This window comes from Macrotis lagotis, chromosome 4 (genome assembly GCF_037893015.1).
Source record: "Macrotis lagotis isolate mMagLag1 chromosome 4, bilby.v1.9.chrom.fasta, whole genome shotgun sequence".
Lineage (NCBI taxonomy): Eukaryota > Metazoa > Chordata > Mammalia > Peramelemorphia > Peramelidae > Macrotis > Macrotis lagotis.
This window is the reverse complement of record NC_133661.1, coordinates 147,356,247-147,478,708: the sequence shown is the minus strand read 5'-3', so window position 1 is coordinate 147,478,708 and position 122,462 is coordinate 147,356,247. Positions and strand designations below refer to the sequence as shown.

At 35.0% G+C, this 122,462-nt stretch overlaps 1 protein-coding gene and 1 pseudogene across 5 annotated transcripts; one reads left to right on the top strand and one right to left on the bottom strand.

Annotated features, from left to right (window-relative positions):
- Window positions 1-23,954: 23,954 nt before the first annotated feature.
- Window positions 23,955-98,637, top strand: ICE2 (interactor of little elongation complex ELL subunit 2). Of its 5 annotated transcripts, XM_074234284.1 has the most exons (17): window positions 23,989-24,039; window positions 24,532-24,715; window positions 26,956-27,053; window positions 29,033-29,137; window positions 33,133-33,394; window positions 37,119-37,238; window positions 43,043-43,180; window positions 56,112-56,234; window positions 56,456-56,615; window positions 59,226-59,407; window positions 59,682-60,663; window positions 61,854-62,032; window positions 67,990-68,119; window positions 74,705-74,789; window positions 76,664-76,714; window positions 83,551-83,809; window positions 96,897-98,637. In XM_074234284.1, exons 3-17 carry the CDS (start codon window positions 27,025-27,027, stop codon window positions 97,041-97,043), a joined length of 2,952 nt encoding a protein of 983 aa, XP_074090385.1. In that variant the 5' UTR covers window positions 23,989-24,039; window positions 24,532-24,715; window positions 26,956-27,024; the 3' UTR covers window positions 97,044-98,637. The 5 variants fall into 5 exon arrangements, 4 of the variants coding, with proteins under 4 accessions (XP_074090383.1, XP_074090386.1, XP_074090385.1 ...); XR_012478012.1 differs by lacking the exons at window positions 24,532-24,715; window positions 96,897-98,637 and adding an exon at window positions 75,881-75,976 and having other exon boundaries at window positions 23,955-24,039; window positions 83,551-83,566; XM_074234282.1 differs by lacking the exon at window positions 24,532-24,715 and having other exon boundaries at window positions 23,955-24,039.
- LOC141520055 (intraflagellar transport protein 52 homolog pseudogene) lies at window positions 41,035-42,565 on the bottom strand (annotated as a pseudogene).
- Window positions 98,638-122,462: the final 23,825 nt, after the last annotated feature.

Sequence of the window (122,462 nt, the reverse complement as noted above, 5' to 3'; positions counted from 1 at the left end):
CTCAATCTGAAGATAAAGTCCAAGCTCCTGCATCTAAAGACTTCAAGAAAAACAGAAATTGGGCTCAGGCTATGACAGAGCTCAAAAAAAGACTTTGAAAATCAAGTGAGGAATATCGAAGAAAAATTGGGAAAAGAAATGAGAGATGCAGGAAAAAACATGAAAATGAAGTTAGCAGCTTAGTCAAGGAGATCCAAAAAAAAAAAAAATGCTGAAGAAAATAACATGCTAAAAAACCAGCATAAGTCAAATGGATAAAAACAGTTCAAAAAGTTATTGAGGAGAAGAATGCTTTAAAAAGCAGAATTGGCCAGATGGAAAAAAAGAGATAAGAAAGCTCTCTGAGGAAAACAGATCCTTCAGACAAAGAATGGAACTGGAGATTGCTGATTTTAGCAGAAATCAGGACACAATACTTCAAAACCAAAAGAATGAAAAATTAGAAGAAAATGTGAAACATCTCATTGAAAAAACAACTGAATATGGAAAACAGATTTAGGAAAGATAGAGAACTGACCTGAAAACCTGGAGAGCCTGAATTTGCATCCTGGCTCAGGTGCATACTAATTGTGATCCTGGACAAATCACTAACCTTCCTACCATAAGTCAGAAGTGTCAAACTCCAATAGAAAAGGGGCCACTAAACCATATAGAAGGATTCCTATTGACTCCTTTTTAAAATGCAAAGTTATCTATGTTTTATTGTTTTTCTATTTTTTTAAAATATTTCATAAGTATAATTTAATCTGGTTCTAAGAAACTCTTCTCTGGGAAGCTCTCTCAGACTAAGTTGCAGCCATGTGCTTACATGCCTTGGCAAAGGGAGGATGTCTCACCTGGAACTTCCCTATGCCATTGAAAGCTCAGGTCCAGTCCATATGCCATTACTTTGGTCACTTGTGTCATTCTCTTTCCAAGCTAGGATATGCTCAATTATTATCATTTTTATTGTTCTCTTTTACTGTTTATTTTTAAAATTTATTTTTACTTTATTTTTAATTTATAGAAAAAAGCAAGCATTTCCATAACTTAGTTCAATAAAAAAAATTATTGTACATGAAACTCCCAATCTATTTTGTACTACTTGTTATTCCTTTCAAATAGACAACAAAATTATCATGTAATTATTTAAATTATTAGCTAAATTGCCACTAATTAATCAATTATTATTTGAATAAAGATAGATGATAGATAATGTAATATCAGATCAGTAACTGGAGGGGGGTTGAAACAGGTAACCTCAGAAAGTCCTACAAGTTCTAGACTTCAATGAGTGGTAGATTTTTATACTAACTGCTTCCCTTCTCTGCTATTCTTTCTTGGTAGGAGATGATAGGTGGAAAGTGAGTCACAAAAAGTGCAAGAAATTCTGCCACTAACTAGGTGAATAATATAGAAATAGAGGCTAGGCCTGAAATTTCAAATGAGGGAATTACATCTACCGATACATATAGTCCCCTTTTCTGCTACAATACAGTATTAGCAATTTCTTTAGAACCATTAAAGGGTAAGAGACACCCTTAAAATTACAAAGCCAGTATATGTCAGAAAAGACTTAAACGCAAGTTTTCCTAGCTCTTTAACCCCTACACAACTGGAACCTCTTATGTCAATGCTCTCTTCATTTTTAATCAAAATAGCTTTTCAGATACACAAACCCAGAAAAAACATCCAAAAAGAAACAGTTTGCTACTGCTTAGAGATGACTAGTTGGCACAGTGGATTGAGCACTTTCCTAATGGAGTCAGGAAGACTTGAGTTCAAATGTGACCTCAGACACTTACTATGCAAGTCACTAAATCCCTGTTTGCTTCAATTTACTCGTCTGTAAAATAGGAATAATAATAATAGCAAACCCCTCCCATGGCTATTGTCATGATCAAATGAGATAATAACTATTAAGTTCTTAGTAAAATGACTGGTACATAGTAAGCACTATATAAATATTAGCTAAATTTATTTTTTTTATTAAACATATTATTACTGGATAGATATCAGGGCCTGGAATTAGGGAGACTCAAATTTAAATCTAACTCAGACATTTACTAGCTGTGTGACTGTAGACAAGTCACTTAACCAATATTTGCCTCATGTAAAATGGAGAATACAGAACTTTAACCTACCTCCTAGGGTTGTTGTGAGAATCAATTGAGATAATATTTATAAAGCACTAAGTACTATCCCTTGTGTATAGTAGGTGCTTATTAAAGATTTTATTTATTTTTAAGTTTTACAATTTTCCCCCATCTTACTTCCCCCCACCCCCCCACAGAAAGCAATTTGTCAGTCTTTACATTGTTTCCATGTTATACTATAGTAGGTGCTTAATAAATGTTTGATTGTTTAACCAAAGCCCTGTGATAAAAATACCTGAGCCAAATTGTATTAGAGACCCCAAAGTTTCAGGTTTCAAACTGTAATTAACAGGTTGCATCATATGTTGACATATCCCAAAGTAACTTCAAACAGAAATTATTGCAAACTGCCCTATAATTTACAGGCATATGCCTAAAACCTTGCCATTCTGCATTGTAAACATTCTTTCCTAACTCTTGAAAGATCCCCTGTGTAACCAATCATTTATTGACCTTAAATCTCCATGATCACTTCCTGACTTGTATTAAGGACCCTGACCTTCCTGATAAGTAATAATGAATAACTAGGAGCTTTCACCATTATTTTGGTTAAATCCCTAGGAATTTAAGAACTCGGAAATTAAATCACTAGGACAATTATAGATACCCTTAATCAAGAAAATAAGAAAACACTTGAAGCATTTTAAAAACCTTTCTGTATTTGGGATATATATAGAAAGCACCACCATTATCAAACTGTATACATACATGTGTGTGTGTATATATATATCAGAATTTTATAGTTTTTCTATATCTGCCAACCACCTTGAGAAATCAAGTGAAAATTCTAAGCAGACCTTAGAGTCACTTTGTTCAACCAGACCATTTTATAGTTGAGGAAATGAAGCCCAGAGCACTTAAATGGCTCATCCTAAAATCATACAGGTAGTGGCAAGATTGGGGACCTGATACCAGACCTGATTCTAATTTCAAAAGTTTTTCCACTGTGAAACAGTATAGCTACGGACACAGGTCTGTCATATATTGATCATCAAGCTATTTTATGTAATTCATTTTTTAACTTTTCACATAGTATATATTTAATGAATATTTATTAGAAGAAATAGAATTTCTGTTCCATTTCTTCCTTATGTTGTGTAACTATGATATTTAGAAAACATTATTTAGAACAGAATTTTATTTCACTTAATATTTACTTTGTTGTAGCTTTGTACAGTTTATAGTATAATTGTTTTCATTATTAGAACCTATTTTTTTCTTTCTCAATTTTATAAGTCCTAATTGCCTTCTAAAAATAAATTATTTTGGGGGGCAGCTAGGTGGCCCTGGAGTCAGGAGTACCTGAGTTCAAATCTGGTCTCAGACACTTAATAATTACCTAGAGTGGCCTTGGGAAAGTCACTTAATCCCCTTGCCTTGCAAAAAAAAAAAACCTAAAAAAATTATTTTTATTTATGGTACAACATGGTTTGGTAAATTAACCAATTAACCTTTGTAGAACAATTCTGAACCTTCTACTTAACTCATTCCAATATTTTGATTTATTATCTCATGTTCTAAGACAATTCAGTGGTATATTTGAATATTTTCTTTTTAATTAACAAAATTACTCAGCTTAAGACTCTACCACAGTTTGTTACATATTATTAATTTATTCTTATAGTCTTTTATTTTATATTCTATTATGGTTCTATTAATTTTATTTATTTATGAAACAAACTGAAGAACTTCCTTTTCAAATAGTACTTATATCTTTCTATAGATTAATTAATCTCTTAGAATTAATATCAATACTTAATAGATGTTTAATGATATGAAATCCCTAATGAAACATACAAATAATTACAATATTACCCTAAATGCCACAATCTATTCACTTGAAACCATCACTATGTAGACAGATTATGTATAAAAATAATCTCATACAATTCATTTCTCTCATCGTACAAAGTTAGTCTTTTCTCAGAAATCCTCTTCCCAAGATAAAAATGAACATGGGTGAAAAGAAAGGAAGTATTTATTAAGAACCTAGTATGTTACAGACGCTCTGCATAAATGCTTTACAAATATTTCATTTGAACTTCACAAGCACCCCTGTGATAGATCTTGATTTTACTGTTGAGAAAATTGAAGTAGATGAATTATAGAACTCTTCTTTTTGTTTTCTCTAGCCATGAAAAGAATACAATGTCTTTACTGGGCTCATTTTTCATAGAATTCACTTTCTAATAAGTTTTCTTCATGGTATGTTACAATAGGACTGACAAGAAAGGTTTCCTCCCTTCCTTTTTCTCTGTCTTCACAAACTCATATCAAAAGTTATACACAATGGGGCAGCTAGGTGGCGCAGTGGATAGAGCACTGGCCTTAGAATCAGGAATACCTAAATTCAAATGCAGCCTCAGACACTTAATAATTACCTAGCTGTGTGGCCTTGGGCAAGCCACTTAACCCCATTGCCTTGAAAAAAAAAATCTAAAAAAAAAAGTTATACACACACACTCCTGTGCTCTACAGGGAGAAGAACTAGAACTCCAAACTTCCAGCCAAAACTGCTTCTTCTGCAACTTTCCATTTGACTTAATCTGTAATCCCCCTGGAAGAATTTAGTGAAAAGGGAAATTATAATAGACTTACTGAATCTCAGAGACCACAGCAGTTCTTTAGTACAGTCAGAATCTAAATTAAATCCCCTATAGCATTGCCTGGAGAGTTTGAGCAACTTGAGTATTTTTTTGCCTCTTTTTGTAACCTGTTGCTTATTATAATGCATGGTACCTGTTAGATATTTAATTAATCTTTATTTGATTAATGATTGATCAATTTTCTAGCCTTTGTTTAAAGGCTTTTCTAAATAGGCCCAATAAGTTATTTGGCATATTGACAAAGTGATTTTCAGTTTGTCTTTATAAAGTACATGTAGTAACAAAGAACAACTTGGTGTTCATTTTAGATTAATGTAGTTTTTTTCATTATAAATTGCTTTGTACCAATTCCCATTTGTCTTAATTGAATAAAACCAAAAAGAGGAGACAAGAAAACAAAAGACTGAGAAGAAACATGTCTTTCTATCTGATTTGAGCACCAAATCCCCCAGAAGATGAAATACAAATATGATGGGCAGGACACCTTTGTGCAGAGGGGCAATTTGATGTAGTGAAAAGAACCTTTAATTTGTTGCCAAGAGATCAAGCTTTAGGTATTAATACTTAAAGCATTTGTAAGGTTTGAATCACAGACCATTTGACTTGCTTTGGACTAGTAGCTAATCATGTATTTCCCTTCTCTAGGCCTTAGGTTTCTCCTTTGTAAACTGAAAATAATAATACTTGAATTGTCTCTTTCACAAGGTTGTTATGATGAAGATTATATGTGTGTGTGTGTTAATACATGATATGAATGTGAGCCAAGATAACAGTGTGACACCTCCATAAAAGCTTAATTCTCAACTATGCCAGTGGAATAGAAATTCTTTTGGGTTTTTATCAATAGATTAGGCTCTAGTAGGCCTGGTCACAGATCAACAGACTGTATCTGCCATTTAAGTACAGGCCTAGACTAAATATAGAAAAGTTTATCACCAGTAGGTTATCCAAGGCAAACCATGAAACAAAACAAAACAAAATAACATTGAAATGGTCTATCCTGGGTGACTCCCTCTGTTTTCTACATATGGGACAAAGGGCACTAAGAAACTTTCAGTTTAATGAATGTTTACAAAAGTTAGATATATATTTAAGATGTGAGGAATCATATCAATATTGAAATGAAAGCATAAAAAATCAAGAAGACTATTGATTACTGATAAGATAAATGGCTTACAAGGTCTCTTTGGAAAGGAATATAAAGAAATTGATGGAATTTGTTTTGGTGCATTTCATTTTTATCATTCCACCTTGAAACAAGTATAGTGAGTATATAGGGGAAAAAAATTCCAAAAATAACTGCAGTTTATGCACTAATATTTGTTGTTGTAATTCCCATAATTCCTCATTGCCTTATTCTGGCATAAAGGTGATTCTCCATTCTTGAAGCATACTCTCTGGCAATTGCTATGATTCTAGAAAAATTTCAATATGACTGGCAACAGGTAGAGTTCATTTTCTGAGGACCATCCTTGCTAACTATGGAAAGGCATACCAGCAGTTGGCTAGCTATCAGTAGAAGAGGAGGAGAAGGAAAAAAGAAAGAAGAGGAGGAGGAAAAAGAAAGAAGAGGAGGAAGAAGAAGAAGAAGATGAAGAAGAAGAATTAGAAGAAGAAGAGAAGGCAAAAGAGGAGAAAAAAGAAAAATGATGACCAAAGAGATATGACATGCAATTGGAACATCTTAATATTTCATTTTTTAAATAAATAAGTAATAATCAGAATTGGTAATGGACAGAGATAATTTTATCCTGAAGTTTAACCTGTATAAATTAATCACCACAAGGGGATCAAAAGAGCCCAGAAAATGTCTAACCAAACATCTCTCTTATTTGCCAAACTGAATGAGAGATGGCAGATAAAGACAACAGAAGAATGAAATATAAACTTGCCTATAAAATCTAATAAAGAAGGATAATAGACAGGAGTAATTGTATCTCATAAAAAGCAGAGAGAAGTAATGAAAGTTAAACTAGTTTAAGGAGATATCAGCAAAATATCCAGCTAAGCAAATTGTACTAAGGAACATTCATGGATGAAAATAGACATAGAAGAAAAATGCAAATGATTTGCAAAAATTGGCATAATTAACTATTTTGTCCAGCAAGCAGAGTGTTACCACTACATTTGAACCTTAAAATCATAGTTCCAAATGTGCTTATTTAGGAGGTAGAAATAACACTAAGGAGAATAAAAATGGGAAAAGTTGAATTGGACCAAGTGTGTAGAGAGGAGATCCATGCTGGAGATGGATCTCACATCAGTGAGAACCTGAGGGACCAAATAGCAATGTACATGGAAGAAGCAGAAGATACAAAGGTGTGAGAAAGACTTCAGACTTTATTAATTGCCAAGAAAGGCAGCCAAGAGTACATTAATAATTATCCATCTATAGATGAGTACTCTCCCATCTAGATGAAATCTGTATGAGTGTCATCCATATATAAACCAAAGGCATCCTCAATAAGAATATTAGTAGGGAACATGCAGACTTTGAAAATCAATATTCAACAATAGATCACATCTTTATCATTTATCAAAAGATATAGATAATATAAGATCCCTTTGTGCTTATTTGTTGACACAGAAAAGGAACTTAGCTTGTTTACCTGCACAGGAAAAACCAAGTAGACTAAGGGTTTCCCTTGCTCACACTTTTAACATGCAATTGGAGGGACACACTATAGAATTATCATTTAGCATGTTTACCTGGAACAGACAGTAGACAATGATTTTGGCTTGAAGTTGAAAAGGGGAGAGGAAAATGGCCTGGATTTCCTAAATGAAATTGCAAAGCTTCTAAAATGACATCAACTTTCTATATAAGTCACAGGCCATCTTGTTAATATTGATGGTCTACTAATGTTGCTATAGGATAAGGATACAAAAATTGAACTATTTTTCAAGTTACTAAAAATGAATATCACATAGAGGTCAAAGGAGTAACACATTGTACATATGAACAGACCAAAGAATGCCTAAAAAGAAAAGGAGTAAAATGCCAAGGGAAAGCAAAGCCTCCAGCAGATGGGAGTGGATCCCTTTTTCAATTTATGGGTAGACATAAACAAGTTATATGGAAGGATGGATGAGAGTTGAAAGAGGATGGCAGTCATGGATGGCTTTGAATGAATCATTCAAAGGAAATTCATAATTAATGAAATCATAGATCAATTTGAATATTTTAGAGGATAAAAAAGAAAAATTCTACAAAGTGCTAGTTTAGGTCTTGGAAAATTGAATCAGTGATTCTGAAGCAAAAGAAAGACAACAAGAATTGACTGATTCAGTCATGTTAACAAAACATTTTTGAAGAACTTACTATAAGCTAAGCACTAACTTAAGAAGCTTACAAAATCAGGTGGCCAGGTGGCTTACTGGATAAAGCACCAGCCTTGGAGTCAGGAGTACCTGGGTTCAAATCCAGTCTTAGACACTTAATAATTACCTAGCTGTGTGGCCTTGGGCAAGCTACTTAACCCCATTTGGCTTGCAAAAACCTAAAAAAAAAAAAAAGCTTACAAAAATGATGAATGCTGAAAACTATCTTTGCATATAATTGAAAAATAAAGCAAAATAACATTCAAAAAATCTTGTTTTATGTTTTTTCTTTTTTCATGTTTTCCCCCCTTTAGTTCTGATTCTTCTTTCACAACATGACTAATGTAAATGTGTTGGATATGATTGTACATGTATAGCCTATATCAGTTTGCTCACCATCATGGAAGGAGATAGAAAAATGTGGAACTCAAGAGCTTACAAATATGAGCATTGAAAACTTTCCATGTAACTGAAAAAGTAAAATAAGATAACATTCAGAAGAACTAACACGAAGGAAGAGGAATGCTCTCAGAGAGCTCACATTCTAGAGGAAAAGACAACTTGCAAACATCCAGGTAAAAACAGAAATGATGGCCTGGTTGGGGGAGGGGGCTGCCATTCCCAGATTTTTTGGGTTTACTTTCCCTTTGATAATAATTGACTGTATGGGGCTGTATAAATGCATTTGAGAATCATCTACATAATCGAATTTATTGTTGCTGATCAGATCACCAAGGAAAATAAAGAGATAAGAGAAGACCTGGGGCACACCCATGATTAGGGTTCATGATTTAAATGAAGATTCATTCAACAAAGGAGATTGGCAAGGAATGGTCAGACAGGTAGGAATAGAACCAGGAGGGGACAGTTTTAGAAAAAGCTAAAGAGGATCATTAACAAGCTGAGAGAGCAGGAAGGATGAGACCTGAGAAAAAGCCATAAGATTTATCAATTAGATCGTTATTGATTTTGGAGAGAACAGTTTCAGTCAAATGGTGAACTGAAAAAAAAAAACTAAAGAGAGTTTAGAAAAGAATAAGAGAATAAATGGAAGACTCCATTGCAGACAATATTCTCAAGGGCATCAAGGAAACAGGAAGAGACTGAAGATTAGGGAGACACTGGGGATGATAGAGGGATAGAGAAACTGGGAAAGAATGGGACCAAGGATGGATGTAGTAGAATTTACCTTGGCAGTAAGAAGGGCCACATTTTTATGTGAGACAAGAGTAACCAAGTGGGGTGAATAGAAAAATTCTGAAACTACCTGAAAGAAGCAAAACTGCCAAACAAATGAAAAAAATCATAAATAATGTTATCACCAAAAAACAATCAAGAAGACATCAGTAACTCTTAAACCAAATTCTTAGTTTCTTATCTCTATTCCATCCTAATGAGAATATTGAGGAGGAAATAGGTAAGCATTTGCAAATGAAGTTCTATCTCCTCACTTCACATTTACACAATTGATTGAAAGGGGAAGACAATATATAGATTTCCACTGAATTTATTATGTGTTGAATATGAAAAAGACTTTGACTTAAACTTCCTTCACTGATTCACAGAGTCAGCTTTCTTCAGTAATCTTCCAATTATCTTAAACCCAAGTAGGCTGGAACCTGGATTACATATCAATATCAAATGAGGCATAAAACAAGAATAGTAAAAAGTTCACATAAAGTGCTTGTTCCAGTTGTGGATGATGTCCTAGGAAGATTCCAAATGAAAGAGGCATTTCCTATCCTTATGGTTAGGTCCTCCAGGTTCTCCTATATGTGGAATGACTTATGCTGATTGCAACAAGCTCTAAAAATCCTAAAGGGATTTTTCAGTCCACAACAAGTTCATATACAGGTGGTCTAAAAATGAAGACTTAGAGATTTCTGACATGGACAATGTGGAATTTTTATTTTGCACATTTATAAAAAGGATTTCTTTTTCTTTTCCCAATGTGGGGAGGGGTGGGAGGAAGAAAAAAGTAATACTTGTTAATTGGGAAATCTTTTTTAAAAAACACTTCACACAGGAAAAACCAACTGGATAAAGATTGTCTGGCAGAAAGAGAATAGATTGGCTTGCATTGGGAAACTGAATACACAAAGCATTTTTGATGATCATGAAAAATTATCTTCCGAAGACTAAAAAGTATTGGTTGTCCAAAGGGAGTGATGCAGCATGGATATAAGTAAGCTGTAGCATATCAATGATAATGGCTTATACTCAAGAAGCACCACAATTGAGATCATCCAGGAAATATATTAAAGGAAAAGGAGATCAATCAAGTGTTGACAATGAAGGATACCAGATAAATAGCCACAATGTCATAATGGTACTCAGGGAGTGTAGGAATTATTTTTTGGAAAAATTTAATTGTACACTGTGAGAAAACATGGACATGGGTTGTAAACGGTATGACTAAATTAAGTGTTAATTTGATGAGATCACAAATCTATTTTGATAATGACAATGACATCAACAACAAGAAGCAGCCAGAGTTTATTGATCAGTTCAGAGATCATTACAAGGAAATGTTATGGAATGGTGGAAATGGTAAGGATTGATGGTATAACACCTCACTGTTACATGTTGCAAAAATTTAGTAGCTACCAAACATTTAAAAAATATTGCCTGTCATCTAGAATTGTACATTAGTGGGGCGGCTAGGTGGCGCAGTGGATAGAGCACCCGCCCTGGAGTCAGTAGTACCTGAGTTCAAATCCAGCCACAGACACTTAATAATTACTTAGCTGTGTGGCCTTGGGCAAACCACTTAACCCCATTGCCTTGCAAAAAAAAAAAAAATCCTAAAAAGAAACCCCCTAGAATTGTACATTAGAAGTTCTCCATCTTTCATAAACTAGCAGTCAGAAAATCCCCATGGTAAAAACACAAACTTAATATCTATGAGAATTCAACAAATCAATTGTACTTCTGGAGTCAGAGTATTATAACAGACAAATTTTTTTTTCCCATTTTACCCACAATTACCTGAAAATAACAGCGATCCACAAAAATTTAAGGGCAATTTTTTTAAAAATGTGATTTAGGAGTAGCTAGGTGGCACAGTAGATAGAGGACCAGCCCTGGAATCAGGAGTACCTGAGTTCAAATCCAACCTCAGACACTTAATTACCTAGCTGTTGTGACCTTGGGTAAATCATTTAACCCCATTGCCTTACAACAAAAAACAAAAAAAATGTGACTTAGAAAGTACCTATGCAAAAATTATCAAAACAGTATAGGGCATATCATTCTAATACAACTAGATGGCATAGCAAAAATAGAATTCAGGGCCTGTAGTAAGGAAGCCCTGACTTTAGATTTGGTCCTACATACTTACTGTGTGACCTTGGGCAAGTCATTTAGCCTCTATTTACCTTGGTTTCCTATTTGTAAAATAGAGCACCTATTTGTAAAAATAACACTTAGCACTCAGTGTTGTTTTTAAGGATAAAATGAGATAAAAGCTATAAAGTATTGAGTACTGTGCCCAACACATGATAAATACTATATAATTGTTAGCTACTATTAGCTGCTATTACTAGTTATAAAAAGAATAAAATTTTCTTTTCAAAAAAGAGGGAAGGATGAGTGGAGATTCTCAGATCTGGATCGAACTCAAACCCAAGAATTTTTTATTTAAAGTCTAGCTCTGTAACATCTGTACCACACTGCTTCTTGGAGGCAGAGGGGAAGGTAGAGAAGAAAAAGGAGGTAGTGACCCTCTCATTTGAGTTTATTCCAATTTATCCAGAAGGACAGTATGTGCTTATATACCAAATTTTTTTGTCTCCATAGTTCTGGCAAAATTAAAAATGCATTTATTAATTAAACAATCAACCAATAAGCATTCATTAAGTGTCTACTATGTATGAAGCACTAGGGATACAAAAAGAGACAAAAGACAGTACCTGCTCTCAAGGAGTTTATGGTCTAATAAGGGAGACACCACACAAGCGAATATATACACAATAAATAGGAAACAAGTTAAAAACGAGAAAGAACTGGAATTTTGAAGTAGAATTTTAGTTGAGTCTTAAGGGAAGCCAAGGAAATAAGCAGCTGGAGCAGAGGAGGGAGAGTATTCCAGGCCTGAAGGACAGCTAGAGAAAATATTTGGATAGAGTTTATGAAACAATCAAGTGGCTAGAATTGTACATAAAAAACTTGGTATATTCTAATAACTAGTAAATGGCAATGCTACAGAATACCCTTAAAAATTCAACAAATAAACTTAACTGGAACTAGGGCATCATCATAGATATCTGTTGTCATGGCTACCTGTACATAACACTGAGTTATAAAAAAAATTTTAAAACAATGTTTTTAATAGATGTTACCATACCAAATGCTCATCATATTCAAACCTTCATGTGTAATGAAAAGCTCTTAAAATATAGAGACTAAGCAGAATAATAATCACGTAGAATAAAATGAATTGCATATCCTCTCCATACTACTGAAGTTGACACAAAAGAACAGTGAATCTAAAAATAAATTTATATCCAACACATCCAATTACAAAATAAGCATCTTAACTACTTGTGTCATAAGTAGCCAAACATTAAAAATCAAAAAAATTTCATAGAATAGTGATTTGTCCCAGGATTAACTCTGCCTAAATTCTTTTGACTTTAGGATGAGAAGAATTAGAATAATAATAATAATAATAATAATAGGTCATATCCATTGAGTATTTTACAATTTGCAAAGCATTTTCCATAAAATGTCTCATTTGAGCCTCACAATAACCTGGTGAGTTGGTTGAGGTACATGCTACTAAACTGAATCCAGAGAACATAAGGGACTTGCCCAGGGTAGTAGAGGTATCTGGATCAGAACTCAAACCCAGGACTTCTGATTTAAAATTCAGCTCTGCAAATTTTATACCACATTGCTTCTTGGAGGAGGAAAACAAGGGGATTTGTTGGAGAAGATTGGTTAGAATGGGATCAGTTGGACAAAGAGAGAGGTTCAAAACACAGAAGATTTAAAAACAAAACTCAAATTTTTAAATGCAACAAGGCAGGAATATAGCCTTTCCAAACATTGATTCATGTGATAAAGGAGAAAATAAAAAGTGTTCTGAAGCATTTTAAAGGGTGTAAACAGTTTGCCTTCAATGTAGTTTCAATTTTAAAAATTAATGCCTTAGCAATCACTTGTTCTTAAGCAAATTTAAATATGAATATATAACAAACTACATATAAAATGAATGAGCTCTCTTTAGGAGCAAGGTATCTCAGCTCAATTGAGAGTCCCAAATCTCACCCAAGGCTAAATCCCTCAAGGTTTCTAGAGTAATAAACTGAGAATAGGGACATGATTAAGGTACTAGCTCCTTTACATACCAGTTTCTTCCTAGTCTTTCTTTCCCTACATGAACCTGAAGAAAATCTGCAATTGCAGCCTGAAGACAGAAAGAACTGAAAGACTGGGAGAATGGTATTGCTCTCTACTGAATAAGGAAAGTAGGAAGTATTGGGGGAAAAGACAATGAATTAAGTTTTGGACATATACACTTTAAGATATTGAACATGTTCTCTTTTATCTTTCAAGCTTTTGATAATTCCACCCCTCATGCAGGCATAGATCATTGAGCAAACAATTTTCACCAATGAGGAAAAGCTTCTATTACTGGGCTTTGAGCCTCAGGTTACATTTTCTTTAAAGCTGAACTTCTTTGTAGTCCCTTGAAAAATTCAGTCATCTGTTTCCTTAAAGGGTAGTCTCCAGCAGAAGAGTTTACATACAATGAGGAGAATAAGAAATAAAAGTACTAGAAGGAATGCAGAAAGATGAGAAACAATTTTCCTAGGTTGTGTTTCATATAAAGAATTCATTTCTAAAATATAGAGAACTAAGTAAAATGTATAGAAATATGTCATTCTCCAATTGATAAATGGTCAAAGATATGTGAACAAGCAGTTGTCAGATGAAGAAATTAAAACTATATATACGTATATATATATATATATATATATATATATATATATATATATATATATATATATATATATGTAGGGGCAGCTAGGTGGTGCAATGGATAGAGCACTGGCCCTGGAGTCAGGAGTACCTGAGTTCAGATCCAGCCTCAGACACTTAATAATAACCTAGCTGTGTGGCCTTGGGCAAGCCACTTAACCCCTATTGCCTTGAAAAAACTAAAAAAAAACTATATATAGTCATATAAAAATGCTCTAAAACATTATTGATTATAGAAATGCAAATTAAAACAACTATGAGGTACTACTTCATATCAAACTGACTAAAATGATGAAAAAATGATCAATGTTGGAGAGGATATGGGAAAACTGGGACATTAATATCATTCTGGAGAGCAATCTGGAACTATGTCCAACGGTCAATAAAACTGTGTATACCCTTTGATCCAGTAATAAATACCACTGCTAGGCTATAGCTCAAAGATATCATAAAAAAGGGTTCAAAAATATTTACAGCAGTGACTAAGAATTGACAAAGAATTGGAAATTAAGGGGATGCCCATAAGTTGGGAAATGCCTGATCAAGTTATAGTATATGAATGTTATGGAATACTATTGTTTTATAAGAAATCATGAGCAGGAGGATGATGTGGGGGCGGAGCCAAGATGTCGACAAGAGTGGAGCGTGTCCTAGGAGCTCTCTCACAAATCTTTAAAACTAAGGACTTTAACTAAATTTTCGAGAGACAGAACCCACAGAGGGACCCAGAGAGGCAGTTCTCCTACTCAAGGTAACCTGGAAAAGAGCAGACAGGCTCTCCTCCCTGGGGTCGAAGGGGCAGCCTGCCAGAGGGGTGGCCTGCCAGAGCCAAGGAACTTCAGCCTCCTGGAGGCAGCCCCAGGGCGCTGGGAGCCGCAGCTCACATCAGCGGAGGAGTTTCCTGAGCTGCACCCGGGGGGAGCACCGGGCACAAAGTGGGAGACCAGTGGGGGACCTCTGCCAGAGCGAGCCCGTGGAGCCCAGCCCTCAGGGCACACACCAAGCTGCTTGGCCACTGCATTACAGATCCAGGAAACAGGAGCCAGTAAGCAAGAGCCCCCAGGGCATGAGCCCATTGAACCTAGGGAGGGGAGTGAAGAGAGACTGCAGAGCTCTGTCCTCTGCCCCTGGAACAGGACTCTGGGGCTCTGACCACATTCAGATCCTGATCACAGTCCAGGCCCCCCCATAGAACAGCAGAGCCCACCCCCCACCTCAGCCCCGTGGCAGAGTGGGGTGATTATGGTCATTCACAGACCAGGAGAGAGGACAGAGCCTCACACACTGAGACCGTTGTGGGAGTGTCCCAAAAGCTCAGGAAGCACCCCAAAACCAGGCCCAGGCTGGGAAAATGAGCAAGCAGAGAAACAAAAGGAAGACCATTGAGAAATATTTTGCAAATGAGCCCAAGAAGGATCAAAATACTCAGTCTGAAGATGAGGAAGCACAAGTTCCTGCATCTAAAGACTCCAAGAAAAATAGAAATTGGGCTCAGGCTATGACAGAGCTCAAAAAGACTTTGAAAAATCAAATGAGGGAGTTAGAAGTAAAACTGGGAAAAGAAAGGAGAGAGATGCAGGAAAAACATGAAAATGAAGTCAGCAGCTAGTCAAGGAAATCCAAAAAAATACTGAAGAAAATAGCATGCTAAAAACCAGCTTAGGTCAAATGGATAAAACAGTTCGAAAAGTTATTGAAGAGAAGAATGCTTTAAAAAGCAAAACTGGCCAGATGAAAAAAGAGATAAGAAAACTCTCTGGGGAGAACAAATCCTTCAGACAAAGAATAGAATTCAGGGAGATTGATGAATTTACCAGAAATCAGGAATCAATACTTCAAAACCAAAAAAATGAAAAATAAGAAGTAAATGTGAAATATCTTATTGAAAAAACAACTGATATAGAAAACAGACTTAGGAAAGATAATTTAAAAATTATTGGAATACCTGAAAGTCATGATCAGGAAAAGAGCCTTGACATCATTTTCAAAAAATTACTACAGGAAAATTGCCCTGATATTCTAGAAGCAGAGGGCAAAATAGAAATGGAGAGAATCCACCGATCCCTCCGAGAAAGAGATCCCAAAAAACCAACCCCTAGGAATATTATAGCCAAGTTCCAGAACTCCCAAGTCAAAGAGAAAAATATTACAAGCAGCCAGAAGGACACAGTTCAAATATCGTGGAGCTGCAGTCAGGATCTCACAGGACTTAGCAGCAACTACATTGGAAGCTCGTAGGGCTTGGAATATAATATACCGGAAGGCAAAAGAGCTTAGAATGCAACTGAGAATCAACTACCCAGCAAGGGTGAATGTCCTCTTCCAGGGAAAAATGATGGACTTTCAATGAACCAGGGGAATTTCAAATGTTCCTGTTGGAATGGCTAAAGCTGAACAGAAGGTTTGATCTTCAGATACAGGACCCAGGTGAAGCATAGAGATTGGAGGAGAGGGGGGAAATATGAGGGACTTAATGAGGATGAACTGCATGTATTCCTGAATAGAAAAATGACACTGATAATACTCATACGAACCTTCTCAGTTAATAGAGCAGGTAGAGGGAGCTTTTATAGTTGAAGCACAGGAGAAAGCTGAATTCGAAGATAAAATATGGAGTAAAAATGGAGTCAATAGGAAAAAAAAAGGGAAATGTAATGGGAGAAAGAAAAAGGAGAGGGAGAATAGGCCAAGATATTTCACATAAGATTTTTCTTTATTACAATGAGCTATTGCAATGATATAGAAGGGGGGAAGACAAGGGGGAATAAGGGAATCTTCACTCTCATCAGAGGTGGCTAGGAGAGGAAACAGCAAATATACTCAATGGGGTATAGACATCTGGAGTAAGAAGCGGGGGGGATAGGGGGAAGGGGGTGATGTGAGTGATGGAGGAGAGGATGAACCACAGTGGGAGAGTGGTCAGATATAACACATTTTCTTTTTTACTTCTTGCAAGGGGCTGGGATTGGGACCATAGGGCCAGGTGGATGCTGGGCCTAAGGGGTGGTATGGGGGCTCAGGGCCTCTTGGCCCCAGGGCCAGGGATCTGTCTGCTGCGCCACTCAGATATGCTACAGCATTGTCAGAATGAAAGGAGAGAGAAAAATATAGTACATGGTAGTGGAGAAATATGAAAGGCAACAGTGTAAAAATATGGAAGTAACTTTTGCCATGGACTTATCATAAAGAATGTGACCCACTCGCGACGGAGTTGTTGGTGTTGGAACAAAGACTCAAGCACATTTATTATTATTATTATTTTATTATTATTTTGGGGGGGAGTGCAGGGCAAATGGGGTCACATAGCAGGGTGATCGTTGGGTGTCTGGGGCTGGATTGGCCCCAGGTGCTCCTGGCTCAAAGGCCAATGCTCTGTCCGCTACCTAGCCATCCCTACTATTATTACTATTTTTTTTTTTTTTTTTTTTTTTTTTGGTTTTTGCAGGGCAGTGGGGTTCGGGTGGCTTGCCTGTCACACAGCTGGGTGATTGTTGGGTGTACAGGGCAGGATGTGGGCTCGGGTGCTCATGGCTCCAGGGCTGGTGCTCCGTCCACTGCGCCACCTGGCCATACCTACAATTATTACTATTTTTTTATTTTAATTTTTTTCTCTCCCCTTTACTCTATTGCTCAAGTGAATCTATATTTTTGGGGGGAGGGGGTATTTTGTTTACTCTTAAACAAGAATATTTTATTAATGTATAAAAAATCTGTACAAAATGATAATAAATATTAAATATTGAAAATAAAAAAAATCATGAGCAGGAGCATCTAGGTGGCAGAGTGGAGTCAGGAAGATCTGAGTTCAAATCAAACCTCAGAGACTTAATAATTGACTAGCTGTGTGACCTTGGGTAAGTCATTCTTAACCCAATTGCCTTAAATAAAATTTTTTTTAAATCATGCACAGTCTGATTTCAGAAAATCATAAAAAGACCTGTATGAAGTGATGCTAAGTGAATTGAGTAGAACCTGGAGAATATTGTATACATTATCAGCAACACTGTAAGAACATTAGCTATAATCTCTCAGCAGTTTGGTGATCAAGCACAATCCCAAAAGACTGTTATGGAAAGTGCAATCCATAACCAGAGAAATAACTATGGATTCTGAGTGCAGAGCATTCTATGCTTTTATCTTCTTTCTCATGTTTTTTCCTAATTCTTCTTTTACAACATGACTAATAAGGAAATATTTAAACACATTAGTACATGTACAACCTATATCAGATTGTTTGCTGTGATAGGGAAGGGATGAAAAAGGAATGTGTAGATAAATGTGGAACTCAAAGGCTTGCAAAAGAATGAATGTTGAAAACTCTCTTTGCATGTAATTAGGGGTGTTTCGAGTAATTTAAAAAATGTAATGGGGAAACATTAAATAAAAATATAATGCAAATAAAAGACTTAGGAAAAAGTAGAAATGAGAGAACTTTGCTTTCTGACTTCTCAACAACTTTGTGTAAAATAAGGCATTGGTTTATTTAGAACGTGGTATTTCTATAGAATTGTTTGAAAAAGGAGTGGCTAGGTGGCATAGTGGATAAAGCACTGGCCTTGGAGTCAGGAGTACCTGGGTTCAAATCCGGTCTCAGATGCTTAATAATTACTTAGCTGTGTGGCCTTGGGCAAGCTACTTAACCCCATTTGCCTTGCAAAAACCTAAAAAAAAAAATTGTTTGAAATCATAGTTCTAGACCCAGGAAGGATCTCAGACTTTTCTGTCCAGTTCCTTAATTTTATAGATCAGAAAACTGAAGACCAGAGAAGTAAAGTGAATTGTTCAATATCACAAGTAATCAGTAGTAGATTTGAAGTCAGGATTTCTAACTCCAGAGGGAGTGTTCTTTCCATGTTCTCCTCAGACTCCCATTCTAAATTCTTCCCCTTGGCAGGGACTTTCCTCTGTCAGGATCCCCAAACCTTTATTCTCCTCCCCTCCCCTCCCCTCCCCTCCCCTCCCTCTCTTTCTCTCTCTCTCTCTCTCTCTCTCTCTCTCTCTCTCTCTCTCTCTCTCTCTCTCTCTCTCAAAATTAGATCTTGAAAAAAAAATCCAATAACCATCACATATTTCTTAGTCTAAAATTATGGTCTAAGCAGGGAAGAATAAACTTTAGTAAGTTTTCTATACACAGATGCCTCTTTCCCAATCATTTAGACCAATTCTTTGTAAACTCCTTGGAAATAGGAAATATTTTTTTTGGCAGCTGTATACTCTCTCAGTACATGCATATAGTTGGCATGTTATAATAATGGTTGGTGAATAAATTTAAATCATTATTATCCCACTCTTGATTATTTTTAATAAAATAATTTCTAGTAATTTTAAGCAAAAAGAATTCTAGTAAAAATAATTTTGGGTATTAAGAAGAGACTAGCGGAGGGAATTCTTTAGGAAAGGCAAAATATGGGTAGCCAGGTGGAGCAGTGAATAGTGTACCAGTTCTGGAGCCAGAATGGCCTGAGATCAAATCTGATCTCAGACACTTAATTATTTATCTGTATGACTGTGGGCAAATCATTTAGCCTCATTGTCTTGCAAAAAGAAAATAGAAAATAGAAAAGCAAAGGACCTTTTCTGGAATTCTTAAAATTCCACATGTAAATAGCTAACTACCCTGCATTTCCTCTATTTTGCCTTGGCCATTCAATGTTGACAGGGTATAACTTTTGCTGGTTATTGAATTCATTATTTCCCAGGTACTGTGTTCCTATAGTACTCACCTCACAGTGTTGTGAATTTTCTACAATAAATAGATATTCCTATTAAAATGCTTTGCAAGTATTAAAGGCAATATAAATGGCAGCTAATATTATTCTACTGATATTGTGGCCGTACAGTTTTCTATCAATTATGAGAGAGAAAAATTTATTTTGCTTCCACTTCATTTAACTTCTAGTATTAGACAGCATTAAAAAGTCAAACCATGTGTTATGTATTTAATCTAATTCTGGATTCATTTTCGATTCAGAGGAGAGATATTTGTCATCAGTGAACTATAACCTATTCTCAGCCATCATTTGTAAACTATTCACTTGGTGGATTATCCTCATTAAAGATTTTTATGGTTTGTTCCTGGTGGGGGGTTATAGTCACCTCCCTTAGCTGCCAATGTATGGATGTGTCATAGAAAATGTAAACTAATTTTAGCAGAACAAGTCTAATTAGGAAGGATATTTAAGATCCATCCTTCCTCCTACCTGCTTAAACTGCATCTCCTTTAAATATGAGCACATTTCAAAGTCAAATAAAAATGGTTTATAAATTACCCTTTAATTGTATCTGCCACTGCTATCTTTCATCAATATGGACAATTGTTGAACATTTCGCCTAATATGGGTATTCACATGCACACATCAGGGTCCTCTCACCTAAATTATCCTTAAGCTCCAGAACATAACTTGTGTCTTTTAGTAAGCACTATATTTCCAGTTGAAATATTTAATATTGTTCTTTCTCTAGAGAATGCTTTCCTACTGTATGATGTTTGTTTAAATAATATGTTCAGATATTTTTTTCTTGGAATATCCATTTACTGCAGAAAAGCCTGGTTGGAATAGGCGTCAGCTCTAGCATTTTCCCAATGGTTTCTCAGTTGATTACTAGATTGAAAGCTCTTTTGACACAGAATTTTTTCTGGATTCTCATTTTAAAAATATCTTGTAGAAGCTATAATGATGGCATATTATTGTGCTATGAGAAATGATGAAGGTGATGATTTCAGAGAAATCTGGGAAGACTGGTATAAACTAATGAAGAATAAAATAAATAGAACTAGGAGAACAATTCATACAATTACAACATTGTAAAAGCAAACAATTTTGAGAGACTTATATCTTTGCTCAATGCAATGTCCAACCATGATTCTAGAGAACTTATGATGTGAGACATATTGCTCACCTCCTGACAGAGAGGAAATTGATTGAGAATGCAAATGAAGACACTTTTTGTTTTAGTCATGGCCAATATAGGAATTTGTTTTGCAGGGTTACAGGATTTAGTTTTCCTTTATTAATAAAAAAAAATGCATTTTCATTTTGTTAAAATTAGCTCTTATAGATCACTGTAAATTCATGAGATAATTTCTGAGTGGAGAACAACCAGTCAATAACCATTTTTAAAGTGCTTCCATGTGCCAGACATTGTATTAGACATTCCTAAACTTTTAAGGACACAAAGAAGGGCAAAAAAAAAAGTCTCTCTGTCCTTAAAACATAGATTTTTTGTTAGTGAGGTAACATGTAAAGAACTAGGTCTATATAGAGCAGATGAAGGTAATGTGAAAGGGGTAGGCATGGGCAAATGACAAAGTTGGTGGGGATGGGGAAAGGCATCTTATAGACCATAGGATTTAAACTGAATATCAAACTAGATACTTATGAAGTCTAGATTCTCCACTAAAGATTTTCAAAGTGGAAAGCATATTAGTTGAATGATAGAGAAATGCTATTGTTTTGCTTTTAAAAAATGCATAATCTTCAACATTTCTTTTTTTTTCTGTCCATACAGAAGAAATACACATATAATAAACTCCTAAAATTGTTTAATGTACATATGGTAAAAGCATTTCTCAGGATTTCTGAGCCTCAGAATCTTATAGATTCTACAAGCTATTATCTAGATCTCTATTTTGTTGTGAGATTATTCTTTTTAATGTACTTAGGTAAAAAAAAGACTAGTGAACATGCCCTCAGCAGCTTAAAGAAAAAAAGAAAAAGGTCTGATTCATTCACATTTTAATAATTGTGCTTATCCTCTCAAACAAACCCAACTTTTTTTTTGGGGGGGGGGACAAGGTTTAGGGTGGGAGGAAAAGAAAAGGAACATGGTTTACAGGAGTTTTACTGAGGCAAAGTAGAATATGGGAAAAATAATGTGCTGGCTAATCCTTTTTTCAGTTGATTTCCCCAGCCTCCCCCAGATATGTAGAAATCACACTCTGAAATTTAATCTACCTTGTTAACATTTTCTTCATCACTTTATTAAGTCTAGATATATATTCTTTTAAATAAAATAACAAAAATAATAAATCAAGCCCTGATTTGTCCATTTCCTGATTTCTGAGGTGTAAAGTAAAAATTTAACAGTTGGCTCCTCTGAGTTGCGTTGAGCTGGTTCCAACATACTCCTAAGTGGAAAGATGGTTGGATTTAAAGTTAGTAAGAATGTGATTCAAATCCTGCAGTCACTTACTAGCACTATGACCATAGGCAAAGTCACAATCTTTCTGATCCTCAATTATCCTTTAATATATACAAACTTTGTGACCTTAAGCACATCAAATGACCTTTCAAAGGGTCACACAAGTTATAGGCCATACATTATGGTGATTTGCTTATTGAAATTGCTGAATGGAGTTTTTACGTGGTAAATTCCATTATGTGGAGGAAAATCTCAGTCCCACTAATCCAATCCATGCAATTAATTAAGTGGCTATTATGTGCCGTTGCACTGAGAACTTCTAACAAAACTAAAGTACAAGCAAGATAGACAGAATAAATTGAAAGTCTTCTCAGAGGGAAGGCACTATCTGGATGGCTGCATAACTGGCACACAAAGGAAATCTCATTGGCTGAAAAACTCAACTCACAATTAGTAAAATGAGAATGGATTACATTTTTTTTAAGCAGCTGAGGGCAAGTTTACTAGTCTCTTCTGCCTGTGCATTAAATAGGATAATCTCAGAGCAAAAATAAAGAGATTTAAAAAGAACCTAAAAGATCCTAAGGCTGAGCAATACTCAGAAATGCTTTTACCCATATTGGGACAAAATTGGGAAACAAGTCTGTCCCAAGTCCAATAAGAACCCACCTTTCACTTGAAAGAATAATGAATTGAGTCCAAAACATTTCAAAATATTTTTGAATATTTAGGTGGTGCAGTGGATAGTCATGGGCGAGTCATTTATCTGTGTCTGCCCTTAGTTTCTTCCTCGTTAAAAAGATGACTTCCAGGATTTCTTCTATTTCCAGATTTATGATTAAATTATTATGAAATAGCTAGGTGGCGCGGTAGATAGAGCACCGGCCCTGGAGTCAGGAGGACTTGAGTTCAAATGTGACCTCAGATACTTAATAATGACCTGTGTGGCCTTGAGCAAGCCACTTAACCCCATTGCCTTGCAAAAAAAGAAAAGGCTTTAAAAGGGCCTCTGGAGATCATCTATTCCTTCTGGTAGTTAAGATGGTATCATATTGGGAGCAGCTAGGCTCAGCGGCCCTGGAGTCAGGAGTGCCTGAGTTCAAATCCGGCCTCAGACACTTAATTACCTAGCCACTTAACCCCATTGCCTTGCAAAAAAAAAAAGACTTTAAAAGGGCCTCTGGAGATCATCTGTTCCTTCTGGTAGTTAAGATGGTATCATATTGGGAGCAGCTAGGCTCACCGGCCCTGGAGTCAGGAGTGCCTGAGTTCAAATCCGGCCTCAGACACTTAATTACCTAGCCACTTAACCCCATTGCCTTGCAAAAAAAAAAGACTTTAAAAGGGCCACTGGAGATCATCTGTTCCTTCTGGTAGTTAAGATGGTATCATATTGGGAGCAGCTAGGCTCAGCGGCCCTGGAGTCAGGAGTGCCTGAGTTCAAATCCGGCCTCAGACACTTAATAATTACCTAGCCACTTAACCCCATTGCCTTGCAAAAAAAAAAAAACAACCTTAAAAAAAAATTCGTGAGTGAAGGGGTGAGGTGCTTGGGCAAAGGTGGAAGGGAGGGAGAGTGGGCACATGCTCTTGCAACTGCCACCTCCAACCAAAATGGGAAGAAGCGGGAGGCCGGCTCTGCCTGAAGCAGCCTAACAGCGACGGCGGAGGAAGCGGAGGACGCTGGGAAGGCCCGGCTTCCCGCCTCACTTTCGGAAGAGCCTGACGTCATCACGCCGAGCCCCGCGCCGCACGCACGCACGCACGCACGCGCCTTTAAAGGGGAAGCTCGCCGGCCGCCGCGGTCGGTCGGCGCAGTCGTGGCGTCTCCGTGGAGGCGGGAGCCCGAGGTAGGCGGGCGAGCCGGAGAGGCCCCGGGCCCCTGCTGACCCTGTCCTCCCCTCCCCCCAGCACCCGCTGGGTGAGTGCCCGGGGGGCAGCCCGCGGCCCGGGGGCCAGTCGTGCCGCAGTTCCGCATCACCGTGAGGGGGTGGGGGGGCCCTTTAGAACGGAAAGAAAGTTCTATTTCTGAGCCTAAACTGGAGTCAGGAGGACCTGGGTTCAAATTCGACCTCGGACGCGTAATGATGACCTAGCTGCGTGGCCTTGGGCAAGCCACTTAACCCCATTTGCCTTGCAAAAACTAAAAAAAAAAAATAAACCCACTTCAGTTTCTATATGAATAAAGCAAAGATAAAGGTCTGCGCAAAAATAAAACTAAAACACCCCCACCCCGAGTCATAAATCCCCGCCTGTAGGCAGCAGTCACCGACTTATCAATTGATAAGGCATGACTGCGTAGTTCCGTTCAAATTGTTGGATTCTTTTTTTTTTTTTTTTAGGTTTCTGCAAGGCAATGTGACTCCACGCAGCTAGGTCATGATTAAGGGTCTGAGGCCGGATTTGAACTAGCCGCCCCTCCGTGTTTGATTCTTGAGCTATCTTGGGCGAGTCATTTATCTGTGTCTGCCCTTAGTTTCTTCCTCATTAAAAAGATGACTTCCAGGATTTCTTCCATTTCCAGATGTATGATTAAATGATTATGAAAATGGCCTTAAACTTAAAAGATTTTTACCATTTTTACCACAGGCGGCCATTATTAAGTGGGTTTCTTTTCAAAGCATATTTTCTCATGGGTGTCTAACAACAGCAGGTGCTGTCATCAAGTGTTTATGGAACTTTGGATAACTGGGGACGGATGCAAAGAGGAAAGTGAAAGTCTCTAAACTCAGGAGTTCACTTTGTGGGGGGGGTATATCCATGGACAAAATATATACAAAGTAGGTAAAATAATTTTGAGGGGTAGGAGTGAAGATGGGCTTTGGTCTTACTGTTCTTATTTTTCAGAAAAGGAAACTGAGGCTCAGCCTAATGACCATGGTCAAATTAAATTTTAAAGTTAGGATTCTAACCTATATCTTAGAGCTTATGATGGTGGACAGCCTGATGGACAGTGCTAGACAGTCTGGGAACAAGGAAATATACTAAGCAATTCAGTGATTTTAGATAATTTTATTTAACTTTTGGTCTCAGCTTTCTGGAGTGTACAATAGGATTGCACCAAATGATTTCTAAGTTTCTTTCTAGCTCTAAAAGTCTTTGCTGCCTGATTCTCTAATAGTTAATCCATGAAACATTTGGTAGATAAGTACTCTGCTAAAGCCTTTGTGCTGCAGTTACAAACACAAAACAAAACTAGTCTCTGCTCTCCAGAGAATTCAGCTGGGGGAAAGGGATGAGAAATAATATGTAGCACAGACAAGGTAATTTGAAGAGAGAGCACTGACAACTGGGAAATCCAAAAAAGTCTTCATATGGTTTCTCTCTCATTTCTGTGTCCTTTATACTTGAAATGTACTCCTTTACCTCTGCCCCTTAAAATCTCTTACCAAATGTGAATTCAAATGCCAATTGCAGTTTAAAGCCTATCTTCATCTCTCTTCTCCCAATTGCTAGTACCCTTAAAATCCTTCAAATCAACTTCTCTGGGTCCCTTTTTCTTCATCTGTAAATTGGGTGCATTGGACTAATATCTCTGAATTTCAAATTCCGAATTTCAGTTCTGAATCTCAATAAGAATATAAGCTCACTGAGGGGCAGGGACTGTTTCATTTTTGTATGTTTATCCCCCAGGAGCTAGCAGAGTGCCAAAATTATAAAAAGTAAGATCTTAATAAGCACTTTTTAAATTAAGGGAGAAAAGAATGTTAATGAACTGAATTTATTAAAGGAAGATAAGGATTCTAAGAGGTGATATGGAGGAGCAAGTATAGTCTAGAAATGAAGAAATGACCTAATCAGAGACTGAAGATAGAATGCTGAATTCAGGAATGCCTTATTTGAATTAGTCAATTTGTATCTTTTACTCTGACATAGATTCTGTTCTCTAAATTTAATTGCTGGTTAAACTGGCTTGCTTCAATATGAAATTTATGATTTGTTAAAGGGAATACACTTTTGTGGATCATATAAATTTAGACTTGGAAGGAACCTCAAGATAATTTAGTCAAATCCCTCTCATTTTAGATTTTTTTTTTTTTAGATTTTTCAAGGCAATGGGGTTAAGTGGCTTGCCCAAGGCCACACAGCTAGGTAATAATTATCAAGCGTCTGAGACCGGATTTGAACCCAGGTACTCCTGACTCCAAGGCTGGTGCTCTGTCCACTGTGCCACCTAGCCACCCCATCTGAGGCAGATACCTACCCAGTAAATTTACAGTTGTTGAGAAGATTGAATGAGGAACATATATGTATATATGTTCCCAGACATTTGACATTGTGACCTTGGGCAAGTTACTTAACCATGACTGCTTCATGTATGTATTTGTATGTATGTATGTAGCTATGAAGGTGCTTTATAAATTATAAAGCACACTGTGGGGGGAGGGAAGCAAGAGTAGGGGGAAAATTGTAAAACTCTAAATAAAATTTTTATTTAAAAAAGAAAAAGGAAAACATTTCTTTCCATTTTTCACAACTCCCCCCCAAAATTATAAAGCACTGTGTGCAAATTTACTTTCTAGCAATTTTCAAACAAATATCATTTGCCCTAAATGATAACCAAGAGAGAACCTCAGTTGTCTGTGACAATGCTGTACAACAAAATTAGAAACTCAACTTCAAATTTACTTTATGTGTTGGGTTATTGTGAGAATAGGGAGGAGATACATTTTCACATCTCAACAAATTATTTCTTTGCAGTGTACTCAAATTGACTTTTCTACTACATTAATACTTAATTTCATGTCTCCTTGCTTTTTTCCCAGGTACACATTAGGGGATCTAAAACTGTTGAATCCAGAGCAGTAGCAGTTTGAGTTTTAAGACTATGCAAGATGTCTATGGGCAATCCAGTGCTCAACTGGTGAGTTAAAGCTGTTGTCATGTCCTCAAAAGAAGGTAGAGATGGGGTTGAAGGATTTCAGTCTATAAGAATTTGGTGCAATTTATAGACAAATCATTTCAAGATCTCAGTTATGTACTAAGTTTCCTAGAAATTCCCCCAGCCTGAATTCTTTTTATCTTTATTTTTGCAAGGTAATAGGGTTGCTCACAGTCACACAACAAAGTAATTATTAAGTGTCTGAGGTTGGATTTGAACTCAAGTCCTCCTGACTCCAGGGCCAGTGCTCTATTTACTATGCCACCTCACTGTCTACCAGCTTGAATTCTTAGAGCCCATTTTATACAGTTAAGCTTTTGCTCAAGAAATTACTCCACTTCAGTATTCAAAAATTTTTCTTAGGCTTCATCCAAATAGATTTGGCTTCTGACTTCCTAGAGAGGAAGGTTTGTAAGTTCTTCTTGTGTCCTAGAGTCTGTCTATTTAATCTTCATTTTATTCTATTCAGAAAAGAAAAGTAGAATAAAAAAAGTACACAGACTTCTGTACCATTTGTTTTATCTTCTTACTCCAATTCCTCATTAAAAGATAAATAATAACATTTTGTTTTAACAACTATATAAAATTCTTGTTTTGTAGAGCAGAGTCTATGCAAAATGTAGATTTTGAAGTAAAGGTAAAGTTCTTTGACATTTTTAACAGTATGCTTAATACAAGAGATGGAGAGTAGTTTAGTGGAAAGCTCTAAATTAGGAATCAGAAATAAAACTGGCAAAACTGAAATCTACCATTTTGATATAAAACTTAATTGTTACTGACATTACAGCATTTTATTTATACATGTTTGAATTTGTTGCAATTTTTGCAAATAGATGCTTTTATGGCACATGCTCGCATCATATACAAAAAATGAGCAATTTCATTATTATGTGTATTCTTGTTGATGTTTGTCCTTTTTTTTTTTTTTTTTGGCTAGGCAATGGGGTTAAGTGGCTTGCCCAAGGCCACACAGCTAGGTAATTATTAAGTGTCTGAGATCGGATTTGAACCCAGGTACTCCTGACTCCAGGGCCGGTGCTTTATCCACTGCACCACCTAGCCACCCCTTGTCCTTCATTTTTTAAGAAGATCATGACAGCAGGGAGGTGATACCATGACCAAATGAATTGGATTTAGGTGGGGAGGGGGGTGTTCTGTGCTAATCACTAGCCTCAGTTTTTCCATCTGGGTTCATTGGCCAAATAGAATCAGTATGACTGGAGATGGCCCTGGATGTGAGACAGTCATGGTTCTGTAACTTGCCCAAGAATACGCAGTAAGTGTCAAATGTCTGAGAACAAATTTGAACTCAAGGCTTCTTGACTCTGTGGCTAGTGCTCCATCTACTGTACACTGTCCCTGTATACTCGTAGCACCAGAATTAACAGCCTACTTATATCTTAATGGATAGATTTTTTTTTTAATTTATCACTTGTTGAACCAACCTTCTGATGATGAGCCTTTCTGAACTTAGCTAGGCTGGTCTCTCAAAGCTTTGGAATTTATTAGAACCTACCAGATAATATTGACTTGATTGTTAACAATCACCATTCTCACTTAGGAAGATGAGAAAATAAAATCCTAGAATTAATAGAAGGGCCTCAGAGAGCTATTCTTTAGCAACTTTTTCCTGGTAAAAGTGGTATATCATTCCCCTCAATTCCCCCCCCCCAGAAACATTAAAAATTTATATATATATACATATACACATATATATATGCACGTGTGTGTGTATGTGTGTGTATCTTAGCAAAACAAAGATTTGAAAGCAGAAATAAAATGCACTTTAAATCTTATGGAGCTAACACTTTTTCTTCTGTAGGAAACATATATATATATATATATATATATATAGAGAGAGAGAGAGAGAGAGAGAGAGAGAATGGGTGAATAAATTTCACTTGTGACATTTAATTCTGATAAGGAATTGTCTGATGTAAGTAAATCGCTTTGTTTCATAGGGATGTTTCACCAAAAAATGGTCTGGATGTATTTTTCTCACAAGAAAAATATGAAGAATATTCTTTGACGCCTACTCTAAAGGAACTATTTATTTTGTCCAAAAGGTAAAACTTTGATGTATTCTTTTATACTGTAGTATTTAATTTCATTCATAAAATTTATTAAATTTTCATATTAAATTGAAACTACGGTTATTAGTGATATATTTTTAAATAGCTAGTATCAATGAAAATGTCCATTCTACTTTTTTTTTCTTAAATAGTTGTGTTATTGCTTATTTTCTAGTTTAGATAAGTCTTCTGGGAAAAAACCTGAAGGCACAAAGTATCTCTCATTAAATTGGCAGTAAAATTGTTTTTTAACTTTAATGTTCTGACTGATTCTGTTTTTATTTATTGGAAAAAGTAAAAACTTAGTATATTCATTTATCAAGGAAAGGGGAAAGAACAAAAAGCAAAATAGTTCTTCCCCTCAGGAGCTATTAGGAAAAATAATATGTTATACAGATATTATACAAAGGAGATACACACTAATTTCCAGGTGGAGCACGAGCATTTGGGGGACTTAGGTTCAGTTTCCTGTTGGAGGTAGCACTTCAACATAGCTTTGAGGGAAACCAGGGCTTCCATGAGGTGAAAGTAAAAGAGTATATTTTAGGCTTGGGAGAAAATCTTGTGTAAAGAGTCAAACATATAATGTTCAGGGAATGACAAGGAGACTTTGTCTGGAGCATAGACATTGTAAAGGTATAAAGGGGGCACCAGGTGTCTAGGATACAAAAAAATGAAATTGTCCCTCTCCTCAAGGAGCTTGTATATGAAATAAGCCTGTAAGTAGTGTCATTGAATGGAACATGAGCAGAGAAAAGTCATGATCAAAATATCAGAAATATTAAGAATATCATTTTTGACAGCTAAGTGGACGATAGACTGAAGAGGATTGAAACCTGAGGGAAGACTGATTAGGCAACTGCAATAGTCTAGGACAGGTTAAAAAAAAAAATCTACACTCATTGCATCTATTTTCTCGTTTTCCATTCTTCAAGCCCCTGTGGTTTGGTTTCTTTCTTTACCACTTTTAGAAACCACTGTCTCTAAAATTACTAATAATTCCTTTGTTGGCCTTTCTCAGTCTTCCTTGTTCTAGACCATTCTGCTTTTTGTCACTGTCAACCACCATTTTTTTCTAGATGTTCTTGGGTTTCTTTTTGACACCACTCCATTATTGTATATTGTGGTCCTAGTACATTGGGATTTGATGAACACATTTTTGTTTCTATGTTTTTTTTGTGCCCTTTTTGATTTTATAAACTTTGGTTTTATCACCTAATAGCTTTTATCTTTCTAGGCAAGAGTCTTATGAATATTTTACATGGTACTTTTACTTCCTTGACTATTTTTAGTTATCTTATCTTCCCAGTGAATTTTTCAATTTAGTTTGTTTTAAAACTGGTCTGTTGAAATTTGACATTGTTGACTTAATGCAAAAACAAAAAATACCATCAATTTCCATTTTTTTAATCATTTTATTACTTTGGTTCTTGAACTGAATTTTTTAGTGATTATTAGCTTGAATTATGTTGCCTTCAAGACTATAAGTCTAAAGTCCAAAGCCTCAATCAATAGTTTCAGGGGGGAAAAAAACTTGTTTATTTAAATATAAGAAGTTTCTTTTAATTTACTTGTGAATATTTTTTGAGAGTTTCTAGAATTCAAAACTTTGCCCATAATGTTATTTATAGCTTTTGGTTTTAAGTTAAAGGGAAAAAATTAATTGACTGGATGCTTAACATCAGAAAATTTTAAGCTATGTCAGACAAAGGAAAACACAATCAAAATGAAGTATTAGAATTATAGAGGAAGGACAGAAGGAACCTTCTATGAATTTATTTTTAAATAAATTCCTCAAACTTTTAAAGTTTACATATTGGAAGCAGTGCAGTTTTGCATACACATATACTTGCTCTTCTTTTTCATAGGACATCTGAATAGAAGAGAAGATGAGTTAGGTAGTTGACAAAATGAAGAGAAAAAACTTCAAACCTTCAACTGAAATAAAATATAATGCTGTAAATGTGAATAGAGAGGGCCTGTCAGATGCTTTTGGTTTGTATTCTGATGAAGATTTTGACAGCCACTCCACAGTGAAATGATCTTGATGTGCTGCCACTTCATTCTTTGCTGAATGTAGCCAATTTAAACTGCTAGAATTTCTTGACATTCCTGCATTGGCATATCTGAGTCAGCATCTTGTTGCTGCGGTAGCTTAATTAAATTTGCCAGTTTGTGCCACAAGGACAGACATGTTCTCATATTTAGAGAGACAGCTGTGAAGCAGTATTGTTAAGAGTTGTGGACATGATACTGTAAGGTTTGAATAGCTCTCAAGACTTTTTCTTGTGAGAAATCAATTTGCTGTAATACATTTCTCCCAAGATCAGCAGTTAATGTTCATTTTGTTAACCTAAAATATGCTTATTTTTTAACAGTTATTGGAGAAAGCTTAGTAGTTTAACTATGTCTTCTTTAACCTGCATTATTTTTAGAGCCTACCTTAAGTGTCTATTCCTAGAATTCTTTCACCATTCCTCACTTACTTATTAACATATGGAATTGCATACTAACTATCTGAACTTTCAAAACCAGGGAATCTTGAATTTTTGCTTTATGCTCTGGATAAGTATTTTTTTGCAGTGTTGACTTATTTTGACATTTAATTATGTAATAATTAAACTTTTATGCATTTTTTCTTTTTATTTATTTGTTTATTTTATGCATTTTTTTCAGTCCAAACATTGGGGTGTTTAGTAAACATGTATATTATTAAAAAGGGTTCATGCCTTTTCTAGGTATATATCTGGATAATTCTTTTAAATTTTGGTCCTAAAGTACCAAGGGCTCTTAGCAGACAGAAATCTAGTTTTTCTATTAGTTGCCCTTAGCAATGTAAAGATCTCTTAAGTACATAGGATTTCATTTGTCAGCTATACTGATCTGGTGACCTGAATAGATTTTCTCCCTTTCCATTTCTAATCTTTGTTTTGGGGGGCTTATCTTTCTGTGTACCCAACCAAGAGCTAAGGGGTTGAAACCACATCATTTATCAAGCAACATCAACTTAGAAGATAGCACAGTTGACCTGATATAAGTTTCAGTTGCTATACCTCAGAGTTGATCAAGAAGGATAACTTTTTTTGATACCCTATGATTTAAGATTTCTTGTTAAGGCATTTTCATTTGCAAACCAAGAATTGGAACCAAGGAACAGGAAGAAAAATTTTTCATTTTTCATACTTCATTTTTTGAGATAAAACAGAATAAGTGGTTAACTATGTATACATACATATAGTTAGAGCCTCTGGACTAAATTTATTTCTATTTCTTATTGGTAGCTTTTTATTATTTAAAAAAAATTCCTCACTAATATAACATTACTCGATTTTTTTTTCTACAAGCAAAGGAGTGTTAAAAAAAAAACCCTCCAGAACTACCAATTTATTCTGAGGAGTGGGGTGGGACAAGAAGGACTGAGATCAGAGGGTTCTTTTCTATGTTTCAGAATTTGAGATCTTAAAATTCAGAATCTTCTAGTAATTTTATCAATTCAGATTGGACAACCATGGTGAAATCTGCTTTTAGTTGCCATTTATATAATCATACTAATTTGTTTTTCTTACACAGGAATTTGAGCTTAATTACAGATAATTTACAGCAAAACAAAAAATATATTAAAACTTTATAGTTAAATTTGCAAATAAATTTAACACCTGGATAGATAAGTGAAAAGATCCCCTTATTCATAAATATTAAATGAAGTGTAAGACCAGGATCCTTTGTTCTGTTTATCAGCTGAAAGGTAAACTTGTGATGCAATAATGTCCTGCAGAATATTTAATCTATAATAAATGACAGAACTGCAAAATGCAGGTGGCAGAGCTTTGATGGTACTCCAGAATTTACTCTCTTAATCATGATGTATTCTGCCAGATGATTCAGAATCAAGAAACTCCTCGACTGTCAGCCCTAATTTTCAAATACCAGTCTTCATGGTAAAAAACAAGTACTTCTAAATTGTAATTAATTGTTTCCCCTCATTTCAGACCTATAGGAGAAAATTTGGATGCATCAGCAAACCCTGTGGAAAATGAGCCAGCAGTTAATTCAGCAGCTCAAGCAAATGTGAATGTTAAAACCACAATAGAAATTGTTCCTTACCCAGAACCAAGGATTCCTTATCCTTATTTCTCTCGTTTCTCTGAAAGAGAACAGAAGTGTTATGTGGATTTACAAAACAAATACTCAAAAAAGCCTATAAATTTCAAGACTTTAGGGTTAAATAAGAAGGAATATTTCCAGTACTTGGTATGTATCTTATTCTTCTGTTTCCTTAAAAATTATTGGCAAAATTTATTTTGTAACTTTCCACTTAAAATTTTAAAAAGACTTGTATTATTTAGGCCAAGTAAAAAAAATTAAAGATTTGTGAAGTTTAAAATTTGGGAATGTACTTCATTGAACCCTTTGCTTCATTTTTATAATAAATAGGAATAGTCTGTTTTAACCAATTATATCATAGTTCTGAGCTTTAATTGAGCATTATTAGAACATAAAATATTTGAATCAACAGATTCATTACAATAACTTTATTGGAAACTTAAGACATCTAGATGGCCTTGGGCATGAGTTGTGTGACCTTGCCACTTAAGTTCTTAACTATACTTCAGCACTTAACTACACTTTCCTTGTTCATAAAAAAGAGGGTAAGAATAGAATCAGCTTCTCAGTTGTTTTGAGAATTAAAGAAATTAACACATGTAAAGAGTTGTGAACATCTTGAAGATGTGAAGATTATTGTAATATGCATTTCATGAGATATAATAGTCAGTGTATGTAACCAAGATCAAAAGAAATGTGGTAACCTGGGAAACAATCTTTACAACTAATGTTCTGACAAAGGACTCATTTCTAAAATATACAAGAACTGAGTCATATTTAAAAAAAAAAAGCCTTTCCTCAAATGACAAATGGTCAAAGGATACGCAAAGGCAATTTATAGATGAGGAGATCAAAACAATCCATAGTCATGAAAAATTGCTCTAAATCATTACTTATTAGAGAAATGCAAATTAAAGCTTTTCTGAGGTACCACCTCACATCTCTCAGACTGGCCAATATGACCAGAAAGCATAAATGATCATTGTTGGAAGGGTTGCGGGAAATCTGGGACACTATTACATTTTTTGGTGGAGCTGTGAACTCATTCAGCCTTTCTGGAGAGAAATTTAGAACTACACCCAAAGGGCAACAAAAATGTGCATACCCTTTGGCCCAGCAATATCACTACTGGGTCTATACCTTGAAGAGATGATGGAAAAGGGTTAAAACATCACTTGTACAAAAATATTCATAGCAGCCCTGTTTGTGATGGCAAAGAATTGGAAATCAAGTAAATGTCCTTCAATTGGGGAATGACTTAGCAAACTGTGGTTTATGTATATCATGAAACACTTGTTCTATTAGAACCCAGGAGGAATGGGAATTCAGGGAAGCCTGGAGGGATTTGCATGAACTGATGCTGAGTGAGATGAGCAGAACCAGAAAAACACTGTAAACCCTAACAGCAACATGGGGAGGGTGATGATCAATCTTGATGGATTCACTCATTCATCAGTGCAACAATCAGGAACAATTTGGGGTTGTCTGCAATGGAGAATACCATCTGTATCCAGAGAAACAACTGTGGAGTTTGAACAAAGACCAAGGACTGTTACCTTAAATTTAGGAAAAAACTATATCTTATTGTCTGATCCTGCTATCTCTTATACTTTATGTTTCTTCCTTAAGGATATGATTTCTCTCTCATTACATTCAATTTGGATCAATGTATACCATGGAAACAATGTAAAGACTGACAAACTGCATTCTGTGGGGGAGTAAGATTAGGGGAAAAATTGTAAAACTCAAAATAAATAAAATCTTTAAAAAAAAAAAAAAGGTTGTGGGGCGGCTAGGTGGCACAGTGGATATAGCACCAGCCCTGGAGTCAGGAGTACCTGAGTTCAAATTTGATTCAGACACTTAAGAATTACTTAGCTGTGTGGCCTTGGGCAAGCCATGTAATCCCATTTTCAAAAAAACAAACAAAAAGAAAGGTTGAACTGCTGAGGGTCCTAGAAAAATACCATTTGAGAAGTAGTTGAAGGAATAGAAATTAATGGGCCTGGAAATACTATCATATATAAGTAATTGAAGGAACAGAAGCTAAGAATATGCTAAGAGGAGACAGACTTCTGATACTATTTTAATAAAAATACTTAAATTTAAAAAATAGTGTAATAGTTTTAGAGCTCTTTACTAAGGAAGAACTGGTTTTGAATCCTTTATCAGACATGAAGACACTCAGATGAAGGAACGGATCTTTGGAAGTACTGAAGCACATTGTATGTACTAGGTATTTACCTAGGTAACTAAGGAATACAAAGACAAGGCATATTGTCTGCTTTCATAGAACTTTCATTCCAATAGTTGGCAGTTCTTTGAGGGCTAGGATTTCATTACCTATGTTTTTCATTAATTCCTACTTTATTCAGATAGTAAATTATAATTGCTAAGGAAATGGCTAAGATAACAATATAATGAATTTTATTTTGCATTCCTGCATTTCTTAGAAGTTGAAATAGAATTTGCCTTTTTATTTCTGTTCCAAAAATGAACTTATTCTCATATCTGCCAGATCTAATAATTTTAAAGTTAGTGGACTTTTGCTGGGTTCCCCAGTTTCTGATGATATATTTCACAATAGACTCAATAAAAGGACTTTATTCTTTAATAGATGATAAAAATCTCTGGTGTTTGAGAAATAACTGGGAAGTAGAGTGGGAAGAGTCAGGAAGCTCAAAGTTCAAATCCAGCTTCAAGACACTTGCTGTATGACCTAGAACAAATCACTCGTTTGCCTCAGTTCTTCAAATGCAAAATTACAAGTTCTGCAAAATGGGAACATGTTAGAGAAGGAAATGCCAAGCCACTCTATTATTATGAAATCATCTAGAGTCAGATATAACTGAACAGCACATTGTGTTTTAGTGATGCATAATTTAAAAAGTACGGTGGAGGACAAGATTTAAAAGCCTAATTGAAAAGTTAGTTTAAATAGATTGGTACTTATAAATGGAGAAGCCAAACTGACTGAATGAAAATTCTGTGTTATAGGGCATTTTATAAGCCATGCTATTTGTTTCAGGTACACAGCTTAGATTGAAAATCGGCTAGCTGAATTTTGCCTAATAATGGCAGATAGATAAATCAGTCCAAGTATCATTGATCTTGTAATAAAAATTAATGTAAGTATATGTTTCTTTAGTGTTTGAAAAGAGTTATCACAAGGTAAAAATTATTTTATGAATTACTTAACTTTTGTAGTAGATTTTTTTTGTTTGTTTTTGCAAGGCAGTGGGGTTAAGTGACTTGCCCACAGCCATACAGCTATGTAATTTTTAAGTGTCTAAGACTGGATTTGAGCTCAGGTCCTCCTGACTTCAGGGCCGGTGCTCTATCCACCGTACCACCTAGCTGCTCCTCTAGTAGATTTTTAAATTAGTCCAAAAGAAAAAAGATTCTTGTAATGTTACATTTAAATTTTGAACTTTAGTTTTCTTTATGAAACCTTGATATTGAACTTTTTGAGGAAATTATTCACTCAAATTATTTTTAAACATTTTGTTTTTAAAGTGAATCTGGATATTGGTATTTTCTGAACCTTCTGCCCCTAGATTGCCTTAATAAAATAATTTTAAACATAATGACTTGTTTTAAAATATTTGATTAAAAATTTGAACTCATTCATTTTTATTAATACATGTATAAAAATTTATTTAATGAACATAATGCAATAATGAAATTGAAAATTGCTAAAATGGATCATTGGACATTTTTAAAGGTGCTAAAATACTTCATTAATCCTCCATGTGTTGCCAAGTATCATAGCAGATTTGCTATAACACTTCAGCCTGAATAATTATTATCAGAGTGCTCCATCAAATGACTATTGTACCTTAGCCCATTTTTTTTTCTCTTTTCCCTTTAGGACATGAAAAAATGTGTAAATGATGAAGTTACGGAATTTTTAAAGTTTCTTCAGAATGCTGCAAAGAGTTGCAGTCAGGATTATGATATTCTCTCAGATGAAGCACTTCTATTCACAAAGGTAAATAATAATGTTTGTAAAGAAAATGAACAATAGTATGCAATAATATGTCAACATGTATTTGCCCTTAGAGTCTAGCAAATTCTGAGTTGTTTTCTACAAAGTTCTCCAATCCCAGAACTTCAAAAGAAAGGTGTTTAAAGGGGCAGCTAGGTGGCACGGTGGATAGAGCACCAACCCTAGAGTTAGGAGGATCTGAGTTCAAATGTGACCTCAGACATTTAGTACTTACTTAGCTATGTGACAATGAGCAAGTCAATCCCTTTGTCTTGCAAGAAAAAAAAAAGAGGAAGATTATGTGTTTAGGAAACAGCCAGGAGACCAATGCCACTGAATTTAGAGTGGAGGTAAGGTAGAAGAATGAAAGGGTAAGAATGGGTTTAGTCTGAAGGGCATTAAAAACTCAACGTAAGAGGCAAGATGGAGCCACTGGAGTTCACTATGTGAACTTAATTACTTAGCTGTGTGACCTTGGTGAAGTCACTTAACCCCCATTGCCTTGCAACCCCCCCCCAAAAATAGAAGAAAGATATTATATTCTAGATGTTGAACCTTATAGTTGATTCCACAAGATATGAATGCACAATCAGAGACAATTTTAGGGTATCAGTGATGGAGAATACCATCTGTATCCAAAGAAAGAATTGTGGAGTTTAAACAAAGACCAAAGACCTTTAATTTTTTAGAAAAAAAGGTAATTTATTATATAATTTTGCTATCTCTTATATATATTTTTTCCTTAAGGATATGATTTCTCTTTCAACACATTTGATAATGATCATGGTATATCATGAAAACAATGTAAAGACTATAAGACTGCCTTCTCTGGGAGGTAGAGGGATGGAAGAACACAGGTTAAATGACTTGCCCAGAGTCACATAGCCAGGGTGTATTGGAGGTAGCCCAGATCTGGCTTTCTATCCACTGTGCTATGTTGCCTCTGAAAAGAGAAGCTTCATGAATTAATACTTTTTTTAAAATTTATTTTTAAATTTTATTTATTTAAGGCAATGGGGTTAAGTGACTTGCCCAAGGTCACTTAATTGCCCAGGTCTGAATTTGAACTTAGGTCCTCCTGACTCCAGGGCCAGTGCTCTATCCACTGCGCCACCTAGCTGCCCCCCATGAATTAGTACTTTAGAATTTTCCTACTTGGAGTTCCCATTCACCTCCATCTAATTCGGTATATCCACAGTAGAGAGCACAAGCAAGCTTGCTTGCTTTTTGATTTGGGGTTCCACTCTCAGCTTTCCCAATAGTGACTACCTGAAGCATACCTTCCACAATCCTATAGGAGACTGCTGATTCTGATTCTGTCCCATCTGTATGATGAAAGGGGACATTGTGATGGAGGGTAGAATGGTGCTTTGAACTGCATACTGGAGCAGGGCATTTTAGCCTGAATTCTTGAAGTTATTTTCGATAAATATTACTATTTGATATATATTATTAACTAAATATAAAATTTGATAAATGTTAATTTGTTTCTTCTTGTAATTTTTTCCATACATTTAAAAACATCATTTTGAGAAGGATTCTATAAAGTTCACCAATTGGGGAACAAAAAAACCTTTGGATATGAGGGAAAAGGAACTGTAATTTGCTTAGGTCATGAGGGAAAGGGCACTGGAATCCTGGGTAGGGCCATTTCGCTACCCCTCAGGCTTAATATTTCCAAACCTGAGTTGGCTGAAGCTTCATAATGCAATGTCCTTTATCTATGCAGCAATAGTAGGGGCAAGCACTAGAGAGTGAGTGGGAATTCCAAAAACAAATGAAAAGTTGAAAGAAAAAAGGATAAGGAAAACCTGAATAAAAACCTCCTTTGATAGAAAGGAAAAGATTATTACAGAGATTATCTGTATAGTGAAGCCCAAACACATGGAATAAGCATAACATAAAGGAAAACGAACTATTACCTGTTAAAAAAGAAGTCTATGGGCTCCACGAGACCATGGAACTATAGCAAGAATTCCAGAATGTCTGAGATAAGAAACAACTCTTAAAAAAAAATTAGGAATGAATTTAGGTTGAAAATCAGAACTTTCAGCATAGAATTCAAAACCCCAAAACAAAAATTGAACACATGATGGAAAATCTAAAAAAGTGTAAATTCTAAGGCAAAGCTACTGTTGATCTTGAAGACAGGATGTGTAAAGGTAAACTTAATAATTAGTCTACCAAAAGGACATAACAAATAAGAGAACCTCTGTTCCACAATGCAGTGGTTGATATAAGAAGATTGTCTAGTGTAGAACTTTGCATATAGATAATAAAACCTAGATGGAGAGAATCTTTTACGTTTCTGCTAGAAAAATGATGATGGTGGTGTTTGTTCTTCGTTCCAGAAGACCGGGACATCAGGGAAGTGATGTTAAGACATGTAGATGAATTGAGTTGGGGGGGGGGGGCTGTGCTAAATTACCAGTCTCACTTTCTCCTCTGGAACCATCTGGGTCCAGTGGCCAGATAAGGATTAGGACAACTGAAGATGGCAATCCGGATTAAGAGAGTTGCAGAGGGTCATATAGTTAATAAGTGTCTTGTGGTCAGATTTGAACTTAAATCTTCCTGATGCAGGACTGGTGCTTCATCTACTGAACCACCTAACTACCTATTAGAAAAATGCCCTAAACTTCAAACTCCAAGGTGAGAAGTGGTTATATTTCACAATTTCAGTAACTAAACTTTGCAAGCAGCCAAGAGAAAGACATCTGATTAAAAACAGTGTGTATAGCATTGGTATTCTGCATTCCTGAAAATAAAGGAGATCAGGATGCAATCCCATGTAATATAGTCTCCAAACTTGTGCCTAATCATCAACAGAAATTGGCCATTCCACCAAACAGAAACAATTGACATATTCCTATTAAAAAAAAAATAAAACTTGGGGCAGCTAGGTGGCGCAGTGGATAGAGCACCAACCCTGGAGTCAGGAGCACCTGAGTTCAAAACTGGCCTCAGACACTTGATAATTACCTAGCTGTGTGGCCTTAGGCAGGCCACTTAACCCCATTGCCTTGCAAAAACCTAAAAAAATTAAAAAAAAATAAAGCTTAAAACTAGGGTTAAGAAAATTATTCAAGTTCAAAAGTGAAGTGAGCTGAACCAGGTGAACTTTGTACACAATAACAATACTGTATGTTTTTTCACCTGTTACTGATTTAGCTCTTCTCAGCAATACAGGACTCATGATGAAAAATGCTAGCCATGTCCAGAAAAAGAACCAGTGGAGGTTGAATACTGATCAAAACATAATTTTTTAATTTTAGTTTTCTTAGGGCTTTTTTTTTGTCTGTGTCTTTCACAACATGACATGGAAATATGTTTTGTATGACTACACATGTATAAACCATATATTGCTTGCCCTCTCAATGTGGGGAAGGGAGAAAGGGAGAAAGAGAATTTTCAAAGGTGAATGTTAAAAAATAGTTTTTACCTATAATTGAAAATATATTTAAAAATCAAAAAGTTGTCTCCCTTTTTTGATGTGTTGAATAATCTAATTTTAAGGTGTTTGAATCATCTCATGATGTTTTGTTATCTTTTTTAGTTACAATTTTTTTTGGAATTGAAAGAGAACATTTTAATGTAAGAATATTTCTTGTATTACAAAAGTATAGCTCCAATAAAAAAAAGAATATGGGACATTTATCTTACATAATGATCTAATAAAAAAAAGAATATGGGACATTTATCTTACATAATGATCTTGATAGTTACCAATCCTCATAGTGTACCTGCCTAATCACTGCAGAAGATATATAGAGTCTTTAACTTTGTACCTATTTACAATATAAAAATTCATGGCTGATAGTGGAGAGGCAATTTTGACAAATATATGGAAAAACAGAAAAGAATTTACAGTGAGAGACCAGACAGTAGGTTAGTTGTCTTAGTATCTCCCCTTCTTCTGGTCTAGTAAGAGATGTCCTCAGAAATTGCTATGAAATGTAGCTTCACTTGTGTCAACGTCATGCTTCTGATTCAATTTCTTAAATTCCACCACTTGGAAGAATATATGCTCCAGAACATGTTTAGCATCCTGTTGTTCCTTTTGTAGTTTATTAGTCACTCCAAGAATATCACCACACTTCCTAACATAGAATTCCAGGTCCTCCTCAGTAAACTTATTGGTAATTTGAGCAAGCCGTGGTTTCTCTGAAGAGAAAGTTTCATCCAAGTCAAACAGTTCCAAAGGAGGTGGTGGTAATTCTCTGAAACTGGGAGGAAAAACTGCTGATTGAAGAGCAGGTAGTGGAGTCTCAAATTGAGGTTGGATGAGTTGGAGAGGTTCATGCTTTACATTTAGTTGTTCATAAGCTTTGATAACTTTAGATAAAGAAGTGGTGTCCAGTTGGTAAATGGTTAAGTCAAAGAGAGTTGTGAAGTCACGCAGGTTCTCATCACCCTCCTGAAGATACAACTCAAAGTCGCTCTGACAACATAGCAGTGTCTGGCAACATGGAATAATCAGAAATCTCTGGGTCTTCTGCATCAATCTGGTTTAAATGGATGTCTGTTGTGGTGAGCCACTGGAAAACTACATCCAGTCTTCCTGTTGCTTGCCCTTGATTCTCCTTCTCCCATCTCAATCCCTTTGTATGGTTGACCATGATTTTGCTATTTTCTTCTTTATCCAAATACTGGTCACTAAACATGTGGCAAGAACGTAGCACTTCCACCTTGGTTCTTAGAGTGGTAGAAAGCCAGAATGGGTCTGTTAAGGGGAAAGCAGACAGACCTAGTTGATAGAACAGCTACTGCTGGTTTCATCACACTCAGTGTGGCACCAAATGGATATACAAAGGTGAGAGCCTGGGCATTGTTTCCATTGCTTTCCTCATCAATTATTCCAGGCACAGCTTTTCCGGCAGCTCGGCTTATTTCTCTGTTCAAGACCCCATTGGATACCAAAGCTTCTTTAGGATGAAAATATTTGTAATATACATTTCTCACCACAGCATCATTGTTAACCATGATCCCATACTCTTCTAGTAGAAAGTTAATATTGGTGTCAACTCTGGATTCACTACCTTCTCCTAGCATAACAAGGATATCTCCAGCACTTTCAAGATATTTCTTTAGCACTTCAAACTCAGAAGCTGTGAATTTTTCCCTTGGTCCTGCTGTAATCCACAATTTCACCCCAATCAACTTCTCTGATGTGATTTCATCTTTTAAACTTTGAATCTTCCAGTTACTTTGAAGCCTTTTCTGCAAAGACTTATAGCCACTGTTGGTGGTAAATATCTCCTTTTTTGATGCATTAAAGAGAATGGTACTTCGAAGTTCTTTTTCCATAGTTACCTGCAGACCACTGACCACCATCGTTGCTCCACGCTGCACCGAAGGGCATCACTGGGAGCAGAGACGCCACGGCCACCGCTCCACCTAGCAACAGCTTTAGTTACAATTTTAAACTCCATTAATTTCTCTAATTGTCTCAGTAGCCAGTGAAAAGGTGTATTATGATTATCATTTTGTATTTGATTTTATCAACAATTTGAATAATAGTTTTTAGATTTTATATGCTTATTTATTTGTTGAGTCTTTTTTAAGCAATTGAGCTAAAAATTTATCTTTATAATGAGAAATTTGCCATGACCAGATTAAGAAAAGACTGTTCAGAATACAGATAGTAGTTGTTAATGTCTATTTTTTATTCACTATATCTTTGTAATTATGCTTAGTTACACCCATATTTTGTTTTTTTATCTGAGATAATTATACAAGTTGATTTATTTTTGTGATAGTGTAAGAAAAATACCATGCATACTGATTCTTCTTTCTTTTTCTTATAGCAATTTTTAAGTGTTTCAATTGAACAAGTGAAGAAGTATCCTGAAATCTACTCTCTCCATGAAATCACTAGTTTAATGGGATTCATCCCAACTAGAACAGAGATGGGATTAAAATTAGAAAAAACTGTCCTTGCATTGGTAAAGTATATCTGTATTTCAAGTATTAATATTGTTTGTTTAAAATATTATTTCTGTTCATTGAACACAGACTCATCCTATATTTTGAGATGGTTTTGATATGATAATAGGATGTATTTTTTGGCAACAGTAAACAAATCATTGATTTTTATCCACATAAGCATTTCCTTTCCTCTTGTGGATTTTCTATCCACATCTTATTTTGTGCATTTATTGTCTCTGCCTTATCATACACATTTTATAAAGAATCCAGCCAATGTGCTACAAGTCTTATGAGTTCTTCTATATCTTAGGAGCAGTTGCATATCTAACTTTAATTCTCACTATGTAATTGACCCACCTCCTTTTTCCAGTTATTCGTTTGCTGGTTTTAAAGCAATTGCTACAATAAGGAAGCCAAACAAACCATACACTTCAGCCAGAAAATCTCCTTGCCAAGTAAAGAAACATTTCCTAGGATTCAGTTAAATTCAGTACACATTTATTAAGTGACTCCTGTCAGTCGGGTAATATGCTAAGTGCTGGAGAGGCAAATAAGAAAAAGCAAGACTGTCTTTACTCTCAAGGAGCTTACAATCTGATAGGGAAAGACAACATGCAAAAGGAAGCTGAGAGCCAGGTGGGAACAAAAAGAGGTCACCAAGGGCTACCCACTGTGGGGTCATAATATTCCGTGGAGTTGAACCAAGCAGAGCTGCTGCTGGAGAATGGAGATCTGGGATCAATGCTGGTTTAAAATATTTACTAATTTGCAAGAACTGAGGATGATGGTGAAAGATTTTGAGTAGTATTGGCCCCAGGGGGGAAAAAACAGAAAGCAAGTGGTATAGTGATGAAAAGGTATCAGAAAGTCAGATCTTCTCAAGTGCATTTGAAAATGAAAATTAGAACAAGTATTAATTAGTGAAAAACTGAACAAATTGGTAGGCATTTTGGTACAAATTTCTTTTTTTTGTTTTTTCATCAGTAACAATGGAAAACCACATTAGGAGTATAGCAACTAATTTCCAGTGTTTGTTATTTGGAAATGGAAAGACAAAGATAGGAATAGTAGCTGCACCTAACCAAGTAGTACAGAAGAAATCTATACCAGAAGACATTGTTGAATTGAGACTCAGAGTACTTGAAGTTGGACAGTATACTGAATAATTAGTTAAAATCACAGATGTCATTCCCACTCCACAAAAGTGTTTTATGGTAAATCAAACACTATTGGCAAGAGCACATTTTCTCATCTTGTAAAATTTTTATGAGAATAATGTACATAATATATCAAGAACATGCTTCATGAAAAAGATTAGAAGGAAATGACTAACCTTTCACAAATGAAATTCTATGGCAGACCACATCTTAATTGCACAACTGACAGAAAGGTGCAAAAGATAAAAATCTAACTTTTTATTAACTATTAAGCAGATTTGATTTTTTTTGTTTGGTTTCATTGCCAAATAAAATGAGCATTCTGTATACATAGTAGATTTGAAAAGAATTGTACATGTAACTTTGGCCATCTAACTTGATACTTATATTTCTTATAAACTATATGAAAATGAAAATTTCAGAACTATCTTATTAATGATTCTTTGTCTTTTCTTCCTTTCTGTGAATTATAAATTTTGATAGAGCAAAATTTTGTTTTAAAGAGATCCAGAAGTTTTCTTTCCCTTATATAAATTTAGATCATCCAAAGTATTAATTTATTTTTTATTTTCATCTATTTATATATGCATATTTCCAAGTTACAAAATTTCCCTCCACCCTTCCTTCCCACCCCCCTCCCCTCAGGGAACAGTCAGGTTAGCATTTTACATACATATTTTGTTAAACATATTTACAAATTAGTAATTTTTGGCAAGAAGAATTAAGGGAGAGAGATACTGTAAGAGATAAGTTTTATAAAGTATTCATCAGATTCAGTAGGGGTGGGTTTTTTTTTCTGTATGTTTTGTTTTGTTTTGTTTTGTTTTTCTTCCTCTGGTTGGGGATAATATAGACCATTACCAGTCCTCGTCTCTGGACTGTTGAGAGGAGTTGCCTCCATCATGGTTGTTCATCTCACAGTGTTGTTGATGTGTACATTATTCGTTTGGCTCTACTTTATTTGCTCAGTATCAGATCCTGTAAGTCATTCCATGTTTCTCTAGAGTCCATCCATTTATGGTTTCTTATAGAACAATAATATTCCATAGTATTAATGTACCACAACTTGTTTAGCCATTTCCCAATTGATCAGCTCAATTTCCAGTTCTTTGCCACTACAAAAAGAGCTGATATGAATATTTTGGAACATATAGGACTTTTCCCACTTTTTATATTTTTTTTCTGGATATAGTCCTAGAATTGGAATTGTTGGGTCAAAGTGTATGAACAGTTTTGTTGCTCTTTGGGCATAGTTCCATATTGCTCTCCAGAAAGTTGGATCCATTCACAACTCCACCAGCAATGCATCAATGTCCCAATCCTCCTACATCCTCTCCAGCATTCTCTCTTATTCTCATCTGGGCTAATCTAATAGGTGTGAGATGATACCTCATTGTTTTAATTTGCATTTCTCTAAACAATAGTGATTTGAAACATTTTTTCATATGATTATATATAACTTTAATTTCTTCATTTGAAAACTTTGTTCATATCCTTTGACCATTTATCAGTTGAGAATGAATTATGATGTTATAAATTTGGTGCAGTTCTCTATATAGTTTAGAAATGAGACCTTCTAATTTTGGAAGTATTGATTTTATTAGTGCAAAAACATGTTATTGTCATGTAGTCAAAATCATTCATTTTGCAGTTTATAATGTACTCTAATTCTTGTTCGGTGATAAATTTATCCTATTTTTTGGTCTATTAATTTATCTACAGTATTGTTCTTTATGTCTAAATTCTGTGCCCATTTTGACCTTATTTTTGGTAAGGGGTGTGAGATATGGATCTATGCCTAGTTTTTGCCATACTATTTTCCAGTTTTTCCAACAATTTTTGTCAGATAGTAAGTTCTTATCCCAGAGAGTGATGTCTTTGGATAGTAGTAGTCATTTACTGCAACTTCTTTTGAACCTATCCTAATCCACTGATCCATTCATTACTCTGTTTCTTAACCAGTACCAGGCAGTTTTGATGACTGCTGCTTTATAGTATAGTTTTAGATATGTAGAGCTAGGCCACCATACTTTTCATTTTTTTTCCATCAGCTTCCTTTCCAATACTATATTGAATAGTAATGGTGCTAATGGGCATCCTTGTTTCAACCCTGAATTTATTGGAAATGCTCTGAGTTTATTCCCATTAAATATAATATTTGTTGATGTTTTAGATAGATACTATTTATCATTTTAAGGAAAACTCATTTATTCCTAAACTTTCTAGTGTTTTTAGTAGGAATGGATATTGTATTTTATCAAAAACTTTTTCAGCATCTATTGAGATAATCATATGATTTCTGATGGATTTACTATTGATATGTTTAATTACATCGAGTGTTTTCCTAATGTTGAACCATCCCTGCCTATAAATCCAACCTGATCATGGTGTATTATCCTGGTAATAACTTGCTGTAGTCTCATTGATAAAATTTTATTTAAGATTTTTTGCATCAATATTCATTAGAGAGATTGGTCTATAACTTTCTTTGTTTTAGCCTGGTTTAGGTATTGGTGTCATAAAAGGAGTTTGGGGGGTGGCTAGGTGGCACAGTGGATAGAGCACTGCCTTGGAGTCAAGATTATCTGAGTTCAAATGTGGCCTCAGACACTTAATAATTACCTAGCTGTGTGTCCTTGGGCAAGCCACTTAACCCTGTTTGCCTTGCAAAAAAACAAACCTGAAAAAAAAAAGACATTAAATAAAGGAGTTTGGCAGAACTCCTTCCTCTCTGATTTTTTTTTAAATGGTTTATATAGAGTAGAAAGTAATTGTTTCTTAATTTTTGTTAGAATTCACTTGTAAATCCATCTGGACCTGGTGATTTTTTCTTAGGGAGTTTATTAATGGTTTCTTCAATTTCTTTTTCCAAAATGGTGTTGTTAAAGTACTTTATTTCCTCTTCTGTTAATCTAGGCAGTTTGTATTTTTGTAAATATTTATCCATGTCACTCAAGTTGTCCAATTTATTGGCATATAGTTTGGCAGAGTAGTTCCAAATTATCTCTTTAATTTCCTCCTCACTGATGGTTAGTTCACCCTTTCCATTTTTGATACTGGTAATTTGGTTATCTTTATTTTTGTGTGTGTGTGGTGTTTTTTTTTTGTTTTTTTTTTTGGCAAGGCAGATGGGGTTAAGTGGCTTGCCCAAGGCCACACAGCTAGGTAATTATTAAATGTCTGAGGCCAGATTTGAACTCAGGTACTCCTGACTGCAGGGTGGGTGTCTATCCACTGTGCCACCTAGCTGCCCCATCTTCTTTATTTTTTTAATCAGATTAACCAGAGGTTTGTCTATTTTATTGGCTTTTTAATAAAACCAACTCTTAGTTTTATTTATGAACTCAGTAGTTTTCTTGCTTTCTATTTTATTCATCTCTCTCCCTTGATTTTCAGAATTTTTAATTTGGTATTTAATTGTTTTTTTAATTTGTTCTTTTTTCTAGCTTTTTTAGTTGCATACCCAATTCATTGATCTCCTCTTTTTCTATTTTATTCATGTAAGCATTTAGAGATATGAAATTTCCCCTAAAAGCTGCCTTTGCTGCATGCCATAAATTTTGGTATGATATCTCATTATTATCATTTTCTTGGATATAATTATTGATTATTTCTATTATTTTTCTGTTTGATCCACCCATTATTTAAGATAAAGTTATTTAATTTCCAATTAGTTCTTGGTTTATCTTTCCCTGACCCTTTATTACATGTAATTTTTATTGTATCATGATCTGCAAAGTATGTATTTATTATTTCTGCCCTTCTGCTTTTGATTTTAAGATTCTTGTACCCTAGTACATGGGCAGTTTTGGTGAAGGTGCCATGTACTGCCATGAAAAAGGTATATCCTTTTCTATCCCCATTAAGTTTTCTCCAGAGGTCTGTCATATCTAAGATTTCTAAGATTTCATTCACCTTCTTAACTTCCTTCTTGTTTATTTTTTTGTTATATTTATCTAGTTCTGAGAGAGGGAGGTTGAGGTCTCCCATTATGAAAGTATTTTGCTATCTATTTCTCATTGTAATTCACTCAACTTTTCCTCTAGAAATCTGGATGCTATAACACTAGGTACACACATGTTTAGTATTGATATAGCTTCATTTTCAATGGTGCCTTTTAAGAATATGTAGTTTCCTTCCTTAACCCTTTTAATGAGATTGATTTTTACTTTTATTTTGTCTGAGATAAGGGTTGCTACCCCAGATTTTTTTGCTTTGGCTGAATCATGATATATTTTACTCCAATTTTTTACCTTTACCCTGTGTGTATCTCTCTCTGCTTCATATGTGTGTCTTATAAACAGTATATGGTAGGATTCTGGTTTCTAATCCATTCTTCTGTTTCTGTTTTATGGGACAGTCATCCCAATCACATTTACAGTTAAGATTACTAATTCTGTATTTCCCTCCATTCCATCTTTCTCCATTTATATTTATCTCTTTCCTTTTCTCTTATTCCTCCTCACCAAAATTTTACTACCTTTCCCCTTTGACTTTTCTTTTAGAAAATTTCAGGGTTTTTTTGAAGCTGAATTAACTTTATTTATTTTCACTTAAACCTTCCCTTCCCTTTTATCAGTCCCTTCTTCCCTTATCTTTCCCATTCCCTGCCCCCCCCCCCCTAGATTAAGTTAGATTTTAAACCCAAGTGGGAATGTGCCTTATTCCCTCACTGGGCTCAATCTGTTGAACAGAATTTGCTCAGCATTCACATTCTCCCTTCTTTCCCTCTAATTATAAATCTTTGTGCCTCTTCCCTTGGTGAGCTAATATTATTAATCATAGCTTGATTATTTGATTGCTTGATAAGCTTCTATTATTACCAGGATATCACAGATTGTTTACTTGATTGCTTGATGAGCAGCATTGACGCAAATTGCATCAAATTATAATCATTTTTTACCTTACCCCCTTTCCAAGTATCTTTCAAGTATACACAATCCTTTTCATGAGCCAAAGTATCATCCAAAGTCGTATCATTTCTTGAACTATTTGTGCCCCTCCCCCCAGGCCTATTTTCTTTCCCACTTTACCTCCACCCCCCACCCAGGGTACTTAACAAACACCTTGTTAAGTTAACCAAGGCCTATTTTCTCTTCCACTTTACCCCACCTCCCCACCCAGGGTCCTTAACTCCTTGTTAAGTGAAGCTCTGGATGCTGACCTAATTGGCCAAAAAGTATCTTGAAGATCTCTTAAGTACCGCAAGGCTCTGGCAGTCCACTGAGAACTTTACAAGTGATTGTAAATTGCAGAGACACTGTCTGGGGTCCTTGCAGCTTATGATGCCCTCATTAGACATGGTGCTAAGCACCTGTGATTAAAGTGAGTCAAGGCTCAAGATACTTAGGTTAAAGTTAATACTCCTGCTTACATTAGCACCCCTGCTTTTTTTTTTCAAGACTTTTTGTCTCAAACATAGTGATGTGATATTGAACCTCTTCAGTAGACAAGACCCAATTATACCTATATGCTTTAGGTTCATTCTCTTCAATTATATTCTACCTCTAGTTTTCCTTAGAGAAGTAAAATTCTAAAGAATTAGAATTGTTATATCTTCCCTTTTAGGGAACATTTATTTTTTTTTAAAGATTTTATTTATTTTGAGTTTTACAATTTTTCCCCTAATCTTACTTTCCTCCTCCTTCCGGCCACAGAAGGCAATTTGCGGGTCTTTACATTGTTTCCATGTTGTACATTGATCCAAATTGAGTGAGATGAGAGAGAAATCATATCCTTGAGGAAGAAACATAAAATATAAGAGATAGCAAGATCAGATAATAAGATAAGTTTTTTTTTTCTAAATTAAAGGTACTAGTCCTTGGTCTTTGCTCAAACTCCACAGTTGTTTCTCTGGATACAGATGGCACTCTCCATTGCAGACAGTCCCAAATTGTGTCTGATTGTTGCACTGTTGGAATGAGCAAGTCCATCAAGGTTGATCATCACCCCCATGGTGCTGTTAGGGTTTATAATGACCAACATTTATTTAAAACAATTTTTTTTCAGTTCCCTTTTTCATTTGCCTTTTTTTTATGTAACTCTTCAGTCACGTATTTGGTGATTGAATTCTCTGTTCAGGTCTTGTATTTGTATCAAGAAATTCTGGAATTCCTGTATTTCACTGAACATCCATCTTTTTTGCAGATAGGATATGCTGAATTTTGCAGGGTGGTACATTCTGGATTGTAATCCCAGGTCTTTAGCTCTCCAAAATATGTTGTTCCAGTTCTTCTGATCCTTCAGTGTTGAGGCTGATAGGTCCTGTATTAGTCTGATTGTGTTCCCTTTATATTTGAGTTGTTTTCTTTTTGCTGCTTGCAATATTCTCTCTTTTATTTGAGGGTTTTGGAATTTGGCTATTACAGCCCTTGGAGTTTTTATCCTGAGGTCTCTTTCTGGAGGGGTTTTATGGATTCTTTCAATTGTTATATTGTTATCTTGTTCTAGTATATTTATTGGCACAGTTTTCCCTTATTTCCTGCATGTTGTTTTGTTGATCCAGGCTTTCTGGTAGACCAGTGATTTGTAGATTATCTTTTCTGGATCTGTTTTCCAGGTTTTTCCCAGGAAGTACTTTACATTTTCTTTAATTTTTTCAGCCTTTTTATTTTGTTTGATAAAATATTTTTTTAGGTTTGTTTTTTTTTCTGTAAGGCAAAGGGGGTTAAGTGGCTTGCCTAAGGCCACACAGCTAGGTAATTATTAAGTGTCTGAGACAAGATTTGAACCCAGGTACTCCTGACTCCAGGGCCAGTGCTTTATCTACTGCGCCACCTAGCTGCCCCTGTTTGATGAAATCTTATAGTCTTACAGATTCGTTCATTTCTAAGTGTTCGATTCTAATTTTTAGGGTTTTATTTTCTTCAATTATCTTCTGTGTTTCCTTTTTCCAGTTCGTTATTTTTACTTTTAGTGGAGTTGCTTTCTTTGGTCAACTTGTCACAATTTTCCTGCATGACTTTCATTTCTTTTTTCCATTTTTCTTCTTCCTCTTTTCTTTGGTTTTTAAATTCTTTTTTAAGCTCTTCAATGAACTTTTGTATTTGAGTCCAATTTATAGACTGTTTTGATAGTTCTCCTGTGAATGATTTTTCACAGCTTTTTTTTTAATGTTTTTGCGAGGCAAATGAGGTTAAGTGGCTTGCCTAAGGCCACACAGCTAGGTAATTATTAAGTGTCTGAGACAGGATTTGAACCCAGGTACTCCTGACTCCAAGGCCGGTGCTTTTTCCACTACGCCACCTAGCTGCCCCACAGCTTTCTTCTTTAAACATGATATTGCTTTCCTCTTAATCTGTGAAGTACTTTTCTACAGTAAATGCTTTTTTTGCTTTTTGTTCATTCTTATTGTGGTAGTTCTGCTCCTGAGGTATATGGAGTATAGATCCAAGCTTTTATTTTGTTGGGGCTGGGGTCTGATCCCTGACTTGTTGTTGGTCAAGATGTTGCCTATGCAGTCCAGGCCTTGCATTTGCAGAGGTTTATTTCCTCCTTTATGTCCAGGTTCTGACTTAACAGAGGATTGTTCCCAACCCAGTCCTGTCTTTTACCCTGTTGCTCTCAGAGTTCAGACTTTGTTTGGGGTTGACTTGCTATATAGCTACCGGGACCTCTGTTATTATTAAGCTGTTGGGATTTGGATTGCATTGTGACTAAAAGCCTCCTGCTGCTTTTCCCTGCTCTCCTGCCTCTTGGACTTTACTTTGCCTTTTCCCCCAAAGAGACCTTCACTGAAGATACTCCACAATGTCTACAATTGAAAACTTCTTTGAATCTTCCCTTTTTCTTGGTGGGATCTGTACTGTGAATGTCAGAGTAGAGGCTTCATTTATCTTTGGTAAAGAAAGGCTCAGGGAGCAGGTTAACTTCGAGTCACCATCTTGGCTCTGCCCTAGATTCTGTTGATCTATCTTATTTTTCTATCACTGATGTTTCTTCCTGTATCTATCTGCCTCTCTCCACCCATAGAGCCATCTCTTATAATAAATGTTTTTTTAAAAGGAAGAGGGAAAAAAAATAAAATGTTAAAAGGAAGAGGGAGAAATTCTCATTAAAACCCAAAACTCATTGAAAATGATAAATAATATTACACTGCCATAGATCTCTCCTTATAAAGGATCAGGGAATGTGTGTTTTCTAACATCTTTTCTGTGTTCTTCATAATCTCAGTTTTCAATTTCAAGGTTTTTTTTGTGATGATTGTTTTTTCTGTTCATTGTTCTGGTCATTGTATGTGTTATTTTCCTGACTCTGCTTACTTCACTTTGTATCAGTTCATATAAATCTTTATATGCTTTTAAAACTATTCATCATGTTTGTTATTTCTTAGACCATAGTAAGGTTCCATTATATTCATATTCCACAATTTGTTAAGTGATCCTTCATTTGATGGTCTGTTTTGTTTTTAGTTCTTTACTATCACAAAAAAATGCTACTATAAATATTTCATTGCTCTTTGATTCTTTTTTGTGTGTGTGTGTGTGTGAGGCAATGGGGTTTAGAGACTTGCCCAAGTTCATACAGCTAGTAAGTATCAAATGTCTGAGGTCGAATTTGAACTCAGGTTCTCCTGACTTCAGGGACAGTGTCAGTCCATTGTGTACCTAGCTGCCCTGTTCTTTGGTTCTTAATATCAGATGAATCATAAAATCATGACTTATGTTCACCAGAGGTATTTGCCAGCATCTAGAGGAAGTCCACATCAGAGTTGAAATTGAGGAAGGATTTTTTGTGTAGATTGTGAAATCCCTCACGTGCTTCTTATTGTAAATTAGTTACAATCATTTAGACAATTTGACCTAAAAATTCACAGTAGAAAAAGCAAAATGAATGAATGAAAATAAAAATAGTTTTGGGTATTATGCTATTCAGTTTATTTGATAACCCACAGAGCTAGTTTATTAGTACATTTATCTTGAGTTGATACTTCAGATGGATGCTAAACAGAGCCCAGATCTGGATAGGAAAAGAGTAGACTAGAATACAACTGGAGGAATAGATAGTATTTTTACCCTTTCCAAGATGCTTTCACGAAACAAAAATCCATCTATTTTTAGCTCTAGTATTCTTCTGTTAATGCTATATGTTAACACATCTTTGAACATCACAATTTGAAACATCAGACACAAAAGAAATAGATATGTAGTAAAACCTAAAGAAACTGTGGTACATTACTAGTGATCAATGACCCACATGTTAGAAACTGCATAAAACTGACTAAGCATCCTGTGATGCCTATGATCCACAAAGAAGCCAGGCCATGTGGATAGGGGATCCTGGAGGGCCAATGGTGTTACACAGGTGAAGAAGTGATGTTCAGAGACCTGGAGGGCTGGTTGGTAGAACCCCAGGGGTTCTAGGAATGCCAGAACCAGAGTAATAATTCAAGAGGATAAATCATGGGTCAGCAGTGATCTGCACCTTTGGTAAAACACTTAGCATGATGCCTGGCAAAAGTAATAGGTGCTGGGGCAGCTAGTTGGAGCAGTGGATAGAGCACTGTCCCTGGAGTCAGGAGGACCTGAGTTCAAATGTGACCTCAGGATAGTTGCCTAGCTTTGTGACCTTGGGCAAAGAACTTAATCTCATTGCCTTAAATTTAAAGAAAAAAATTTTTTAAGTAGTAGGTGCTCTAGAAAGGGCTATCCTCCCTCTTCCCATCCCCTCATCCCTTTCAGCTATTGAAATATATCATTTTTCACAAAAGACATTCCCATCTCCTGACACTGGACATTTTCATTATCTGTCCCTCATGACTACAGTTCTCTTCCTGCTTATCTCACATTCTGGCTTCCTTTAAAATCTCAGCTAAAAATCTTACCTTCTACAAGAAACTTTTCTTAGTTCCCTTTAGGGATAGTGCCTTCCCTGTGTTAGCTTCATTTTATGTATGCACACACATATACACATAGATTACATACATATAAATCTTATTTGTATAAATTTGTTTACATGTTGTCTCTTCTTTTACCCTGTGAACTCCTTGAGAGGAGGGACTGAATATTTTGGTCTCTTTTTTTTGTATCCCCATTGGAATAGCACAATACCTGACACATAGTACAGTGCTTAATGTTGATTTGCAGTCCTTGTTAATATTTTTCATATCCCTTTTTTATACAAATCATTTATACAAATGATTATTGCTAATGTGATATAGCTCATTATGTGTCTTTGCATTTAAGTCCTGCAGATATGACTTTAAACGTTCAACATAACTATTTAATATATATTGAGAACTCATTAAATTCTCTTTTCCAGCATAATCTATAACTTACTTATGATAAGAGAGGAAGCTTTCTCTGAGGTACCACCTCACACCTCTCAGATTGGCCAGTATGACTAGAAAGGATAATGATCATTGTTGGAAGGTTTGTGGGAAATCTGGGACACTATTACATTGTTGGTGGAGCCATGAACTCATACAACCTTTCTGGAGAGAAATTTGGAACTATGCCCAAAGGGCAACAAAAATGTGCATACCCTTTGATCCAACAATACCACTACTGGGTCTGTACCCTGAAGAGATGATGAAAAAGGGCAAAAACATCACTTGTACAAAAATATTCATAGCAGCCCTGTTTGTGGTGGCAAAGAATTGGAAATCAAGTAAATGTCCTTCAATTGGGGAATGGCTTAGCAAACTGTGGTATATGCATGTCATGGAACACTATTGTTCTATTAGAAACCAAGAGGGATGGGATTCAGGGAAGCCTGGAGGGATTTGCATGAACTGATGCTGAGTGAGATGAGCAGAACCAGAAAAACACTGTACACCCTAACAGCAACATGGGAGTGATGATCAACCTTGATGGACTCGCTCATTCTCATCAGTGCAACAATCAGGCACAATTTGGGGCTGTCTGCAATGGAGAATACCATCTGTATCCAGAGAAACAACTGTGGAGTTTGAACAAAGACCAAGGACTATTACCTTAAATTTAGGAAAAAAACCTGATATCTTATTGTCTGATCTTGCTATCTCTTATACTTTATGTTTCTTCTTTAAGGATATGATTTCTCTCCCATTACACTCAATTTGGATCAGTGTATACTGTGGAAACAATGTAAAGACTGACAAATTGCCTTCGGGGGGGGGGTGTAAGATTAGGGGAAAAATTGTAAAACTCAAAATAAATAAAATCATAAAATCTTAAAAAAAAGAAGAGGAACCTAGATAGAATAGAGAAGAGGAAAAGAAATTTGGCATGATATTGTCATGAAGATTTCTTCTTTCCTACTCTCAAAGAGAAATGTTGGTAAAAGTAGCCTAGCCCATTTCCCAGTAAGTAACCTGGTGGCATTTACTAGACAGGTAGGGATATTTGCCATACCTTAGTAGTTCCCACAGTCCTTTATTTGAAGGGAATTCTTGAAGTAAAACCTTGAGACTTGAGGGACCTTCTTGAGGTCTCTCCCTTTTCTCCATCCCTTCCAATTTTTTATCCTAGAAATGTTATTTTCCTTGTTCTCACTAAGACATGTTTTAGTCTTTGATGTTTGTTTCATTGAGGATATAACATAGATAATATAGTAATAGATACTGTAGTGACTCTTGGGGTAACTTTTTCCTCTGAAGAATAGTTGCCCAAGTATTAACAGGATCATTCTGATGGAGATATAAAGGAGATATATACTCCTGATTTGCAGTAATCTTTCTTTTCATAGAGATCCTTTGTTTAATGAGTATTTACTAATTGGCTGTGCTGAAGAAGTTAGAGTTTAGTTTTATTTTTCTATTATGAGAAAAATGGGGCCTTAGTAAAAAATTAATTTTTCCTTGTTTTCTTAGGGTAATGTAAAGTTTGCAAAATTAACATTTCCCTTGATGCCTGCTGAGTTGCAACTGTCCATAGAATATAAATCTACATCAGCTGTTGAAACACCAGAGCAGAAAGCTGCTGCAATGCATTATGTGAGTAACACTTAACATAATGATTGTCCTAGGTTGTTTTTAGTTGAATTAAATAAATGCAAATGATTGTCTTTTGTGCATCCAGCAGAACAGTTTAAGATATTTTTAAATTAATTGCCTAGGGACACCTTTCCCCAAACTTTGCTCTATATTTTATTTATTTTTGATTAATAAAGAAATGGGTTATTCAAAGAAATAACTGAAATATTTATTAATTTCAGGATATTAGTACAGATCCGAATGCAGAAAAACTTGTGTTGCGGTATCAACCTCAGATAGCTCTCACTAGTCGATCATTATTTACCTTGTTGAACAATCATGCACCTAATTATAAGGAACAGTGGGAAATTCCCGTGTGTGTGAAGATCATTCCTATTACAGGTTTGTGGTTTTCCTAATACTGATTTTACGAGAGAAGGGGAGAAAATACTTCAAGATTGTATAAACTTCTATGACTCTTTTCAAAGGTTATAACCAAGAAAATAATCTTGTTTAAGGCATCAATAAATATAGTACACGTGTAGACAGCTACAAAATGTATCCCTTGTATCTGTTTAGTTTTGTTTTATTTTTTCCATTTTTATTGTTGTAATTATATGCTTATTTCACTGATTTTGTTTACTTTATTATTTCGTGTCTTCCCATATTTCAATAAATTCCTCATATTTCTTTTTTCTTAGAATGCAAAAGCACTTTTTAAACTAGTGTCACATAACTTTGATACTACTTTAAGATTATTTTGATATCTAAGAATGTCCTGTAATTATTCCCTTAATTACCAATTTTTCATCCTCTCCCTTAAGATTTTGTGCTTTCAAATGAATTTGATGATTTTAGTTATATATAATCTAAAAGATAATAGATTGTTATAGACTATCATCATTTTATTGATGGAGTCCAACCATGAACAATGAATATCACTCTCATTTGTCTTCCTTCATTTCTTTAAACAATATTTTGTATTTATATTCTTATAAATCTCAAGTACATCTTGGTAAATTGACTCCTAAATATTTAGTGCATTTTGTTTTTATTTCATTTTTTGCATAATTCTTAAATATTCTTTTTCTCTTATTGACATTTGTCAATAAACATAAACATTTCAAAACAAAGGATAAGGAAAAGTATTGTGTGAGAAGCTTAACATCAATTTTCTTTCAAGATACACAATACTCATTAAAGATACATAAATATATTGGAATAGATCATTTGATAGGGTAGTAACTGAAATGCTCTATTTATGTCCCCCTTTGTATTTCTCTTTTTCCATTCTTTGTATTCAAATATTGATATTTTTTATATCACTCATTATCTACTTAACCTACCTTTACACTCCCACTTAGTTGAAATTTACCTGCGAATATAGGGGTTAAGCAAAAAAAATCTACACATTGGCCACATATATTGTGTTAATATTATGATAGGGAACAACTGGAAGATTTAAAAAAAAACAAATGGATGATTAAACCTGCATTTTTAGGTTGATTACTTTGCTAGATGAGTGGAAGATAAACTAGTGGGAGGAGAGACTTGGAGGAGCCTTCAGTAGACTTTTGCAATAGTTCAGGCATGATAAATTTAAATAAAATTAAAAGGGGAGGGGCAGCTAGATGGTAATAAAAGTTTTAAAAAATAGCTTAGGCTTGAGGCAATGAAGACTGTAACAAGATGGTGACAGAGGAGAGAAAGTGGCATATATAAGAAATGTTTTGAAGGTGGAATGGGCAACTTGACAATGAGGTTATGAGAATGAGGAGTCCAGCTTGACAACTAGGTTATAAACCTATGTGACTGGTGGTGACTTTGTTAGTAATTCCAAAGTTAAGAAGAGGGTTTTGGGGAGGATGGGGGAGTGAAAGGGGTAGAAAATTAGTTCAGTTTTGGATATGTTGAGTTTAAGTTGTTTATAGGCCATTCAAGTTGAGATGTGTATAAGATCCACTGGGAGATGTGAGACTGAAAATGAGAAGAGAGGTAAGTGAGTCAAGCAAGAGTGCAGAAATGCTAGAGTTATTTAGGATAGCCAAAACTAGAGAGGACCAAGAGTCCAGTTAGCAACATTGTCTGCTCTCAGAGCGTTTATAAATTGTTCAAATAAGCTGATCAAATTTATGATTTTGCACTAAACTTTATACCTCTGTATACCCTTTTAACATAGTACATTGAATATAATGACACTTAATTGTTCTATGAATTTAGATTTATTAGTTTTAAAATATAAGATACTATACTTATTTAAAACAGTATTGATTTAATTCTGTCTTAAAATCATTGCAGACTTTCTCTGTCAAAATTACTAGTTGTCCTCTATTTTCAAGGAGAAAAACTGATGGCAAAGTCATCATATAGTTTTCTAGACCTTGTTCTACCTCATTACTGAGAATAGAAACAACCTCTAGAGAGACTGCAATTAACATTGAGTTGGATAGGGAACCTATCTGTATTAACTTGTGAAATGAAATGCCCTCCTTCCTGGTTAAAATATTTTTTACTCTGTAGAGTAAGCAACATGTTCTTGATAGCTTAATGACATTCACTTTCAAGCAAGGAAGAAGTTTATTGGAAAATAAAATTATAATAAGTGTAGATCCTGAAAATTTCTCCCTGAGGTATAAATTTCATTTAACTTTTAAAAAATTGGACTAGATTTGAGAGAACCATCTTTAATTCAGATCATGTTAGAAAACCCAAAATGCCTTTTGTTCCAAATCCTAGTATGTGAAAAAGTTAAAATATTTCTCTTGACAATAGAATCAGAGAACTTTAGAGAAAGTAAGGGACCTTGGGATATCATCTAGTCCAATCTGTTCATTTTATAAAGGAAATGAGACAAGTTTAACGACTTGCCCAAGGTCACACACTCAAAAAAAGTGATAACATGGGAATAGAACTCAGATTTCATTACTCTTCGTCCAATATTCTTTATACCACCTACACTGTTGCCTCCCATCTTATTATCAAATAAAAATGCCTTTTTTTCCTCATTAATAGGTTCCAAGCCAATGAAAGTAATTTATATCGACTCGCCTCTCCCCAAGAAAGAAATGACAGTGAGAGAGAGAAATCAAATTTTTCATGAAGTACCATTGGACCTTTTGACTACCAAAAATTCAGCTATTCCTGTCTCTGCTGTATTTATGGACAAACCGGAAGAGAATATATTTCAGTGGGATGTAAGTGATGTTTGAATAAGGAAACAAGTTTTTAAACATTTGACATTCCTTCACTTTTGCAAGTTTTAAACAAATGTAAAAGTTACTTATCTATGTTATTTACTGATATATGCCAGATACTATTGTGTGAGTTGCTTAGAATCCAAAACAAAAATGAAATCATCTTTGCTTTTAGAAGTTTAATCATTTTCAGTGAATGTTCAGAAATTCCCTCCTGATTTTTAGGATGATAGATTTTTTACTAATTGTGTGATAATGGTTTTGTTTTATTAAGGTGCCTCCTGATATTAAGCAGTCCCGAAGAATTGAGACTTTTAATGATTCAGATTTGAGTTTTGATGAGGATGTTACAGAATTAGAAACCTTTGGAGTAACAGCTAATGAACCATTAAGAACTTTGAATACATCAAACCTTCCTATATCGACTACTGTAGCAAGTCTTCCCACAACATCAAGCACAGCAACCATTCCATCTAATACTATAAGTTTATCAAAGATTCTGATGGAACAATTGAAAAAGGAGAAAAAACTGATGACCAGTGTAAACAGTGTACCAGAAGATCAGAAAATTAAAGATACTCCAGAACTTTCATTATGTGACAATGTTCTGGATCCTAAAACAGCACAGTTTTATTCATGTGGTGAAGAATCAAAGCAGTCTGAATGTGATTCCTCCTCATTCAAAGACTTTGAAAAAGAAAAAATTGAACTAAGTGAAGAAAATGATACTACAGATGAAGAATGTGGTGCTATTAAATTAAAGATTCTAGAGAAAACAAGTACTTTTAAAGAAGGAATTGAGACATCAGAAGCAAATAAGACTCAAAATGTTTCTTGTAATAGTGATACGGATGAAGAACGTTTAATTATTGATATAGAATGTAAAAATCATGGTAATAGCAAGCAAGAGATTCCTACCCTTAATTCAAGTCCTGTTATAAATACTCTAAGGTCTCCTGTGTTTAGTCAGCCTTCTTCAGAAAACTTAGCTGATGCTACCTCTAGTCCTGAGCAGAAAAAATGTCCTATGAAAAAATCTGGCAAAAGATTATATAAGAAATTTGATCCAGTTGGACAGATTTTAAAAATGCAAAATGAACTCTTAAAACCAACTTCAAAAAAAGTGCCTGAGCAGGCTTTTGTGAATTTGGAAAATTCTAAACAGCACCCCATAACCCTTGTTCCAGAACAACCAGCCACTGCTACTGATACATCTAAGTCTAAATGGTCTTCAACTTTTCAGAAGCCAAAAGAACGTGAGTAGGCATTCATAATTGTTTTTTATGTGATATTTTTAGCAAATAGTTTTCCTTACCCCTTTTTCTCACACAACTCTCTTTGCTTTCTTCTACAACTTTCTGGTAAAATATGACTTTTCTTATTACTCTTTCTCTACTATTTAATAATAAAACTACTTCTGCTGTGCCTTAGTTTCCTTTGTATAAAATGGACTAATTTAAATCAGCAAATTATAGATTTGCTATTTTTTATTTTTATTCAAATGAAATGAGTAGTTGAAGATGTTCTATCAAAAAAAAAGGTTGTAATGACAGACAAATGCAGTATGTGTTTTATTGTTTTTGTTGATCAGGTTCAAATGTAGTTTCACTTGATAGACAAAAAAAAACCCATCATAATTTGGTTAAAATTGTCATACAAGAGAAAAGTTGGTTTTGTTTTGGTCTAGAATCAGTATTTGAATACATCCAATAAGTTTGATTTAGTGTTCATCTGGCTTGGCATAGTGCCATTAAAAAAATCAATCTTCAATACATAATTAAATGTCAACAGGGCTATAACTAGTGTTTTAGAGAAATCACCTCTTAAGAAAATATACAAAAGAGATAGGAAGTTAAAATACTCTCCTTTTTTTGCTCATCTCTACCCAACTTCTTATCATACTGGGATTGAAAAACATCATTTTTAAAAATTTACCACAGTTTTTTCCTTGTTTTCTCTCACTTAATTTCTTTTTAGTCTGGGTCACCATTTATCTGAAAATAAAGGAAGTAGTATTTCAAAAGGATCATTGATCTAGAGCTAGAAGGGACCTCAGAAGCCATCTTTTCAAAACCTTTCTTTTTATTGTTGAGGAAACAGAGGCCCAGTATGGTTAAGTGAGTTGCCTATAGGTAATAATCATGAGAAATAGCATTTGAACTAAAGTCTTCTCCCCAGAGCTGGAGTACTTTTTCCTGTACCCTTTAAACTTTTCATTCTGGTTCCTTCTTGGGACTCTGTCCCCAAAAAAGAAGCAGAAATACTGGTAAGATTATTAACAGAAAATAGTCAAAAAAAGTTGAAAAGAAAATATTCTGTAAGTAGTTGAATATATATTATCATGTAATTTGTATCATTGAAAATATTTTAATTATAATAAATGTTAAAATGTAATAATACTTTATTAGTACATATAGTCTAATTGATAAAATCTATTACTTTTAAGGATTGCTACCACATGACCTTCAGATGTTTGTTGAAAACAAATCAGAATACTTAACACCTCAAAAAGGAAATCTTGTTTATAAGTTATTTAACTTTCAAGATCTCCTATTACTTGTACGTTGTGGTATCCAGAAAGTAGAAACAAGACCACGTTCCAAAAAACGGAAAAATGTTAGAAGGGTAAGTAACTGGAGAAAAAGGAAGAAACAAGTTTAAGAACACCCATTTTTACAGTCCAAGGTCTTGGGTTCAAAATTTGCCTCTGCCTCTTGCTTATGTTTGTGATCCTGAGTGAATTACTTAATTGAGGTAGTCTTCAATTCCCTCATCTGTAAAATATGAAATTGGATTGCATAGACTTTTTTTTTTAGGTTTTCTTTGCAAGGCAAATGGGGTTAAGTGGCTTGCCCCAAGGCCACACAGCTAGGTAATTATTAAGTGTCTGAGACTGGATTTGAACCCAGGTACTCCGGACTCCAAGGCTGGTGCTTTATCCACTACACCACCTAGCCGCCCTTGCATAGACTTTTAAGGTCCTTTTCAGCTCTTACTCTACAATACCAGAATATAAATTAGCCAGCAAACACAGATGATGCTTTTTTAAAAGTTTAAATTTTTAAAAATTCTCTTAAGTCCTTAAGTTGCAGAGCAGTTGGCAAACTGCATTAATATATAATTTTTTTTACTAGAAGTTTCCTGTTACACCAGGGAAATCATAGTTCTAGACAAAATAAAGACTTATCTTCAATAACTTTTCTAGGGTGAGATAGTTTTTGATGTACTTATTTGCAATAAGATAGTGTTTGAATAAGAATGAGATTTTTAAAACTTACAGAGTTCTTGGATAAGACCGTATTACATCACTGAGTTTATTTTAAATGATTGGAAAACTGCTTTGGTGGATTTAGAGCATATTGTAGTGTATAAAAGTCCTTTATGTTTTTTTCTGTTCTGCTCAAGTACATATATAACTTCTCCAAACCCATGAAAATACTATCCCTTTGGAATTTTACAGTTATAGTGATTTAATTGTGATCTCTTTTTCTGTATATATAGTATGCTTTTTTCTGCCATGATTATAGAGATTAGAGTGTCCTGGGTAAGCAGGTGTTTTAGTCAATCTAGTTTGTCACATGGGTTCTAGCTCCATATCTGTCACTAACTTGTCTTGTTTAGTAAATAGTCACACAGGGTCCCTTAATATTTGTTGTATTATTCTATTTTAATGCTTAATCATCATTCTTTTCACATTCTGAAAATAAGACCCAAACTGTACCAGGTGTTGGTGACAGCAATTTAATTGCTGGACCATATCTCAAGATTATTAGATATGCTTACCCTAATTTAGATTATATACTTTCTTCATATTAACAGTTGAGTTAAGGTGTTTTTCACATCTCTTAATTTCCTTTCTTTTAAAGAAGGGAAAATACCCAATTCTGATAGTTTCTTTTATCCTCATTGATTCTATTTTAAATTTTTGGAAAACACTTTTTTTTAGGAAGGTTTTGAAATGAATTTAGATTTCACTTGTGGCTTATTGCATGAGATAATGTTACTGGTTTGATATAGTTTAGAGAAGTCTGCATTAAAAATCATTTAGACCTATTTACTACATTTTTTTGCCATTTCTTTACTTAAAAATGATAAGTTTTATAACAGCAAAAGTAATTTTATACAGAATAACTTGCCATGAATTTAATTTTTAGAGTTTAATATTTTTTGTTGTTTGGTTGAAATTTCTCTTGTCACATGTGATTTTGTTTTTTTTAGGATTAACCTCATTTCTTTAATTTATTGGCCTGTGATCCCCTATTCATTTGTATTATGAATTACTGACACATAGAAATGGTTGATGGCTAACATCTCTCTAAGTAAGAATTTTCCAGTTGTTATTTGAATAATGGCTTCAATCTAGAAAGAAAAAATTGGTAAGGAAGTTGCTATGCATTGACTAAAGAATTTAAGCACATCTTTCTCCAACTTTGAAAAAATGTCAGTATACTAACACAGAGGCAAATAAGAACCAGCTTATCAAAAAGTAACAGGGAAGTCATTCTTAGGATATTTACAAATATTAGACATTTTACTAGCCTGGGCAATTTAAAAGTCAATACTTATTTACATTGTAATATCCTTTAAACATTGTAATCCTTTAAACAAAGAATATTTATTCCCTAAAAGTAATCTTGTTTAGGTAAGACTTAGATTATGAAGATGCCTGACTGCCGACATCCAAGAATTTGAAGTTTATCTAATCTGCCTCTCTGATTTTTACCATGTTATTTCTTCCTTACTATTCCACGTATAACTAGTACTTAGACATTTCCTTCTATGACCTTCCTAACTTACTTCTATTTATAAAATTCAGATAAAGTGATCTTAAGTGTTCTAGTTTTATCAGTGTTTGTATAAATGATCCTAGTTTCACAAAGACTTCATTTTAAAATGTGAAGTTAATAAGACTGATTATTTCAAATATATATGGAATTGTAGGAACAGAACAGAAAAGGCCAGATATTAGTATAAATTTTGAAGGAAAGAAGTGTCTAATAGGATCCTATGAGGGTATAAAGTATGCAACCCCTACTGAGAATTTAATTTGTGGTTGCTGAGAGAAAATAGAGAATGAATGAGAGAGAGAGAGAGAGAGAGAGAGAGAGAGAGAGAGAGAGAGAGAGAGAGAAATTCAAATAAAGTTATAATTTAAGAAATAAGAGCTGGAGGGTATATCTAAGAAGAAGATGTTAACATATGACATCTATAACTATATTTAAAATATCATCTAAATTTTTAAATTTAAAATAAAAAAATTTAAATTCTAAATATTTGTAAGTGGTCTAATTTGTATTCTTTTCTCCTGAATTCCTGGAGATGGCAGTATAGGTCATAGAAATAGTTATAATCTCATATGCAGATATATGCTTAATGAGCCCTTCTCCTTCCCCTCCCACTGCAAATGCATAAAAACAGTATCATTGTTAAATTATTAAATTTATTTTAATTAGCTTTTGAAAAAAATTTCTTATTTGATTTTCTTTTATCATTATTCTAGTCAGAGGAGCTTTTTATATAACTTCTAACCTGACTCTTATCATTGTATGACCTTGGTTAGGTCACTTTACATCTTGGATTCTTTTGATGGAAGGATCTCCAATGTCATCTTGTCCAGTTCAAACCTGAAGGAACACCCAACTCTATCACAATTTGACAAATGGACTGTGTCCCCATTCTGTCTGAAGAATGCTAGTTATGGAGAACCCTTTACCCCCTTAAACAACAGATAACCCCAAGTTTTAGAAACTTTTATTTATGTTTTGCATCTGTCCTCTTTTGTCAAGCAGAATAAGTCTAATCTTACCTTCCACTTTAGAATCAAGCTATTAAGTATTATTATGTGTCTGGCACTCTGCTATGTGCTGTGGATACAAAGAAAGGCAAAAACAATCCCTGTCCTCAAGAAGTTTACAATCTTAATAGGGTCAACATGTATACAGTTCTGTACAAAAAGATAAGTATAAAGGATAAATTGGAGATCATTTTAAAGGGAAGAAGGCATTAATGTTAAGAGGGATCAGGTTGTCATTAGTCATTGGAGAGTCTGAAAGAAAGATTGGGATAGAGCTGAGCACGATGTGAATCTAAAAACTAAAATGGGGAGGAAAAGAAAAAAATAATTATCTCATAAAAATGAGGTACGAGAGGAAGGACTGATAGAAATTACATAGGGAGGAGGGCTGGTAGTTCTGGATCCTACTCATTGAAAACAGATATATACACAAAAATCTAAATTCAAACAGAAACAAAAGGGCAAAGTGATATACGGAGGGGAGAGATAATAAGGGAATGTTTTGGAGGGGGTGTTAATTTAAAGAATAGAAGGGCAAGATAATGAATGGGTAGAAGTAAAACAGGAATGAGGAGGGACAGGAATAGGATGAGAAAGATAGTAAGGAAAATAGGGAGGAAAATAAGCAACAAATAATTATAGCTTAGAATGTGAATTAGATGAACTCACTCACAAAATGGAAACATACCAGATTAAAAATTGGAATTTAATAATATATTCCTTTTAGTAAATACTATAAAAATGAGAAATATGCACAAACATAAAATAAAGATCAGGAGTAGAATTACATAAAAAAGTAAACAATAGTAAATTGGAATCATAAAGTTTAAAGCTAAAACAGATTTAATCAAAAGAGAAAAATAGGGAAACTGTACTACATGTCAGCCATATTTATCAGTATTGTTTTAGATGATTTGAAATGACTAGACACTGAGGTTGGAATATTGCTGTGGTATAGGAAATGATGAGCAAGTAGATTTAAAAAACTATGGGAAGACTTGGACTATTAAAGAAGTTTCTGTCCACCTTCTAAAATAGAGAAGTATCTTCCATATATATGTGTGTGTGTGAATGTATATGTGTGGATTACATGTATATAGTGTGTGTGTATATATATACATGCATACCTATGTGTGTATAAAATATCTGAGCTTAATATAAGTAGCCTTGGTGGGGAAGGGAGTGGGGTGGGAAAGGAAGTGGAAAAGATAAAGTAAAAATGCGCAGCAGAGAAAGGATAACTTAAAAGGAAACAAAGATAAATGGATAGCTTTGAATTCAATCCATAGTATTTATTTTGTAGGATTTCTTGAAAAGGAAATTTATAGCTTTATATTGAATCTTCTCATATTCTGCTTTATACATGGCAATATTTTTTTCTTATTTAAAAAAAATCAAGGGTAAGGGGCTACAAAGAAAGGTCTCTTGTAGAAGATGGGATTTTAGTTGGGACTTCAAGTTAGCCAGTAATTGGAGATGGGAGGAGCGGGGAGCAAGCAGCAAAAATGTTCAAATTTGGACAATAAAAGATTTTATGTGGGGGCAGCTATAGGTGGCACGATGAATAGAGCACCAGCCCTGGAGTCAGGAGGACCTGAGTTCAAAGCTGGCCTCAGACACTCAATAACTTATCTAGATGTATGACCTTGGGCAAGTCACTTAACCCCATTACCTTAAATGAATAATATTAAAAAAATAGTCTATGATAATCTGGTTTTGAAATGTCCAATAGACAGTTGGAATGTGAGACAATAGAAAAATTAGTGCAGGATAAAGAAATCTGATAATCTGCACAGAGAAGTTATTTGATTCCTTGGCTGCTGATGAGACTACCAAACCAAGTATACTTCTGACTGCTTCCTCTGTGCTTTATCATCACCAAAGGCCCTGATTCATATATCTACATAGAACCTATTTCTCTTATAGGGTTGTGAGGATAAAATGTATTTATGCAAATGCTCCCCCCCAATAATATTTTGGGTTTTTCCAAGTGCATGTAAAGATGATTTTCAACTTTTTTTTCAAAGCAATGGGTTAAACAACTTGCCCAAGGCCACACAGCTAGGTAATTATTAAGTGTCCAAGAGCAGATTTAAACTCAGTCCTCCTGACTCCAGGGCCATTGCTCTATCCACTGCGCTACCTAGCTGACCCATTTTTGAGTTACAGATTTTTCTCCCTTCTTTTCCCCCTCACCCCAAAACAGCAAGCAAGTTGGTACAGGTTATGTTTGTACAATCATGTTAAAAATATTTCCATATTAGTCATGTTATTAAAGAAGATTCAGAACAAAAGGGAAAAACCATGAGAAAAAAAAACAGAAAAAAAGTGAAAAATAATATGTTTCAAACTATATTCAGATGCCATAGTTCTTTTTTTGGATGTGGACAGCATTTTCCTTCATGAATCTTTTGGAATTCTTAGATCAATGTATTGCTAAGAAGAGCCAGGTCTGATGGGGTGGCTAGATGGCACAATAGATAGAGCACTGGCCCTGGAGTCAGGAGTATCTGAGTTCAAATCCGGCCTCAGACACTTAATAATTACCTAGCTGTGTGGCCTTGGGCAAGCCGCTTAACCCCATTTGCCTTGCAAAAACCTAAAAAAAAAAGAGCCAGGTCTGTCATAGTTAATTATCACACAATAGATATTGCTGTTATTCTATACAATGTTCTGGTTCATCAGCTTTACCTAAGTGCTTTGAAAAGTATGACACCTATGCAAATGTACAAAGTGTTTGTTATAGTTAATAATAAATTAAATTTCAGTAGTTTAATTTTGTTTCTAGCAATCTCCAGTTTACATATTGCCAAAATTGGAGTATCAAGCCTGCTATGGTGTTGAAGCTCTTACTGAAACTGAACTTTGTCGCTTATGGACTGAGAGTTTGTTACATTCTAACTGCTTATTTTATGTTGGTAAGTGTGATTCATGTTCCTTTTGGATTATTGCCTCATTAGCATAGAGTGACTTTGTATTACCTTTTAATTGCTCTAAAATTTTTAAAATCACTTCTGATTATACTTACTGCTATCAAAGAAAGATTTATTTGCTGTCAAGAGTTTCAGTAAAAATGTGTGAAAGGATTTGTTTAACCTGTAATTGAAATAGCTAATCAAAATTTTATTGATTAATATAATTATTAAGTTTAATATCTTCCTTCTTAGGAAGTAGCTAGGAATCCACCTGCATTTCACTGCATTTCTCATATACTTAATGCTCTGTAAACCATAAAGTGTAATAATATAAATGCTACTGCTACTTTGTTTAACTGCTGCTAGTAGGAACTTTAATATGAGCAAACTTTTTTCAAAACATGACTAATATGGATATATATTTTATGTGATTGCATATATATAACCTTTATCAAATTGCTTGCCATCTTAGAGAGGGGAAGGAAAGGAAGTAGAGAGAAATTTGGAACTCAAAATTTTATAAAAAATGATTATTAAAAATTCTCATTGGAAAAATAAAATGCTTTTTAAAATAAGTTTAGTTTTGCAACTTAGGAAGCATGTCTGTTACCATGGTTTACTTTCTATAATTTATTCCACCTGGAGGCTTATGTCTTTTTTTTGAAAAAGACTCTGTCAGACTGAAAACACTTATTAAATGCTTCCTATTTGCCATGAGCTTTATTAAGATCTGGGGAGCCAGAAATAGACCAAACTGTCCCTGCCCTTAAGGAGCTCACATTCGAATGGTAAATAAGTAGGCCCTTTCAAGATCTATCATCATCATCGTCGTTGTTGCTTTTGTTGTTTTTTGTCCTTTATTTTCAAAGAAGGCCACAACATTAGGGAGGTGATGCCATGACAAGCATGTGAATTGGATTGGGGGGGGGGGCTGTATTAAATCACCAGCCTCACTTTTTCTTTTTTTTCTTTTTTTATTAAAGATATTATTTGAGTTTTATAATTTCCCTCCCAATCTTACTTCCCTCCCCCACCCCCTACAGAAAGCAATCTGTCAGTCTTTACTTTGTTTCCATGTTGTACATTGATCCAAATTGAGTGTGATGAGAGAGAAATCATATCTTTAAGGAAGAGACAAAAAGTCTAAAAGATAACAAGATCAGACCATAAGATGTCTGTTTTTTTTTTCTAAATTAAAGGGAATAGTCCTTGAACTTTGTTCAAACTCCACCAGCCTCACTTTTTCTTCTGAAGCATCTGGGTCCAGGGGCCAGATATGGATCAGGTCAACTGGAGATGGCCCTGGATGCGAGGCAGTCAGGGTTAAGTGACTTGCCCAAGGTCTTATACAGAATAAATGGAAAGTATTCTTAGAGTAGCTAGGGGATGGGATTGGGACTGGCAAAGGCCTCCTTTTATCATACAAATCTTGAAGAATGTCTGGGGAACTAAGGTAAACCTGAGAATGGACAACTTGGGGCACAGTGGATAGAGCACTGCAGTCAGGAGGATGGGAGTTCAAATCTAGCCTCAGACACTTGACTGTTACTAGCTGTGTGACCTTGGGGGCCATTTACAGTTGTCCTAATTCATATCTGGCCCCTGGATCCAGATGGCTCTAGAGAAAAAAGTGAGACTAATGATGTAGCACAGCTCCCCCTCACTCAAATTCAAATCCGTGCTTGTCATAGCATCACCTCCCTTATGTCATGGTGTTCAAAAATGAAGGACAAATATTTAAGGCAGAACAGAAAGCCACTGTTAAAGGCATGGAAATGGAAACAGGATTATTTTATGCAGAGAGCAGCAAGGAGATCAGAGGGCTGATTAAAGAGTGTGGAGGGAAAGTGAAGCATACATTTGGAAAGATAAAGAAGATCCATGTCATAGAGCTGTAAAGTCAGAGTATTTTATAGCTGATCCTGGAAGATGGAACCAAAGCTATCTTAGTGAAACTGAGTATCACATTTCCTATGCTTATAGACCAATTCAAACTTTCCAACCAATTTTACCAGTCAGTCATTCAACAAGTATTTATTAAATACCTCCTGTTTGTCAAATATTGTGCTCACCTCTGGGGATACAAAGAAAGGTAAAATCTCATACTAGCAAAGTAAATGTAGAGAATAAATTGGAGATAATTTTACAAGAAAGGCACTAACATAGGGGAACTGGGAAAGGATTCTTATAGAAGATGGAATTGAGGTTGTGAAGAAACAGAGATGGAGGGATAGAACATTCCAGGAATGGAGAACAGCCAGTGTAGATGCTTGAAGTTGGGATATGGAGGGTCCTTTGTAAAGAAAGTTATTATACAGTGTCAGCCTATCCAGGTCCTCTTAACCTGCCATGTATAGAGGTAGCTACATGAGGTAATAATTGAACTCTGAACCTGGAGGCAAGAAGACTTGACTTTAAATATGTAATAGTTAATTTAATATGGATAAGTTGCCTAACCATCTTGACCCTGATTTTCTTTGTCTGTGAATAAGTAGATATTAATAACACCTACTTCACAAAGTTATTGTGAGGATCAAATTATATATATATATATATGTATATATATATATACATACATATATATGTATATATACATACATACATACAGCACACATATATACATAAAGTGCTTTGCAAATCTTAAAGCACTATAGAAATTTTTTTTTTAATTTAGGTACAGGTTAACTGAGCAGGTTCTGTTGCTTCTCTGCTCTTTGTCTTCTGAGGAAGTCAATGAGTACTACTATGATCAGCAATCATTTATACTTTTGGTCTCCCAAGAACTTTATCTGACTAACCCCAAAAGATCAATCAATCAGCTACTAAGGGACCCAGCCCTGATTTTCTGTAGAATGAGGGGGCAAACAAATTGCCAAATAGCCCTTCAGACACTTGAAAATAGCTTTCTTGGTGCTGTTTCTCTTCTCTAGGCTAAGTATCCCCAATTCCTGCAACTAATCCTAATATGACATAGACTCCAAATCTTTTGCCATCCTCCACTGTATAGCCTGTGTCTTATCAATATCCTTGTTAAACTCTAGTAGCTATAATAACTGAAGGAGTTTTCTAGATAAGATTTTACCAGAGTAGAGTACAGTGGGACTATTGTTTCCCTGTTAATGTAAACTTTGTCTTTTAATATACCCACAAGATTGCATTAACTTTTTTGGTTACTATATCATACTAATGACTCATTGATCTTATAATCCATTAAAACTCCCAGACTTTTTCATGATTGCTCTCTGACAATGTCTCTCTCATCTCTTACTTGTGAAGTTGATTTTTTTGTATCAACTACAAAGCTTTGCCTTCATCTCTGTTCATTTTTCATTTTATCACATACTCTTCAACATTATAGGGTATAATCTATTCAATGTTGGTATTATGCTCAAATTTAATAAACATATCATCCATGCCTTTAAGTTATTGATAAAAGTGTTAAATGGCACAGAACTCATAATATCTATCTTTAGTAAACTTTTTCAGTTCCTAATTCAGACCCATTCTTGTTTTCTAAAATTGTGATTTTATATATACATACACACACACACACACACACACACACACACACACACACACACAGAGATATGCCTATTTTATTTGTTTGGCTTATCTTCCCTGTATAGAGTGTAAACTCCTAACAGGGAAACTTTTTTCCCATTTTGACTATGAACCTCCATTGCACCAAGGACAGTGCTCTATTTATAATAATTATTTTTGACTGAGGATATTTTGATATAAACCATTGGATATAAGCTATGATATCACTTGAAAACATTCATATCATTTAAGAAAGTTCCATTACTAAAAAAAAAACTAAAAAAAAGGGCAGCTAGGTGGTGTAGTGGATAAAGCACTGGCCTTGGAGTCAGGAGTACCTGGGTTCAAATCCGGTCTCAGACACTTAATAATTACCTAGCTGTGTGGCCTTGGGCAAGCCACTTAACCCCATTTCCCTTGCAAAAAAAAAAAAACCTAAAAAAAAAGAGTTCCATTACTGTCTAAGCTTTTATTTTCAATTCCTAAAAAAAAAGTTCCATTACTGTCTAAGCTTTTATTTTCAATTAGTCTGTTCATCAGGTCTAGCAATTCCTATTTTATAAAAAGTTAATATCCCTTTTATATAATTAAACATTCTCTTATTTCTTCTTTAGAGAAGCCATTTAATAATATATAGGGATGCAAAGATGAAATTGATTAATTGTAACATAGTTTATGAGACCAAATAACTTAAGAGGATATGGGGAGAATGTATTTTTGTCTTAGAAAATGATATGTTATTTCTAAATAGTGTTGGAGACAGCTAACCAAAGAAGTGCTGTGACAACCTTAGGAAGAAATACTTATTTTAAGAAATCTAGATCCTTGGATTTAGGTTACCTTAATTTATTTTAAAGTCCTTTGCAAGGTGCTTTGTTTTGATAATCAGTGTTGAAAATCAAGTATATGATAATATTTTTTGTCTTAATCTCCAAAGACAAGGAAGATTTGTGATTTTGCATGGGTGGAAAAAAGTGTCCATCTGGATAAAAATCGTGAATCTTTGGCATACTGAAGTATAGTTCTACATTCATTAGTCTTTTTTTTAATAATGAACTAGCTATTTAGAAGTCTTGTGGTAAATTTTAGCCATTGTAGTAGTAATACATTTAACCATATAATGAAGTATCTTTTATCTAGTCATATTTTGATAACCAAAATTAAATCATGAAAACATCTTTTTGGGGGGGAGATAAACAGAATTTTGCTTAATTTGACCTTACCAAGGACTTTTTTCATTAAAGTCCTACTTTAGTATCTCATTGTGGAATAGTTGAAGGGGGGGGGGGCTTTTGAAGACTAGGTCAATGGTAGCGGGGTTTTTTTCATATTTTTTTATTTCATTTATTTTGAGTTTTACAATTTTTCCCTTAATCTTCCTTCCCTCCCCTCCTCCCCCCCAAAAGGCAATTTGTTAGTCTTCATAATGTTTCCATAGTATACATTGATCTAAGTTGAATGTGATGAGAGAGAAATCATATTTTGTAGGAAGAAAAATACAGTATAAGAGATAGCAGAATTGCATAGTAAGATAATGGGGGGGGGTTTCCCCCTGAATTAAAGGTAGTAGTCTTTGGTCTTTTTTCAAACTCCACGATTCTTTCTCTGGATACAGATGGTATTCTCCATTACAGATACTCCAAAATTGTCCCTGATTGTTGCACTGATGGAATGAGCAAGTCCATCAAGGTTGGTCATCACCCCCATGTTGCTGTTAGGGTGTACAGTGTTTTTCTGGTTCTGCTCATCTTACTCAGCATCAGTTCATACAAATCCTTCCAGGCTTCCCTGAATTCCCATCCATCCCAGTTTCTAATAGAACAATAGAGTTCCATGACATACATGCATATACCACAGTTTGCTAAGCCATTCCCCAATTGAAGGACATTAATTTCCAGTTCTTTGCCACCACAAACAGGACTGCTATGAATATTTTTGTACAAGTGATATTTTTACCCTTTTTCATCATCTCTTCAGGGTATAAACCCAGAAGTGGTATTGCTGGATCAAAGCGTATGCACATTTTTGTTGCCCTTTGAACGTAATTCCAAATTGCTCTCCAGAAAGGTTGAATGAGTTCACAGTTCCACCAACAATGTATTAGTGTCCCAGATATCCCACATCCCTTCCAACATTGATCATTGACCTTTTTGGTCATATTGGCCAGTCTCTAGCAGGACCTTTTAAGCTGAAAAGGCTTTATGTATAGGCCTAACTACAGATATTTGACAAAAGAAAAATTCTACATAAATTTAGAGGGTCACTCCACAATTAGCCATCAAAATAATTAGCGATGGCTGTTTCTGCCCATAATTTGATAAGTTGTCAGCTGAAGTATGGACAGGTTATAGTGCTGAGTTACCAAACACATGCCAAACACTAGGGACCAACCAGAACCAGATTAAAATATATTTTGGAAATGTTTAACAAAATAAATGAAAATATAATACAATATAGTTGATGTTAATTTGTAGTTTTCTGTCAATATATGACCTCGGATCTATTTCTATTTGACTTTGACACTATTTTAATGGTTATCAATGAGATGCTGTGTATATCACTAAATTCACAGAACTTTTGAGATTGAAGAAATCTTGAGATATTAAGCTTAAAAGACATGTACAAATTACAATCTTGATGTCAATTTGCTTCCATAGTGGAAACATTTTCAGTCTGAAAAAAAACTTTTTTTTTTTTGCTTTCTGCAAGGCAATGGGGTTGTGACTTGCCCAAAGTCACACAGCTACATAATTATTAAGTGTCTGAGGTTGGATCTGAACTCAGGTTCTCCTGACTTTAGGGCCAGTGCTCTATCCATTGCATTACTTAGCTGCCATTGAAAAAAACTTTTAATAGTGACTTAAGTCATCTTTAAAATTAATTTGAAGTTGTAGGACATAAGATGTTTTAAGGAGAACTTAAAGTATTTTGGTTACTGTTTAACCATTTTAGAGATTTTAAAAATCTAAACAGTTTGGGAGAATTACTTAGGTTCTATTTTTTCATTTTATGACAGTTTAAAAAATATTTTTGACTTGTATGTTTCAGGACATATTGATGCATTTACATCAAAGCTTTTTATGCTTGAAGAAATTCCCATGGATGGACTCAAAGAGAAGTTTGCAACACTCAAGTAAGACAATTTATTGTAGTAGGTGAAAAATAAATTGATAAGAAAAAAAGGCCTTTGAACTAATTCCAAAACAAGACTAAAATGTCCAGAGCAGCTAGCCCTGCTTTTTCCAGAGATGTGACCAGTGTAACCCTTCTTCAAGAGGTTATTTGTTGTTCATTTATTTCAGTCTAGTCTGACTTTTCATGACCCAATTGGGGTTTTCTTAGCAAAGATACTGGAGTAGTTTGCCATTTCCTTCTCCAACTTACTTCATGAATGAGGAAACTGAGGCAAACTGGGTCAACTGACTTGCCCAAGGTCTCCCAGTTAGTAAGCTAAGGTCAGATTTAAACTCAGATGAGTCTTCCTGGTTATCCACAACTATACCTATTCTACTTCTAGACTTGGAGTTCTATCTATTAACTGCTGACCCTCAAAAAGTTATATTCCTTCTTAAGTTTCTGCTTCTACCCCAATGTCTTATCATTTTATAATGTATCCACATTATAAGGAAGTCTACTCAAGACTTCCTTTGTACTATCCTAGTTTAGCACTTATTTCTCCTTATTTATTCATTCATTTATTAAATTCTATTTTGTTTTAATTCTAGATTACCCAGTTGTTTTTGAATTTTCTTTTACTGTTAGTTGATGTGAGCTCATAAATTCTTTTTAATTCATTTGTAACTGTATTTGGCCTTCACTGGGATTAAAATTAATCTATATGTTAGGGTGTTTTACATCTCTTACTGAGTTTGAATTTACACAGCAAGCCTTATAAAGACAGATTTATTTTCTCTTAGAACCAGAAGTCATCAGGTAAGCATATATAAGTGATACATGTTAATGAGTAGATTGAGTTGTTAGAATGATTGCAGGCATGGCTAACAGAAAAGGGGGGAAGGGAGAGAATAAAATCCAATTAACTACTTTTTCAATAAAAATTTCACTATTAAAATAGTAATAAGTATACTATTCATTTACTCCTTTGAGAAACATACAACAAAGAGAATGAATATAAGATTAAGATTTAGAAAAATGCTAAGCTGTTGCAGTCACTACTTTATTTAAACCTATGTTGTTCATATCTTTTCTTGACAAAATTTTCAGAAATAAAAGCCTCCCCAAAGCTTCAGCTTCTGGAATTGTTGCAGTCTCCTGTTAAAAAGCATCATTTTATATCCTCAACTCTCCTGATAAGACTGGGTCAGTTTCCTTTTAAAACATAAATACCTCTCCACATTCTTTTACTCCATGATCAAAAAGACCTAAGTCATGTGCCATCACAGATTAAACTTGTTTTTTTTTTTATTTTTTCCTTGTCTATTTTTTTTATTCAGAAGTTTGCTTCTATGGAAAACACTTCCTCCATCCAAAGGCAACCAATTTAATTCTAATTCTTTTTTTACCCTTTTTCAAGGTTTAATTTACAACAAATTTGAGTACTTCTTTCCCATATTGGTTCTGCTAAAGTTCTTTGCTCTTAAATGGATCAAGTTCTTTACTGAACATTTTACAATAGAATTTGAATATGAGTGGATTTCAGAAGACATGATAAAATGATTTTCCCACATTTACCCTGAGCTCACATTGAACTAAACATAGATAAATCTACAAATATAAAATTGTTCATCCAGCAAATGTTTGTTAAGTGTTCAGTGTACCATAGTCAATAGATACTGTGAAAATACAAAGATAAATAAGACATAATTCCTGATCTCAAGGAGTTTATAATTTAGGAGTAAATATCTATTCGTAATCCAAGTTAGAGATAATTTACTATTATCGGTTGTTGATAGTATTGTTCTTTTTTAATTAATGCAAAAATAATTTGTTTGCATTTGTAAAAATTAACATTGTGAACTTTATTTTGTGTGTATTTATTCCTCACAGTACTTCAAATGCATTTAATGTTCTCCAGCATATTCTGAAGAAAATAAGTAGGTAAGCAGTTTCTGAATGCCACATTATCCTCTCTGAATTTCTTATAATCAAAACAAATAAGAACTATTAGAAACCTGATGTAGAAAACATCGTCTTTGAGCACCTTATCTAAGTTAATTACTTTGTCAAAGTTGAATTTAGGTTTGTTTTGTGTGTAAATTGTAATTACTGTTCATTAAGTAGTATAACTTGATTTTAGACTGACAAGTCCAATTTTCGGAAGGGATAGATGAAGGAAATGAAGGCAGTTCTACACACACACACACACACACACACACACACACACACACACTCTAAAACTCAAAGCCTTAAGGTTAAACAGAGACCAGTTGTTGAACATGTAAACATGCCTTTTATGTGAAGTACATTATGCTTTATTAATATTAACTCCTATAAATATCTAAAATAACTTTTGATTCAAAGATTCGATTCTCATTTTTTTCAGAGAATATGTCCAAGACACATAGAAGAGGAAGATTTGAATTCAAGTCTTGCCTCAGGCAAGACTTGAACTATGTGACTGTCATATAATTTAAGTTAAATCACTTAATTTTTCAGTACCCTAGACAATGCAGTTTCACATTTCTGTATAGAATGGCAATATGTTCCTATTTTTAAGATGAAAATACAGATTGAAGAACAGTCAAATTCAAAGAGTTCTTGAGAACAAGATTTTATACTGTATATAGTAATGAGATCATTCACAGACAGGGTCTCTCTTTTCTTATAAAATACATATACTTTTTGTAGAAATACAATTATAGATTCATGTAATAAAGTGTTATTGGCTGAAAAGAGCCTACTATTTATATAACACTTTTAGATTTGCAAAATACTTTATGTGCATTAACTCATTAGTTCCTTGCAGAGCTAAGGAACTATTCTTATTCCCATTTAACAGATGCAGGCATAGACAAGGTGGGTGCCACAGTCATAATTTTGCCTTTTACCTATTGGAATATCATATTACAAGAATCGTCATAATCTGGGGCAAGATTCCAGTGTATTTCTAATTGACTCTAAGTCCTGTTCTATTCACTATACCACCTAAGTACTTTCTTAAATGTGAAAGCATAAAAATAAATAAATTCAAGAAGTTGCTGACTTGATTTTTTAAATATTAGTTAAGCAATATTGTTGAAACTGCTAGGCACAATAAGGTATAGAGCCAGCCCCTATCAGTCACTGAACAAGAAGACAAAAGTAGTATCTGTTGTCAGGATCACCAGACATCATGAAGAGGACCAAATAGGGTTTGATCACTTCATTCATGAGTAAAGGATACATTGGGGCCTTACCTTGAAGCAAAGTCTCAAATGAAAAACTTTGGTATGAGTAAGAACATGAAAATAATTGCCACAATTAAAAAAAAATATGCCTAAGGAATCATGAACCCCCAAAAAAGAGAATAACTTCATAATAACTACAATCAGATTCTTAGGAGGGAAAAAAATCTATGAACTACTAGAATAATTAAAAGAATAAAACAAGAAATCTGGAGGCAAAAATTGGAATAATAGCTTAGAACAAAACATGAAAAATATCATACTTCTGCCGAAAAATAGAGTGGAGCAAACTTAGTGATTCCAAGGAGCTTATGGAAGGTATCTGTAAAACACAAGTGATCTAGAAAACAGATTAAAGAGAAATTATTTAAGAATAATTATACTCCCTTTAAATTCCATCTAATCAAAATCCTGGGTACCATGTTTAAAAAAATAATAAAGGAAAATTTCTTATGTCTCTTTGCATCTGTTTAACCATAGGGTTAAATGGAAAATAATAAGACTTTCAGTAAAACTGAAAGAAATTAAAAAATGAAAATATGTAGGAATGTCATAGACAAAATCAAGATCACGCAAGAATGTGCTGCTACTTACTCAAAAGTAAAAAAAAAAAAAATTCTTGTGATATGATATTCCAAAAGGTAAAAGGCAAAAATTTAAAAACAATAATAAAAAGATGAGTATATAGACTCTCGGGGGGGGGGGGAGTAAAAGATAAATTTTCTAAAAAGACTGAAATATTCTCAGTGAAATGGTTAGAGCTATACAAAATCTTTGAAACATAAACATGAGAGCAAAGAAAAGTAGTTAGGTAAATAGATTTGAGCAATTCTTAGGGACCAAATGTTAATGCTTTCTAATGGAGTGAAAAGAGGCAAAGTGTCCCTTCAGAACTGTACTGGGAGTTCAGAAAGACAAACTCAAGGAGGCCTGGAATTGGTTTTTTTTCTATTTTGATTTTAAGTCAGAACAGAAAAAAGAAGGGGAAAAGAATGTATCAAGTAAGAAATGAAGAAATTCAATATTTCTCACAGTTGTGCTATATGAAGAGCCTATGCAAATTAGGAATATGAAATAGAGGGATCAGGCAAATAACAAACTTCACTCTTAAAACCAGATAAAAGGGGGCAGCTAGGTGGTGCAGTGCTTAGAGCACCAGCCCTGAAGTCAGGAGGACCTGAGTTTAAATCCAGCCTCAGACATATAATAATTGCTTAGCTGTTGTGACCTTGGGCTAGTCACTTAACTCATTGCCTTAAATAAATAAATAAACAAATAAATAAATAAAACGGATAAGAGGGTCAAATATACACATAAAAATTTGATGGAAAAAACACATTAAACTCAATTGAGAAATAGGTGAGGGCCAGGAGAGAAAAGGGAAGATTTAAGAGAAAGGACAGGTTTGAAGGGAGCAGACTAAACAAAATAAACTTCAACTTTGAAGAGTTGAATAGTTAGTGGGAGATTAAGAAGGAAAAAAAAATAAAGAATTAGAAGGGGTCTAAGAAGGGTGAAAGGGTCTAAGAAAAGTGAAGAGGGAGAATGAAATGGGAGCAAATGTCAGTTATAAGTTACTAGGGTTGATCACATGCTTTGTTAAAGTGTCAGGGTTGGGTGGTAAAAAGAGATAAAAGTATTAGAAAATCTGATGGATAGCATATTATCTTAACAGTAAAAATGAATGGATGGACTCACCCATCTCATTCATTAAATGGAAGAAGGAAATAGAATGAATTAGATAGCACAATTATATAGAAAGTTCAAATACCAAGGAATGTACTGCTTACTACTTTATAGTATAGGATAATGAAATAACATCAGTACTGTGTTTGTGTGTGTGTGTGTGTGTGTGTGTGTGTATTTGGCTTAACTTCCAAGTACATGTGAAAAGTTAAATCATAAAAATAGCAAAATAACAATAGTTTGGAAACCTTTGTGTTGCTGTTTTATATCTAGACAAAAGTAATAAAAAGATTAAAAAGAAGTTAAGGACACACACACATATATATATGTGTGTGTGTGTGTGTATATATATATATATATATATATATATATATATATATATATATATATATATATATATATATAAAATAATGTTAGATATAATAGATTCCTAGTGATTTTTTATTTGAAACGTATGTATATTTCTTAGCCATATTCTTGAATATAAAAATGTAGAAACAAATACAGAAAAACTAAATTCTTTATTGACAGTATAGAAAAAATTACAACCATTAATGAGCATTGAAGAAAGGATTCCTATATAAATGGAAACTAAATAATTTAATCCTTAAGACTTTGTAGGTCAAAAATAAATCATGGGAATATTAGATAATTCCATAAACAAAATTATGAGACAACATTCTAAAATTAGCATTCAACCAAAAGAAATATTTGAGGGAATATTTAAAACTGATTAATTTAATGAACAAAAGAAAGAACAAATCAATGAATTGGGTGTGCAATTTTATTTCATTTTATTTTTTTTGTAGGTTTTTGCAAGGCAAATGGGGTTAAGTGGCTTGCCCAAGGCCACACAGCTAGGTAATTATTAAGTGTCTGAGACCAGATTTGAACCCAGGTACTCCTGACTCCAGGGTGGGTGCTTTATCCGCTGTGCCACCCAGCCGCCCCCAGGTGTGCAATTTAAAAAAAAACTTAAAATCAAAAAACTCAAGCATAGTAAGAGAAGTTATGAAATCATAGAAGAAATTGACAGAATTGGAGGCCAAAAACCAAAACAATGAATGAATAACTAAGATTACCAATTTTTTGAAAGTTTATTAAATAGATAATACTATTACTCTATTTTTTAACAATGAAAGGGAACAGGAAAACCAAATTGTCTGCATAAAAAATGAAAGAGTAAAATTTACAAGGTAAAAGAAAATAAAGGAAATTATTAGAAAGTTTTCCCAATTAAACAACAAACAAAAACAGTGAATATTTACTCCCAAAAATCAAATTACCAGAACAAGTAAGGGTATTGAAATAAACCATAGGCTCTCTGCAATGGAGAATACCATCTGTATCCAGAGAAACAACTGTGGAGTTTGAACAAAGACCAAGGACTATTACCTTTAATTTAGGGGAAAAAAAACCTGATATCTTATTATTTGATCTTGCTATCTCTTATACTTTATATTTCTTCCTTAAGGATGTGATTTCTCTCTCATCACATTCAGTTGGGATCATTGTATACCATAGAAACAATGTAAAGTCTTTAAAATTTAAAAAAAGAAATAAACCATATATGAAGACTACCTATTATCAAATTCTGCCCATCATGTAATAGTTGTGTGACCCTGAGAAAATAATTTAACTTATGCCTGCCTCCATTTTTCTCATCTATAAAATGAGGATAATAAAGTACTTATCTCTGGGGGTGACTAGGTGGTACAGTGGACAGGATAGAGCACCGGCCCTGGAGTCAGGAGTACCTGAGTTCAAATTTGGCCTCAGACACTTAATAATTACCTAGCTGTGTGGCCTTGGGCAAGCCACTTAACCCCATTGCCTTGCAAAAACCTTAAAAAAAAAGGTACTTATCTCCTAGAGCATCAAATGAGATAATGCTTGTAAAGAGCCATTACATATCTTGAAGTGTTAAATAATGCTTCCTCATTGATTAAAAGAGAAATGTAGCAAATTTCTCTCAAGAGAGCTAACATCTAAGATACATCAAGCATTTGCTTAAATATATAAGCCATTCCCTAATAAATTAAAGGTTATGAACAAGCAGTTCTCAGAAGAGGAAATATAAGCTATAAATAATTATTTGGGGAAAAAGTGCCCTGAATCACTAATATTGCAGGTATTTAAATTTAAAATTCTGAAGTTCTCCCTGACACCATTAGATTGGCAAAAATTAAAAAAAAACAATTTGTTGGAGGGAATCTTAAAAGGACAGACATACTAATGTTCTTCTATTGGAGATGTAATTTAACCTTGCTGATTTTGGAGAGTTATTTGGAACTGCATCCAAAAAAATCACTGAACATTTGGCCTGTTATTACTAGGTATATAATATACCTCCAAAAAAAAAAAACATAGAGAGAGATAACTTTCTGTACAGAACTATTTATAGTAAGACTTTTTGTTGTAATCCATCAATTGGAAAATTAATGAACAAATTCTGGCATGTGAATGTAATGAAATATTGTGAAAAGGGATAAATTTAGAAAAACTTGGGAAGATTTATATGAACTTATAAAGAGTGAAATAAGCAGAACCAGAATAATTTATACAATGGGAAGAATAAAAACTTTGAAAGATGTAAGAGTTCTGATTAGTTCAGTGACCAACCATGTCTTGCAGGAGTCAGTAAGAAACTGACTTTTCATCTCTTTGCCAGAGAGGCAGTAGACTAGAGGTACAGAATGAGGCATGATTTTTATATATGATCACTATATGAATTTTTTTGACTTAACTATACTTATTTAGTATATTAATTAAAGAGGTTTTTGGGGGGTAAATAGTGAGGTGAGGGGAAAATTGCAGTTTAGTGATATTAACCCCAAAATAAAAGGAAAAAAGAAAGGAGCATAAACAGAACATTTATAAAATGCAAAACAGAGTAGAATTCTGAGGGAGACAAAGATAAGCAGGATATCTTTAGAACTAATATCTTGAATTTATTATATTTTTTAAAAATAATGTGTAATAGCAATCCAGTTTCATATACAGTTCCTCTTTTCTTTTTCTAGATATGTTGAAGTTCGTGTTTGTCAAGTTAATTTATTTTTATTTTTATTTTTTTAGGTTTTTGCAAGGCAAATGGGGTTAAGTGGCTTGCCCAAGGCCACATAGCTAGGAAATTAGTGTCTGGGGCAGGATTTGAACTCAGGTACTCCTGACTCCAGGGCTGGCGCTCTATCCACTGTGCCACCTAGCCACCCCTCAAGTTAATTTTTTTAATGAGCTTAAAAATGAAATTAGAACTCTTGAAAAAAAATTGGAAGGAGAATAAAGAGCTTAAAACAGGAGGTAGAAACTTTAAAGAAGTGAGCTTCTTGAGTATTGGAATAACACAAATAGATGGCAAGAAATTTTACTATAAAATCAAAAAGCTGAAAAATTAGAAGAAAATGTTATGTATTTCCTATCAAAAATAATTGACCTAAAAAAAAAAAACAAATCAAGTAGAGAGAATATTAAGAATCCTTAGACTCCCTGAAAACCAAAAGGCAACCAAAAAAACCTGGTTACCATTCAGGGATCTAGCACTATTTTAAGCTCTGGGGAATATAAAAAGAAACAAAAGACAGTTCTGTTCTTCAGTAGTTCTCATTTTCATGGGGGGAGACAACAAACAAACAACTATGTACAAACAGGTCATATATAGGTTATATGGAATATAATTATTTCAGAGGGAAATTAAGTTTATTTGCTTTAAAATATTGTTAGATTTGAAGTTGGCATTTTATTAACACTATTTAAATTTTTTGGTTTGATTATTAGATGAATTAAAATTAAGAAAATGGTGTTGAATTTGATATAATCATCAGATGTGTTGAATTGTAATAAATATGTAATGTGTCAATTTAGTTTGCAGGAGGGCTCCTACTTGCTGAGTCATGCAGCAGAAGATTCTTCACTTTTGATCTACAAAAACTCTGATGAAAAATTTTCTAGAACAGCTTATAATTTGCATAAAGCTCATTGTAACTTACCCACTGTACCATCCAGTCTTTCTGTTCCCTGGGTCCCATTAGATCCCACTGTCTTGTTACCTTATCATATTCATCATGGAAGAATACCTTGTACTTTCCCACCTAAATCTCAAGGTCCTACAAAGCCACAAAAGGTAAGATGTGTTTTGAAATCAAATGGTATATTTGCTGTTGTATATTGGGTCATCTTAGATTCATATTTGGAACATTAATCCTGAAAGGTTTTTGAAAATACAGGATCCAGGGGCACCCTAGGTGGCTCATTGGATAGAGCACTGGCCCTGGAGTCAGGAGTACCTGGGTTCAAATCTGGTCTCAGACACTTAATAATTTCCTAGCTGTGTGACCTTGGGCAAGCCACTTAACCCCATTGTCTTAAATAGAAAGAAAGAAAGAAAGAAAGAAAGAAAGAAAGAAAGAAAGAAAGAAAGAAAATACAGGATCCATAACAAAATTGTGGAACACTTATGTGTTATAATTAGTCACATCTGCATATGGGCATGCAAATTAGTGTTCTTTTTTACAAAGTTTTAAAATCAATGTGAAAATTCTGTTGACAGAGGGTCCTGTTGAGTAGTATTGAAAATAGTGCAAATAGTGTTAATTCATTTCAAGCTTTAGTTATTGGGATTGAAGTGTCATATTGAAAATTTAGCTAAAAATAAACTTAAAAGGTTAATTTGGTGTAACAATTTCATAAATCACAATGTTCTCTTAATTATTACATTTAAGTATGTAAAAGAAGTGAAGTAAAAGAAGTACTATATAATGCAAAGAGTGTTGGGTTTGAAGTTAAGGGACCTAAGTTTGAATTTCAGTTCTGTAACTAGCTTGAGAGAATTATGTAACTTAATTTGAAAAAGGTGATTAGATTGGATTATCTCTCCCTTTAAGCTCTAAATCTTGGATCCAGTGTTTTTTTGATTTCCTTTATATAAGGACCAATCTGATAAATTCCTAATGGTATTTTAATTAAAAGAGAAGAAAATTTTCCCAACAAAAAAGACTAAATGGTCTTTACAGTTCCTTCTTGCTCTGCATCAATGAGTCAATAAGCCTATATATCTTCCAGTACCAGAAAGGTAAAATTATATGATAAACTATGAGTTTCTATTTTCCTTTAATTGCTAAAAATTTATTGCCTGGTTATTGTAATCTTCTCATTTTAGGTACCTAAAAATGTATGTTTCTTTGTCTTTTCAAAAAGAGGCTTTACATTTCTAAGATAGGCTTTGTTCTTTTAAAATAATTATAAATTTTGGCAAATAAGTCTTAGGAACATCTATATTTAAAGTGCACTTATTTCAAAATGATTAGAAAAAATTTTTAGCACCTTCTAACATTTTTATTAGTTTAGAGTCCTACTTTGAAGTATGGGGAATCCATTTTATGTTCTTGTAAGATTACTTGACCAGAAAAAATAACTAATCTATGATTAGGTAGAACCAGCAGAAATAATGGAAACTTGTTATACCTTACACTTAAGACTGCTCTATTTGTAGTTCTAGTTTTTTTTCTCATTTATGCCTCAAATAATGCTTATTCTTATGCTATTCTACAAAGTTTTTAACAATAATAATGATTGAAGAGCTATTTTGGAGAAATTTATGGTCTTTGTAGGTAGATGTAATTTCCTTTTAATTTAGAAACTGATTACAGTCTGTCAGACAAACATATAATTGTGGGGAAGGGGATGGCTTGTTTCTTTTAGAGAAAAAGAGCAGTTTAATACTAGGATTTCCAGCTACTTCATCAATTGAAAGGGGAAAACATTGTATTTGGCTCCAAATGTTTTCTTAAAATAAAGCTAGTCTTTCTGGGAGAATAAAAAAGATTATCTGGAAATGATGATAGCAATAGAGTGATAAGATGAAATAGCTCATTTTTGCAGTAGTTAGAGTTTCTTACTTTGTGTCACTAGAGTTTTTCCCTCTTGAACCCTGAAATTGCCCCCAATAGTCTCTTGGCTTTCTATATTTCCCATTGCCTGATTTATATTCCTATTCTTCTTCTTCCTCACTTTGAGCATGAATCCTTCCCTGTTTCCCTAGTAATTTTTTTTTCTGGTTTTTCTTTTCTCCTTTAACAGTCTTGATTCTAAAGTTTTATCATTTCAAAAAGATTCTCTCCTCTATCCTTAAATTGAATTCTTTGGCTTTCATTCCTCATTCCCTTCAAGTCCTTGAGCCTAATTTACTTCCAGCATCTACCTTCTTCTCCACCATTGCTCCCAGATTGCTAGGAAGAGAAGTGGAAAAAACCATGTTAACTTGGGTGCACTACCCCTTCCTGTTATCTAATCTAATCTCTAGAACTGGGCAAAAACTCAGACCTATTTAATCCAAGCTATACCTGAAAATGATCTCCTACCCAGCTTTCAAGAGAAAATCTATAGTGAACAGAAATTTACTTGCCCCAAAGGTAACCCATTTCCTCAATTACTTATTTATAATTATTGGGAAATTTTTCCTCATATCAAGCTTAAATAAGCTTCTCTGTAGTGTGTGCCCTTTGTTCTTACTCTCACTTGTCCTTTTGTAGTTTTGTCATTTTTCAGTCATGTCTGATTTTTTCATAACTCCATTTGGGGTTTTCATGACAGAGATACTGGGAGTCGCTTGCCATTTCCTTCTTCAACTCATTTTGCAAATGAGAAAATTGAGACAAACAGTTAAGTGATTTGCCCAGGGTTCCACAGCTATTAAGTGTCTGAAGCCATATTGAACTCAGGAAGATGAGTCTTCCTGACTCCAGACCCTTTGGGATTAAGCAAGAAGCCCAATCCCTCTTCCACTTAAGACTTATAAATACTCAAGGAAGAGAAGGAATAATGGTGGTGGTGATGGGGATAAAGTAGTAGAAATGACTCATTATTGCTGGTCATTGCCACCACAGATCACAGTATTATCTTTAAGGAAATAGGATTTACTTATCAATGAAGATTATGTAAGGAAGCATTTTGTCACTCATTTCTCACATCATTTCCCTTTCCCCTCTCCTACACTGTCTTGGAATCTGACTTCTCCACATTCCCTAAAAAAAGCTCTTTAGTGGGAAATCTCATTGCCACCCTCTATATCTCTCATTGTAAAGCCATGAATTCCAAATCTCCATTTAAGAAGTCACTTCAACTCAGACATCTGATTCCTCTCCTGGCTTTACTACCTTGGGATTTCTCTGATTTCTTCATTAAACCTCATTTGGAGTGGATCTCTCCTCCTTTCCCCCATACCTCTCCATACTTTATAACCTCCTACTTTTATGGTTTCTCTTTCCTCATTAGAATGTAAGCTTCGGGTGGCCAGGTGGTGCAGTGGATAGAGTATCAGCCCTGGAGTCAGGAGTACCTGAGTTCAAATCTGGCCTCAGACACTTAATAATTACCTAGCTGTCTGGCCTTGGGCAAGCCACTTAACCCCATTGCCTTGCAAAAACCTAAAAAAAAAAAAAAAATAGAGTGTAAGCTTCTTGAAGTCAAGGACTATCTTACTTTTTGTATTTGTATCCCCAGTGCTTCCTTAAGCACAGTGCCTGAAACATAGTATACACTGAAATGTTTGCTGCCTATTTTTCAGAATGCAAAAATTTAATACCTACTAAATATCGAGACATGACTAAATCGCTTTGACGATACATTAAAAGTTTTCCATCTCATGAACTGACATGATAAATCTTTGTGCTAAAATTAGACTTCAAACTGTCTTTGAGAACTCCATCAGTAACCTGCAGCTAAAACAGAGCATTTTGACAGACAAAACTGTTGCCCACAATTGCTGAAACATAAAACTTTAAGAATATTTTTAATATAGGTCATCATAATAAAAATCAAAATTACCAACCGATATAAAATGAAAAAGTTTTCAAAAAAGAAAAAGAAATCAAAGCCATGGAGGAGCAGGATGAAGGGAATATCATCCCTGTTGTCCTATCTGATCCTGGAGTTTTACCAGAAATGCTCACAATATTGCTGGAGAGATAACTTTACATTCTAATGCTTTTTGGGAGATCAACTATAGAGAAGCAGCTGTTTTTCAGTTCATAGAGCTAATAATTATAAAAGAATAGCAACAGGATAGGGACTTGTCTTAAAACCATTTCTATCTGTCTTTGTTGAAAAAGATGATAATTAGATTAAAATAATAATAATAAATGTATAACATAGAACAAAGTATAGTGAATACATTAGAGATTTTGACGTCCACATAGAAAGCTTTCAAACCTTTCTCTGTTTACAATAGCTATCCATGCAAAAATGCTAACAGCAATGGATATAAAATGGTTTTTTTTTAAGGAAATAGTTTAAACTTATACTTCTGCAAAGCAGTAAAATTATCTTCTGTCCTAAATGGTGCTGTCTTTGAAATTAAAAAGCTTGTGATACCAAAACATCTTATCAATCACTAGATATTCATGAATAACTTCAAGTTGTATGGAACATTAAAGAGCTTCTTCCTTTTGTGGAATCCTTCTATACTAATATTCAAATGGTTTTTTACTCACTAAGTATAAAGTTATTTTTTTTTAGGTTTTCTGCAAGGCAATGGGGTTAAGTGGCTTGCCCAAGGTCACAGGACTAGGTAATTATTAAGTGTCTGAGACCGGATTTGAACCCAGGTACTCCTGACTCCAGGGCCGGTGCTTTATCCACTACGCCACCTAGCTGCCCCTCACATCATTGTATTTGTCTAATACAACTGAACATGGTTTACCTCCAGATAGAGTCAATTAAAAAAATAATTAAGCTTAAGATTCAAAATGTAATAAAAATACCTTCTATGTGATGCTATTCAATATTAAACTCAGCATCAGTGTTTTGACAGAAAAGCATCTAAGTGATATCTGAGTCATACAGAATTTTTTATAGAATGGAAGGACTGTGATATAATTTAGGATCAATTCATTGCCAGCAAAAATTAGAAAAAGTATGTTTAAGGAAGTCTTATCTACTGCTCAGTGCACATTATGAAAAGAAATGGTAGAAACAATTTAACATCACTGCAAGATTCAAAAATCTAGATTAATTTATTAAATAAAAGAATTGTTAGTCTTGTCTTCATAGTGATCTGACTCTGCATCAAAGCATATAATTCTTCATCATTTTTTACATCATAGTAGAATTCTATTACATATATATATATTATAATTCATTCAGCAATTGCCTAATTTATGGACACCCCCTCAGTTTTCCATTCTTTGTTACCTCAAAAGCAATAAATATCTGTGCACATTTTTAGGGTTTTTTGTTTAAGACTAATCTTTACTAACTTCCCCTTACTCTACTTCCCCTTTTTCCTCTTTTCCTCCTTTCCCCCTTTTCTTCCTGTATTCCCTGTTGAGTGAAAAGTACTTTGTACCCAACCATGTAATAAAAAATTAATTATCTTAGATGACTAGAAGGCTGCTGGTGCCCTAAATATAAATAAAGAAGTTCAAAAGGGGGTAGACTTTTTTGTAAAAACTTTAAAAGTGATGCAAAGTGAAATGCACAGAACCAGGAAAACATTGTATACAGTAACAGCAATACTGTATGATGCTCAACTGAATGATTTAACTGTTCTCAGCAATACAATGATCAAGACAGTTCTGAAGGACTTATACTAAAAAATGCTAATCTATCCCCAGAGAAAAAACTGAGGGGAGTCTTAAATGAAGATCAAAGCATACTTTTTCTTAACTTTATTTTTCTTGGTGTTTTTGACTATTTTCTTTCACAGCATGACTTAAAATGGAAATATGTTTTGCATGACTGAACATGTCTAACATATCAAATTACTTTCCTTCTCAATGGGGAGGGTAGAGAGAGAGAATTTGAAACTCAAAAATTTGAAAAAACTAATATTAAAAAATTGTTTTTACATATATTTGGGGGGGCAGCTAGATGGCACAGTGGATAGAGCACCAGCCCTGGAGTCAGGAGGACCCGAGTTCAAATGTGGCCTCACACACTTAATGATTAATTAGCTGTGTGACCTTGGACAAGATACCTAACCCTATTACCTTGCAAAAAAAAGCAAAACTAAATGCATATAATTGAGGAAAAATAAAATATTAAATTTTTTAAAAAGAGGAAAGGGGAGGGAAAGAGAATACATTCTGTTTTGGACATTAAATTTGTTATAATGACTTGGTGATATAGATCTGGGAGTCACCTCTAAAGTGATGTTAATTGAACCCCCAAGAATAATGAAGTCCTAGTGAAAAAGTATGGAAAGAAAAAGGAAGAGTATATCTAATTAGGTAGCATGACATAAATGATTATTGAGCAAAGGTGACTGACTGAGGTGGGAGTAGTCATAGCCAAGAGGAGAACCAGGAGAGAGAAGTGTCATTAAAACCCATAGAAATTATTCAGAACGAAAAAGATGGGATGAATTTGAATAATGTATGTGATATTGGCCTTGGAAAGGGAAAAAGGCCACCTCATTTGAGGCTGTAAGAAAGGAGATGGTAATGAAGGTTATGTTATGGGACCGTGTTATGAGGAAGGGACAGAGAGAAGAGGAAGGTCTTGGCAAAAGATCTTACTTATCTCAACAAAGTATGAGACAAGACCCTAAGCTTAAAGGGTGATAGGAGAAGAGACATTGAGGAACCTGTAGTCAATAGAATAGAGATTCAGTTTGGGAGAAGCAGAAGGATTGCTTTGCTGCTTTAAGAATCCAGATGAGGGGCAGCTAGGTGGCACAGTAGATGGAGAGCCGGCCCTGGAGTCAGGAGGAACTGAATTCAAATCTAGCCTCAGATGCTTAGTAATTAATTACCTAGGGGTGTGACCTTGGACAAGTCACTTAACCCCATTGCCTAAAAACAAAAAAAGAACCCTAAATGAAATGGAGTAACTTCATAGTGGATCCAGTTAGGATAATTCTGTAACTTTGTCTAGCTTTGTTTAGCAGCTTATGAATAAAAGTGATAGAGCGGGTGTTATTCTGAATGAAAATTTGGTAAAATATGTTGGGAAAGGAGATTCTGTATAGTTTAACAGTTTCACTAAGGGATGTATAATTGTGGATGGGGGGAAAAGGAGAACAATGCATTCACAGCACTGTTGGTCTAGAAAAGTAGGGAAAGTCACAGTAAGTAATAAGACTTGGGAAGAGAATAAGGAGTTGTGATTGGACAAAGGAATTTCAGAGTTCTTTATCAAGGAAGTAGAACAATTTGTGTGGGTGATGACAAATTGTGTAATCATCTGTGTGAAGAAGTATATTGAATAATTTGAGAGCAACTTATCGTGAAAGAAGGATAGAAGAAAATCATTTAAATGTTTGCTGGGTACCCTAGGCTGCATACTGATAATACATATTTAAAAAGTAAAATTCCTGCCTTTAAAGAGCAACTTATGTTCTAATAGGAAAGAGAATGCATTTAGGGAAGTGCTGCTTGGGGGGGGGGGGTCAGTGTGCCTCAGGATGGTCTCAGTGATGGAATGAGTTGACCCTCAAGGCAGTCAGTTGGCATCCCTTTCTAGAATCAGTGGTGCTATTTATTTGGTTACTATGCCCAGAATAAGAGGTGTGAGGGTGTGGAAGAGGGTGAGGGGACCAAGACATGAGTTGAGAAGTTGCTTTATAAAGGAAGTTGACCTGGGTGGGAAGAAGAAAGGCATTATGTCTGATAATAGTATAGCCCAAATAGCAGGGTACCTGGACCTAGAGTCAGTCAATAAGCACTTATTATTACCTTGTACGAGGCAAAAAACATGGTGTTTGTCCCTGAAAGAACTCATATTCTACTGGGGACTATATGTTAAGCACTTGTGCTCACAAAATCCATTCAGAATAGAAGGAAGATAATCTAAAAAAGAAAGGTACAAGCAGTGAGTGATTGGGGCAATGAGTGTAAGAGACCTATTGCAGATAGAGAATTTGAATCTTGAAGAAAGCCAGAGGAAGCAGTAGGTTACATCTCAGGCAAGGAGAACAGCCATGGAACAGGCAGCAGATGAGAGTTGGAAAGGTAGTTGTTGGATTGTAAAGAGTATAGAAGGGATTAGAAGGAAAGAAAACTAGAAAGATAAAAGAGCAGGTTTGTGAATGGCCTTGCAAAGTCAAGTTTTTATATCTGGATTTGTTTAGTAACGTTGTGAGTACAGGCAAGTTTCTAAATCTGTAAGCTTCAGTTTCTTCTATCACATGAGGATTTTGCATAAGAGAGCCCCTCAGGTCCCTTCCAGCTCTAAATCTGTTCTGTGGTATTTTTATTTGAACATCACAATCATCAGCCTTTTCTCAACCCCTTTCCTGGGGATATTGAAACCTTCCTGTAACAAAATGTGAAGGCATTCTGTTCGTTTTGTTGGGAGGAGAGGGTGATATTTTAAGAAATACTCAGTTTGCTCTGTCTGCTCACCACTAAAGGTAAGTTTTTGTCTACTGACTACTTTTATTTGTACTTCCAAAGAGAACTTGTAAGCCATTCTTTGGTTTTGTCTTTTATTTGTGAAGCTCTTAAATTTTATTTTTAATTGTCATGTTAGTGTTCAAATACTAGAACTATTAAAAAGGACTAGAAAAGAAGAAAAGTTTATCTGTTGATATCTAAACACTAGGCCAACCATCTCAGAGCATATCAAAAGTAGAAGTCAGCATTTCAATTGAATTCATAATGTATTTTTGCTTTTCCCTTATTCACTCTCCAGAACTAAAAAATATATTGAATTAGCTTAATCATCATCATCATCATCATCATTATCATCATCAAAAATAGTATTCATTGACTTGTTTATAATTGGATTAATTTGTAGAATTTTATAGCATTTGTGAACTCATATAAGAAGGACCATGAGTTGACAGAATATATTTTTCAAGTGAATTATTGGCATGGTAGATCAAAGAAAAATTGTAGAATAACTTACTTATATTTTAGCAAATCATTTGACAAAGTCTCTTTCACATTGTGGACAAGAAATGGAGAAATGGCTCCTAGAATAGGAACTGATTGAATGACTAGATCAAAGGATTTAATGTTTCTGAGTCAACTTGAAAGTAACTTCAAATTGGAGATGATCACTAACAATCTATATGTGGACATAGGCTCTTAATAATTTTTTGTCAGTGATTCTAAAGAATTCTAAAGAATCACTGACAAAGAGGTTAAATGATAAATTTGTCATATTTTCATTTGGCATAAAGTTGAAAAGGATAGCAAAAAACACTGTATTTCAAAAGAAGTATCCAAAGTAATATTAACAGGCTAGAATAATAGGCTGAAGAAATATGATAGAATTCAAAGGAGTTTGATTTCAAAAAAAAAAAGTCAAACCTTTTCCACCATTTTGCCAAGTCTTTTCTTGACTTGACTCAACACTAATTCTCTATCACAATCCACATTTCCATTCAGTTTCTAAGACCTATTGGTTTTATCTCTGTGATATTGATCCCATCCATCCACTCCTTTCAATTTCTATAGCCTATCCTAATTCAGTCCTTCATCTATCTTTTTCTCCATTTCTTTTCCTCTCCAATCCATCTTTCTCATTGCTGCAATAATAATTTTCCCAGGAACGTCTGATCATGTTATTCCTCTTCTTCAGTGACTCCTCACTGCCCCCAAGGGAAAAATAGCATCTTCTTAGTCAGCTCTAAACTACTAAAGTTTCATGATGCCTTTTGTTTTTAATGGCCAGGCTTTAGAAAGTTCTTTAAGGCTGACATAAGTGCTTTATACATATTATCTCAGTTGATCTTCACAATAATCCAGGAAGTAGGTGCCATTTTTCCCCCTCCTTTTGCAGAGGAAGAGATTGGGGAAGACCTGCCCAGGTTCCTCGAGCTAGGAAGTACCTAAGGCAAGACTCAAAATCAGATCTTCCCAGCTCTAAATCCAGCACAATGCTACCATTTTTCCACATCTAAATTGAACCTTTTTTATAACAAATATAGCAATCAATCTAAAACAAATGAAGCAAAAGTCATACCTGGCATTGTATGAAACATTTTGTCTTTGTTTTCCAAAGTATCTTTTTAATCTTATTTTACATCATTTTCCTTCACACTGTATATTCCTTTCAAACTGTACCATTAGTTCTCTGATTTTATCCTGTTCCCTTTGTGCTTTTGTACACTCTAGCAGTCCTGCCTGAAGTATATTATTTTCAGTTATAGTAAAATACTTTTTCCCTTCAAGACTTAGCTCTGGTCTTCCTACTCTCCAGGTGTCTAAGTGATCCTTCTTCCTTTAATCTCTCATCTAATACTGTTTGACTACTCTCTAATTGCTGTTATTTGTATGCACATCTTATCATCTTACCAAATTTTAAACTTTAAACAGAAACTTATTTTTTACCATTTTTATTTAATCAAATATACATGTTTTGCATTACTTATAATTATTTTATATATTTTATATCTATTTGTTAGATTTTAAACTCTTGAGGTTAGAGATATAACTTTACATACAGTAAGAGCTTAATAATTTTATTAAGTTGAATCCCTTTTTTAGATTGCAAGTTTTAAGAGAGAGGAGCTAGACTATAGTTTATCTTTTTAACTTTAGAGCCTAGCACAAAGTAAATAAATGTGTGTTGAATTGAAATGTATATCCCCAGAAATAGAAGGGGGTGGGAGAAAGGAGTAAGAATTCAAGTGATATAGATAGATGAATCCATAACTTCTTATGTTAAACACTGAGTGACTTACCATATGTATTTAGATGACATGTCACTGGTCATGTTACTTCCTACTGCCAAAAAATGTTCCAGTTATTACTGCCTAATCTACTAAAGTTTGCATTTCTTGCTTTGTTGTATAGATCCCCACAATTTGCCACTCCCTGCTTCTCCAACCTAATCTTATATTAAGTTTCCCTTCATGTTCTTTGTATTCCAATCAAACTGGACTGCTATCTGAACCCTGACAGTTTCCTCATCTTTCCTACATCCATGTCTTTTCTTTTATGATTCACTTTATCTAGAACATTTTCCCCTTCTTTGTTATTTTGACCTGTTGAATTTCTAAATATTCCTTGAAGCCATCCCATGAAATGCCTCCTCTTCTATGAAGTCTTCCTGTCTCCATAGACTTCATATGACACTTGATTTTATAATTCTCTAATGAGTTTATTATAATTATGTGTTAAACCTCTGTGTTAGTGCCTTATTCTTTATAGCTGTAAATTCTGTGAGGGCAAGGACCACTTCTGAGCTACATTTTATATCTCCCTGAGGACTTAATACAGTGGTCTATATTCAGTATAAATTAAGTTTGTTGGTTAAATGAATGACCTAGAAGTACATGTGTTTTTATGAAGGCTTCAGTTACTAGTATGTTTTTTTGGTTTTTTTTTTTTAGTTTTTGCAAGGCAGTGGGGTTAAGTGGCTTGCTCAAGGCCACACAGCTAGGTAATTATTAAGTGTCTGAGGCCAGATTTGAACTCAGGTCCTCAAGCTGGTGCTCTATCCCCTGTGCCACCTAGCCGCCCCCACTAGTATGATTTCTTAATAGAGACCATAGTCCCTTTCATCTCAATTCACATTTTTGGTTGAAAATTATTCTCTGACCCAAAAAATGTAGTTACAAATTGGCTTTTACCAGTCTCCTTTTCTGTTTTGGATTTCTCATTTTTATTTCATCCCTTGACTTCTGCCACCTCTACCTCTCAGTGAGCTATAATGGGTGAAGTCAGGAAACTTGTGGGATTCCTGCTTTAGAAGCTGACTAGTTCAGTAATCATTGACAAGTCCCTTAACTTCCCAGAGCCATTAATAATGTTTGTCCTTCATTTTTGAAGAAAACCACAACATCAGGGAGGTAATGCCATGACAAGTACGTGAATTGGATTTGAGTGAAGGAGTGCTGTGCTAAGTCACCAGTCTTACTTTCTCATCCAGAGCCATCTAGGGCCAGTGGTCAGATAGGAATCAGGATGACTAGAGATGGTCCTGGACACCAGACTTTCAAGGTTAAATGACTTTCCCAAGGTCATACAGCTAGTGTCAAGTGTCTGAGGTGGGGTTCACAACTCCTGTCCTGATTCCAAGGCCAGTTGTTCATCTCAACACCTAGCTGCCCTGTGTTGCTACTGGTAAAATAAGGGATAACAAGACAAATTTGAGCAAAAGAAAAAAGCATTTTACAAGTCTTAAAATATCTTGCCAATGTGAATTGTTAATGGTTACATCCTTCCACCTGCAGTTTTCAAACCCTGATCTAATCCTAAACCCTTTAGCAAACCACTGGATTTGGGGCTAAGTTTGAGGACAATTAGTACAGTTATTTGCTTGCTAACTAACTTTACTGGTTTTAGATATAAAAACCCCATGTCTTTTTTCCTGAATTCATTCAAGTAAGTACCTTTTTTAAAAATACTATATTCCTTGAAAGTTGTCATTAAATTGTTTTCTCTAAATAGAGAGGACAAATATTGTGAAATGGGGACTGGAGAGGTAGAAAACAGTATTAAGGATAATTGATAACTTCTGTTTGACTTTTGAATATATGTGATTATTCCCCCTTTTTTCTTTCTATTTCTTTTTTCCTTGGTTTTTCCTTCTCTCCTTCATTCTCTTTCCTCTGCTTTCTTATTTTATTTTCTGTTTTATCCTCTGATCTTATTTCTTTTCCTTTAATTACTGATCTGTTCATTTCCTCTTCTTCCCTTTCTCCTCATTCTGAATTAGGTGTACTAAAAACAGCACAGGATTTAGAACCAAGAAGTCCTGTCATTTATTAGTTGATTAGATTATCAATCAATGAGCTTTTATTTAGTGCTTTCTGGGTAACAAAATTTTTAGATTTGTCAAGTGAAGAGATTGGACCTAATTATCTCTTAGATCTTTCCTAGTACTAAATTTTTTTTTTCCCCTGTTGCCTTCCTCCTTCTCCAGCTTCATTTCTGTAATCAAGCAAACATTATTTTAAAACCCTACTGATTCTCAAAACAAATTCAGCCACAAATTTGTTTGGAGCTAGGATTGAGGAGTATTTCCACCCTCCCTTTCTTACCCCTCTAAATTAAAAAAAAAATTCAAGGAATGTTGGACTATGTTGGGAAAAAACACTCTGCTATTCTCAGCCCAATTTACAGTAAAAGGAGATGGCCAGAAGCAGACTGAAGTGGCTTGGGGGAAACCAGACTCAGATTTTTTACATTTACCATTTCACATTCAGATCTAGCCTACAGAGTGGATAAAACTCCCTTAGAAATTATCAAGTCAAAGAATGTGGATCGATTGTAACTGTTTTTGAACTGCAGCATGTTATACTTCTTCATCTCTTTTAGGTTGGTGGAACAAGAGTGCCTGTTCCTGGCCACAGGAATCCAATAACTGCGGAAACAAAGAGCAGTAACATGCCTGCTCAGCAAGTTGAAAATGAAGGTGTGGTTCCAAAGAAAAGGAAGCCAAACAGCCATAAAAAATCAATATAGTGAAAAATATTGACAATTCAGTGTCACAAAAAAAAAGACATTTCAGGAAAAAAAAATATCTAAGAGATATTTAGTCTGCCAGTTGAAAGGACTACCAGAAATTTTCTGGAAAACAAATCATCTCTTCACAATTGGTAAATGTACTTTAATACTTAGCAGAAATTCATGCCAAAAGGCAGTTGATTTTTAAGTCACTAAATTTATTAAACCATTCTATAAATATTATTCAAAATATTTTGACAAAAATAACTTTGACTATGTCAATAAATGTAAAATAAGATGGAATTGCCGTTAGGAAAGTTTTTCATCTCCACCAACTTAAGCTAATGAAATAAATCAGAGAAAATTAATCATATTTAGCAGAAGATCTACCTAAAGGATTTTAAGTGGGAAAACATTTGCTTTACTTAATATTTAGCATCATTTGGAATAGAAACATGTTGAAGCAGAAGATAGCCTGTTTTTCCAGTCAGAGGAGCTGAGTTTGAATTCCAGCTATCCTCCCTATTATTTTTGTGTCCATCAGCAGATCATTTGGTTATTCTCTTTTGCAAAATGGTAGAGTTAAAGTTAATCCTGGTAGGATAATCTTGCCCTTCTAAAAATATTTTTTACTGTACTTATGTTAGAGCTGGAAATTGAACCAGATGGACATGTTATTAGGGCTTTTTGTTGTTGGGTATTTTGTTTTTACAAACTAGTTTTTTAAAAGATACTTTTTTTTTCATAAATCAGAATTTGATCACCAATGTTTACACTTGATTAAGTTTGACCACTAAAATCATGAACTATAGTACATCTTTTTCATGTTACATTTTCTGACTATAACTGTAAGTTTGTAAAAGAAAGATGTTTTCTACTTCAACAGGTTTGGTGGCTTTAAAACAAGTCTTTTTTCTTTTTTGTCTTAATCTCTTCTGAATATTGGTATGTGTTAGTGATTTCACTGTGCTATTTGTATTCACATGTGTTATTTGTAAAGTTAAACTACTGTGGGGGGTTTTTGTTGTCTGCAGTCATTTGTCATGATATTATTTGTGACCACTTTTTAAAGATATGAGTTTGAAAAAGGTCAACAAATGGGACCAAATTGGACTTCCTATAGAGCACATTTGCATTTTTAAAATTTCTGTTACCTGAAGAGTATTAAAATCATCTGCACTTTCACCCTAATTTGCAAGATAAAAATTTTGTAATCTAATATGTTCACATTGTATGTTTTGTTACATATTAAAAAATTCAACTCTTAACTTTAATATAAACTGTTTCTAACTAATTTAAATAATCAATGATAAATTTGTTTTTCTAATGTATCATTTCCTCATCTTGTTAACAATTAAACTATTGAAATTTTTTAAGCCTTTTAAATTCATTTTGTACTTAAGCTCTAGAAATACTTCATTTGTGAGTCATATCAGTTAACTAAGGGTGGGGCAGAGAATCCATGGAATTTGCTCTTTGAGGCTAGCTATACAATGTTTCCTTTGTTATCTGTATGTCTAAAAGATTGAACTTTTCAGTTTTCTTTAAGAATTTATGTATATAATAGAGTAGCTGTCCTCTAGCATCATATTGCCATATTTTATTTTATAAAATTCTGAAAATAAATATTTTAAAATTGAATTATCTTAAAGTTCTATATAGAGTCCTGAGTTGCCATTTAATAAATTTATGCCAAAAAAATTCCTTTTTCCTTTTGTTAAGCATTAGTATTTCTTTTTGGGTAATGTGTTATGCACTCTTATTATTTTTCCATTGAGCCTTGCTTGATCCTATATCAGACTATATTTTTCTTTTTTGATAATCAAATCAAAAGCAGCTCCTACTAGATTATAAATCCCTTGGCATCAGGGACTCATCAGTTTTTAGTTTTTATTTTTGTTTTGAATTTCTATATCTTTGTTACAGAATACTGATTGTAGTAGCCATTTAACACATTGAATTGAAAATTATATTTAAATAAATGGAAAATTTTTCCTGTAATTTCTGAAGCAGATTATTATGCTCATTTGCATAACTTTTACTTTTTTTCAGAAATTGGTTGTGCCATGAGCGCAGTTTTTTCAATGTTAGCATTTATTATACATCTAAAGATTTTCAACCTAATTTGAAAATCACAAGTCTATGGTATCTTTTCTTAGAAGCAGAGATTAAATCCATTGATTATGGATACAGTATTTAATATTTCTGCTTGAAGATTGCTTATATTTGTGCCTTAAAGTAGATTGTGAAATCCACAAACAAAATTCTACCACTTCCATTCAGATTAATAGTGGTTAAGCCCTTGCTACCATGTGAGGCATGGGGATTCAGAGGTGAAAGATGACAATGCTTACTTTCCAGAACTTCCAGTCTAACAGGAAGTTACAGCACACATATATTTATGGGATCTCTCAGGAGTCTTAGGGCAGTTTCAACCTGTTAAACTCTAAGACTTTTAGGACATCCTGTATCAAACAAAGTAGTAGAAGGAACACTGGATTTGGAGTTAAGAATCATTTTCAGATCCTGCCTCTGCTTTGGATTACTGATGCAGTCTAGAGCAAGTTACCTACTTTTCTGGGCCTGTTATGTCTATTGTCCAAGGATGTCAGATCTCTAGACTGAATCATGCAAAGCACAGAGTCAGGATCATCTGTTGCAGTAGGAAAAATTTGAGGTAGACCTTGAAGGAAGGAATGGACAACTGAAAATACCCAGGATAAAGAATGGCATGAAAAATGGGAAATAAGTAATACAGTTTGAGCAGAAAGATAAGATGGCACCAGATTTTCGATTACCTTGAGAATTTATTTTAGTATGCATTGGGGAGGACACTGGGTTTTTCAGTGGAAGTGAGACATGATGATAGAACACATTGCCTATTGTGTGCCCTGTTCTGGGGGTACAAGTAGAAAAGCACAATAGTCCTTGCTTTCAGGGAGCTCACATCATAATGGGAGAGCAAAACAAGCTTTTAGCTTCAATTCAGATGGAAAGGTCTTGTGGTCCCTAACTGATATCATTTCACAGTGCCAAAGACTGGTGGCAAAAACTTTATTTCTTTGATAAATATGACTGTCAGCACATATAGGCATGGTTGAAAAGCTGCATCTTTGAGGGGTCTGTTTTCCAGGATATGGGGAGTAACCTGGAAACAATGATGTTTTAAAGTTTCTTGCATTAGGGTCCTAGGCTATCTGTCTCTGTTGGGATCTGTGGATAGATGGTTTTCAAAGTGATGTGGGTGATTTGACTTGCTTAGCTTCCTTAGATGGCAGATGTGAAGGCTGGGCTATAAGCTGGACCAGTGATCTGGGGAATGATACCACTTCAAGAACTCCTATTTGTGGGAGATGATCAGTAGAAGTTACTGAAAGTAATAAGAAAGGTAGGTCCGTCCGTAATGTTCCCTCTCCTCAGTGATGGCAGTGTATTAGGTAAGTAGTGTGGGAATATGGTTTGAGGAATTGATAGGAAAATTAGAAGAATGATTTATCAAGAATCTGTTCAAATAGGTGAGAAAAGATATGGGCATTTGAACTGGAAATGACAGAACAGATGTAAGAAAAGATAGAAATAGCAGAACTTGGCACCTGATTGTATGTGTAGGACAAAAAAAAAGTCCAAATTTTTTTTTTCATGTACTTAATGTGTGTGTATGTTTTGTTCAGACCTGAAATTTAATTTTGCGAGTTAACTCCTGGTTTGGAAACCTAATGTTGATAGTTAACTTTTCTATGATTTAGAGTTGCCCAAGGGACTGAAAAGTTGTGACTCCACTTGCCTATAGCCACACATTACCTAGGTCTTCTGACTTTAAGACCAGTCTTATGTCATACTGCCTCTCTCTGATGCTAAGGTTATCAGTATTGAGAACTATAAGAACAGTGATTCAGAAATTAGGTAAGGAGTGGTTTTTATGGGAGGAAGCTGATTTCATTTTTAAACAAAGTGAATTGGTGCCAGTGGAACATAGAGGAAGAGTAGATAACCAGTGAATAATTTGAAATAGAAGACCAGATTCTGGGGAAAAGGTATAACAAAAGATTTGCAAATTGGGGAAACCTCTATTAAAATGATCACTGGAGCTATGAAGGAAAAAGCCAAAAATACCTTGATAGAACCTTGGGAAATATTAATATTTTAGGAGAAGGAAAAAATTGTATGCAATAATTCATAGAGCATTGGATAAACAATTTTTAAAAACCCAGGGTACTAACTTAACTCAGGATCATTTTTATCTGAACTCTATTTAAAAAAAGTGAGAATGAGATTAAAATAAAACCATATACTTGTTCTATGAAGATAAAAACTAGAACAAAGTATAGTGAGAACTTTAGAGATTGTGATATACTAACTAATGGAAAGCTTTCTCCAACATGTCTTTCCCACCTAAAATCCAAAAATCTTTCTTGTGTGAGCTACTTATTTATTTACTTAAAAAATAAGAAAAAGGTTTTTTTAATGTGGTATTTAAGGCACTCCACAATCTGGAATTTCTCAGTTTTTCCTGCTGGCTTTTAGAGAACTTCACTCCATATCTACCCCTTCAGCATGGCCTTCCATCTTCTATGTTTTTACCTTGATACAGACTGTCCCCTATTGCTACTCCCTTGGAATCCCTTGCATCCTTTAAAGGCCAACTCAAACAGCTGCCATGAAACCCTTTCCAGTTCTCCTCAGCTACTAGTCTCTTGTGAGCCCACAGTGCCATGACCATGAGCTTGTTTTTTTCTTAGGGCCCATGTCAGTCTTCAGGGTACCGTAAAAGGAGTATCCTCACCTGAGACTTCTTAAACCAATGCAATCAGTGTCCAGTCTATCCCCAGCACCTAGCTCAAGGCCTGGCCTGGAGAAGCTGCTTTAAGTCCTTGTTGACTGTGATATCTAACAGCCACACCACACGTGACTGCTCACTGACCACTCCCAGATTGTGTCCAGCTCTTTTCTCTCTGCTTTTCATGCATAGTGATCCTGAGCAAATAACCTCACATCTTCCTGTTCAGGGCAGCTTTCTAACTGAAGTTGCAAAGGAAGTTCCCTCATCTGAGACGTTCCTTATACCAGTGATATCTCTTAATATATGTTGAAATGAATTATAATTTTCTCTATCCTAGACCTGCCTTGTCCTTTGATGTTCAGCGTATGGGTCCTTCTCAGATCATTCCAACCATTGTTTTCAAGTCATAATCAGAGTACATCATTTGGTACTTAAGTTATTTCACACTTTTTTTATTTGACATATGGATGTGTCTAGTCTCCCTGTTTAGATTATAGTAAACACATTGAATGAAAAATGCTAAAGACTCAAAGTATTCCCCCCTCATAACATTGAGAACAATCAGTCAACATTTCTTAAGTTCCTAATATGGGCCTAACACTAGTAAGGACTGGACAAATCATATACTGTAAATGAATTGAAATGAGAAGTTAACATAATTTCTACTCCCAGGCCTTCCATTTTCATAAACTTGCTTTCCCTTTCCTTAGTATTTGGTGATCTATTGTTTTTACTGCTCTTGACCTAATGCATTTTTATGCAATTCCCCTTGACATGGCAATACAATTTTGTATTAAATTTAGTAATTTGGAAATGGCCATATTTTAATTTTCTTAAGTACACAATAACAGCCAAAACCCTGTCTGAATAAGAATATGTGGTCTGCATTCTTCATTATTTAACAGAAAATATGCCTATTTCCTATCTAAGGAAAGGTTGCATCCCAGCCTTTTCAGCTCTCTGGGGGCAACCTAATATCTTTTAGCAATTTTTTTCCCTTGTAGCCAAATACAAAATAAATAAGAATGAAGCAACTTGAATTTCAAACTAGTTCTTCAACCAACCTCTACCTAACACAGGCACCCAAAAAAAATCCTGATTCACTTAGCTGCAATCTGTTTTTTTAACTTTTAACTCTCAGCTGAAATTTGGGGGACAATGAATGAGGGTAAAATGTATAATGACTCCTTTCCCCAAGAAGCATATCATTCTCTATAATGGTGTGCAGAAATATTCCAGTTTTGACTGGGAGAGGGGATATTGTGTAGATAGACACTATAAATAAGCAGATGACTTGGAGAAATAGTCATTTTTTTTAGGTTTTTTTTTACAAGGCAAATGGGGTTAAGTGGCTTGCCCAAGGCCACACAGCTAGGTAAAGAGAAATAGTCATTTTAATTGAACTGGAAAATTAAAACTTAAAAATGCAACAAAGAGATACTGTTTGAATACCTATTTTGTATTTTATATGTTTTGACTATTCAGGTCTTAAGGATGAGCAAACAACAGTTTTGCTAATATAAAAAATAAATAATTGAATACATTTTGCAAGTATAATGTCTGCCCTCTGCCCCACCACAAATGATGTTAATTGCAGTTTGTCAAGGGCCAAAAAGTCGTTCTGTGCTGCCAGAAATAGTTTCTTCCCAATTCCAATCTTTTGTCTCATAGAATTGTGCAATGAGGATTTTGTGATTTTGAAAAAAGAAAAAAAAATTTCAAGACTTGAGTTTCTTTGTGTATGTTGTGAAGCTAATAAAGTGGTAAGTCAGTCAGACTCTAATTCATTTTGGCTTCTTCTGTGCAGCATTCTTGCCACAGAAAACTTTCACTCTTAAGGAGTAACTTAGTGACTGCCTCAGGCTAAAATGTCATTCCGCATCCAGTAGAGTGCTGACTCTGCTGTCACGAGACTCCCTGGCTCCCCAGAGGGAACTGGAATAGGCACAATTCAAATCCAGAACTAAGAAAATAACATGCTTTCAGAATTTTGGACTGACAGCCACAATGTGGGGGAGAGGGCATGGGAAAGGCAATGCTTTACAAGTCAGCTGGCAAAGACTAGGCAGGTTCACGGTGGGATCACTGAGGATGAAGGGTCTGTCAGAATGGCTAAAGAAGAGTTTGCCATCAGAATTCTGTGTGGTCTCCCAATTTTAGTGACTGTCAGTCTCAGTTATTAAACCATGTCCTAGCAATGACACGAAGCCTCATTATTAGTTCAGTCTAACTAAATACAGGAGACTTAAGCAGCAGCCTTTAAAACCCCTTGTTTCTGTATATGCCAGCTCATTGATGTCAAAGTCAAATAAAGTTGGGGGCCCTTAAATTATATATAATGATCACTTAGAGCTGTATATTGACTTAGAAAACTACATATCTTTATAAATTTATTTATTTTATTGGAGGTTTATTGGTCAGACTTGGGAGGGTTGTGGACAACATGCCCGCAAGCTGTGTTTTGACACCTCTGCACCAGATCACAATGACTTACAATAATACAGCCAAACCAGAGAAATTTTTCTCTATCTCTCTGTCTGTCTCTCTCTCTCACTCTCTCCCTCTCTCTCTCTCTCTCTCTCTCTCTCTCTCTATATATATATATATATATATATATATATATACACACATATCAGAGATTTTTTAAAATATATAGCACAATAAATAAATAAATATATATATACACATATCAGAGATTTTTTAAAATATATAGCACAATAAATAAATGAATATACATATATATATATATGGCAAAAAAACAACTTTTGGGGGCTGCAAAGGGAAGCTGTTACTTGGAGTTGTTAGGAAATGTAAGAAACCAGTTAGATGACTTCCTAAGAGTGAAATGACCCTCGGGGAAAAAGTCCTTTGGGGGTTTTTTTGTTTGTTTGATTTGCTTAAGACCAATAAAATGTTGTTTTAGACAATCTTTAATCTTCAAGGTCCCTTTAAAACAAGGAGAAATAATAATTACCAAAAACATTCTTTGGCGAGATGGGAGTTGGAAAAGAGGCCAGTAAGATACTGATTATCCTTATCAAAACATTTAAATCTAGTTAAACTAAACAAGGATAACCTTAAAGTAGAAGGCAATGACAGGCAGGTAAAACAGTTAAGTATAGCATAAGAGGTGAATGATATAGGATGAAATGGAATGAGCACTTTTCATTTGGGGACTGGGCTAGAATGCATTGATTGTCAATTTTTTTAGTCTCAGGACTATTTTTTTTTTACTTTTTTACTCTCAAAAGCTATTGAGAATTCCCCCTTTTTCCTCCATAGAGCTTTTATTTACATGAGTTGTGTCTATTACTTTAGTTATTAATTTTATTTACCATCAACATTCCTCTGAACATTACTTTGACCTCAAGAATCCCCTTTCCAGCTCTAATTTCTATGATCATAGCCCCATTCCTATCATCACCAGTGGCATTGAAGCACCACCTCTATCCTAACCCTCTAGACACTTGTATACCCAAATGCACACACAGCACTACTATTTTCCTTCAGCTTTAGCCATCTGGTTCTTCACAGAAGTCTTCTTGTAATGTTGTAATGCTTGTAATGTTGCCTCAAACTCATCCTACCTTACAGATGATGCTGACATTGAAAAGGTGCCCAGATTCCCTGGGCCTCATCCCTAAGGTCCCTTACCCACTGTCCTATGGTTAGGAAAAATTTTGAATTACAGAACATCCTAGATCCAAAAAGTTAGGGGACATTAAAATGATGTTAGTGAAGACAGCTTTGGTGCCCTGAAGTCTAAAGATTTTCATCTGGGGTTCCAATTTCCACTTTTCTATCTGCCCCTTTGGCCAAAGAGTTCCAGATTATTCTATAAATATCATTTTGTTCAGTTATTAAAGTATATCTGACAAGATGACAAGCATGTACCTTTGAGATATGATCTTCCTGTTCCTGATGAGTCATTTTTAACAAGTTTATGTGCAGCTCTTTAAATCTTAATAATTAGTTCAGAATAAAACTTGAAAAGAAGTATAAATAATCACAAATATTTGCCATGGGGAAAAAGAACATTTCAAGCCTGGCAAACTAGACTTAAATGTGTACATTATAGATAGTTTAACACACACACACACACACACACACACACCCATACACATATATATGTGCATATACATATGTAATTATATATAGTTAATGGTTCTTGTCCTTTGTTATCGAAGAAGACCAAAATGACATTACTATGTTGGAGACAAATTAAAATGTGTCCTTATGCTCTACCACAATTTGGGCACAAAATAGTCCAACACCTGGAGTGGGCACTCTAAACTTATGATTGTCACATTTCCTTTGAGCTCCTTCAATTATGCCTTCCACATAGAGTGTGGTACCTGATGATGGCACGCCATGCTGGGCGGTTCTATGCCAGTGTCTCCCATGTTGTATAATCAATTCTAAAGTTCTTCAATGAGACCATCAGGGTGTCTCAGTATCCTTCTTCTGACCCCCTTGTGAGCACTAACCCTGTGTGAGTTCTCCACAAAATAGTCTTTTTGGCAAGTATATTTCTGCATTCTAACAAAATAACCAGACCATAGAAATTGCATATAAGAGTTAATAAATGTTTAATAAATACCTGCTATGTTTCAAGCTCTGTACTAAATATTGGATATATAAAGAAAGACAAAAGATAGTCCCTACTCTCAAAGAACTCACAATCTAATGAAGGAGGAGACTACATTGAAGAAATTACATTTAAAAAAAAAAGCTAAAGGAGAAATAGTAAAAAAAATCGAGGGAAGGCACTAGAGTTAAAAGAGATTGCAAACAGTTTCCTGAGGGAATAAAATTTTTAGCTCAGAGTTCAGGGAAGCCAAGAGGCAGATTTGAGGAAGGAGAGCATCCAAGTGTGAGGTACAGCCTGTGAAAATGCTTGGAGTTGGGAGATGGAATATCTTGGTCAAAGAACAGCAAAGAGATCAGTGTCGCTGGGCTGAGGAATATGGGGATGAGTTGGGGAGAGGGCAGGGTAATAGAAAGGAAGACTGGAAAAGGGGTGGGGTTATGAAGGGCTTCAAATGCCTAACAGAGGAACCAGGTGGTAGTAGTATCAGAGGAAGATAGATGCTCCTGGGGTAAAATTGACAGACTCTGGCATTTGGATTTGGGAAGTAAGTGTTAGTAAGATTTCAAGGATGACTCCTAGGTTGTAAGCCTGAGAGGAAATGGGAGGATAATGTTTTTATAGTAATTCAGAAACTTGGAAGAGGGGAGGGTTAGCATAGAGATGGTTATTAAATTCTTGGGAGCTGAAATAATAAAGAGGGAGAAGAAAAGAAGTCCTGAGTCCTGAGAACTAGAACTCTATAGGACATCCACTTTTAGCAGAAATGATGTATATAAAGGAGACTGAGAAGGAATGGTCAAAAAGGTAGAAGAACCAGGAGAGAAAAGTGATCTGAAAATCTAGAAAGAAGAGAATATCAAAGAGAAGACGGTGATCAACATATTTAAAGTTTGCAAAGAAGGATGAGAATACTTAAACCTATCAAATATGTTTATGAATGTGATATTATAAAGTAATGAAACATTTTCATATATACTTTCTGGAATAGATCTTGTTAATTGATACACATAACTTGATTCAGTTCAACAAATAATTATTAAGTACCTATTACATGCAAGCTACTAGGGGGAAGCAAAGATGAAAAAATAGACAATTCTTGTCTTAAAGAGTTTTGTAATCTAGTTAAAAGCAAATACAGGAATAACTGATGCAAGTTATGTTTGGTTGGGGAAAAAAAAGATCCAAATGAGTAGAAAAGGGGTATTTGAGAAGTCAGAGCTCACTTATAGGAAAGAGAATTAAGTCTGTGAGACCTGGGACTCTAAATTAGGAGCAGGGAATGTCTAAATTCATTTGGTCTGGTGCTACCACAGCAACTGCAGGAAAGACTCAAAATTCCATAAATCTAGGAGCTTATTAGGGTTGAATTAATTAAATGTTTGACCAAATACTAGCAGGTTAGTCTTTAAGTTAATAAATTTGTATGGCTCAAGAATGATGTTGTTAATAACTAATTGCCCTTAGCAGAAAAAAAGGTTCCCCACCCATGGTTCAAATGGAAGCAAAGGATTTCAACAAGAGATATGGGCAGAAAACTTTTCAGGGAGGGGGACCACAGATTTAAATCTTGGAGATGACCTCAGTTACCATCTTGTCTATCTCACAAATGAAAAGACTAAGTAAGGAGATTGACTTGCCTGAGTCATATGAGTAGTAATAGAGCTAAGATACAAATCCAGGTCTTTTTCCATAATACCACACTGCCTGCACAGGGGAGATTGGGAATAAATAGCTGCTGGACATAGGGGCTGAAGGAGAGTGGTATGAATTAAAGCCAATTGAACCAACATCATAACAGGCCTTGAATGGCAGGATAAAAATTCTTTATTTTATTCATCAGACAGTGTCATAGGATTGTTGTGAGGATCAAATTAAGGAATATTTGTAAAAAGGGCTTACACAGTCCCTGATGTAGAGGGACACTGGATGGATATTCCATATTTCACTCCATTCCACTTGGCTGATTGCTGCCCAGGCTGGATGAGAGGGCAGCTGGAGCAGCTCCCAGACCCTCTGAACACACTCTTCTCTCCTGACTATCATGGACACTGACTTTGAAATTAGGATGACTACATTTTCCTCACTTCCCCCTGCCCCCATTCTCAGGCACATCTCATTGATATTGCTTTTGGTTTTGGGGATATAGGTGGTATATCTCCTTTCAAAATATTTTCTTCCTAATTCACTTCAATATTATATCTTCCCTTCTTTATCCTCAGGCTCAGAGGACCCTCAAGACAGCACTTCAGGTGGCTGAGCAAGATGACAGAGTGAACTCCCACAGTTTTCCCCCAGACCACTCCAAATGCTTTAAAATTATGACTAAAATTCTAGAGTGGCAGAACCCACAGATAGACTGAGTGAAACAATTTTCTGGCCCAAGACAGCTTGGTAGATCCATGGGAAGGGTCTATTCCACAGGAGTTGGAAAGGGCCATAGCACTACCAAGGCTAAGCCAGAGTAAACCAGCTCCAGCCATCCAAGAATAGCCTACAGTGCACCTGGGTCCCTGGGGAGGGAGAGGGTGGCGCTTAGATCCTTGGCAGAGGGGTGGTTTCCAGACCTCTCAGCCCAGGGATTGCTAAGGATAACTTGGAAGTCAACAGGAAAACCCTATCACACCAGAGTGAGCACAGAGCCCAGGCCAACACAGGTCTTAGTGCAGCCCTGGCCCTGAGGAATCACCCAGCAGCTCCTTCCAAAGTGCTCAGCCCACTGACAGTAAGGGGATAGGGGAGGACTGTCAAGGTCTCTCTGCTATCCTTGGGACAGGACTCTGTTGCTTTGCCCATACTCAGATCCAGGTTGCACTCTGGGGCCCCATACTGCCATAGCAGAGCAGGGACCCTACTCACAGTTCCAGGGGAGAGGGGAGTGCTTGTAGTCATCCACAGACCAGAGCACAGACCAGGAGAGCAGTCAGAGCCTCTCATAAGACTTGAAGGAACTTAGATAACTTGGGGCCTGTCCCCCAAACCCTCAAAAGCTTGAGAAACGGGGCAGCTAGGTAGCACAGTGGATAGAGCAACAATCCTGGAGTCAGGAGGATGTGGGTTCAAATCCAGCCTCAGACACATAATAATTGCCTAGCTGTGTCACCTTGGGCAAGTCACTTAACCCCACTGTCTTAAAAAAAAATCTTGGGAAAGTTAGTCTGGAAGAGAGCCCCACCTTAAAAAAAAGAGTTAAGAAGAAGAAGAAGAAGAAGAATCTGACCATAGAAAATTACTTTGGTCCCATGGAGGATCAAAATACACATCAGAAAATTGCAGAGTCAAAGCTTCTCAAAGCTTCTAGTCTCTAAGAAAAAATATGAATTGATTCCAAGCTATGGAAGAGCTCAAAAAAAAGTTCCTGAAAATCAAGTAAGAGAGGTAGATGAAAATTTGGGAAGAGAAATGAGAATGATACAGGAAAATCATGAAAACCAAGTCAATAGCTTGTTGAAGGACATACCAAAAAAAGCTGAAGAAAATAACATCTTAAAAACCAGTTTAGGTCAAATGGAAAAAACAATACAAATGATCAATGAGGAAAGAATAACTTAAAAAAACAGAATAGGCCAGATGGAAAAGAAGATTAAAAAAAGCTCTCTGAAGAAAAGAATTCTTTCAAATGTAGAATGGAGCAGAAGGAAGCCAATGACTTATGCAAAATCAAGAACAATAAAACAAAAAACCTAAATGAAAAACTAGAAGAAAATATGAAATATCTCATTGAAAAAACAATTGACCTGGAAAACAGATCCAGGAGAGATATTTTTATTTTTATTAATTAATCATTAATAAATTAATGATTAATTAATTTTGTTAATTAATTTTTTGAAATTAAAGATATTATTTGAGTTTTATAATTTTCCTCCCAATCTTACTTCCCACATTTCACCCCTCCATGGAAAGCAATTTGTCATTCTTTACTTTGTTTCCATGTTGTACCTTGATCCAAATTGGGTGTGATGAGAGAGAAATCATATCCTTAGAGAAGAGACAAGAATTTTAAGAGGTAACAAGATCAGACAATAAGATATCTGGTTTTTTCCTAAATTAAAGGGAAAAGTCCTTGAACTTTGTTCAAACTCCACAGCTCCTTAACTGGATACAGATGGCACTCCAGGAGACATATTTTAAAAATTATTCAGCTACCTGAAAGTCATGACCAGGAAAAAAGCCTAGACTCCATTTTTCAAGAAATTCTCTAGGAAAATTGCCCTGATATCCTAGAAACAAAGGGTAAAATAGAAATTGAGGGACTCCACCAATCATCTCCTGAAAGAGATTCCCAAATAAAAACTTCCAGGAATAGTATAGCCAAATTCCAGAACTCTCAAGTCAAGAAAAAAATTATTACAAGCAGCCAAAAAGAAACAATTCAAATATTGTAGTGCTACAGTCAGTATTACACAGGATTTGGCAGTGTCTACATTAAGGGCTCATAGGGCTTGGAATATGATATTCCAGAAGGCAAAAGAGCTTGGATTACAACTGAAAATCAACTACCTAAAAAAATTGAACATTCTCTTCCGGGGGGCGGCTAGGTGGCATAGTGGATAAAGCACTGGCCTTGGAGTCAGGAGTACCTGGGTTCAAATCCGGTCTCAGACACTTAATAATTACCTAGCTGTGTGGCCTTGGGCAAGCCACTTAGCCCCATTTGCCTTGCAAAAACCTAAAAAAAAAACCCATCCTCTTCTAGGGGAAAAGATGACTACTCAGTGAAATAGAAAATTTTCAAACTTTCCTGTTGAAATGACCAGAACTGAACAGCAAGTTTGATCTTCAAGTACAGGACTTGGGTGAAGCATAAAGAAGGTGGACATGAAGGGCAAATTATAAGGGATTTAATGATGTTGAACTGTTTGTATTCCTGTATGGGCAGTTGACACTGATACTAATGAATCTTCTCATTGATTAGGGCAGTTAGAAGGAGCATATTTAGACAAGACACAGGAGGAAACTGAATATAATGGTATATTTTATAAAGATGGAGTTAATGGACAATAAAGGAATGTACTGGGAGAAAGGGAAAGGAGAGGTAGAATGGGCTAAGATATTTTCCATAAAAGAGGTGGGGCAAAAGCTTTTGCAGTGGAGTGGAATGGGGGAAGGTGAGGGGAAATGAGTGAGCCTTCATTCTCATGGGAAGTGGCTATGAGAAGAAACAATATGCATACTCAATAGGAGAGGAGGCAGGAAGGAAGGGAAAGTATAGGTGATAGAAGAGGAGAAGGTAGTCAGATACAACACACTTTTGAGGAGGAAGAGGGTGAAAGGAGAGAGAATAGAATAAATGGGGGTGGGGAGGAATAAGGTTGAGGAAATACAGTTAGTAATAGCAACTGTGAGAAAAAATAGTGAAGGAACTTCCCTGATGGACTTATGATAAAGAACACAACCCATGCCAGAGACAGAGCCAATGGTAGTTGAACACAGATTGAAGTACACTTTTTTCTCTCACTTTATTTTTCTTGAGGTTTCTCTATCTTTGTGGGGAAAAGGGGGGATTATGTTTGCTTCTGCAACAAAACCATTATAGTAATGTGAAAAGAAATTAATTTTTTTAAAAAAAGAAAGAAAGAAAGCTCTTCAATCAGTCAGGAAGTAAAGATCATCTGTGTCCCAAATGCCAGACTCAGTGCTAAGATCTAATCATACAAAGAAAGAAAACAAACAAAAGAAATAGTTCCTGCCTTCAAGGAGCTCAAAGTGTAATAAGGGAGACAACATGCAAATAACTGTGTGTAAACAATATAAAGTCTGGATACATTATCCAGAAAATTCAGAAAGTCCAGAAAAATCACTAGCATTTGAGAGGGGAACAAGAAAGGCTTCTTGTAGAGGGTGAGAGTTTAGGAGTATATGTTGAAGATATCCTTCAGAGAGACCAGGAGGCAGAAATGAAGAGGGTGAGAATTCCATACTTAGGAGAGAGCCAGGGAAAAAGTCTGGAGTTGGGAGATAACGGGGTTTGTGTGAGGAATAGCAAAGAGGACAGAATCTTCAGAGGTGAGTGATGTGTAAGAAGACTGGAAAGGTTGGGATGGGAAGAGGTTCCAAAGGGTTGTGAATGCTAAACAGAGGTTTTTATATACTTGATCCTAGAGTTTACTGAATCAGAGATGGGGAGGAAACATAGTCAGACGTACTTTAGGAAGGTCAACCTTACTAAAGTTGAGGAGAGAACAGACAGATCTTGAGATGGGGAACCTGGTTAGTAAGTAATAACTCTGGCTTAAGATAATGAGGGACTATACCAGGATAATGACTGTCAGAGGAAAGAAGAGGTGTCATGAAGGTGCAATCTATAGCACTTGACAACAGGTTGAATAGAAAAGATGAAAAAGTGCAAGGAGCCCAGGGAGAACATCTAGGTTCAAGCTTGGCTTATTGGAAGGATGGTGGTGCCTTTTCACAGTAATTGGAAACTTAAGAAGAGGGGAGAAAAGATAATGAGTTCACTTTTGGACACCTTGGATGAGTTTGAGATGTCCAGAGGGAAGAGGCAAGAATGGAGGCTGCTATAGGTACCTTGCCACATTAGTTAAAGGTCAAATCCTGGTACATGTGCATTTATAAAAAGTAATCTTGAAAAATATTCCTTATTTGACTCCTCTGCATATTATTCTCTGTCTGCCTATTTTCCCCCTTCATTAGTACTAATACCTCTTAGCACCAGGTAGATATCATTCAATAGTTCAAGTTAAGTGAAGTGACTATGATATAGATATTCAAAGTTCAGTTTGATATTTTAGCCAATAATGCACAATGACAACATATTGCCTTCATCTTGGTTTTTACATTTATAAACTCATAGGATTATAGATTTACAACTATAAGGGACTGCAAGAAAAGTTACCCAATATCTTTATTTTATACATTAGAGACTAAGATACAGAGAAATTGATTTATCCAAATTCATTCAAGGTAATAAAGGAAGAATGATTGATAATAAATTATTTAAAACTATATCTAGCAGCAGCTAGGTGGCACAGTGGATAAAGCACCGGCCCTGGAGTCAGGAGTACCTGAGTTCAGATCTGGCCTTAGACACTTAATAATTACCTAGCTGTGTGGCCTTGGGCAAGCCACTTAACCCCATTGCCTTGCGGGAAAAAAACCCTAAAAAAAAACTATTATCTACTACTTCTTTTCCATTGTTATTAGTATAATGCCAATAATAGTTTTTAGAAAAAAAAACCCAAAACATATTTATGTATGTTCAGATGGATAATATAGAGTTTCTCTTTCATGGTTAAGCAATAAATGAAATAATCATGAAGGTAGCAAGCTAGACAGAAGGTCTAAATGTGTTTCTCAGAGAGAACATAAGTATTTGTTTTGAGCTTTGGCTGATTTATGGGAACTGATAGGTGCTGACATTTCTTGGAGGGAAATTGGTGATCTGGACCCTCAGAGATTTCCATTTGTAACTGGAATCAGCATTTTATCCATCCCATAGAAAGTGATTATCAAACATTTTACAAACAGAAAAGTGGCATATAATGGTTAAATAGTACAGAAAGATACAGTGTAGAGAAAGAAGTTTCTAAGACAATATTTGTGTTTGCAAGATGCCCCAAAGGACTCTTAGATCTCTTCTGTTCCCTTAAAATTCCAGCGCTACATCTATTTTCATTCCATTTGGACTACAATATATTTGTAGTGGAAACGTCTGTTGCCCCACCCTAGTTGCTATAGCTGATGATTCACAGAAACTGGAGATGGAAAAGACCTATGAAGTCATCTGGTACACTCCAAATTAGGAAGTGAGGGCAGCCTAGGGACTGTATAATTATCTGGTCCCAACTTCATGTTTCAAAAAGAAAAAAAAAAAAGGGCGGCTAGGTGGCATAGTGGATAAAGCACTGGCCTTGGAGTCAGGAGTACCTGGGTTCAAATCCAGTCTCAGACACTTAATAATTACCTAGCTGTGTGGGCTTGGGCAAGCCACTTAACCCCATTTGTCTTGAAAAAACCTAAAAAAAAAATCATAAAGTAGAAAAAAGGGAGGAAAAAATTGGCCAGAAATGATTAGAGTAACTACCATCTGGTTTGCCTTTTGTTCATAAATAATCTCAAGACCCACCCAGTTAAAAGTACATTAAGCATTGGAATGTAAGACTGGAAATCCAGATGGCTAGGAGTCAGGAAGTTGAACTAAAATTCTACTGGTGTAATAATATTTGTGAATATATGACTTTTCTACTATTTTAAATGTTTAGAGCATAGCATAGAATTCTAGAAGGCTAGTGCTCAAAGGGGCCTTAGAGATTAGTTAATTCAGTTCCCATATTGGGATAGGAGGAAAGTAGAAGTCCAGGGAGGTAAAATAAATTTCTCAAACTCACATAACTATTTCAGAACTAGGATGAGAATCCAGGTCTTCTGACCCTTGAAATAGTGTTCTCTGTATTGCATTGCTTTTCCCGGATGTTACATGAAATCTTAAATCATTGATTGGTTCTTGTCCTTTGTTATTGAAGATCAAAACAAAATCACTATTTTAGAGACAAATTACAGGGAGTCTATTTGGGGCTGAACACAATACAAGCTCAGAATACTCTACCAGAGGAATTTTTTTTACATTATTAGTAATTAATAACTTTAAATTATTCTTTCTTTGATAGATCATATAAATGTGATTTGGGTATACTTAAATTGACGGAAGCCCAGGTTTGACTATTATAATTCAAAATTGGAGGAATCTTAATTTAATGAGATTAATAATGTAATATGATAGTAAATACTTATAAAATAAACAATGGCTGAAACAATGCCAATGAAAACAATACTCAAAAATAACTGAATATTTGTAGTGACTGATTTCAATGCCAGAGAATGGAGAACAAAACATACCAACCACCTTTCAGTGGAAATTGAACTACCAGTGCAGAAAATGACATGTGCTTGTAGACATGGTCTCTGTATTAAGTTGGTTTAGAGGAAATGTTTTTCTATGTTATGAGATAAACTACAATAAGGGAGAATATATCAGGATATTACTATGGTGTACAAGCAAAAGGCATCAATAAAGCTTTTTTAAAAGTGATGATAGCTCCTATTTCTATAGAGCTTTGTAATCTGCAGAGTTCCTTTATCACAAAAAACCTGTGAAATGCATGTTGCAAGTATTTTTATCCCCATTCTATATCGGAAGAGACTCAGGCCCCAAGTGTTCCAGTATATTCAAAGTCATTTGGGTCCAAAGCTAGTGGGGCTTTTAAGTAAAAATCCAATGAATATCCTCTTTACTACAGAGATATGCTGAACCAAGTTCAGGATAACCAATAGACCTTAGGATAGAGTATCACAAAACTAGAGATATCCTGCCTAAAGGAATATGCATCAGTTGTCTTGACTTAACTTGCATGTAAATTGGATTGAAGTGAGACAGAGTTGCTTCACCATCCTTACTCTCTGTTTCAAAGCGACTGAAGATAACCTAAGATGCAGTAATTGATGATCTTGTCTTTTCTGCTGTCTGACCATGCTCTAAGGGGCTCCACAGCACCTGCTTCAGCCACCTTCATGGTCTTTGGAAAAAACTGTTCTCATCTTCCTGTTCTGCCAGGGTATGTCTTCAGATGCTTGGGGTAGACATCTCCCCCTTACTCAGGGACAACCTGATTTAGCACATCTACTGAGATGGTTTACTGGGATGTGGTCACAACCTTCTGGAGCCACAAGTGAGAGATGGGTAACAGGTGGAAACCAAAGGTGGATGAGCCGCCCTGAAAAGGGGTCAGCAGGTCCTCACATCAGAAGTGTCAGTCCTGCCTGAATACTCCATAAACCCTGTGGAATACTAAAGAAAGGTTTGATCCCCGGGGGGGGGGGGGGGGGGGGCTAGGTGGCGTAGTGGAGGTGGCGTAGTGGATAAAAGCACCGGCCTTAGATTCAGGAGTACCTGGGTTCAAATCTGGTCTCAGACACTTAATAATTACCTAGCTGTGTGGCCTTGGGCAAGCCACTTAACCCCATTGCCTTGCAAAAACTAAAAAAAAAGAAAGGTTTGATCCCAAACTTAGAGCAATTCTATACCTAGTACAAAAGAACCTGGCTTACCTATTTACAAAGGATAAACAAAGGATAAAGATATTTATGAGAAGCAGTTAGATGGACAATTCACTGAGCTGACTCACCTGTATCTCTTATCTTGAACAGAGATGAGAGGAGACCCAGAATTGAATGATAGAATAAAAGCAAGCTAAATTACTTTTAGGAAACTATACAATGAGTTTATTGGCCCTAGATTTTCCCTGAAATATAAACCTATCTTTTAAATAGCAATATTCTTTCTGGTAATGACAGAAAATCATGAAATAATCTGGTCTCCATAATTACAGGCCATTTCACAGGTAATGGAGAGGTGGGTAGTGGATATAAACAGACTGAAGCCTCTTACCAACAAGACCTTCCTTACAAGAATCACCATAAAAGACGCCATCTAAAAAATAAATGAACTATAACAGATGGATAATCCATATAGTCCAACAGTCCCCACATTATTCCAAGAAATCTACACGATGACAACCAGCATGTGAATGAATGTCTTATGGGAGAATATGGACAAGAGTCAGATGGAATGAGAATGAATGAATGAATGAATATACTATTCCAAATATACCATTGGAATAAATACCCACACTGATGAGATAAAAAAAACTAAGTTTTATTATTATGCTCAAGTATAGGTTTAGTTCCCCATTAGAACCCCCATTAACATCTTAGCCAGCATTCTTATAAGCAAAATTATATTAGAATGACAGAGAAAAAAGAATGAAATTATATCCTTATATATTCCTGTAAGGCTATAAAACTTAAAAGATAGATCCGTCATAGTCATCTTCCTTCAATGCCATAAAAGTTGAGCAAGTTTATTTAAACAAAGTCAACATTTCATACATCCCCTAAGGAAACAAACCTCATCAAACAAACTCTTCAAGGAGACTTGTCAGCTTTAAGAAAAGAAAATTTGACCAGTTAACCAAAACTTCTAGGAGAAATGGCCCTGAATTCTGAATAATAAAAGGAAATAAAAAATTTCCATAACAATGTCATAGGAGAGCTAACTTGGGAGAAGGCATAGGTCCTTGGTAAGAAAAGCAGTAGGGGGGGCAGCTAGGTAGCATAGTGGATAAAGCACCGGCCCTGGAGTCAGGAGTACCTGAGTTCAAATCCGGTCTCAGACAATAATTACCTAGCTGTGTGGCCTTGGGCAAGCCACTTAACCCTGTTGCCTTGAAAAATCTAAAAAAAACAAACAAACAAAAGAAAAAAAAAAAACAAAGAAAAGCAGCAGGAATAAAGGAATGAAGTTAATAATAACCCTGGCTGCCTGTGGAGGAGAAAATGGGAGAAGTCTGAATGCAGAGGAAAGTCTATACATGATGGAGAATAATGGGCAATAATGTTAATATATATGTCAACTAGGGCCAGGAATATGAAAGATATTAAATGCCAGAAGAAATGGTTTCATCTTAATCTTCTAGGGAATAGAGAGAAGCTATATTCTTTAAGAGAAAATATGAAATCAATTGTAGAATGTCTTGGAATGGAGATAATTGGGAAGAGTGGAAAAGAGGAAACTTTCAATAGCCGATGTTAAGGGGTCCAAGACTGGAGAATAGGCAAGTTATTCAGAGATGTTACAAAGGTAGTCTAAATGTTTGGTTACAGGGTAGATATAAAAGGTGAAGGAGAGAATGAAATTGAAAGTGGCTCCTGGATTTTGAGCCTGAATGACTGGAAGAATGGTAATGCCATAAAGAAAACTGATTTAATAGCTTAGCACAGTGTATGAGACATGGCAGGTTCTTAATCAATTCTTATTGTTGAGTTGGTTGATTGCTAGGGAAGAGGTAAGGCTAGTTTGGTGAGTGTTGCATTTGAGATGAAAGAATAAAAGTGGGCATGTCCTGAAGGCAGTTGAATATGTAGGAATGAAGTTCCAACAAGAGGTTAATGCTATTGATATATTCAGAAATCAATGGTGTCATAGTCAGAGTTCAAATTACTAAAAAGGATAAACTCACTGAAGGAGACATTTCAAAAGAGAAAAAAGCAGAAAATCATGACCTGAATATTGTAAGAGAACTGAAGTTAGAGAGTAGAAGGAGAAATTGGAGACATGGACAGAAAGGTGGTATAAAAGATAGTGAACCAGGATAATTTCAAAGAAGGTAGGAAAAGAGAAGGACATAGGTTTCAGAGAGGTCAAGGAGAATAAAGGCATAAACCACTAGAATTTCTGAGGCAGTTGCCTTGATGAAGGAAATTAAAAAAAAATAGGCAGTTTCAATAGGCACTATCAGTGGATAGTGAAAAGAATCATATTCCATGGTATTTAAGAGGGCTTGAGGGGGTGACAAAATGAAGGCAGCTGAAATAGACTTCTTTTATAAAATATTTCACAGTGAAAGGAAAGAATGTGAGTCAACAACTGGAGGGTTCATTGGGGTCCAATGATGGTATTTTGTTTTTTAAGTTAGAAGAAATCTGACTATATTTGAAATCACATGAGAAGGATTCAGGGTTTGAAGGATGGGGTGGTACAGATATTGAAGATACCAAAGAGGAAAGGATAATAGATTTAGGACTAGAAGAGAGAAAACTGGGGTGCAGAGAAGTAAAAAGCTTGCCCAGGTCACACAGCTAGAAAGCATCAGAGGAGATATTTAAATCCAGATCTTCCTGATTCCAAATTAAGTCATTGCTCCATGTTGCTTCGCACACATAATTATAATTGCATTACCTTATAGGTACTATGAAAATGTGCTATCCTATTGATGCAAGCCCTCTACATCTAGCATACTTCTCCCCTTTCCATCTCTTGTTAGGAACTGATTTCATCTGAATAGGGGACTCCTTCTGTAGCAACACAGGTTGGTGTCTTTTAGGCTATTTAAATCTTAGTTATCTAGAGCTCAGGTTCATCTATCTTATGTGTCAGATGCTTCACTTATGTTTATTCATTTAATCCTTACAATAACCCAATTATTATCCCCTCATATTGATGAGGAAATTGAGGTTGGGAAAGGTTAAGTGACTTGTCCATTTAGTCTACAAGTGTCTTACCTACTACTAGTAGGTAAATTTTGAACTCAGTTCTGATTCCAAGTCCAAAACTCTTTTCAGTACACCAGTTGAATTAGAGGATTGCTAAAGTCTTTTCTAATCCTAAAATTCTCTGATGAATTCCATGAGGGATAATGCATACCAATGATATAATATAAGATCTGGTTTAGTTAAACCATTATCCACCTCTGCAAAAAAACAAAAAACAAAAACCATAATACAGATAGGTAGAAGAAAGATTAGATTTGTTCCATTTGTTTCAAAAGATACAATCAGGAACAATAGTTGGATGTTGCAGAGTCATATTTAGCTTAATGTCATAAGGAATTTCCCAACAATTAGAACAATACAATCATCTGCTTCAGGAAGTAGGGAGTGCTTCCTCATTAGAAGTCTTCATGCAGAGTCTGGATAATCATATTTAAGTATATAAGGGAATTTCTTTTGATTAGCTAATTATGATATAAAATATTTACTTTTCTACTGGCTAATAACAAGAGATATATTAAATGATCAATGTACTTAAAATTCAATTGCATATATTGCTTATTTTTTCATAATATAAATAACATATTGAACTAAATATAAACTCATCTTTGTAAGAAAAAATTCTCTTCAGAAATGACTTCCTTTCTATCATAGGTATACCAGCTTTTCCCTTATAGAAATTCTACTCACTAATATTGCCAGCCAAATAATTTGAAAATAAAGTAGCAAGAAGAATAATAATATAAGAGGTTAAATTTAAACTGGAAAACAGCACTAATACTGCAATGAGAGGCAATACAAAGTTTATTTCTGCACAACATTTATGATGGCCCATGATGGTTTCAAGATGACTTGCAATGTGAATGCCTACTTTGATTTTCAAACAATTTGATGAAAACGTTCATGATGTGTATCATCACATGATGATACAATTCATGATATATGATTATAGGGTAACCAAGAAAAATAGGGGAGCTACTCTGGTGAAGTTTAACAGAATACAAATAGAGGGATGCATATGACTCTGACCAGGTCTTGGGAATTGGATTATTTTTGAATGTTGACCTCTTATGTTGGTTTGGAAACAATTTGATGAAGGTTGAAAACTGCAAAAAAACACAAAGCACTTAGAAAAAGGCCAAATTTGATATGATCATTGCCTGAACACAAAACGTATGCATAATTGTGACAGTTTCAAATAGCTGCAAAAATAAATCTATAATGCTTCAAAGATGCACATTCTTATTATCATAGAGAAAAATATTTTTCTGATATAATTGGGCAATAATCTTGCTACTTAAGATAAGGTACCATTAAATAATTTTTAGCAAGAGCTTCTTGGACAAATCACAACCCACTAAATGGGAACCACTGGACTAGCTGACTTTCTACAATTCCATGATTCTATGATACCAAAAAATGCAAGAGTTGACTTATTAATAGGAGCTTCCCAAATTAATGATGCTACGCTATATATCCCCATCCTTTCATGTTCAGGTCATTATTAATAATTCAGAGTTTGTTTAATTTGTTACATTTGGGCTTTATATTTCAATTGTCCAACGAAGTATGGAAAGACAAAGTAATCAAGACATTCTTTTAAGTCTGAGTTATTAATATGTTATATCTTTTGAATGAAATGCTTTCCTGATAGTACCTATCATCAGTGGAATTGGAAGCAAAATTCTTTACCAGTACAAGGAACTAGAAAGGGCCTTGTGACCGAGAAAGGAGACTCTAAATATCACATGTGTACTATTTTATGAAAGTAATCCTGGCAGAGAGCTGACAATTCTTATTTCGACACTACTTTTTGACCAGATGTATAAAGAGTCACTGCCCTAAGGCCTTTCAGTCTAAGTTTCATAGCAGTCCAGGATTTATATTAAAGCTATTCAAGGATCAGAGATGTGACCTTTATGTTTTCTTTTTCTTTAAATCTTTCAGTTAGGTCTATCACAGACAATACCTTGTGGAATATTCTGGAGGGATTTGAAATTCTTTTTAAAATGTGGGAACCTCTGATAGGAGGAATATTTGAGGCATTAGAAACCATGTGAGAAAAGATTTAGAAGTAAGAATGGTAAATGAAGACAAGAGACAGAAGGTCTGAATTCTAATTCTGTCATATTAATTAGCTAGATTAGTGTTGTCCAGGACACTTTGAATCGTACTTTTTTGCATCTGTAAAATAAGAGTTGGATTAGATATTCTCTGATCTTTTCAAATCTAACATTCTGTGATTCTAAAAGGTGGTTCCAAACTAATCTATAAAGAAAGAACTGGGCGGCTAGGTCAACTGCGCTGGAGTCAGGAGTACCTGAGTTCAAATTTCAGACACTTAATAATTACCTAGCTGTGTGGCCTTGGGCAAGCCACTTAACCACTGCCTTGCAAAAAAAAATAAAATAAAATAAAAAAAAAAGAAAGAATGATAGATTAAGGCAAAATATAAGCAAGTAGGAAGGAGTGATGAGAATGGAAGACCAAACTTTGAAAAAAAAAGGAAGAACTGACTTGATATGAAAAGAAGGAAGGAAAAAAAGAGAAGCATTCAAATAGGATAGTGACAAGATCTCCAATAATTTTTGCCAGAAGTTTTTTCGATAAATTGAGAAGAAAAACGGCTGGTTGCTAAATCAAGCAAAAATGTTGTTTACTCTTTGGTTGTTAAGTAAGCAGAACAGTGTCCAAACAAAGTACTAATGGGGAGAGATAGAGTTTAGGGAAAGGGGGCAAAGTCAAGGGAGCAGGAATAAATGACCGGGAAGTAACAACTTCGATACAACAAAGGAGAAGAGAAATCCAGTTCTGTGACTCTCCTGACAATCGGCACTTAAACCAATGGTCAAAATTTGTAGATAAGTTTGCAAATCAACAAACATTGTAAACTTCCAGAATTCATAGCACATAGTGCAGAATCCACTGCATATACACAGAACTTGAGAAACTTCTCAGGAAGAAGTGGAAATTGTGAGGAGTAAAACTTACTCTGAAGCAAAGG

What these genes read in the sequence shown, in the direction of transcription:
- ICE2 (XM_074234282.1), top strand. Translation starts at nt 27,025, where the DNA reads ATGTCTATGGGCAATCCAGTGCTCAACTG. An exon ending in AGGAATATTTCCAGTACTTG is followed by an intron (nt 33,395 to 37,118) that starts GTATGTATCTTA and finishes TTTTCCCTTTAG; the next exon opens with GACATGAAAAAATGTGTAAA. An exon ending in TAACTGCTTATTTTATGTTG is followed by an intron (nt 68,120 to 74,704) that starts GTAAGTGTGATT and finishes TGTATGTTTCAG; the next exon opens with GACATATTGATGCATTTACA.